The 103,064-nt window shown below is 43.3% G+C and overlaps 8 protein-coding genes and 1 long non-coding RNA gene across 21 annotated transcripts; 5 read left to right on the top strand and 4 right to left on the bottom strand.

The window, feature by feature from the left end:
• The first annotated feature begins 10,307 nt into the window (after positions 1 to 10,307).
• LOC116416806 lies at positions 10,308 to 10,905 on the top strand. The gene is made up of 3 exons (XM_031926598.2): positions 10,308 to 10,448; positions 10,525 to 10,651; positions 10,740 to 10,905. The coding sequence occupies exons 1-3, from the start codon at positions 10,326 to 10,328 to the stop codon at positions 10,805 to 10,807; spliced, it is 318 nt and encodes a 105-aa protein (XP_031782458.1). The 5' UTR covers positions 10,308 to 10,325; the 3' UTR covers positions 10,808 to 10,905.
• Positions 10,906 to 11,145: 240 nt separating this feature from the next.
• LOC116416803 (testicular acid phosphatase homolog) lies at positions 11,146 to 14,544 on the top strand. The gene is made up of 6 exons (XM_031926595.2): positions 11,146 to 11,315; positions 11,399 to 11,500; positions 13,211 to 13,458; positions 13,526 to 13,691; positions 13,833 to 14,165; positions 14,249 to 14,544. Exons 1-6 carry the CDS (start codon positions 11,211 to 11,213, stop codon positions 14,414 to 14,416), a joined length of 1,122 nt encoding a protein of 373 aa, XP_031782455.1. The 5' UTR covers positions 11,146 to 11,210; the 3' UTR covers positions 14,417 to 14,544.
• Positions 14,545 to 20,663: 6,119 nt separating this feature from the next.
• On the bottom strand, positions 20,664 to 21,664 carry LOC116738536 (extracellular ribonuclease LE-like). Its single transcript, XM_032598047.1, has 3 exons — positions 21,594 to 21,664; positions 20,942 to 21,458; positions 20,664 to 20,861 (listed from the first exon to the last, which is right to left on the bottom strand). The coding sequence occupies exons 1-3, from the start codon at positions 21,662 to 21,664 to the stop codon at positions 20,715 to 20,717; spliced, it is 735 nt and encodes a 244-aa protein (XP_032453938.1). The 3' UTR covers positions 20,664 to 20,714.
• A 1,532-nt stretch (positions 21,665 to 23,196) lies between these two features.
• On the bottom strand, positions 23,197 to 27,200 carry LOC107980900 (ribonuclease Oy). 2 transcript variants are annotated; one of them, XM_016984014.3, is made up of 5 exons: positions 26,935 to 27,200; positions 26,173 to 26,704; positions 25,400 to 26,098; positions 23,464 to 23,977; positions 23,197 to 23,389 (listed from the first exon to the last, which is right to left on the bottom strand). In XM_016984014.3, exons 1-3 carry the CDS (start codon positions 26,994 to 26,996, stop codon positions 25,958 to 25,960), a joined length of 735 nt encoding a protein of 244 aa, XP_016839503.2. In that variant the 5' UTR covers positions 26,997 to 27,200; the 3' UTR covers positions 23,197 to 23,389; positions 23,464 to 23,977; positions 25,400 to 25,957. The 2 variants fall into 2 exon arrangements, with proteins under 2 accessions (XP_016839503.2, XP_016839502.1); XM_016984013.3 differs by lacking the exons at positions 23,197 to 23,389; positions 23,464 to 23,977; positions 26,173 to 26,704; positions 26,935 to 27,200 and adding exons at positions 24,121 to 24,530; positions 24,607 to 25,150 and having other exon boundaries at positions 25,400 to 25,677.
• A 155-nt stretch (positions 27,201 to 27,355) lies between these two features.
• On the bottom strand, positions 27,356 to 28,431 carry LOC107980902 (ribonuclease Phyb). The gene is made up of 3 exons (XM_016984016.3): positions 28,253 to 28,431; positions 27,667 to 28,177; positions 27,356 to 27,601 (listed from the first exon to the last, which is right to left on the bottom strand). Exons 1-3 carry the CDS (start codon positions 28,309 to 28,311, stop codon positions 27,455 to 27,457), a joined length of 717 nt encoding a protein of 238 aa, XP_016839505.1. The 5' UTR covers positions 28,312 to 28,431; the 3' UTR covers positions 27,356 to 27,454.
• Positions 28,432 to 47,309: 18,878 nt separating this feature from the next.
• LOC100114497 (ecotropic viral integration site 5 ortholog) lies at positions 47,310 to 98,316 on the bottom strand. 11 transcript variants are annotated; one of them, XM_032598673.1, is made up of 8 exons: positions 98,102 to 98,316; positions 96,875 to 96,914; positions 50,753 to 50,965; positions 49,880 to 50,677; positions 49,641 to 49,811; positions 49,372 to 49,548; positions 49,023 to 49,283; positions 47,310 to 48,944 (listed from the first exon to the last, which is right to left on the bottom strand). In XM_032598673.1, the coding sequence occupies exons 3-8, from the start codon at positions 50,900 to 50,902 to the stop codon at positions 48,369 to 48,371; spliced, it is 2,133 nt and encodes a 710-aa protein (XP_032454564.1). In that variant the 5' UTR covers positions 50,903 to 50,965; positions 96,875 to 96,914; positions 98,102 to 98,316; the 3' UTR covers positions 47,310 to 48,368. The 11 variants fall into 11 exon arrangements, 10 of the variants coding, with proteins under 10 accessions (XP_032454564.1, XP_001599493.1, XP_008214241.1 ...); XR_004344798.1 differs by lacking the exons at positions 47,310 to 48,944; positions 49,023 to 49,283; positions 49,372 to 49,548; ... (1 more) ...; positions 96,875 to 96,914; positions 98,102 to 98,316 and adding exons at positions 51,945 to 52,496; positions 52,578 to 52,688; positions 52,771 to 53,343; ... (1 more) ...; positions 53,755 to 53,994; positions 59,379 to 59,622 and having other exon boundaries at positions 49,990 to 50,677; XM_032598674.1 differs by lacking the exons at positions 47,310 to 48,944; positions 49,023 to 49,283; positions 49,372 to 49,548; ... (1 more) ...; positions 49,880 to 50,677; positions 50,753 to 50,965 and adding exons at positions 51,486 to 51,834; positions 51,945 to 52,496; positions 52,578 to 52,688; ... (1 more) ...; positions 53,425 to 53,673; positions 53,755 to 53,994 and having other exon boundaries at positions 98,102 to 98,313.
• On the top strand, positions 72,386 to 95,224 carry LOC100114387 (prickle planar cell polarity protein 3). The gene is made up of 9 exons (XM_031926583.2): positions 72,386 to 75,618; positions 80,586 to 81,295; positions 87,941 to 88,304; positions 89,405 to 89,620; positions 90,439 to 90,759; positions 91,757 to 92,073; positions 92,323 to 92,673; positions 92,767 to 93,257; positions 93,344 to 95,224. Exons 2-9 carry the CDS (start codon positions 80,703 to 80,705, stop codon positions 93,580 to 93,582), a joined length of 2,892 nt encoding a protein of 963 aa, XP_031782443.1. The 5' UTR covers positions 72,386 to 75,618; positions 80,586 to 80,702; the 3' UTR covers positions 93,583 to 95,224.
• Positions 98,317 to 99,827: 1,511 nt separating the features above from the next.
• LOC100678433 lies at positions 99,828 to 101,290 on the top strand. The gene is made up of 3 exons (XR_134060.5): positions 99,828 to 100,245; positions 100,459 to 100,578; positions 100,818 to 101,290. It is a non-coding gene; the product is annotated as an uncharacterized LOC100678433 (long non-coding RNA).
• A 528-nt stretch (positions 101,291 to 101,818) lies between these two features.
• Positions 101,819 to 102,827, top strand: LOC116416778. Of its 2 annotated transcripts, none has more exons than XM_031926378.2 (2): positions 101,819 to 102,301; positions 102,470 to 102,827. In XM_031926378.2, exons 1-2 carry the CDS (start codon positions 102,101 to 102,103, stop codon positions 102,620 to 102,622), a joined length of 354 nt encoding a protein of 117 aa, XP_031782238.1. In that variant the 5' UTR covers positions 101,819 to 102,100; the 3' UTR covers positions 102,623 to 102,827. The 2 variants fall into 2 exon arrangements, with proteins under 2 accessions (XP_031782238.1, XP_031782237.1); XM_031926377.2 differs by having other exon boundaries at positions 101,878 to 102,313.
• The last annotated feature ends 237 nt before the right edge of the window (positions 102,828 to 103,064 follow it).

The following is a 103,064-nucleotide window of genomic DNA, read 5'->3' as shown; positions in this document are numbered from 1 at the left end:
GCTGATGCGTGCGCTAGCGGTAAAGCAGCTTCTTTGCGTTTTTATCTCACGTCTCTCTGGCTTTGTAACGAATTCGAGCCGATATCCTCTATTTCCACGAGATCGAAGGTCAAAGATTTCACTCGGCCGTGTACCTTATATGAACCAGTGTTTTCCGAAGCGAATAAATAATCGCGGCGAGCTCGCGCCGTCGACACCTTATTTTTATCGCTCGCGATAAATCCAGCGGCCGCGCACGAAACGCAACTGCCGCGTATCGTTCAATCACCCCCTCGCGCACATCAAGACATCAACGTAACTGCCGGAATAAACGAAAAAGACGACGACGGGCTGATTCCGCGCCTTACGCGTATTTTCAAGCCTCTCCCCCTTTCGTGTGTCAATAAAAGTCTCTCGCGATCGAATTCCGGCTTCTCTCCCCTCTCTTCCCGCGCGCACGCATACGTCGTCGATAAGACAGATCACGGATAGCAGTACGTGCGCACGGCAGCGACACGGAACCCGCGTGCGCCCATCCAGGATTACGTCTAGCCCGTATATAGCGTATATAGCAGCGAGCGCAGGTCGAGCGCACGGTATGGGCTCATCAAGCGCGCACAGAGCGGAGGGTGAGAGGCTTTCGTCGCTGAATACCAATGCGCCGAGGGTTAACCCTCCCGTCGTATTATATATATGTGCGCTTGCGTCCTCCTCCTCACTGGCTCAGTCTGTCTGACGGCTGCGCGTGTGCCTCCGCATGCGAGGCTTAATTTTGCAAGGGCCGCGCCGCGAGATTCGACGTCTCGCGATTATCATACACGACGCCGACGTGCGCTCGCCGGAGGAGCTTCTGCTGATGCGTCACGGGATCTGATTCTTGTCTGAGGTGAGGATTAGCAGGTGCTGACGATCGTCTCCTTATACTTCGCAGTGAGATTTTTTTTTTTTAAGGCGAGTTACCTCGAATTTTCCTCTCGCACGTCACGCAGCCCGCGAGATTTTCGCTTCGAATACACTTTCCAATACATCACCGCTAACGCAAGCTCCGGCAGAGTCAATTTTCAAAAAGCTCAAATTTCAGCCTCGATTGCTCGCCTACCCCTAAAAAAACGCGAAATACGCGATGAATTCCGCGGAAGCGCGTTTAATTAACTTTCGGCGTCGGGATTCCGCGCAAGCTCCGAGTGAGAGAGCTTTATCCACGTGCTCGCCGCCCGAGCCGCGCCGAGAGCGGCCGAGTCGGGCCGAGACGGGCTTCAAGCTACCCCGATGTGCCGGAATGCTTTCAGTCGGGTGGTGCGCGTGCCACCGCCACCATATACTCGCTGCTGCTGCTGCTGCTGCTGCGCTGACTCGACGCTGCGGCTTACGCGTAGACAGAGAGAAACTTGACGCGCGGTGCTGTCTCTGGCGCGCGATTTTTTTATATGTATGTGCGGTGGAATTCTTTCTGTGCGGTTTTTCAATGGTTCGGTGGTGAAGTGATTGTTGGCTGAGGGATACGCTGTTGCGAAGAAGGTATTGCTTACTTTTTTTTCACGTTTAATTAGCTGATTGTTGGATAGCGAAACGTAGTTTCTCTCTGTTTTTTTTTTAATTAAAGCTCGCTTTTATCTAGAGTAGATTGAATGTCATTGTTGAAAATATTCTTTACGATTGGATTCGGCCTTTAACTAGAGTAAATTGAAAAATGCTTCTTTTTAAAAAGTTGACGCGTGGATCTCCTAATTCTATATAACGGAACGGAATGATGAACGAAATTCCTCTGGACTTTCGGATGTACATTCGAACGTTTTTCATTAAATTCTCTGGCTTCAATGCGGATTCGCGCAAACATAGATGGTTTGATACGTGCGAGCGCGCGTCGGGCTGTTAAAACAAAGTTTGCTCGCGCACCGCGTTTGTGCATAAATTTCATTCATGTATGCATATGTTTCCGGGAGCTGCGCGAGAACATGAAAGCCTGTATTTCTTTCATCTTTCGTTTCTCTCTCTCTCTCTCTTATTCCGCGAAGCCCAAATTACGGAAAACGTTATTTCGAAAGCTCCGTCAAACGTAGGAAAACAATTAAAATGTCGAAGATATCTTCGCTGCAGTCTACTTCATATCGTCCAGTATGGTGGAGATAATTAAAAGGATTTAATCCGCGTCAAGCACGTCATCCCCCTTATACACGAGAGTCTTCATTTGATGAAAAATAGTTAATGAGCCTCCGAAGCAGGGCCCGCAGGATTATTATATCAAACTTAGTTTTAATAAAGCTCTCGAAAGCTCGCTCCGGCAAAGTTATAAAAAAAAGAAAGAGAGGAATCTCGCCGGAGAAAAAAACGAGATTCGAATTTATTATTGCGGATCAAACGACTCCCAGCGGTCCCTCAAAGCGATAACCCACAATACGCTCTCGGTCGTATCAAAAGCATCGCAGCCGATACAAACTCGGCTATAAAATTATGCGCGACGACGACTGACGTTTGAAACGCGTAAAGCCGCCATAAATAAGCCCGACACAAGAGATAAGGTCGCGCGCCTCCGCAATTACAATAATTGCCCCCTGTATAATCCCTCTAGGGCGGTGTGTAAGTATGTAAAAAAAAAATCTCCGAAATAAAAAGTAACCGAAATTACGAGGCCTGTATGCAGCTCTCTCTCTCTTTCTCGTGTCGGGCGCACATAAAGACAGATAGGGATTCTCTCGTGACGGCCGGCAGTATAGGCGCAGCTTACAAGCTCGTTTCCGGCGGCCGCGATATTCCGGAAAAAAAGACGGCCCGGCGTCGCATGCAAGCGCGCCGTTCGTTAATGACAGCGCCTGACAGTTTTCGGCGACTGTCTCTTTTGTTATCGTACAATATTCGCGGATCACCTCATTATGCGCGTCGCGTCCGATTTCTGCCGGCGTTTTTGCAGCCAACTTTTAGTAACACTATATTATACAGTCTATACGCGTGTATGCCCAACACTCGTTATAACAGTCCCGTAAGCTCTTTCAGCGCCGCGATGAATATGCGCATTTATCATACGCGCGAGATACAGAAAAAATAAAAGAAAGGAGAAAAAGAGCCCACCGCGCGTCTCTGCAGGAAGGAGTCGTCGAGAGAAGGGACGCGATTCAAGAATACGCATGAAAAGAAGCAAAGGAGTATGACGGACGTCGCACTCGTTTAGCTTCTTCTGCGAGTGCTGCAGCAGCGCGACAGTAGAGAGAGAGAGAGAGAGAGAGAGAGAGAGAGAGAGAGAGAGAGAGAGAGAGAGAGAGAGAGAGAAGGAAGGAAGGGGGCCGATGAGATGCTCTCGGCTGCGATCAAAAGGGAACCACTAGCGCTGCACGCGCATATAGGTGGAAGACACTCGAGAGCAGTCGGGCTGTACTCTCGAGGAAGAGATAAAGGGTTATAAAGGCTAAATAAAGCTCGAAACGCTGCCGCGCACGCTTGCAGGAAGTAAGGATCTTTTGCCGATTCGCTGATGCATCAGTAATGCATCGGGGTATACATGTAGGCTACGTAAGGCTCTCGCTGTAATATTTTGTTCAACATCCGAATGATAAAGGACGAATTAAATCCGGTCTCGCTGCGCGGAGCCAAATGAACATCCTCGCGAGAGTAGACGCGTTGGGAAGTTCAAAAGTAGTCGCGTAAAAAAGTAGCGCACATACTAGAGTCGGGCGAAAGTCGTGTAAACAGTCGGCTGCAGCTACGCTATATACGAGAGAGACTCGTCTCTCTCTCTCTCTCTCTCTCTCTCTCTCTCTCTCTCTTCGAGACATAAACCAGATTTCCCGAAGGTACACACATTTTTTATACAGCCCCGCAGCAGCTTCTCGGCAAACATCCGACTGTCGGCATAATTTCGTCATTCGCGCAGCTGCGCGCGTACTATTTTTGAACTTGTTTATTTTAATTAAGCTCGTCCACAAAACGACTATGCGCCTGCGCTGCATAAGCACGAATGTAAAAGTTCATTAACGCGAGAAGAATGAAGCTCTTAATTACGTGGTACCTAGTGCGTACAAAATTATTTCCCGTAAATTAAAAACTGCTAGATAGTAATAATTATAATTACACGAGGGCGACGTATCGATCATCCAACAGAAGAGCAAACGGCTAATTGATGGCTCTATATAGGTATATACGGCTCTCTGCATTAGCCGGGATTACTCCCCGGCTGAAAAATCATCGTTCACGCAACGATAAATATCCGGCTGGCTGCTTTTCTCGCTGGCAAAAATCTTCCCCATCGGTTTACTAATTAGCCCGACTCGCGAGACTCGTCTTTTCGCTCGTGAAAAGAGAGTGACTTTCTGCGTGCAATGTCACCCTTTAGGCGCGAATCAAACGACGACTGGCTTTTAATTAGCTTGACGTGACGACGCCGAGTGAATTCCGCGCTACGTCAAAGACACAGCGGCTTTGTGGATCAATCTTTATCACGTTGAGCTTCTAGCGTTTTATGGTGCGCCGTAAACCGATTCGCGCATCGAGTTTCTTGGCGCAAAGTGCACTTAGGGGATGTATTACGTTCACTCGCGGCGTTTACAATAAAACGCGCTAGAGATTCGCGGAAAAGAGGTTGTTCGCGTCGGATGCCCCGCGCGCTAATCCATCGCGACTTTGATATAATCCGATTAGACGAGTCGCGCGACGAATCTGCGGATCCCCCGTGTTAGGGATTACTCTGGATTTCTTTTTCGCTTTTCTGGTCTACGTCTCTTTTCCATCATACGCTGTTATCGGTCGCTGAAATCGTTTAAAATTCAATAAACTCACCGTTATACAACTCGGCGAGGAACAACATTCCCGCACACCGCGTCTAGCAGATTCGTCTACTCGTGTTCATAATATCGATCCGCAGATGCCTTAGAAGCTCCCAACTCAAGGGAGAGAGAGAGAGAGAACCGGATGACTTGGAATTTTCGTTTTACCCGGGGAAACTCTACTCCGTGTATATAGTAGGCGGAGTAGTCCCTCTCCTTCGTCGTCGTCGCGATGTTTGTTTACGCTTGATGCAACGCTCGAATTTGTTTTTCCAACGCGTTGTAGAGTTCTCGCGGCCTGTCTATACATATGCCGCTCCGGATTCCATTACCGGCTTGATTTACATTCCGAGTGCGCAGCCTCGCGAGTTAACCGCTATTCGCTACGACGAAATGGACAAAGTTTTATATATTACTGGATTTTTTTTACACAAATCAACTCAGTCGCGGCCGAGAGTTTGCGGGGAATTTTTTTCATTCCCAGACTGAAAATTGCGAAACTTTTCATACGCGTATGTATCTTCGCACAGTTATACCCGCGTATATTTTTCGTTCTTCTTGCTGGCGCAGCGGACACGAAATGGGCCGTACCCTTGCAGCTCCCGTATAATAATTACAGAAAATTTCCATATCGAGTTATTTCTCCCGCGCTAAAGTATATATCGAGAGCTTCTCGCGGAGGGATAGATAAACTCGAGCGTAAAGTCCAAGGATTTACCGCCCGGGGCGTATACAGTCGTCGCGAACAAGCTCCGATAAGGAGAAACGTAATCGTCGGATCAAAGCCGTCCCGTCTCCACACACACACACACGCGCGCGCGCGTACACCTACGCCGCACTCGATATCTAAATCGGTATCGTAACTCGTCGCGGTAAGGAAACAAGAAAATACAAGCGAGCATCGCACACGCGGTATACACAGAGTGAGCGGGAAAAGAAGATCGCCGAGCTTAATCCCGGGGCCAGCGAAGGGTTCTTCGACTCCTTATCTCGATACTTGTTTTTCTCGCGAGACACGTGTGGAATATTGGGGAAAGGAACCCACCGCCGCCGGGGATTATTTTCCCATTAGGAGCGGCTCTCTGTTTATCGGGATCCGAAGCACAGTATAGAGCAATCCGTTCCGACGACAAATAATCGCGAGAGCCGCCGGTATACAGAGCCGTAAATTAGGCTCGGGCTTTCTTGCTTCGCGGGCCCCAATTGCGAGCTGCGCGACGAGAGGCGCAAAAATTCGCCAGCTCTTGTCCCCGTTTTCTTTCTCTCACTGTGTGTATATATATATACACACACACACACACACACACGTCTCGCGCTATACTCGTTCTCCTTTCTGATGCCGCGCGGAGCTTTTGTGCCGACCCTCGTGCTTCCGCCTCGAGTGCGTAATAATGATAATAAGAGCACGCGCTCTTTGAGATTTTTTTGCTGCCCTACTCGCTGAGAGAGACAGTGGAGAGAAAAAGAGCCGGGGCGAGCTTTGTTTTGCGGCGCAGAGGGAGTACAAGGTACGGTTATGTACAGACGCTCGTTTGAATGCCGCGCGTCTTGTTTGCTCTGGTTTCGGTGGGGGAGAGGCTATTCGGCCGCTGTGCTAAACGTTCGCGATGGAAAATAGTCCGAGACTCGAGTGAAATTGCGTTAAGGCCGGGAGAAAGGCTATTACGGCGGAAAAAGGAGAGAGAAAAATCTTACGAGCTTAGAGGGCGCTATTTCCAAAGTGGACGTTAATTATTGCCGACTTTTCGGGAACTTTGCCGATAGTGGGTTTAGAAAAGTGTCGAATGTCGTTCTGTATCCGAAAGCATAAATCAAAGCAGTATAGCTCTATACAGCTCTGCTACGCAGTATGCGCAGTCATTAATCAAATCTCTCGAAATATAAACGCGATCGGCTCGTCCGAAATTCCTACACACTATATGTACGTGTATCGAAGCTTCGCGCTAACTCGATTCGCGCGCGGCTAAAAGCCCTCGAGCACAATAAACCCAGCAGGCGGCTATTTATCTATTCATCTACTCCACTCCCGCGGACGAGCGGCTAACCCGATTAGGGGACTTTCTGCTCCCAGACGAGCTTTATTGTATGAAATATATACATATATATATAGCTATATATACACGCGGACGCCGGAAGTTAACGCGATTCTCGTCAACGCCGCCGCGTCTTGCCTGTGAGTCGGCGCTTTTTTGATTGATTCGCCCCGATCGCGATAAATAATTCATCCGATCGGTGCGCTCGCTTTAACTTTGTTTGTTTTTTTTTTCTAGTCGCCTCGCCACGATGCTAAATTGATTATAGCGCCGGCGGCAGCAGCAGCGAGTCGCGCGCGAAAAAAGTGGAAACGCTGCACTCGACGTCATTGCGTTAATTATTCGCCGCACTCAAATTAATTTCGCGCCTTTCTTCTCTCGCTTCTACACTTCTCTTTATTTCGAGCTGGCACACTTCCGAAAGCTCGTTTGCTCTCCCGCCGGCTATACACTATATACTTCTTTGTTTCACCCCCAATTTCGTTCCTCATTATTTTCGCTCGTCCGCCTGTACGACGCTATATAGGTATACTATACACGCACCAGCCGTGTGCGTCTCTGTCTCTCTAATGCAGCATCGTTGCGCGCTTAAAATTCATAACTGGCTCTCGATGAAATTCCTGCAAAGCTCAAAGAACGCTAGCTCTACTGCGCTGCCTCCGGGAAACTTGGCGTATTATAATTATCCCGAGATGTGTAAGGGAGAGTATGTTTTTGTCGGCGGCGGTTGAAATTAAAATTTTTCCAATAAAATATCAATGCGGCGACGTCGAGCTCGGATATTTTATAATTAAATTCGCGCGCTGCGACTAATCTCGCGACAGCGAAACAACGGCAACTACACCCGCATAGGTATACATTTAGCTATATACTGCAGCAGCTTTATTAGACACGTCCATCTCGAAATTCCCGCTCCCGGCAAACTTTGCACTTAATACGCGACCGCGCGGGTGTCCCTCATTAATATTTATAAGACCCGCGTGTACTGCAGCTCAGCTACACGCGCGTGTGTCGCGTCTGACGCATCTCCCCAATCAAAGAAGCCGATGCTCTAATCGAAATTAAAAGCTCGAGCGACTATAATTCGTCAGAATTAGCCTAATAGCGGTAGCGACGCTTAGCTCCTGTTTGTTTTGCTAAACCGCGTCGGAATTCTCCCTTTCGTAAACGGCTTTATGAATGGCAACTACGAAAATAGTTTCTTCCATTACCCCGCGGTATAAAATTAAACTCGATCTCGCAGCGATCGGCTTCAATTAATTCCGCCATTGAAAGCTCTCTCCGAGTGTATATTCCAGCGGAATTATATACGGCAACGATAATTATGAAAATTTAATATTTCAAAAGCGGCTCGAGTATTAGCGAAGTTCGTTAAAAAGCCCCGCGGGATAATCCTCCGCGGAGAGAAAAAAGAACGTAATAACGTATGCGCGCAATTTGCATCTCGAATCCGGTGGAATTAGCAAGTGCAGAAAATCCCCGCGCTCAGTTTTAGAAAAAAATAGCCATAGCCGCGGCCGGCATATTCTCATTTGGGTTCATTAGGCGCACGCGATGTTGATTCAGCGAATGGAGAGAGCGAGTCGCGCGCGGCATAAGGGACTTGATTATATTCTTAAACGGTCTGTGGGCGCGTCGTATTTTTGGCAGAGGAAGTATGTAGGGGAGACGAGTGTGTGTATACGTCTGCGCTACGCCAGGTTTGGCAGACCGTGCCCGCTGCGTTTCCTCGAATTAGCCCCTCGACGGTGTCCTTTAACCGCCAGCGGTTCTCTTATTTTTTCGAGTTTCGCGTCGCGCGCGTCGAATAAAGTGGACGGGTATTTCGCTCGCATATGGAACACACACGTGCTGCTCCGAACCAATCTAACTCTCCCTCCCGCGCGCGGGGCGAGAGCAAACTCGAGGAATTTTTAAAGTAAACTCCGAAACGAGGTAAAAAGTAAATTTCCTTGTTTCCGTGTCGTCGGCGCGTGAAAAGCAATTCCGGGCCGAGAGGGATGACTCGCTCTCTCGAACAAACTTGCCTGCGTCAGCCCTTTGTCACACATCACCCTTCGCTCCTCGACGACGACTTCTTGACTCGACGCCTCTTCGACGCTCGGGGTAAATATTTGATGCAATTTTTCGACTCGAGACTTATCAAGTGATCGAAAGTCAAGCCAGACACCTGTGCCCTCCGTGCTCTATTCATTGGCAATGTAATTTTGCCCGCGCGCGCGAGAGAGGAGAGAAGGATGAACTGTTAGGAGAGAGAGAGAGAGAGAGAGAGAGAGAGAGAGAGAGAGAGAGAGAGAAAGAGAGACGAGTATATCGCATAAGTGTAGAGCGTCTGCCTCGAGCCTTATTTGGCAAGAGCGAGTCGATGCCGGTCTACTCGGGCCCTCTCGATATACTCTTCGCGCTTCGAGCGCGTGATTTATGAGGCTTTTATTATACGGCCGCCGCGAGGCTTCGCGCACTTTTTCCGCGGCCATTCTCAATGATCTTTGAATTCCTCCGGATAATTAAATGTATCTCGATCTCCGCGAGCCTTCGTGCTCCATATATTTATAAATCGAACGCACTCGACGAGGCTTACACACACACACACACACACACACTCCCCGCGCACAAAGTGTACATCCGGTCCTTTAATCTGCGCGCGGGCGCTTTATACGAGCGGCGGCGCAGTCGCACTTGTAATATTCCTCGAAACGACGAGGCATAAGTTCGGCGCGCGGTTAAAGTATGAAAGCAAGGCTGAAATAGCACGAGATAATAAAACTCGTTGTGCCACAAGAGCGGGAGAGGGAGAGAGAGAATCGCGGGGAAAATTTGATATAAACCGGATGCGTAATCTGCTCTCTCGTCGCGGGCGAGTTTATATGCTGAGCGCGTCAAAACTCACGCGCTGCGCGCGGTACGCAGGATTACGCGCGCCCTGCGCGGGGGTTAAGGTTACAAATTCGGTAAAGTGGATCCGGGGGACAAAAGGAGAAGACGCGCGCGGCGCTGCGATAATGTGCTTTGCATTTTTTTAAGATTCTTTCCGAGAGCGCCGCAGGATCGGATCTGTATGTGTATACGGGGGATGAACATTTTTTGGCTTTATTTTTGTAAGCTACTCACACACCCTCTCTTATGGGCTCGAGGATATATTGCGGATACCTTATGCCCGTAATCTCATTATGGCGAGGAGCTTATACGCTTCTGGGTTAACCGGCAGCGTATTTTTTTCCGAAGCTTGAAAAAAAAGTAAATTTTGTTTTTGATTATACAGTTCTGAAAGTTAACGCTTCTTGTTGTTCGATTATTTATGTTACAATTATTACGTGACCGCGGAGGGCGAAAAAGAAGAAAATGTGAGAATCAAGCGATTACGAGAACAGTATACTATCAAGATCTCGCACCTCGAATTCGCAACGGTTGAACAATGGACAATTGGACATCCTAGATGATTTATTACACGCGTTATACCTCTCAAATACACCATTTGTCATACGTTTCGGCGGAAATCAATTATGCGAATTCGCAGGACAATTATTCGAGGTAGTAATTGCGGGGAGAATTCAAGTTCATGTTTCGGTATAAAAGGATGCGCGAGAAGCCGAGGATTCATCAGTTCATACGTGACATCAACATGAAGTTTGCACTATTCCTTGCTATCTCTGCTGTGCTGCTCGTCGCCTCTGCTTTGGCGGTAAGTTATATAAGCTTTGTGAATATTTTGAATCCGATGGCAAAAGGGTCGAATGATTGGATTGAACTCTTATTAGAAGCATCATGGACCACCGGGACCGCCATCGGGTCCTCATGGCCCACCGACCCTGTCTACTGGAAGTAGCGACAGTGAAAGTGGCAGCAGTAAACAATCGAGCAATTCTAGTTCTGTTGGCCGAAATGGTAATTCTTCGATATTATAGTTAGCTTTTATTCAGAAAATTCGAGTTTTTCTAAACTTTTATGCTTTGTGGGATTTGTTCGGGAGTAGCGAGAAGTGTTTTTCAACCTTTGGATCACCTTCGGCCACCACAGTCTACACCATCTACCTCTGAGTGATCGAAGCTTTTAGTTGAACGTAGCTTTTTTGAACATGTAAGAACAGGCCATCTTTCACCGAATATAGCGCTTCAATAAATTTTTACATTATGCAAATAGTTTTCAGTGTTTTTCCTATTCTTATATCTTGCCCATACGTGACATTAGTACGAATAAAAATCGTAATGATTGCAAAACAGTGCATTTTCGATTTAAATTTTTATTTATGCAACCAATTTCATTTTCCTGTTATCTTATCTGGTACTAAATTTGAACGCTAGAATATTTATCTTGTTTTGATTATTTTTATGTCCGATTAATGCTTCGTCATATTATGTGACCTGTATTGAGCGTGATAAGCTATCGCAATTTATGAGTAAACCGTCAGTCTTCCGTTTATTTAACATAGCAAAGTCATACTGGAATGAAACAGATAACATTGTTTAAGTCTTTCATTTTGTGCAGTCTTTTAAGTTGTCAACTTTGTAATGCAACAATGAGTGCTTTAAAACTGGAACTCGTTCAGGTTGTAAGTATACGAAAACAGATCAAGCATAAAACAAATATTTATTCTAATGGTCAATTAGAATTTGGTTAAGTTATTCCACTCAGGTTTTTAGACACGGTGCACGCACACCAGGTCGTATAGAAGCTGAGCACATCAATGCCACAGATCCAGAGTTGTATCCCGAAGGTTACCAGGAATTAACAAATGTAAGCAAGATTATTATTCCACGATAATACTATCTATGCAATTCAAAAGAACTAAAGAATTGTCAATCACTGGCCTCTTCGCGTATCATTTCATCATCGAAAATCACGCATGAATGGGGAGTGATATAGAGAGTGTGTATATGTGTATGTGCGCGCATGTGTATGAGAGAGGAAGTAGTCTAGGAGCCAGGGGGGTTTTCGTGGCCGATGGAGGTCCAGTCAGACACCAAAGTTTTCTAAGTTTATTTTGGCCCGCTGATCACGAATTTCGAGGGTGTTTTGCATGAACGTGTAAATTAAAAAAGTTATTAACAATTTAATTGTTTAAAACGCTGTAACAAGCAGACATAATACAAAAATTATATTCTAACGTTGAAAATACCTTTCATTTTCACGTAGAAATAGTCTCAAATTTGCAGAAATCAAAAAAATTAATTACAAGTCGAGTTATTGCAAAATTAGTGAATATTACTTGCATAATTCACCTTTTCCATCACTATTTACCGCATAACTTCGGTTCTATTCCAAATTTTTCAACTCAACACCTCTCATTATGAGCATAAAACATTTCTTTATCGATATCTTAACAAATATTTATGATAAACATTACGGGAAAAAAATTATAACGCAAAATATTTAAAAAAAAAAATAGTAAAATCGTATTTTTTTTGTTTATGACCGATTTTGACCATCTTTTTTTTATCAATGAATAATAAAAATAGTACAGAAGTATTCCTTGTTTAAAGACGAATAATTTCATGTACCGTAAAGTTTAATTATCAACATTTATCCGCCTGAAAAATGTCCGCCAAGAGGCGTTGATGCGGCGGCGCAAGAAACAGCACGAAGAGATACGAAGCTTACAACGGGAAGTCCCTTGACATCATAATCTGTGGATTCGCATTGTGACTCTTCTTTAGGTAACACATTTAATTTATTTACAAAGTTTTGTCAATAAATTAATTTCATACATGTCAAGCGACTTACCGTTGTGAGCTTTGTATCTCTTCGTGCTGTTTCTTGCGCCGCCGCAAGGTATTTTCAAGTTAGAATATAATTTTTGTATTATGTCTGCTTGTTACAGCGTTTTAAACAATTAAATTGTTAATAACTTTTCAAATTTACACGTTCATGCAAAACACCCTCGAAATTCGTGATCAGCGGGCCAAAATAAACTTAGAAAACTTTGGTGTCTGACTGGACCTCCGTCGGCCACGAAAACCCCCCTGGCTCCTAGACTAAAGGATGCGAGGGACGGAACGTGAGGTTTAAGAGGAAGACCGGGTTATGTCATAAACCGAAGAAAGCTCGAGGAAAGATTTTATGAGTGAATCGAGCGAGAAGGGTTTTATGAGTTTATGATAGGAGGGACGGCGGAAAAAGCGGAGGGCTCAGCGCAAGCGCTGCACGTGGGGAACAGGCCAGGGCCAGCCGTTGGGCCCGAGAGCGACCGACGCATGAGTGGGTGATGACGCACGAGTAAGGATGAGTGAGGGTGAGTGGAGGGGGCAGGTACGGCCAGGGTGCCGACCGGCAGCCCCTAGGAGGGTTAGTTCTAATCCTGCCAGCGCAGAGCGCAGACGATGTAGCCAATACTTCAAATATACTGTTTTTACTAAGAGTCTAAGTCTTTCTTTCACACTTCACCTCCGTACATCCCACATGCATTTTGCAATTAAGTCTTTTATCACGACGTATTCATTAATTTAGGAAGGAAAACAGCAAGCTTACAAATTGGGCACTCTGTTACGAAAAAAATATGACGAGTTCCTGGGCACTCACAATCCTGAAGAATATTTTGCCACGACTACTGATTTTAATCGAACAAGAATGTCTTTGCAGCTAGCTCTCACTGGCCTTTTTCCCACTGTGCCAGGAGATACGTGGAATGACGAGATTTACCAAAACTCACGTGATCCGAATATCGTTTACGTTTTGATACCGTTTGATACTCCAAAGTATGTGTGTATTGACAATTGAATTCGTTATCATCGATGAATATTTTATTTTCTGTGCATATTCAAGGTATAAAGATTTGTATCCCAGAATACTGACTAATTCGAGTGAATTTCGACAAAATATCTCAAAATACACGGAGTTCCTCGAGATGATGGAGAACAATACTGGTATTCCCTTTAAGCAAAATGTCATCTATCATGCAGGATGGACTTGTCAAGCGATACAGTATCACGCAAGTATAATTAAATATTTTAGTTCGGACACAATGAATATGCGATTTTCCGGAGATTAAATAAATGAGAGAAACTCATCCATCGTAATCGAAATCGTAAATATAGTATGATTACGATTAAAAGCATCGGGACACTTGCAGAAAGCTGCGCATCTACCACTTCCAAGCTGGTACACGGATGAATCAATCGACAGGAATCTTACTGAACTGTACAAGCTAGGTCTCGACAGCATGTCTCTGACGACGCAGTTAAGGAGGTTAAACGGTGGCACACTGGTCAGAAAGTTTATCGAAAATATCAAGAACAATCGCAAAGTCGCACTACCGAAAAAAATGTACTTGTACTGCGCTCATGACTTGACTCTGAATGCATTTTCCAAAGCTCAAGATGTCGAAGCTTTTTATCTTCCACCGCATGGCAGTGCTTTGATCATGGAAAAGTACACGGATTCTAAGAAATCCGAATACGTAAGGGTGAGTCGAAGGTTCACAAGTGCACGATTAAGGTTGACGGTGCTCTAGATTCGTATAGAATGACGATTTTGTGTCGATTGCAGATGCTTGCTTGGGATGGAGTTAGTGAAAACTTTACATTGGTGAGAATAGGTAGCTGCGAGGAGTTTTGTTCATTTGAAGATTACTTGAATATTGTCAAGAATAACGTTTCAACGGATGAAGATATAGCTTATCTCAAAGGCGTTGCGGATGAAGGAACTTCTTCATGAAACGTCGAGTGTAATGTTTTCAATAAAATCAAGGAACAAGGATTTAGATTAATTTTGTAGCTGAAAGGCATGCATGCACTTTTTTGAAGACAAAACCTTGCGGTTAAGTAAACTGTTGTATCCAAAAATTGCTTTGATTCAGTATTTTTTAGAAACTCCTCCACTCCAGGTTTTGTTTCCCATAGAGGTAATTCGACGAGTTAAAGAAAGCAAGCTTCAAAACTTTAAAAGCTCCCGCGACAAGAGGTAAAAAGTTAATCCGCGCTTATGCTCACTGAATATGCATGCCATGCTATCGAAAGTTTTGTATAACGTAAAAACGTGAGCGCATCTTCCTCATACCCTCTGTTGCGGATACCTTACACCCCTAATCCCATTACGTCGAGAACCTTACACCTTCCATAGGATTATCATTTTTATTTTCAAACTTTAGAAAAACCATCACGACAACGAATTTAGTTTCAACGTAAAGACTCCTAACTCACTATGTGCGCGTACCATAAACACGAGTATACGCGCATCTCAAGGGCCAAGTACATGCGGAGGCACGCGCGCCTGCACGGCCAATTAAACGCGGTCGATTAGAGGGCTCTGCAACTATATACCCCACACACACATACACGCGATAGGCACTTATAATACCGAAAACGCGTGCGCGCGTCACGTATCCGGCTTAATTTACGCGGCCGATAATGTTACCCGGCTGTAGATCTCTCTCGCGCGCACGCTGCAGCACAAAAGCTCGAGCGCACTCGCACGCGCTCTCTTGGCTCCGCGCATACAACGCGTTACCTGCGCGTCGAGGGCGCCTGAGAGAGAGAGAGAGAGAGAGAGAGAGAGAGAGAGAGAGAGAGAGAGAGAGAGACAAAGGAGAACCGAGATTTTCTGCGGGACCAGCGCTTTTTCCGCCCTCGCGCGCCGTCGAGAGTATTTTCGAGGGAAACGCGATGGGGGTTGACGTTGAATTTGACGCTTTTCCCCTTTTTATATTTTGCTCATGCTTTTTTTCATTGAATTTTGTGCGATGTATCAGAACTGGACTAAAATATGGCTTATCGAAATTCTTTCAGAACTCCTCGACGAACTCTACTGATCCTTTTCTAAGGGACATGGACCCGCTCGTATAAAACGTGCGTCTATCGCTCTTTCCGATGGGGTATGCTATTGTTCACCAGATAATTATATGCCTGCATGCGTGCTTGAAGTATTGAGATTTATTTTCATCGTTGTAACGTTTGTGCTTCTACTCGCATCCTCTAAAAAGAACAGACAAAATTCCCATCAGGTCCAAGCAAACAGAGAAAAAGGTAAGCGCGAAAAAGAGCGTCGTACGTATCTCCCAGAGGTAAACAGCGCCAGGATGTGGATAAACACGCGGCGAAGGTAACGACGTTACCGACCCAAAAGCGCAACCCGAGCGGGGCGCGCGGTCCCCTTCAAAGAAGCCGCACACTGCTGCTGCTGTGGCGGGGGTAGCTGCTCTCGTTCTTAGTCATCTCTACCCCCTCGACACTCTCTCTCGCTCTCGCCCCCCCCCCCACCCTCCTATACACGCACGTATACACACAGGCGCACGTGGGCCATCACCCTCTCACTTTTCCTTTCGCTCGAGCGTGGCTGAGCCGTTCAGCGAACGTTGTAGGGGGGAGTGCGCCTACCTTGTGTATTACAGGGGGGAGCGAGAGAGCCAGGCGCTTTTTAGAGGGGCAACACCCTAGTGCTCCGACCGATGGCTGCCCAGTCCGGATGTTCTCTACTCGTGTCGCGCCGACTCTTCGATATTCCTTCTCGCTAGTTTCTTAAATTTTCGAGCCTCGGCGCATGGCTAGAATTTCGTGAAAAACTTGCCGGAATCCGCGGGGGTGGCGCGTCGGAAACTCGCGATCCTTTGTCGTTCACGCAGCCGGCGCGAGTTTGCGCGTCGCGGATATTACATCCTAGTGCGGCTCTCGCGCAGGCGCGCGCCCGCTTTGTTAGCCTCTCTGTCTGGCCAACGTGGCGGCCAGGACGACGACATGTGCGTGGCTTAGACTTTTATCGCGGAGTGTGTTTGTGTGTTTATACCCCTGTGGCGAGGATTGTTTATATTCGAGAGTTCGCGGCCGTTTATATGTAATTGTGACATTGTGATAAGGGATGATGATGGCTGCCGACGCTGCTGGGGGTTTGTTGCTTCGCCGCGGGGGTGGGAGTCCATGCTTCGCCGGTGCTACTACCACTGCTGATTATGGCTGGTCGATTGATTTTGCCAGTCGATTATATTGATTCTCGGCTGATTTTAGCCAGTCAGGTGACTCGCCGCTGCTGAGACGTAGTTGCGCTCTGCTGAACGTGACCTGTAATTTTTCCGGATTTTGTTCAATGACTTGTTTATCGTTTTAGTTTTATTTGAAAATTGACGTGTTCCGGGAAGTGTGCGTTGTTGCTTTTGAAATTTTACGGTGCATCTGTGAGCAATGGCTTTGGCGAATAGGCTTGCGGTTTATGCCAGTGAAACCGGCGTTATTGCATCGCATCGAGTGAGTCATATCATCGTGTCTATGTGTGCCCGGTACACACTATTACGGAGCGCATGATTTTCCAAATATCGGGTGTACTGAGCAAATACATAAATTCAAATCGTGGTTTGTGAGAGAGAGAGAGTGAGTATTCGTCCGCTGTATAACGTACGCTGCGCTGGATATTGATGCAGCCGAGCAAACATAACACGAAGGGTGGCTGCTCTAATCTGTTTTATCGACGCGTACAATGTTTTCGGTTGGCTCTCTATAAACACTCTCACGCGAGAATTTGTTTTCGATGTCTCGTGGCTTTACGAGTGCACTTTAAATTTAAAAGCAAGAACCGCTGTTTTCGAAAAATTTGTTTATTATTAATTTTTGCCGAATTCGTCGACAGAGTAGATTTTTGTATGGCGTTGTAAGAGTCCCTTAACTGGCACATCCATACAAAAAATACTCTCGACGCTTTAACATCATTCCATTGTTTACGTACACCGCAAACAAACTCAAACGCATTATTCTACAGTCCAAACGTGACTGCTCACAATTAAGCGCCTAACAATATAACGAACGGCGGGTATTATCGCAATGGATGGAAATGTCATTTGCGTCTAAAAAACCAGCAACACAAAGGTTAGGCGCCATCCGGCACTCGAAGGGGGAAATCCTAAAGAAGTCGAGCAGATGTTCGAAACAACAGCCGCAGCAGCAGCAGCGTGGGCTCCGTCAGTAGTAGTATCGATCGCCGCGGCTGATCGCTGCAGCCGTGAACCTCCGAAGTTCACGGGCAAGAGACGAATAAGAACATGGAATGTGACGTAGACGATGCGTTAGAACGAAGTCATTTTCGTACGATTTATTGGGATCGCTTTGGTTTATAAATTTGTGAAAAAAGAAAAAGAAAGCAAGAAAAATGTACGGAAACACGCCGATCTTTTTTGCCGAGACGCTGAAATGGCAAATGGTCAATGTGTACCAGCACCCCATCAGATTCGCCGCCATAAGGTATATTTCTATTTTTTGATTTTTTTATTTTTTTATTTTTTAGTCAAAAGTTAGTGTGCTATAGAAATTTGGAAAATTTGATCGCCCATTCCGATGCGCAAATCGAGACGAATGCGCTATCTCTTTTCCCGACTAACGTACCCTCCATACGTTACCCGGTTGGGGGCACGTACGTGGTAGGAATATATCTTTGCACTCGGTCAACCGTATCTTCTTGTAAAAAGCTGTATTGAAAGATTTACGTATCAGTATTTTTAACACGCGTGCATTTGGCAGTAACCACCTTTTGTTGCTACATTAATGACCAACGAATCCCACGAAATTACATTTTTTTTTTTCATATCTCCTTTATACATGCAGTCCGTGTTTTCTTCCCCCGCTTAGTATTCGGCGACCATCGCATCGGCCGAAATTTAGCTATTCACCGCCGGCGTATCTTTTCATCCTGATAATGTCGCGCTTTATTCGATCCTCCTAAGCGCCAAGTCTCGTAATAAGCCACGGCGATGAGCTTTTCTCAAAGGTACATAACCCAAAAAGGGAGCGAAATGAGGAATGGACGCGACGAGCACTGGAATCCCAAATCGTTCTTTGCGTATAATCGCCAAGTCCGAGCATCTTCTGCCCCTGAACGACGGCAACGCTCCGCGCAGTCGGGCTGCTCGGTTGCACTGCTTCAGCGGCACGCGTATACGCGCTGTTCCGTACTTTATCGAATCCACTATTAAAAACTACTCGGCTTTGATATCCGATATAAAATATAATACGCAGTTTCAAAATGTGCTTTAAAAATTACGACATGTAGTCCTGAAAGCCTCGTAAAACTCCGGCTCAATCTCGAGCTCTGAAAAAAAAAACTGATATCCCTTATATACCCGAGAGCACTTAGGTATCGATGCACTCGTGCCTCGAATCGCCGGCCCAGTGTATAGCGAGAATGTCACCGCGGCGTAACGTAACGCGAAATATCCAGAGAACCCCGCAGGCGATTCCTTCCATAAATACCGGGCCTGTTATATAGGGAAACTATTTCCCGGCACAGGCAATAATAACGCGGCTACGCGCGTCTGGCCTTAAAATATATGGTCATCGTCCTGTTTTAGCGTCGCGTCCTCGAGGAATCCAAGCCATACACGCGCGTCGTCATACATAAAGGAAAACTATTCCAGCACCGTGTCCAGCGTCTAGAAGACCAGTTATATAGGTGCACAAGCTGCGGGAGGAGGAGGCCGGAACGTATATAAATGCCCGAGGGTTGTTTCGTCGTATACAGCGCGTATACGCGTATAGATTCAATCACGACCCTCCTGCGCGCGGAAACTCGTGTTGGGAATCGTAAGCAGTCGACGCCGGCAATTTTACCAAAAACTCTTTTCCGTCCCGCCACCATTGAATTCGCTTTGCAGCTATTTTTTTTTTGTCCAAGCGAGCGAATTTTCCGTTTGGTCATGGGTAGATCGTATTGTTTCAGAACTGCGGTTCGGCTATCGCGAAGGAAAAGCACGTCTACAATGAAACTATTAGTCACGATAACATTTACTAAAGCGGCGTTGGCAGCATAAACAATGGAACATTCTTTTATATTCCAACCACGCAGCAGCTGGCGCGCTCGCGAAACGTCCGCATTTCTATATTAAACAAGACGCAAGATAAATGGTCAGCGAAACTGTTTACCCTTACGCGCGGACGTTCCTCGTCCTTATTCGTGAGGCGAATGCCACTGGGAGAAGTCGGCTATCAAGTTCGACCTCCCGTGCGTTTCTCCGGCCGTAATTACTGCGTACGAATCGTGCTGCTTTTTCATCAGCTCCTCGTTGCCTCCTCTCTCTCTCTCTCTCTCTCTCTCTCTCTCTCTCTCTCTCTCTCTCTCTCTCTCTCAGGGGTCCGTCTTCACGGTGAAACTCGGCGGTCCACCCATTTTAGGGTATTTTATTGCTCATCTTCGTGGTAGATATGGATTCGGCAAAGTTGTTGCTAATCGTTTTTTGTATATGAAACGTTTCTTAAAAACAAAACGCCATTCGAGCGAGAAAAAACCAACCGAACAAAGAGAGATGCGGGAGAGCGAGGAAATGGAATTCCCATCCATCGAATTCCTTCGCATCGGCCTGCGGCTCCTCTCCTCTCTCTCTCTCTCTCTCTCTCTCTCTCTCTCTCTCTCTCTCTCTCTCCGCAACTCATCAGCATACGCGCGAAAAAAGTCGAGAATTCTTCGCCGAGACTCTTATATTCTATATACAACGCACGAGTGCACTTCCCACCACTGTTTCGTATAATAGACGCATGCATCGCTAGCTACGGCTACCGCGTATAGATATATAACTGGGTCACTCGATTTGCGATTCATAGCCGATAAAAATCATAATTCCATCGGCTCCGGAAGAAATTGAATATCTCCCTCTCTTCGAGCCTTCGAGCAATCTCTTATCCGGCTACGGGGCTTCTACCCGATGAAATACACTTCCAGTCGGACGCGCTCGCTCGCACTCTTCGTTTCATTCCCTCAACCCCCCTGCGGCTCTGCAGACGTTGCGCAATGTGATGCGCGATAATGCAACAAGCGAACGACGCAGATCGGTTAAAGGATTCTCTATTAAATCTAAATTCACGAGGGGACGTCCCTCGGCTTGCTACACAGTGCGTGGATACTTGTTGTGCGCGTATGCGTGTCAGTGCTCCGAGATCGAAGACGCGTGTGGATTTTGCGTGGGCGGATTTACTGATAGGCGAATGAATTTCTTTTATCAAAAGATCGTTGATTTATTCCGTAAGTTGGATAGTTTAACAATACATCAGTGACAAGATTTCAGAGTTTTGGGATACACCACCTTTTTGTTGTGTTTGCAGCCTGGAAAACCTGCGTAAGACACACAATTGATTGGCCTGAAAGACTTGTCTAAGCATATGTAAGCCTCGAAGAGGTATTGCTCGCCGTTTTTCTGAAAAAAAGTATAACGTGCGTCAAGTAAAGTAAACGAGGAAACTTTTTTCAATAGAAAAGTAACTGGTATAGACTTACCGGATTTTTGACGCATCCTAATCGACCTTCTACTCCTAAAACATTGCGAATAGCGTTGAACACTGCATTGTATTCGTAACTGCCACCTGGCTGAATATTTGCTTTTTGTAGCAACGTTTTCATGTTATACGTGTCCAACAAGTTTAGCGCTTTGGAAACGTATTTCTTGATCGAATTGGTCTCGGGAACTCCAGCTGCACAGGTGCCGTGTTTTTTCCATTCATAGCTCCAAAAACGTTGATTGGTGAAGCCTGACTTATAAGTGCGCCATTTAAGACTCATCTCGTGCTTCAAAGCTTCGTTCACCGAATTTGGTCTAAATCGCGTTTCGTCGTCACAATTGGATGGGTGATTTCCATTGTATCTGTTAGGCCACAATCCATGTAGGCTCCAACTGTCTGACAGCTTATTGCACGAGGTACAGCTAGAGCCTGAGTTTTGCCAATTTTCGGTTAGATCCCAGCAAGAGGTCTGAGGACACGACTGTGCTAGTAAAAAGTAGTCAAATTTTTCCCCACTGGAAGCAGTTTTGCCATATTTAATTATTAACGAATTCAAGTAATAGTAGGCACAATAAGGAATTTAATCAAAGATGAAAATTTCAAACTCGGTAGAAAGTCATAAAAATGAAAATAATAAGGGCCTTGTTTACCTTAGATTTAGATGAGCAGCTTCGGATAGTGTTAGCAATGCTAAAGCAATGAAGAGGGCGTGTTGTAACATTGTCACAAGTATGCGTCTACTCGAAAAACTAATACACTAGTTCGAAATGATATTTTATTTTGATACCATTTATGTGAAGTATATTTCTTATTTTACAAAACTAACGATTTGTCCAAATCGTGAGGTGTAGTTTTCAGTCATCATTCGTTTCATGAAATGTCAATATTTGATTCTGCATAAATTACTAAAACATATATACAATAGATAAGAACCTCGAAGAGATTATCTTAATATTGTAAAGAGATGTACTCTATCAAGTCAGGCATGGTATTGAAAATTTGCATACAGCTGTTACGAATATAATAGAAAGATGTTGTTGCTTGTACTACAATAATACTTATTGTAATAAATTCACAATTTATTTTATAAAACCTTAATTAATAATTAATAATAATTACAGTAATCAAAATTATTTTTAAATATGTGTATAAAAAATGTTAATGTATTGTTATGCATAGTTTTTATCGTATTTATTTGTTATGGACAATGATATTTAAAAAATATTTTCTTATAACTACACACAAGGTTTCAAAGCTTTTTATTACTTATAGCATTTAATATCATACTGTTCTCGTATTGGCCACCTTGTTGAACGTTTGCTTTTCTGAGTATTTTTCCCATATTGTACTTATCTAACAAGTCTAAAGAATTAGAAAAATATTTCTCTAAAGTGTTAGTTTCGTTAATTTCAGTAGCACAGTTTCCGCGCTTCTGCCATTCGTAGTTCCAGAAAAACTGGCTTGAATACTCAACTTTTAAGTGGGCCATTTACTATTCAATTGATCTATTAAAGCTTGATTCAATCAACTTGGCTCTAATTGCATTTCATTTTCGCAATCAAGCGGATACGTCCCATTGTAATTATCTGGCCATAAACTATGCAATGTCCAAATGTTCGACCGCTGCTGCACAAACTACATTTGCAATTTTGCGAATTATTATTTAAACTCGAACAAACAGTTTGCGGACAAGATTGTACTAGTAAAAAGTATTGAAATTTCTGGTCGTAACTATTAGTAAAAAAAATTGTTTATTTTTCGTATTATTAAGCTTAACGAACTTATTTATAAAATTTAAATAAATAAAATACTGAAAAACTTGGTTTTAATTTTACCTTTGATTTACACGAGTAGATTCAGCTAAACTATTAGCAATACTGGTTTAAACACTAAGATTATTTTTAACATCTTCGTGGATATTATTTTTATGCAAAAAAAAATGAACTCTACTTCACGGTGTACTCGTATCTCAAATAATTTAAAAATCTCTAAGAATACTTGAAATTGGATACACTATCTCTAAGATATCACTTATTACAATATTGACTTTAGTTTTATATGAGGATAATTAATAAACAAAATTTCCAGAATTATTCATTGTATCTACAATTGAGCTAATATTGCTAAAAGTACTGATTTATGTGAATTTACATCTTTCTTCACGATTGCTAAAGAAACCATCCCCATTACTGGGCGAATATAAAGGATTTTTGATACAGCTAATGAATTATGAAATAGTATTTAATGCTGATCTATGGTTGCAAATAATTATGTATCTTTATTTGATATAAGTAATATCAATTAAGCATTACTGACAAGATTTTAAAGATTTAGGATATATTATTTTTCCTTTTCGTTTGCAGGATTGTAGATTGTGACAATCGACCAATTTGAAAGATTTGTCGAAACATATGTAGGCCTCATAGAGATATTGGTCGGTCGTACCCTAAAAATAGAATTAAGTTAAACGAGTTAATATAAAATTAAAGCAGAAGAATTTTGTTAAAATCTCGTACTAACCGGATTTTTACGACATCCTATTTGGGCCTTAACGCCCAAACCATCACTAATAGCATCAACCAAAGTGTAGTAGTCGTATTGGTTACCTGGCTGAATATTTACTTTCTCAAGTAACGTTGTCATATTGATTTCATCCAACAAATTTAAAGCTTTAGAAAAATATTTTTCCGGAGTGTTTGTTGCTTTAAGCTTACTCGCACAGGTTCCGTGCTTTAGCCATTCGTAGTTCCAAAATTTTTTATTCGAGAAATTTAGTTTATAAGTGGGCCATTGATCGTTAAGCTGATTTTTTAAATCTTGACTTAATAAGTTTGGATTGAACTCCTCTTGAAAATCACAATTAAACGGATGTTTTCCATTGTAATTATTTGGCCATAGTCCGTGTAATGTCCAACTGTCCGACAATCGCTTGCACGGATTACATGTAGTATTTTGCCAATTTTTATTGACAGCCCAACAAGTAGTTTGAGGCCACGATAGCGTCAATAGAAAATAATCAAACTTCTCGCCGTAGCTATTATTAATAAAAAAAGTATACGAAATATTATAATTCATTTTGGTGTAATGATTTATGATTTATACAATGTATTATCACACATAAAATATAACTGTTGTGAAATTTTAGGATCGTTATGTTTAATTCATTCAAGTCGGTAGTTATCTTTTTGCTTTCTACAAGAAGAATCTTAAGCATGTCAATTTTATTTAAGAAAGTATTGATGTACAGGAAATAATAGCATATCAGTAAATGTTACTCTTTTTTCTGACTACATAAGTTATTATAAATATATAAAATGTATATAAATTCGACTTAATACATACAAATTAATATTTTTTATAATATTACGACTAAACCTATATTTCTAAACAAATATTGTTCAAAACGTTGACTTTTTCGTAAAGATCTGTCAAAAAGATTAGCAAGATGCAATGTTTTTAGCGTAAGTTATCTTCTGCTTTTTATTGCAGCTACTCAGAAAACCACCTTTATTATTACAATCCGTTAATTGAAATGATGTATCAAAACAAATATAAATTTCTAGTAAATACTGCCGATCACTGGAACCCTGAAAATGACATGTTTATTAGAAATCGGTCATCATTTTTTTTTTCTGCAAATGGGCATGAAATTTAACTACTGACCGAGGGTTTACCACAACCGAAAAATCCGTTAACTCCTAAAGCATTGCTTAATGCCTGAACAATTCTACTGTATTCGTAATCGTGACCTGGATGGATGTTTGCTTCTTCAAAGATCCTTCCCATATTGTACTCATCTAATAACTTAAAGGCTGTGTTAAAATATTTTTTTAAAGAATTAGTGCTAGCATGCCCTGACGCACACGTCCCGTGCTTTTTCCATTCGTAGTTCCAAAAAGAGTCGTCACTCATTGACAGTTTATGACTGGGCCATTTTCTTTGTAATTCCGATCTTAAATTTATATCCATTTGAGCCGATGCATAGTTTTTTCTATCTGCACAGTGAGCTGGATGTCTTCCGTGTAAATTAGAAGGCCATAATCCATGCAAAGTCCAATTTTTCGATGCGGTTCTTCTGCATGGACTACACGGGGAATTTACATGGCTCCATTTCGAGTTTAAATCCCAACATGCAGCTATAGGCCATGACTGGGCTAATGTAAATACATCGAACGATTTGTGTTGTAGATCGCTTGGGTTATTTAGTCTATAAAAACGATTGCGATTTTTGGTTAAGGTGCGGGTGCTAATCAATAGTTAATTTATGTGAATGATAAACGGATCGTAATTTGAAAGCGGTTCAAGATGATGTTTCATCCTAACAATACCCGGCTTTTAAAATTTGAAAGCTCTTTACTTCAAAGTCAACGATTTATTGCATAACAACGCAATATTTATCTTGCTATTATTTTACCGCACGTAATTTCTGTATTTACGTTTACTTATAACACTTTACCTTGGATTGTAGTTATCAGCAAAGGAAAGTGATGCACATGCAATTACGCAAAAAAGTACGTATTTAAACATGTTATTGATGATCGATATCGGAATACTGACTATTACTGTTGCACAAAAAAACTAAGACTAAAAATTACAATCAATCTTATATAGGTTTTTTCGGAAGTTAAACTTGCACGTTTATTTAGATATTTTGCCTCGTGTCTCGTGAAAAATTTCATTGCACATTGTAAAGTCATATAAAATTGAACATTTAAAAGCATTTGATTTGAGTCTAAAATAGATTTTTAAAAGTGTAAAAAGTATGTTAATAATATTTAATTCTAATGAATCTACTACTATTAATTTAATCGAGTTATATTGATTCAATAATCATTAGAATGTTTAGGAGAATTATTTTTTAGATTGATTTTGTATAAAATAACTCAATGTATATAATATGTACAAATGTTTTAAGCACAGAGTAATACAATGTACTCGCTATAAAGATGCTCTATTACAGATAAACTGTGCTCCGATAAGATACACATTTAGATTAAACTTCAATTGCGAGATCTCAACACGAGTTCAAGTTCGCTGGGTACTCGACATCTTTGCTCTTGCAGTTGGTTGTGCTGTCGCCGATGTTACAGTTAGTCAATTTGAATGATTTATCGAAACACATGCTAATTTCGTTTAGATACTGTTCCTTCGATACCTAAAATCAACAATATACATTATCTATAAACTGTGTCACATCATAAAGAAAATAGATTATGTTTTAATACCAACCGAATTCACAGCGCACTTGACGTACACGTTAACTTTCAACGTGTTTTCAAGCACGCTAATAACATCCTTGTACTGGTACTTTTTACCAGGAACGATTCCGGAACTGGCCAGGATCTTTCCTACGTTGTAGCTGTCTAATAATTGCACACTTTTGTTGAAGTATTTGGGTATGGTGCTGGTGCTGAGAACATCCAGAGCGCAAGTTCCGTGTTTCTTCCATTCGTAGCCCCAGAAAGCTTCGTAGGTCATCTTCAAGTTGTAACTTGGCCATTTTTGTTCTAATTCCGCGCGCAACTCATCGTTGAAAAGCTTGGCGTTGAATTTCGGCTTGGTACTGCAGAATGCCGGATGTTTTCCTTGGAGCTTAGAAGGCCACAGTCCGTGTATCGTCCAACTTTGCTTGTCTTTGGGCATTTGACAAGAACTGCACTTTGTCGTTGCGGCTTCCGTCCATAGTTCATTCAAGTCCCAGCAACTGGTCTGCGGCCAGCTCTGGGACAGAGTCAATACGTCAAAGTCGGTCGCATCGGATCTGAAAAATTGAAAATTTTGCAAATGAGTCTCGATTAAATCGTCAACTGCGTCGCGCCAGTACAATAAATTTGTATCGCTTACCGAGAAGTACGCGTTTGTAATACCTTAGGACTTTATCATTTCCCGTGTGCAGGTAAGATTATATTCAACCTCATTTTCAAGTTGGTAAAAATCCCAGCGGTCACTCTAATAAATTAGCAATAAATTATAATTTTAAACATCACCTACCTCACTGCACTGCAGGCGAGTAACACTACTGTTACGATGAAGCCGATCTTTAGGTCGAACATCTTCTAGCCTCTTCTTAACGATCTCAATTGTAACGGCTAACTTGGTGGACTGAGATTTTAGTGCCAACTAAGTCTAATAAGACATTGCTCTTTTATAATATTGCAGAGATAGTGATCACACGCTCAACGATATACGTTGATAAATTCCTTGCGTACGAGCCTCCTCCATGAGACGCGAGATCTAATCGCGGTCGGTCTTTATCCATCGTACCACGACTTGACTCACGTTTACTTTGTTGCCGTTCTTACTATAAGAATAACATTATTTTTCCTCAACAAATACATAAAATAAACTTATTATTATAAACGCTTTCCTAAAATGTGGAAGCTGTCAGATAATACTACAAAATAAGCATGTATAAAAATTTAATAGATATACTAATTTGTATAATAACATGGATATTACAAATTATTGCTATAAGTATTGCACATGCATTATTTTATTACATGTCATACATTTACTGAGGACACGTTTTCAAGTTCGCTGGATACTGTAGAGTAGGGTTCTTACAGTTGGTTGTACTGCCACTGTTTTTACAGTTCGTTAATTGGAATGATTTATCGTAGCATATATTGACTTCGTTGATATACTCCTCTTGTGTTGCCTGAAATTCACGATAATTATCAATTAATTGCGTCACATTGTAAAGTAAATTTATTGAATACCAACCGAATTCGTGGCGCACTTGATTCGCACATTAACTTTTAATCTGTCTTCAAGTGCTTTCACAACTTGACTGTACGGGTACTTATTACCGGAAACAATTCCGGCACTGGCGAGCACCTGCCCTGCATTGTTTTTGTCCAACAATTCCACACTTTTGCCAAAGTACTCGGGTACACTGAATGGAGAGCAAGTCCCATGTTTCATCCATTCATAGCCCCAAAAGTTAACGTTGGACTTCTTCATGTTGAAGCTTGGCCATTTTTGATTCAATACTGCTTTCTGGCTGTTCAATGACTGAGCGTTTAATTGCTCTGTACCGCAATTTTCCGGGCTCCTTTTATTCTTATTAGAAGGCCATAGTCCATGTATTGTGAAACTTTGTTTATCTTTGGGCATTTGGCATTTACTGCACTCTGCCGTCGCGGCTTCCGCCCATAGGTTATTCAAGTCCCAACAGCTAGTCTGTGGCCAACTTTGAGCCAGATTGTATATTTGAAATTCGACTGCATCGGATCTGCACAATGGAATAGGACGGTTATGTATATAGCTTTAAAAAAATTAGCAATTCGTTATTTGCAACGTTGCTTACATTAGTACGCTGCAGGCTAGTACTACTGACACGATAAATCCTGACTTCAAGTCGAACATACTGTGTTCTACTCTATGTTTGAAGATCTAAAGTGTAACGACTGTCTGGATAAACTGGCTGGATCAACAGTAGTGTCAACTTAGTCTATTAGCGTAAAAACTAACAATAACAACGCAAAAGTTAATCGCGGTTCGTCTATTTATCCATCGCTACACGAGTTCACTTACGCACGCCTTATTATTACCGTCATTATTATAATAGAAGGATAAAAATATTTTTCCCTACAAAGTACACAAATTGAACTAATTATTATAAACACTTTCCTGAATCGTGTATAAAAAGCTACACAATCACATTTCTATATCAATTGAAAGAAAATAAAACCCAATTATGTATGTTAACAGTTGAAAAAATATATTAATATTATTCGTAAGAATGTCGAGACATATAGAGTTAGATTGTCCGATATAGATTCATTCAGATCATATCTCATTATCAGCCACATTGTCGTAATCGATTGTTTTCTAATCGACAATTACATTATCGCCACGTTTCATTCAATGAAATTCAATTAATTACGTCAGCCGTTAAAAAGTTGTATTAATAAAAAAAAGCACACCATCGCAAGTAACAAAAATATCTATTCCCGTTATCGCGTACGAAAGCAGCGAACACAGGCGCAAATGTAATTTCCCAAGCTCAATTGCGAGATAACTTCATCGCGTCTGTAAAGGAATTTCCACATCCGTTGCCTTATACCTATACATCACACAGAGGCGGGTATTGATTCACGAAAGCCACATCAGGCGTACGACACCGGCTGGGCTCATAGGTGCGTAACGAATGAATTCGGATAGGATGAGCCAGGCCGAAATAAGCGAAAGTGGACATATCAGATTCCATTTTCCAATCAGAGAGAAACAGGGATGCGTTAATTACGTTCCGCCGCACGATTGGTCCAAGCCTATAATGGAAACCTGAAAAGACCAGACGCTAGCTCTCGTCTCGTTTTAGCGGAGAATTCGCGCTCGAAAAAAAAGAAACAATATTTGCTCGGCCAATGTATATGGCCGCGTTTTCGCTTTAATCTCGTATTGAATTTTCGCTGCGCAGCCGGCGGTTATATTCAATCGGAAAATGAAAGAGCATATTTCCATACGCGCTATACGTTTTTCGAGGGAAAATTCACGCGCGACCAAGCTCCGTTACACGTGCGCGGAAATAGTACCGCGGGCTGTTTCGCAATTTTAAATTCAAAATAATTCCGAAGAACAAAAAAAAAACGCGATATTTTTCCCGTAAACACGATTGCCATTTTTTCTTCTCTCTCACCCTTGTGTGTGTGTGTGTGTGTGTGTGTGTGTGTGCCGAATCCGTAAAAGCACAGACAGAGGATGAAAACAATGGTAAGTGCTTTTCGCCGCTAAAGAGATTTCTCCCATTGTGCAGTTTACGCGTACTTTCGTAATTTCTTAAGGGATTTTCGCGCGCGCAGACACACCCCCGCGCATTACGCGCGCTCGCGATTTCTCGCCCCCGTAAATCCGCGCGTATATACGCTTTTACTTTTATTCCGCGCGCGCAATCCGAATAATTTCTCTCTCGCAGCTCCTCTGTTGGGAAGTCGCGCGGCAGTCGGTTTTATGCTCACGCACTAAACAATCGCGCCGCACGCACCTCTCTATATATCCGCTCATTTACAACTCCTGCTTTTTGCGGCCGTTCTTTCTCGATCCGGCCGTTTTTCCGCCTCTTTACTGCCGCGCCGAGCGTACAGCCGCATTGTTCGGCTCTCTTTATGACGCGCTTCGCGCCTTTTTTTCGAGCAGACGTGTTTTATCGTTCTGATATTATACCCCTATTCAATAAAATACTCGGAAGCATCTCGTTATCTAATCGTATCGCGATATTTTTATTCGGAGCATTGGTGATTCCCCGATGCGTGTGAGGCACCTGTTCGACGATCAGCAATCCATTCTCATTTCAGAAATCGCTCGGCAAACAACAACTCCATCGACACAGTTATTTCATCGAGTCGTTGGCGTGAAAGCCCTCTTTTGAAATCCTCGCGCTTCACGCGCGCCGAAGCTTTCCGGAATTGCCCAAGCCACGACAGTGTGTACCATAGACTCCTCAATCGCTCACCATTTCGAAAGCACGTGTAAAAGCATGCATGTGTCACGGTGGCACGTGCGCGACTCTATACACGCTTATCGGCGTAAAGCTTCGTGTGATTGCACTACGACGACGGCGATAAAGAAAATACTTATTTCGACGTGCGCGCGCTCTTTCGTTTTATCTCGACGTTTCTCGCTCAATTGTTCGCGGCCGGACTCGTAAAAGCCCGATCGTATTTCACCGATTCGGAGATTCGGCCAGCAGAGACAAAACAAACCGTGTGGGAGGGAGAGGCTGCATTTAAGGTTATCTGCGAAGCTCTCTCGGGCTTTTTACGATTTTACCCCGTATTTTTACGCCTTTTTATTCATTACTCTTTGTGTTAGGGAGAAAGCGAGCAGGCGGAAGGCTTTACGGGATGCCTTGGGATTACGTTGGCTCGGATTTTACACGCGTGTTTAAAATTTGCAGCCGCCGTTGTTTTTGAAATTCTTTTTTTTAGTTCGGCGATCGAAAGTATAACTTATACCAGAAAGCTCGTAAAAATCATACGTCCAAGCGATAGCGTTCGCGGCTTCTGTTTTTTTTTTATGCACATCGTAAAACATATTCTTCCACCTCCAAAGCATCTACGACGATCTATCTCGTTATAAAATCCCGATACAATAATTTATAATTTTTCTTCTCCTTCCACACATTGTTGCGCAAATAATACAACCCCCGCCAGGAACAGCGCTTCTATTCAGCTTTTCAATTGGTCGGTATACGCGTCTCCTGAGGGCCGGAGATAAGATGCGGCAATTTCATTTACGATGCAATCGAGCTTGTTGGCAAAAGAAACCGTGGGGGAAAAGAGGAAGAGAGCGAAGCCAATTAATTTGGGGATACTTAGCGGCCGATCGTAAACTGCCCCTGCTGCCCCTTCCTCCACCCAATTTCTTCTTCTTTGGCATTCGCTCTCTCTCTCTCTCTCTCTCTCTCTCTCTCTCTCTCTCTCTCTCTCTCTCTCTCTAGCTCTTTGGACGACATGTCAAGACGCTCAAGATAATTGCCTACGCGCTCCTTCGATTCACCGCGTGGTATATCAACTCGAATAACAGCGAAATATGGCTCAATTCTCACTGCGGGTCATCTCCTTCGAATTTGGCAAGTGAACGCAATATCGCAATGCGATTCGTCTCGTACGCTCTCGGCTCGAAAAAGGCTCGGCTATCGATCGACCTCCTTCGCGCAACTTGAATTAACGCCAAATGCTCCATGCAAAGCGCTCGTAAATCACGCGCAGATGCTCGTCGTCTCGAAAAAGTTGCTTTTTAGAATTGAAAAAACTATCCTACTCGCGTATTCCGTCAGCGAGTTGACCAGGTCGGTTAGTATTGGATTAGGGGTTTCCCCATATGTCGTCCCTCGATCTGCACTTTATTCGCTGCGGCACGCGCTGCGTATAGGAATCGTAGTGCTTGTCTTTCCCCTCGTTCACGAGGGTTCCGGCGATCTGTTTTGATGACTTATGCGTCGGTCATAGAAGTTTTGCCCTCGGAGGTGTGGGAAAACAATTGATTTCCTTCGGCGATAACGCCCTTCCGATTTCCTCCTTAAATATTTCCAACTTCAGCTGAAACTATAATAACGATATTCTTTGTTTTTCTGTTCCAGGTAAGTGTCTCTCGTAGCAGCAGCCCAAACGAGCCCTGTACACTAGTCGTAAGTCAGTTTTCATTACGAGTATCAATCAACTAACCAGACATCTCCGAGTTCCATCTCTGGGGGAAATTTACAAGCCCGCGAGCCACCACTACTCAAAGAATATACGCGTACACACGCACTCGACGGAGCATGAAGCATTTAAAATCCACGGCAATTCCCCAATCCACTGCTCGGGGCGGTGCAATAAGCCTCGCCCGACTCTTACCTGTACAAGCAGCTTGCGCGCAGGAATAATATCGCGCGAGCGCTCATAACGTCGCGCCGAGGCATTTAGCTTATCGCTCCGGCATACGCCTCCGGGGGTCCAGAGGGCTTTCCTCTATATATACGTGTATATATATATATATATATATATATATATAGTCGGCTCGCTCAGGCGAACGGGACGCCCTAAATCAGAGGGTGCCGCTGCCGGCGGCCGACTCGAATTTAAAGCCGCAGAGGCATTATCGGCCTGTATAGCCGATAAGGCTGTGTGCGGCGCGCGGCAGAGTTGGCTCGTTAACGCTGCTCATTTGCTTTATGTCCTCTCGCGAGCTTTTGACGCGGTCTCTCTGTGTGTGACGCGAAGCGCGAGCTTTGGGAATCACATGCTGTATTGCCACTATAGCTGCTTCGACGAAAATAGTCGCGGAACGAGTGCGTATACGCGCGACGATGAGGAGGGGAGGAAAAGTGCGATTGCCAGAGGATTTATGCACGCCGAGCGAGTTTCGCTTCAATTTCCGGTAAGTATAGCCGGCTCCCTAAATTTTCCGATAGGATCAAGCGCTCGGCGCGCAGCTTGTCCCCCAACGCACTCGCTCGAGGTATAAACGCCCGCGATCGTTTCGACTCGCACATTTTATTCATACGCTCGGCTCCGCCTCTATCTGTATGCGCGATCCGGATAATAGACGAATAAATAAATCGAGTTATTCTTCGTCGATTACAGGAGTATACGATTAACACGCATCGATTGTTCAGCCGAGCAGCTAATGAGCCCCAATTACGGCGTTCATAAACACAGAGCTGCAGCCGCGCTTCTTTCACTCAGCGAATCGATAAAGCCCATTGTCCTTACTCTCGAGGAGAAAAAGAGTAGCGAAGTCGGTATACGCGTTTCGCGGAACCGGCAGTTTTCTCCCTCGAGATACCGCCTATAATATACCTACTCGACACACACATGCTCTCGACTCTCCGAAACGGACTTGAGCTTACAGCGCGCGCGAGTCTAGCATTAGCATAGGGCGTATACGCGAGTGTGGGCTGACCCTTCGCAGAGTTTACGACTTTCCTTCTCCTCCGCGGCTTTTCCGACTATACGTATATAGGTATACGTGTACGCGCGGGGGGTAGTTTACGGCGCTGTCAGATTTCATTTTAGTTAAGCGTCGACAGGCTTCATCAGCTACAGCACTGCTATCCCCCGGCTTTTTATGCGCTTTGCGCGCTCTACTCGCGATTTTATCCGGAAATGAGAGAGGGGCCAGGGCTACAGCTAGCGGATGGATTATTCCCTTTTTCGTCCAGCCGAATTAGCGGGAATTCGCTCTCTGTGAATCAGAGCGAGAGTATCGATTTTTAATTATCACTCGGGGGAGAGTGAAAGAGAGAGGAAGAGGAGTCATGAATAAAATGCGGATTTGGAATATTTATTAAGTCGAATAAGCTTCGGCGTCGGCGGCGTCGTTTTATCGCGGTTGTGCGGAGAAACGGCGTACATGTGCGCCTGCGCGATCTGCAACCCGCTCGACAGCGGAACTGCCGCGGTTGCCTGTACAACAGGTGCCGCGCTCCAGCACACTCGCGAGTTGTTTTATGTAAATTACTTCGGCTTGCTGTGCAAAATAAATATTACAATTTCTTTTATTCTACCTCTGTATAGAAGTATATAATCATGCTGGTGAGAACTTGTTGAAATATTTCATTGAACGCGACAGCTGTCGCCGAGAAATTCATTCATCTAACGTTGAGCGAAAAAACGCACGCAGCACATAAATAAAAAGAGCCAGTATGGCACTTTCCTGAAAGCCAAGCTTCGTTTATCAGTCATTTTTCTGGGCCGCACACTTGCCCGCGCGCAAGAAACGCCTCTGCAGAGACTTCTTTTCCTCCTCCTGAGAGAGAGAGAGAGAGAGAGAACCGGTACGGACGTCCGCTTGAAAAATGGTTCCTAAAATCTGACGTCTCCCCGGGGAGTAAAAAGCGAGCGAGCGCCCTCGCGCAGGACAGCCCAAGTTTACGCAACTTTTTATGCATTCATAACGTTATATCGCTCTCGGCTCTAAAGACTCGCTTACACTTTAAAGCGACGACGAGAGCGCCTAGGTATATATACGCTCCTAAGCGCTTATACGAGGCGCGAGGCTCGCCCCCTCGGGATCTTCTTCTCCTTCTTCTTATTCCACCTCGAGAGAGAAAAGCGTCTGCTCGACTCTCGAGATTTTTTCCATAACTTTCGAACGCTGCGTACGCGAGGGGTTGCACGAATATTAAGTTTAAGGAGGATTTAACGCCGGGCCCTAGCGCGGGGAATTAAGCGGATTCCGCTTTGTTAAGACAGGAGCGTCGCGTGATTATTGCGATGATTGAAAGAAAACAGCTCCGCGAATTATCTTGTGTAATGAAATATTCGCTGTGCGTCGGAAAAGGCGTTGAAATTTTCCGCGAGCGAAGAAGAATACTCTGATACTTTACGGCGCGCCGTTATATAGCAGGGAATATATTATATTTGTCTAAGCGGAGGGAAAGATGGATCGAATAATTTTACGAGACGGAAATGACGGAGCGCTGTACGCGGGGAATTTTTATTAAAGCGTTAAACCACCGCTGAAATAAAAGAAAATTTATATTTTATAAACACACACGCACAGGCGAGAGAGAAAGGCGCGCTTTTTACGAGCCTGCAGCGCCGCTGCATAAAAGCCCCCATTGTTGTCCGACGCAATTAAACCGCGACAAAAAACACACGACAGTTATACCGCGTATCCCTCGGACACTGTTAATCAAACGCGGTTAATTCTCGCGCCGCGCTGCAAAAACAGCCGCCCACTGGATTAGTAAAAATAAAGCCAATCGAACGCGCGCACCCTATCGAAAAAAAGAACAATCGCACGCGTGAGTCGATCCTCTCGAATCAAAATTTATTTCCGGAAATTTCAGCGCGGTGAGAGAGTCGTCCCCAGACGGTCGTTCTTTAGAGGCGCGAATTTTCGGTCGGGGTAAAATTGAACTCGCCGCGCTCGCGCCGGATTAACGCGCCGAGAGATATTAATTACCAAGGCGGAGTCAATTTAGAAACGAGCCTCTCGTTTGCATAAAGGAACGCGCGCGAAGCGCCAGAGGCTTGTTCAGGGGGGGATTCGCTTGTTAAGGAGAGACTGCACCTGCGCGTATACGTATGTGTGCGTCTCTGATGCGCAGCCCTGAGAGAGTGAGAGAATTATATTCCTCGGGTGTATTTATAAAATCACGAGGCTTTTTGTTGCTTACACGCGCGGTGTGTACCATTTAAGTGCTGTGTGCCGAGTTTTGTTTGTTTTGCGGCGGCGAGGGGATTTATCGGGGAAACCTGATGAGTTTTCTTGCGGCTTCTCTCTGCCGCAGGCATATGGATATATTTTTTTTTCATTGCGTCTATATTTCGTATAGCTTCGTGGAAATGCAATGCATTCGTTTGGTTTTAGCGATAGCGTATTTCTGCTCGTATACGCGCAGTTATATAGAACAAACGAATTTGGTCGGGTTTGAATTCCGCGAATTCCGCTGCGTTTCGACGATTTGATAATCTATATGCACGAAAATTCGCACACACCGTTATGAAGCTATAGCGAGTACATATAGGCCACGAAATAACCGGCGCGAGAGTGAAAATTACGTTAGCTCTCGCGTGTGCGAGTGGGCGTTTTGAATAAATTAGCAGAAAATCTCCAAAAAGCTTTTGTGAATTGTATAATTAATCTCGAAATTCCCCTTTCAATCCCAAAGCGAAATTATTAATTATTGATATACTCCTCGCTGTACATACCGGCAAAATATACACTCGATGTAAAATTTCAAATTGACAGACAGCTTGCTTGTATTCAATTTGTGTATTTTTCAATTACGCCGAGTACTCGAATTTCGAGCGAAGCAATATACTTTATTGAGTTTCCACGGCGCGCGCAAACTCGTTCCCGCAATTTGCGCCACAAGTATTATATATCCTCGTCGTATATGGTACATACCGTTGAGTTGTTTCGCTCTCACTCTGTCATCTTATCTAATTCATGAAATGTGGTCTCGTCGTCAGATTATTGTCGTTGAATTTATAAAAGGGAAGCGACGAAACGTGATTTCGATGCTGAATTTATCGATGTGATATACGACGCATATCGCGACGTGATAAATCTTAATTTGCGCATATCGGAAAAATAATCAAGCCCTTCATTACTCACAGCCGCAGTTTATACGGCTATGCATCATAGCGGCGCAGATTGAGAAAAATTAATCAAACTGCGCTACGAAAAAAGATGCCTGCATTATTCTCTCCTAACGATCCGCGCGGAAAAAATAGAGTCATGAAAATTGAGAATCGTCAGTTGAGTACGCAGACGGCGCACACAACTGGCTTACAAACGGCCGGCATTACAATCTCGATATCGCTTCCTCGTCGCCTATAAGAAGAAGAAGAAGAACAAGAACGAAACTCTCTCGTACGAGGAGGTAGAAGCATCGCGCGAAAAGATAAGGGCCGCCGATAGAGCCATTGCGCAAACTTGCGCGTAAAACTTAATAACCGGTAATCCCGAGGGGGTAGTCGCCGCTGTACAGGAACTACAACGCACGCAGAGGCGGGAGATTCAAATTGCTCGAACCAGCTCTCTCTCTCTCTCTCTCTAGCGATGCTAAATTTCATTTATGGCCTCTAAGAGCCACGAGAGAGAGGTATAACACATATGAATGCAGCGCGCGCCAGCGGAAAATCATCGGATGGCGCGTTCTTCTTGCCCCCGAGAATCGCTCTGTAACTGCAGTACTGAGCTTTTTACGTGGGAGTCGTTGTCCACCAGATGATGCAGCGCACTTTCAATTACACCGGTTTTTTCCTTGCTCGACACGAGCTTCCTTGATGGCCTGCGAACACGGAGATGCACGCGATTCTACCTACTACTCGCTCGCGAATATGTTTGAATAAAGTAACTCGCTCGGATTAAGCGCGATGAGCCGGCACTTCAGAGACGAGGGCAAAAAAAAGAAAGGGTCGGAGTGGATTTTAAATCGGCTGGAAATTAAACATGAAAACGAGCTTACGGCCGCTGACGAAGAAAAGGGGTTGTATATAACTGCGACGAGGGTCGTCGTTTCATCAGCGTTCAGAAATTCCATTACACAGGTGCGGAGATAGGGTCAGTTAAAACGGGTAGTTTATTAACAGCGTTATACGCCGCGACGAGTTGGCGCTCTTTTTTATCGCGCGGAAATTAACGAGAGCTTGTATATTTCGCGCAAGCAAAAAAAAAAGCACACGCACTCTCTCGATTTTGTTCTCTGACGAATGAAGCGCGCGGGCAACGGCTCAATCGAAGAGGAAATATATCTCTCGCGCTATGTAGTTCCGACGGCCTGGTGCACACGGCTGTGCTGTAAACTATCTTCATTTTTCACATTGATCGACGACTACCGCTAGCGAGCTAAGATTTTTTTCCCCCTCGTCTGTATATACCTATAGAAGGCGCGCGGACACAAAGTTAAAATCCGGAAAAAACCATTAAGCAAGTTTCCCGGCTCGCCGCGGAAAAATCTTTCATCTAAAGTTCCGGCTCGCCGTCGCGGCAAAGAAAACTCGAGCGACGAGAGCTGAGCGCCGATAATTTTCCAGAGACAAAGTGCAAAGCTCATAATGCCCGATCGTAAATCAGCTGCTTCCGCGGCTAAACGATTTCGGAATATCGGCTCTAAAAACACATACACGTAAGAGAGAGAGAGAGAGAGAGAGAGAGAGAGAGAGAGAGAGAGAGAGAGAGAGAGAGAGAGAGAGAGAGAGAGAGGAAGGAAGGAAGTGTAAGGGCGTTAAATCAAAGCAGCCCGCCTTTGCAGCAGTAGCAGCAGACGCGATTTACTACTTCTGACAGGATTAATAATTTGCGAGAGAGGGCGGCAGCAGATGTCGCGACATTTTCGCGCCCTTGTGTGTGTATATAGTGTAGTACCGGAGGAGAGTGATGATGCCGCGCGGCTGGAGCGTCTTACCGAACGTCGGCTTTTTCTACTTCGGTTTTACGGCCGAGGACGTATAGCTCTCACTGTCTCTGACGATTGCTTTGTTTGCTGTGTACAATTTTTCTCCCCAAATCGAAGAAAAATACATTTTTCACCAAAAAGCTAGCGTTGAATAGATTTTCCCTTCAATTTACACAAGAACAGAGAGAGAGAGAGAGAGAGTCGCGCGCATACACACGACGGCTCTTTCAATCAGCCGGTGTATACGCATTCTTTTTTTTCACTTTCTTTCTGCACTCTTTTCCGCGCCGAGCCCTGCCAAATATCCTTTATTTTTCCTTTCTCCTCGATTGGGACTCGGACTATAGACAAATTGAAACGTCGCTTTTGAAAGCTCGGCAGTACGTTATTTTTCTACTGCCTCCTCTCTATTTCTCTCTCTGTATGCCCCGCAACAATGCCGCGTATTTTTCTCTCCCGTTGCCGCTTGTAACCTGCTGTACACATGTAGATACAAAGGCTACAGAGACACAGAGCGAGTTCTTCTTCCGGTCGGATCAGCCGGCCGTTACAATCGAAGAATTAGCGCTGCTAAGTTCGTCCGCCATGAAAACGGATATAAAGGTTGCAGGGTGGAGGTATAACGAGCGCCTTAACGGCTTCTCGCGGAGCGAGCTTAATCGAGCTTGCGGAAGCTTGAAAATTCGAAGCCGTACGAGTCTCCCCCTCGTGGGCTCGGTGTGCTTGTACGCACCGGATGGTGTAGCCGACCGCAAGGTATATGCTAATATTTTTCAACGCGAATGAAAACGGCGTTTTGAAAACGGTTGAAAGCCCAATGCTCACGAAATAAACACCCATCTATATGCATTTAATTGTTTCCGCGACGAAATGCTCCGCAGCTGGCGTTCATTATTTCCGCGGCGCGCAGCCCCCTCTCGCATGTAATAGAGCCGTCGTCGTCTTGTATAATGCACTATCCATCCTCCCTCCCGGCCCCCGATCATTCCATCCGTACACGCACTCGTCTTTGCATAGAAAAGCCGGCTTTTGTCTTTCCGCATTCTTCGTCGCTTCTTTTCTCTCTCCCTCTCGGCGCCGCGACGACACGCTCATTCGGAGCTTCCAATCGATACACGTTCCCGTTCTGAAGACGACGACGACGAGAGTATAGTAATGAACCCGAATGATTATAGACGCGCTGCGGAACTTTATTTGCATTTTTAATTGCGCTCGCTCGAAGAGACAGTAAGAGAAAGAGAGAGAGAGAGAGAGAGAGGCTCGTCATTATAATCAGCGAGTGAGTTAGTGGAGGAGATAAAAATTTAACGGATAACCCTTTAAATCGCCGCTTTTTTTGCCCCGAGAGTAGAGTCTCGAGATTTACGCCGGTGGATCCGGCGACATATGGCGAGGTGCTCTAAGTCGCGTAAATCTGCCCGGACGATGATAAACTCCGAGCGACCTCGTCGATTGTAATAGGCGGCAAGATTTTCGAAACATTTCATTAGTACACGGTTATCATCGTTTTTATGACATTATAGGTATGCACAGGCGAGATCGTGGGATTTTACGCAGCTGCGACTTTACGTTCGTTTTCGCGTTTACTACCTAGAATTTTATGCCGAATGATACGAGAATATTTCTCTTAATTAGTTAATTAACGACTTCGTATACAACGGATCGAGTGTATGTTTCAGTTGGACGCTTATGCAGTAAAGTCGCGCGATCGCCGATAAAAATAATCACGACGCAATTACAGTGTATACGTGATCCCCGCTCTTAAAACTGCATTTATTGTATCAGCAAAATAACCGGTACAACAATCCAACTCGATACCCTTAATTAATAGTAATGCGTCTGGGCTTCGATACTCTCTCTCTCTCTCTCTCTCTCTCTCTCTCTCTCTCTCTCTCTCTCTCTCTCTCTCTCTCTCTCGAACAAGTGTCGCAGCGCGACGAACAACAACGCACCTAATTACAAAAGCTCCGGAGAGAGAACAGTCGTAAAACCTCGTCGTGCAAAAAGCACCCCCTTCGCGTATTTTTTCTCCCAAAAGCATAACTGAGAGAGAGAGACTGAAAAAGCCCTGCTGCACGTACAGCCCCATTCGCTCGTTATTTCCAGGATATCGAGGCCTGCTCTCCGTAGCAGAGCACACACACATAGCAAAGGCGCCATAATTCACGCGCTCCCCTGCAACTATATATATATATATATATAGTATATACGCGATTTCTCTATGTCTTTCTCTCTCTCTCTCCATCCCTCTTTCCGATACATGCTACGTTCGCCGCGGCTTTGTGCATATAACGCGCAGCAACCCTCGAGCGCGCGCGGAGATATCGCGCAGGGTGCGCGCGCTATGTATGAATGCCCGGGGAGTGTTCCTGACATTGACACAGCGCGTCGTGTGAGAAAATGCGCGCTGGAGAGAGGCGAGCTCTCGCTAAACCCTGATTAATGCCGGCCGAGCGGGATTTATACTTGTATTTTCGGTGCTCCATGTGTACTCGCCTGGCTTCAAATTGTGAGTTATCGATTGGCTGCGTTACACACTTGCTTATACCTGAGCTTTCGTCGAACGACTCGGAGGTAAATTATTTCGTCTGGACTATTTTTACGAATATAGCGTTATTATTGCGTATACAATATACGATGCAACAACGAGGATCGTATATACTTACGTTCGTGTCGAAGCGGCTCGGTAGCGCGCATTCGAGATCCGCGAGCGATAGCGGCTAGGCGCGCGGTGTATATAGACACTGGCATAAAACTTCGAGCCGTCGAAAGCTCGTAAAGAATTTTTGCCCAACGCAAGAGGAGCAAACAGGATGTATCGATAGCCTCGCAGGCACTGAGAGAGAGAGAGAGGGAACGGCTAAGGGCAAGGCTGCGGGCTCTTTGAAGTCCGCCTTGACCAAGAAGGCATAGTTCTCTCTCTCTCTCTCTCTCTCTCTCTCGCTCGCAGCTCGCGCCTGTGGCGAAGGTCGCCGCAGCATCGTCCCGGGTCAAGGCTGCGCTCGAAGCGTTGAACTAGCTGTATGCAGGTACACGTATACGCGTATAGGGTCGACCGCCTCTGGCTCCTATCAGACCGATGCTTCTGTTTTTGTATAGGCAATTTTTCCCCGCCGTAGTTTTGCAAAATTACTGCAGATTGAGAGGGAGCTTTTTAATACACCCTGGGGCGCATTAGCGGAGGACTATAATGCGTATGGTTACCGCGTCACTTAGCTTGATTGCGCGAGGACTGTTTCTTCTTGCGGGCTTATATGCAGTGGTAATCGAGAAAATTGCAATCGCAGGCAGAGAATTTTTCGATTTCAGTATTGTTGGCTAGAGTAGAAGGAAGATCAAATCTGCAGCTGCTTATGCGCACATACCTATATGGTATAGTGTATATGGAAGGCAGAGAAGAGGCGAATCGAAATGAGTGGGGAGACTTTGCAGCCGGGCGTGTTTTTTTCCCGAAAATTACAGTGGCAGGCCGTTCGTTTCGCGAACTGCCTAATGGCCGGTCGGAGCCGCTTCTTCAAAACTTTTCGAGCAACGGCTACAATAATGTAATTGACGCGAGTCGACATGGGTTTGATTTGCTTTAACTAAGATGATATTTGCCTTGAGTAACAAAGTTCGTTACGTTCGTTTTCTCGGAAGACGCACACTCGTGTTTTCCATGCTAATAAACTGACGCTATTTATGCTACTTCATAAAAGCGAACGGAAATAATTTGAATTGAGAAAAACCGTTAGGCGCGCGCACAACGGTTGTAGTCGCTCTTGCGCTCGTGTTACTCGAAAATGTGTACCATTTGAAATCAGGATTTATATTGCAAATTCTGCGAAGAATACGCGTGTGTAGATCTATTGTTATTCTAGTCTGTGCTCCATTGTTTGCTTGAAATTAACATTCGACGTTCTTCTTTTTTGTTTCAGGTGAGTTTCGAGCTTTCGAACGTACAGTCGAGCCACGACGCTCTCGTGAGTCAGAGTAATGTAATGAGACAGCAATTAAACTCGTTAACTATATGCTAATTTGTGCATCCTAACATGTCTCAAAAATACCCCCCCCCCCATAAACACTTTCTTTTCGCCACAAGTGTATGCAAACAATAAATTACTTAGACCAACGACGTCCACTCGAGTCAACTAGGCCACACGTCCCATAAAAACGAGGCGAATATCGCGTGCGCGCAGTTTTTCCTTCCGCGCGAGCACACAACGCAATCAACCGATTCCCTCCCGAAAAAGAGAGGAGCGAGCAAACGCATACAGCCTCGACACTTAAGTCATCAGAGGCGCAATGACTTTACGATCCCAGGCGCGCCTTCCTTCGATTTTCATCGTGGATTTCCGCCAGCGGCAACACACTCGCGCGGCCAATTTGCCGTCGTAAAAGGAACTGTCCGCGACGAAAATGAGCAGCAGCAGCAGCAGCAGCAGAGCAGCGTATGGCTCTCGGTGCCTCTTCCTTGCGGGGCCCGACATTAGAGTTATTACGGATAAATCTTCGCGCGTTGTTGTTTCTCGCGCGCGAGCGCAAGAGAGAGCGACGATTATAACAAATAGCGAGGGGTATTACGAGAGCTTTTTCATTTCTGCCTTTACGGCGAGGATTTTTATTTTCGGAATTTATACGTTTTGCTCATAATACCGTTGTGTTTTGTACGATTGTTATACGGCGGGAATTTTGATTCGAAATTACAATTCAAACCGGACACGAGTAAATCTTGCGCGTGTGTACGGTATGGATGATGCACGAAACCCGCGAGAGCGGATGAAATACGCCAGGAAAAGGTAAAAAATTAATTCCGAAATAATTGCCCGAGGCCGTATTTCAAGACCGCCGGACAGTCAAATAATAATTAACGGCGACCGCCGCGTGCTCCCCTTATCGGCATCTATAAAGAACTCGGGGCAGTTCATAATCGGTCCGCGGAAAAAAAGCCGGACGCGCTAATTAAAGGGAGGCTACGCGCCGCGCCGAAGATTGCGCAGAAAAGATCGGAACATTTTTCGGGAGATCTAAGCTTGATTGACTTCTTCATGTGACGTGCCGCCAAGTCCTTTCTTCCTGCGCACTGCTTGTGGCAAAAATTTCGATCTGGAGGAACCGAATAGTCTTCGCTTGAAATTAGAAAATTCTATTCACGCAAATGCAAGGGAGAGGTCCAGAGCGGGTTCGCGGTGACAACACGAAATTGAAGGAACTGATTCCTCCTTTCTTTCGTCGGACAGCGGTTAAACGAAAATCAAAACCGGCGGCTTATTAGACAGCTTTTTTTTCAACGGCACCTACCGTAAAATACGCGCGAAGTAAAAATCCGAGACACGCGCGCCGTCTCGTGAAAACCTGGAGGAATCCGTCGAGCACGTGGGTAAGTATATTCCTCTCCTCGGACACACAACACGCGCGTACACCTATGCGAGCGACTGATTTACGAGGTGTCCCGTAAATCGTGACGGCGTGGCTGGCTCTTCTATCGCTTCTTGCTTCTGCTGAATAGGCGAGATTGCAGGACACTGTCCAGAGAGGAAATTGGGGAAAATCGGGCAGAGGAAATGAGAAAGGTAGTCTTCTATGATGCACGATCATTTGGAAGAGCTATTTTTTGACTGCGCTCCTGCAAGTGTGAAGAGTTTTCGAAGATTTTAGAGCGTGGCATGACTTTCTTGGTACGCTATGTCCATAATTAATTAAGAAAGTATTTAGTGTTGTCTTGAGAATAAAAAATTTGAAATCTTACTGATTTTAACAGCAGTAAGATTTGAATCGATTTTTTATTGTTTTGTAAAAGAATCAGTTATACATTATTTGCTCTGCAATGTGTTAAATGTCATCAATAATCTTAGATATGCATTCCACCCAATCCATTTATTATTTTTTAGATAAATAGTATCTAAAAAATAATAAATGACCAATAAGAAGGATAATGCCAGGGATTTTAGACGCTTTCTACGTAAATCTTCTTCAAAATCAATTTGAAGCTCTTTCTGTATTTTTAGATCTGCGCATTCGTCTATTTCCCTCAACTTTTTATTGTAAGTATCTTCTTTAACTGTAAAATTTTCTTCAAATTCAGTTCGGCAACGATTTAAAAAAAAACCTACGCAAATTTGTTGAACTACAATTGTTAATAGCACTTGCAACTTCTGTATTAGATAGTTCTTTACTGCAAAATATACAAATACAATATTCAATAATTGATGTACAAGAAAGGATACGTAGATTCGATATTCCAAATGTAAACCTTTTCAAACACCAAATCAATGACACCCTGGAGTCTTTACAGTGAATCAATTTCCAATTCGTGTAATTGATTAATAAAAGTATCAATCCCTTGAGCTGGAAATTTATTTAAAAAATCGTGAATCTTCTTATACAGAGCTTCAGTTTTAGCTCCTTCTTGTGAGAAGGCTCCTTGTACAAGTTTTTTTGGTTTCTGTACATCTGGATCGCTAGCTGTTTTTTTATTGCAACGTATCTGTAATCATAAAAAATAACGGTAAGCTCAAGCTTAGATGTTCAAGGATTCGGTTTTGTTATATCTATTTATAATTAGAGAGTGGGTACAAAATCATAGTTTACGCTTGTAGTTGCAAGTATTTCTAAGCTGAGGAAGTAAATATCTTAATTTTCTTTTATCTTATTACAACCCATAGTCGAGGAAATGAAGCAATGGACTGTCGATTTTTTGAGCAGTAAAACGGCATGTATCCGCTTTGAATTAATATGGGAACATCCTTACTACCTTTGCGTGGGGATTCTTTGACTCCCGCATTCGACTGAAGTCTCGTCCTGCGACGTGAGAAAAACTTGCTAGTTACGAAAACTCACGTCAAGAGCCAGCTGATAAAGAAGTCATACGCAAAAAGTATTTTTGATTTCCAAGAGACTATCCTTCTATATGCGCAATCATTAAAAATACAAAATTACCCGGACAGATTGATGCAACCGCCTAACACTGCTTTACTTTTCGCCCCCTCGCATATCCGCGGCCCCTTCTAATGACGCTAGCAAATACAACTAATTATCAAACGTATATTAAATCAAATATATCCTTTAACTTACAGCATTTTGTAATTCGGTAATCTGTTTGCGAAGCTCCGTAATAGATCTTTGCGAATCTATAAGCTTTGTGTTACAATCTTTGAGATCCATTTTTAACGTATCGCATTTACTTCTTAGCAAAATATTCTCTTCGGCCACAGCTTCACCCTGTTCTTTGTGCAATTTTCTTTCATCGTCAAGTAATTTTTTTAATTAATTGAGCATTTCTCCCTCTTGAGCCGAGTTTCTTTTTTCCACATGCGAAGCGTCGCTCTCAATTGGTACGGCCTAAACACGGTAAATAGTATAATATTATGATTATGCTTGGTTTACCCACCTAAATAAATATGATTCAACAAACTCATGCTTGAAAAGTTATTCTCTCTCAACGTTTTGTGTGTGATCCTAACATACCAACATATCGTCTTTATGATGCTCAGTTACTTCTTTAGACTCTTCCTGAAGCTTTCTCATATTTTCTAAAAACTTCATCAGTCTCTTATTCGTGCCAGCAGGCTTCGCGCTCTGACTCACATTCAAACTTGAATGAATCATCGTCGATCCTATCTCTGTTTCGGCATTAATGCTCTGCGTTTCTACAACTGGTGTTTGAGTCGTCTTGGTACTCTTCTGTACGAGCGGTTGTTTGTTAGCAGTAGATGCGCTCAAGGCTGTTGATGCTGTCAGAGACTGCAGTTTACCGCAATTCTGCAATTGATTTTATAATAAGTTAGGACTTCAAAATTTTATGAAACACATTGTCGTTATGTTTTTTTATCCATCAACGAAAACCATATTGATACTTACGCGTAAATAATCGTTCTCCACTCTTATCCGATCTACCAATTTTTTCATCTGCAGGAACTTTTGGTTGTGATCCTGACAGACCGACATAATTTCCTTTTGCCATGCTTCTACTTCTTCAAACTGCTGTTTCTTCGCGGCATCGCTCTCTTTGAGCATTTTCTTGAGCTTCGCGTTCTCTTCTTCCATCTGGAGTAACCGGCTTTCTATTCTCCTGATATGACTTACTCTCAAAGAAACTGTTTGTTTCTGCACATTTAAAATTACAAAGGCGTCTATTATATCACATTAAGTATATTTTGAATTCGATGTTTTATAAAACAATGTTAATTTGTTTACGCACGTTCAAATCGCATTGTGCTACATTTCGCTCGTTCGGAGCCAGATTTTGCTTTACGCTAGACAAAATCGAATGTTGATCCGGCTTACAAAAAAAAAACGCGTTTAAGTTGCATGAAATTCATTTTTACTACGTTTCAAAAATAAATTTTAACCTGTTCACTTACGTCCAAACTCAATTGCAACACTTGCTCATTGTTGGGCGTTGGATTTTGCAAAGATCCCCTGCTGATGTCTTTGGCCAAAACCACAAAAGATATATCGCTGTCATCTAAATGAACCAAGCTGTCGTTCTTTTTATCGGCATTTAGGACAACTTCGCCGATTTTGAAGTTCGGTAATTTATCGTCCATTTTGGTTGAGTCCTTTGACCTTTTTTACACGCCAACCTGTGTCGAAAAAAATAACATTTTAATACTTTGTACTTCGTTTTCATCGTGTAGTATATATGTATAACTCATCTGGCAGCTAATAGGCCAAACGCGAGAACAAATCGTTCTTGAGACGAACTACCTTAGCCAACTTGAATAGAAAAGGACCCAATGTCCCACAAATAACAATATGATTGTACATTGATCTTACTATAAACTAGACAATCAATTCATCAAATATTCATCAATTTTTGCATTATATTTATATAAGATTTCGATATCTATACTCGGATTTGTACAATTAATCAAGAAATATTAAAGATCGGTAATCTATTACTAATAAATTATAAAGTATTTTATACAAATTACAAAATTTCATTTTCACTTTCATTCTCATCGACTATTTTTTAGATCTGTTCTCGTAGATGATTTTACGAGCTCTATGAAGGTTAGGATGTGCGTTATTATGTATAAGAAAACTATTATTTTTTTCATCATGTCGATTTATTAAACTTATAGTTTCGTACAAGTAGAGAGCTAAGTAACAACGTAGTCAAATAGTAATGAAACATGAAAAATACAAGTATTCGTTGATATGATCAATATCTGGAATATTAACACAAATGAAATATAATACATTGCGAATGTAAAATATCGTAGTCAAAGATCAATAAAAATATCTTGAGACAGTCAACAGAAAATGAACAATAGATTACAAATCTATCAAATCAGACTTCTTTTTTTAAACGTTCGAAAACATTCTCCTTATTGCCTGATTTTCATTGAAAATTATATCATTGAATATTGAACAGAAAATGAACAATAGATTACAAATCTATCAAATCAGACTTGTTTTTTTAAACGTTCGAAAACATTCTCCTTATTGCCTGATTTTCATTGAAAAATCCCTATATTTTCTGTGCATCGTTTTAGGCTTTATGAGCATCATCTGTACTAGGCTGTCAAAATTTTAAATCGATAATTATCAAAAATATAAAAAAAAATTGTGTTTTATTAAATAATAGATGTATTCAATTTTTATTTATAGAACAGTGTGGTTAAAATCCGCTATTAAGTCACGCCTATCTGTGACTAAAGCAGTCCTTTTTTGCACCGTGTTTATCACACTCGCTACGCTCGTGCGCTAACTTCACGGTGCAAATAAGGACTACTTTAGTCACGAATAGGCGAGACTTGCGGATTTTAGCAGTCTGTGCTATAAAATTTTATACGATACTCTTGACTTAAATGGTTCAGTTTTACACGGCGCTTAGCGCCCTCGCTGCACTTGGGTGCTAACTGCGCCGTGTAAAACAGAACCATTTAAGTCACACGTATCGTAATGTACTATTTTAAAAGTAATTGTGACGTGTGCGAAAATTATTGAATAATTCTGAAAAACTTATTCTAGCGATTAAAACGTTTGGTTGACATCCATATACCAGCTAGCTTGGATTTGCCTTTTCTACTTTAACTAATTTTTACTTAACATTTTGTTTTCGTTTGTTTGTGAAGATTCTTCTTTTTTTGAGTTTCATCCATTATTTTTGAATTGGTATCCATTTATTCATCTTTAGATCAACTACGTCTTGAAGCATAAATCGAATTCTTGAACTTATTTTGTCTTTATCATTTGCGATTTGTTGCATTTGTATAAAATAATTAGATAGATCGACTTCTTTAGCTTCTAAGACTTTGCCAATACTAAATAATAATCGACACAAACATTCAAGATTCATATCGTCTACTTCAGTTAATAAATGACGAATGTATTGGTGCATAGTTTCGCAAGTAAGCATATCATGCTTAAACACTTCGCCAATAAAAATAATATTGCAAATAGATCTTAGACGCAGTCTGCACTCTTCTAGCTCAAAATTAATTCGAAGCTCTATCTTTTTTTCGAGATCTGTGCATTCGTCTATTTCTCTCAGCTTTATATTATAAATATCTTTATCAACTGTCCATTTTTTTTCAAATTCAGCCTGGCAACGATTCAAAAAAAGCTTATGAAAATTTGTTGGACTAGAATCATCAGCAGCACTCATAACTTCCGTATTAGATAGTTCTTTACACGTTAAAGCACATGCAATAGCGTAATAAGGTCCATCGACAACCTGCAAAATATATAAATACATAATTAAATAATTAATGCATAATGAAGATTAAGTAAATTTATCGTTTCAAATGTAAACCTTTTTAAACACTAAATCAATGACACCCTGGAGTCTTTCCAATGTATCAATTTCCAATTCTCGTACTTGATTAATAAAAGCATCAGTCTCTTGTGGAGTAAATTCGTTTAAAACATTGTGGATCTTCTCATACAGAGTTTCAGTTTTGACTTTACATGCATTTTCAGTTTCATTTAACTTTGTGTTCTTGGGAAGAGAAAATGACACGTTTCGTTTACCAACCTTCGATGCTCTTGATTGACTTTTTTCATGGGCAGGTAACTGTAATTATCGATAAAAAATTTAGTAAGTTCTGAAATAAATTAATAAATCAAACTAAAGGATTAACTCGATTTTTTAAACTGCTAACCGTTTTAAGAAGAATTCCAGCTTTGCCCTGTTCTTCTGAAATTGTCCTTTGGACTATTTCCGTCGATTCACATGCATTTTCAGTCTCGCGTAACTTTACATCCTCTTGAAGAGATGGTGACACATTTGGCTTAGCAGCCTTCGACTTTGTTGAGCGACTTTTTTTAATGGAAGGTCGCTGTAATCATCATTAAAAAAATTAGATTAATTTAAGGCGAAACTATAGCATTAATTTAATGTAAATTTTAACTTATATATAACACTGCGTACCTTTTCGTAATAAGCTTTGGTTTTTCCTTCTTCTGAAAAGGACACTTCTCTTAGTTTCGCTGGTTTTCTTGTATCTTTAGTCTCATTTAATTTTTCATCCTTACGAAGAGAAGGTGAAACATTTAGTTTTTCAGCTCTTGACTTTGCTAGTTGAGCTTTTTTATTAAAAGACTGCAATAATCAATGAAAAATTAAGTTTTGAAACATTACAAACTAATTTAATTAATATTTCAACTTACAACATCTTCTGATTCGGGCATCTGTTTGCGAAGCTTTGACATTCTTTTGTACGAGATAATAAGCTTCGTCTTACAATCTTTGAGATCCATTTCTAACTTATCACATTTACTTTTTAAGAAAGTATTCTCTCTTACCAACGTTTCAAGCTGTTTTTCGTGTGATTTCTTTTCATCGTCAAGCAAACTTTCTATTTTTTCGATTCTCGTTAAGTAATCATTTTTGTCTGTGCGTAACTTGTTAATGTTGGCTTTCATGTCTTCAAATTTTCTCGTTGATCGCTTCCACCTTTCCGGAATCTCTGTTTCTAGTACCCAGTTTATTGCATTGCAAGCTTCTTCTTGACATTCTTTGTCTTCACTTTCAACTTTTTCTTTATCCTGATCCAATGCACGAATCTCAATCATTATTTTTGCGATTTCATCAATGAGCAGAGCTTTTTTATCAATAAGGTACTTGATTGAATGTTTTTCCGTTTCGGTGCTTGCGCATTGGACTTCTGTGGCAGGCGTTTGAGTATCAACGCATGCGGCTATTGTCGCACTTTCCATATTGGCGCACTGCATCTCGGCCATCGGTGTTTGGATTATCTTCGTACTTTTTAAAGAAAGTATCGCCGCGTTGTCCAATGCATTTGCTGATAAATAGTTTTGTGCAAGGGATCGTTCTTTATTCGTAGATTCATTGGAGACTGCTGATGTATCAATGGTGTCCGATGCGCTTTCAAAGTCTTTACACTTTGAAACAGATGGAGACTGCAACTCATCAACGCAGTTTCGCGTTTGATTTTGTTCCATGGTCTAAAAATTAATTAAAATATATTTCAAACTTGATGTTTTATAAATCAATGTATAAAAATTGTATTGTATACTCACTTCAGAATCGTCATGCAATTCTTCCTTCTCGTGGGGTCTTGAATTTTCCAAAGATTCCGTGATTTCTCTGGCCAAAACCATAGAAGATGACTCGTTTTCGTCAAGAATGTCGGCTTCACCAACATTGAAATTCGGCAACACAGCATCCATTTTGACCTATTATTTTGATTCTTCTTAAAAAATGAAATCGGCCCCTTTCTCGTACATCACTTTCTGTCGATTAAACAAAATTTAATTAGGTACCTCGTGTTTCATTTGTAACATACTGAAATTTTATAAAATTCTATGTGGCTGAAATTCGTTCGCAAACCATAACTCTGCTTAAATAATAACAAAATAATACTTTGCCATATTCATGAAAAATTTTAAGGATAAGATTAAGAATTAAAAATCTTATATTCATAGGTGAATTTAGTATACGTATATCGGCAAGCGAGACTGAAGAAACGATTTAGAAACAACAAAGTTACTAATTAAAAATATATAGTGCTGATTTATGAAGTATGTTAAAAGTTATTATTACATTATAAAAGAAATAATTGCATATGTCTTATGATTGTCACGCAGTTGCTGAATAAATCGGCACTATTACTTTAAGCAACTAGTTTTTAACTCTGCAGTTGCAAACAGATATTGGTAAATTTTAAAGCTTGATGGAACTTTGATTTACATGAATTTTCGTAGTCCGTAAAAGATTGGGGTATGCATTACTATGAAAATAAGAACAAATTAATTTTATTTCTACATATCTCTATTTATTGAAATAAAACTTGTGATCTTTTAAAACTGTGAAATTCTTCAAACAAAAAATTACAAAATATAATTAATCATGATTGATCTTTAAGTTAACATTATAAAATATGACACAATACGTAAAGATTAAATTAATGTTTTGATTAGTCATTAATTATTTATAAACTTTTTACGAATCAGTTCTTAAACAAGTTTTATTTTTGAAGTTTTTCAATTTCATTTGACAAGCGCTCTATTTCTTTTAAGTAATTTGGTTCAGCTTCTAACATCTGTAATATATCTTTCGCTTGTGCATTATTTTTAAATTTGTAAACATCAACTGTACCCGCCTGTTAAAACATACAATTTACTATTTAAGCAAGTGTCAAGATATTAGTTTAACAAATTTTTGTTTTTAGATTAGCGTGAAAAAGATAATTTAATATAAATTCGAACTTACAGTTTTCTGTAATTCGGTAATCTCTTTACGAAGGTTTGTAATCATTTTATGGGACTTTGTCAGTTCCGTATAAAAATTTTTTACATCAACTTCTAACGCATCACATTTACTTTTCAGCAAAGCATTTTCTTTTGTCAAAGCTTCACGCTCTTCTTCATGAGACTTTATTTCATCGTCAAGTAGTTTTCTTGATTCTTCGAGGCTCTTTCGCTTTCGTGACAAATCTTCCTTTGATGTGTAAAAAGTGTTGCTTTCATCGAGATTTTTCGTTAGTTTAGTGTATTGTTCTTGGAGCACTAAAACTTCCTCCACAAGCGTCGATAGTTCGACTGGGGTATTCGATTCACTTATATTCTGCAAACGTTTGTCCTGATTTATTTTAATTCTCTGCAATTGATTCTGAACTGCTGTTTCTTTCTTATGTATTATGCCAATTTTTTGTTCAGCAGTTGTACTTTTGATTGTTTTTTTAATTTCTGCTTCAAATAACTTTTCCCTCTTTTTTTCTAATACCACAGTGTCACTGGTTTTTATTTTTTCCTTTTCCGTGCCCTAAAAATTGTAAGAGGTACAATTTGTTTTATATTTGTATACCTATCCGAGGAAATAATAAACTTGATTTGATATACATACTTGTAAAAAAACATGATTTGCTGATGGTATTTTCAATTTTGGCCAACTTTCTCGCTCTTGAGTCAAGTTCCTTTTTTCTGTATGAGAAGCGTTGTTCTCGGATGCTATATCCTAAACATGGTAAAAAGTATAATATTGTTGATATGATCAGTTTATCTCTATAAAAATAAACAGCTTGATTAAATCAACTTACATTTGAAAAATCGTTTGCTATTAACTGATCCATTCGTTTTTCTCCTTGCATGACTTTTTTACTTTGATCATTACTTGGCGATATAACGTCCTTTTGACAGACCATTAATTTCTCAGATTGTTCCATGAGTACCTTGTTTTGTTCTATCATTTTTTGCAGCTCAATGTTTACATCAGCAAGACTAAGGATCTTATTCTGAGTTAAATTCGGATGGATAACCATTGATGGGGTTTCTGTCGCGGTAGTTACACACTGTGTCTCCGTGGCAGGTATTTGAGTATCGACGAGCACATTTACCAATCCACTTTCCATACTACTGGATTGCATCTCTACATTCGGTAGGTGGGTCGTCTCATCAGTCTTCAGAGAGACGACCATCATATTGTTATCCAATGAGGAGTCTCGCATTCTACTCGGGAATATTTCGATTGTCTTGGTCAATGAATTGTTTTGTGCGAGAGAAGGTTCCTTTTCGATGGATGCACTCAAATATGTCGATGTATTGAGACTGCTTGATTTCGCGACAACTTCGGGCACTGAAACTGATGTTGTCGGTTGATTACGTACTAGATCCTAAAAATTTGATGAGTAGAATATTACATCGTTCTGTTTGTTTACCCATATTTGAAATACATCACGCTTGATGATACTCACGCGTAAAAGTGCGTTCTCCGCTTTCATCTGATCAATGAATTGTTTTGACTGCATGTACTTATGATTGTGATCCTGACAGAGGGTCATAAAATCCTTTTGCAATGCTTTCATTCTGTCCAAATTCTGCTGCATGACAGTTTCGCTTTTATCAAGAATTTTCTTTAACTTATTGTTTTCTTCTAGTACCTGGTGCAATTTTTGTTCTACCCCAATTAAGTTACTTAGATCAGACGAAATCGAAGGTTGATCCTGCTCACACAGAAAATGCACTTGTTATATGAAGTATATCGTAACTACGTTTTCAAAATTAATTTTAATTTGTTTACTTACATCCGAATTACATCGTTGCACTTTCTCGTCGTTGGACGTCAAATCTTGGAAGGATCCTATAACGTTTCTAGCCAAAACCACAATAGATGAATCGCTGTCATCAAGAATCACGACGTCTTTCTTTTGAAAGATGTTCGACACAGCCTCGCCGACTTTGAAATTCGGTAACGTGTTGTCCATCTTAACAGAGTTCTTTAATTCTCAAAGAATAAAACAGACCACTTTGACACACCTCTCACTCTGTCGAAAAAACAAAACTTTATTACTTTTAATTTCGTTTTTATCGTACTAAAATATTCAAAACATTGCGTCTGGCTGGACACATCACGGTCACCAACTGCATCACTACAGTTGCAAAATTACTGCCCAAATGGTTACACAATTCGAATAGGAGAGAAGGTATCCAGTACACGTAATGTTAAAATATCGACATTCGTGGTTTATATTATGGTCATCAACAAAAACTATTTAAATAATGAACAGTCTAATTTTAACATGAAACAATGAATGCGTCAAAATTTCAAAGACTACTTTAATTGTATAAACTTTGGGAAAATTAAGTCCGTGTACATTGTCTTGCTCTGATACGCTCTGGCTTAGCTGCTATATTCTGCCTATGGTTCTCCCCAAAATAAGGCCATAGATGCACTAGTGTCAACTAAGTAAATTTTATATGTCATGGTTTTGAAATAGCGTTTGTAATATTATTGTCGAATTAAACAAGCAACAATATAGCGATATATACAAGTTGTTTGTAAACTAGAATACATGCGCTTCGAGTGCTTCGCTGCGTATATCATTTATTCTGAGAATGATATTCAGGAATTTGTTTTTAGATATGGTTGGAGTTTATTTAAACAATTGAGAAGTTGTGAGGAAAGAAAATTGCAGCGGAAATGAGGAGAGATTAAACGCAATTGTTTGCAATCTTATAATACAAATCACAGGACAGAGACTTTATAGTGTTACTAAAATAAAACTTAGATTATTTTCTTATAACTTTTTGCATTTGCACATACTCTACAAAATATAGCATTATATTGTTAAATTCAGAGTCGGAATAATATACAAATTCTCAATGAAAAATTACTAAGAATCATGCGGCAATGTTACGTCTAAAATTTACAGTGCTAGTAAAGTAGCTGATATGAACAATTATAAATGAAGTTTAAACAATCTTATGTTCAACGGCCGACTTGAAGCATTGCTCAATTCGAGAAATTACAGATCAAAAGTCTAGTACCAATTATAAAATATTTCAATAATTTTCATGTCTATATATGAAAAATACTGCAAAAAAATTGCAAATGAAAATTTGCAATTTTTTGACATTCTGATGATTAAAACCTCTCGTGTATCTATAAATATCTATATCTTTACGCATTAAAGATTTCCCTCAACTTAATTATTTTCATTTTGATTCCTTTCAGCTAGTTGCCGATTCTCTTCTCGTAGTTGATAAATTTCGGTCGATAGATTTTCAATCTGCTGGAGGTAGTTTCGTTCTGCTTCACGCATTACTAAAAATTCCGCTTCTTGCATTTCAGCTTGTAATTTGTAAGCTGTTACTTCACTCTCCTAAATAATGTGATTTATGATTGGATCAGTTTAATTTAAAGTCCATGCTTTTTGTATTGTTTGAATAAATAATAAAATAAACTCACCTGGTTGTTCAATTTTGAAAGTTCTTCTTGCAGTTCTGCAATAGTTTCATGCGTATTTTGCAACTCTACTTTTACGCCTTCCAGTTCATCTGTCGTTTGACGCAGTTTTTCTTCTAAGGCAACATCCCTTGTTTGCTTGGCATTTTTGTTATTAAATGCCGCTGTTTTTTGTTCTAATAGAGAATATTCATGCTTTAGTCGTCTACTTTCCTCTATAAGTTCATCTTTCTCTACTAATAATACTGTTCGTTCAACTGATAACAACTCCCACTCTTCTCGTATAGACTGCTTTTCCTGTTCAATACTTAATCTTTTTTCTGACATTTTTTTTATCTCCGCATCAAAAATCTTCTTCTCCTCAAATAAGCATTTTTCGATCACTGCAAAATTTTGAGCACTAGAATCAGTCTCATTCAGTTCACTTAATCTTGAATTCTCATATTTTAACATTTCTAATTGTGTGACAACTTTGTTGTAGTCAGCTAGTACTTTTAAAAATTGTCGTTGAACCATTAATGTTATCCTTTCATCTTTAATACGCTGCAGTTGTTCTTCAATTAAAATATTACGATAATCACAAATTGCGTCGTTCTTTTTATTTGTAACATTTTCGATAAAAATATCGTCACAAGAAAGCTGCAGGTTTTTAAAAGTTTGCACAACTCTTTTACAATCTGTTTCAAATTGTTTCAAGTCTGTATTCTGTACGCATTGCTTAATAAAACATTCAATGAATTCACGACATTTTTCATCTTGAGAATCAGATTCAGGCACGTTTCTTTCAATCTGCGTGCCGCACTGAAAATTGATTTAATCTTGTGAAAATGAATTTAATGAGAATCAACAATTACTTACATTTATTTGAGAGATTTGCAGTTTTTGTTCAAGCAATTTGATTATTTCAATGAGGTATTTTCTTTCCAACTTCTTTTTATAATCTTCATTAATTAGTTTCAGCAGCTTAGACTTTTCTGGAAGTACAAGTTGATGTTTAAGTAGCTCTAACTCATTTTGTCTATTTTCAAGCTGCTTATTAAATTGATCTAAATCAGCTTTCCTTTGTTTTTCAACTTCATTCAACTTTGACTGAAGCTGTGCACGACTAGTAGCCATTTTTTTTATTTTCTGCATTAAATCTTCAGTTGAATCCGCCTTGCAACCTACTAATTCATCATTAGTTGTTACTTCAGATCGAATTATTAATCCATTTCTAAGTGTTACATTGCATCCTTCATCGCTCGAATCACAGTTTATTGAAGAATTTTGTACGTCACTTGATGATATCATGGCCTACAAATATATGTTAAGTTCAACTTGTGCTACAATAATAATTTTTCTTATTGAAAAATGTAATACTTACATAAAGGTTTTTATTATCTTGCTTCGATTGAGCTACCAAATTTTTAATCTCCACAAATTTTATTTTATAATTTTCACAGATTTGCATTATTTCTCTCTCTAAAATCACTATAGTATTGAATTGCTTTCTTATAGCATCATCTTTTTGTTTTAAAATGTTCTTCAGCTTTACATTTTCTATCAGAACATCTGATAATTTATCTTCAATATCTTTTATTGCCAAAGTTAGAGAATATTGAGATTGATCCTATTGTATGCAAACAATAATTTAAGAAAAATAATAACTTTCACCAAAGTACTAGTATTAATAAATATGAAATCAAGCATACATTCTCTTCCTTTGCATCCGAGAAAGTTGAAATACTTTCGGTTTCACTTTTGGAAGAATCTTCTTCTATTGTACAATACTCATCACTCGAACAATTGGTTGACGATAGTGCTTCCTGGTCTGACATTTTTACCTGCTAAAAATGATCTATGAGTTATGTATTTGTTTTGATTATTTACTATAAAAATTTAATGATTTCATTCCAATGACCATATAAAAATGTAGAGCAAATTAATTTGGCACATAGGAGTGAAACATGTTAATATTCATAAATTAATAATTACCTACTGCAAATATTCTTAACATTTTCTAATGAAACTAAATCACAATTTTTTCATTTTAGAATCTATATGAAAAGACAATGTCGACAATCTATATGAAAAAACAATGTCAATTTTTTTAACACTCGACATTTTTATATTCTTTGTTTCCACACTCAACAATAAAAAGTCAAAGTTATAAAACCTTAACAATTCGTAGGTTTGTTCACTTATTCACTGAAAAGAAATGACAGAGTTTTTGCAGCCTGAAGCACTGTTAAGACTGGCGTGTTATCAATGGATAATACAGATAAGACTATATAAAATAGTTCGGACTGTATACTTTAAAATATTTATTCATCAATTATAAAATATAACAAAAAATAATTCTCAATACTATTTTTTTTACAACTTATCCACCAATATATCGCGAAATCGATCGATAAGATTACCAATTTCACGTTCTTTCTGTCAATAATTTTTCGAAAAACTGATTATTTGGAATTTCGCTTTATCTATAAAGATATGATAAAGATTTACTTCGTGCTAAGAATATATGTGCCGGGTGAGCGCATCACTTGCTCGCATTAGAAATAAATGAAAATACAAGAACAAAGGAAGCTTGCTAAACCGCCAAATTTAAATGGAATGAGCCTACAAAGACCGAATAAAAAAAGCGAGTTAGTTAGGGCCCTTTGACTTTGAAGGAGAGCCCGTAGTGTGTTCTTGGGGCCTCAGGGTCCGGCTTACGCGCGAAAGCTGCTCCCGATGTTTATTGGACGAGATATATAGGTAAACCGGATCGAGAAGAGTGCGTGCGAAGCAAGCGGTGCGGTGTGCGAGGGGGGGGGGTCGAGAATATAAGAAGAGCATCGTGAGCTGCGCGCGCTGAAGAATGAAAATAAAGGAAGGAAAAATGCGGCGCAGACTCGATTCGCTCCCTACATACGCCGTATCCATATCCTGGGCGAACGAGATTTTTGCATTTCTGCGTATTTTCAGCTTTGGTCGGCTTAATATGGCTACACACAGAAGCCATGTGTGCAGGTAGATTTCAGCAGTCGATAAAGGGGGCTCGTCCAGTTATTTTTATGAGGATTTAAACGCTGCGAGATAAGGCTTACACGCTTTGCTAACAGGTGATTCTTTTCTTCTTTTTAATCCGGCGATGTGCAGAGAAAAATAAACCTGTGAGGCTCTGACTTCATGGTGCGGCATGTGCCCTGCACATGTTCCGGGTACCGTAAAGACAGATGCTGATGCAAGCGGTTACGTGAAAGTTTGCATCGCCGCGCGCGGCGCGATTTCGACGACAATGAGAGCATACGTGTATCGCAGTTTTCCGAAATCACTGAATCTTGATTCGCCATTTATATCTATAGCAACGTCTATAGGTGGGTTTTTTTTGTGGGTAATACTTACACACCTAGTAAACAGGATAAAGCCCGCTGCCGTAATTCTCCTATAATATGCGCAGGTAAAATGCAGTCGTCGATTGTTTCTTGTTATAACATCGCGAGGTCGGATTAGGACTTTACACTACGGGGCATCGCGCCGTTTTGCATAAAATACGTGTATAGAGAGAGAAGAGAAAATCATCTGCCGTTCGTCGTCGAGAAAATAAAAATGGACGATAACGACTACATTTATCTGATATATATGCGAACGTCAACAATGCATAACCTTCGATGCCGCTACTCAGAACAAAGGTTATATCTAGACTTCTACTTAGCGCCATTAATATACGTATTGATATTGCAAGCCGTTGTCCGTTGACGCATTCACGCGAGAATTACTTTGTTCGCGCTTTCAGAAAACGCGTCAGAAGCGACCTACTCGATAGACTTATAAAAAAATGCTTCCACGCGCTACACCGACGAGCAAAACCATCACCCCCCGGAGAAAAAAAACCGTTGACAGGACACTCGAAACTCTCTCTCTCTCTCTCTCTCTCTCTCTCACACACACACACACACACACACGTAAGCGAAAAGTATCGGGTTATTTACTCACACAAAAGAAGATGCAGCCTCCGGTTCTCGTCGGACGTGACCGTCTAAGGCTCGAATCTCGCAGTCCTTGGAGATCCTGATGTCCAGTGTCCAGTAGGTACAGAGTATCGGCCTTATCTCGTTCTTGCCCGATGCGAAATGCGAATGAGAGCGAACAGTCGCGAAACAAAACGCGCACTGAACGCCGGGCGATGACAAATTGACAACACTGCGCGGCGACCGGCGACCGGCGGCTTTGCGCTGTTGCGCCTATATATAAGTATAAACAATGGAGGGCGCGAGCGGGATGTGTGCGGCGTCTTATCTCGGGACGCGTGATTGGTCGAGATTATTCGAGGCGCGAAAATTGAGAATGTCGCGTTTTACAGAGTTCAAGTTTTGACGTGTTGAGTGCGTACTATTTGCAGTGCTGTTATCATTGAAGGTTATTGGCGATTGTTCAGTTAGTCTTTACGTCTTAAATGAGAAAGCATTAATTGTAATAGTTTCTATATAATACATTTTTATGTGGAGCTTGCAGTTTTTATTTATAATTTTTTGATTTTTTGTTTATTTAAAGCAATATTAATCAAAGAAAACGTATATAAAATTCTATTGCTTGGTTAGCATTTTTCCAAAGCCAAATTAAAAAACCGCGTTCTCTCTCCACCGCGATAACAACAACCACCTGTTTCAATCTCTCGAAAATAAAACTCGATTATCGTCCGACCGCAACCTGTACAAGCCCTGCGGAAATCGGTCTCACTCCGCGTAGGAATCCCCGCATTTTCCGAAACTCGAGCCAAGCAAAATCTCTCAACAATCTCCGCCGCAGCAGCAATAAAGAATCTCGAGAGTTAATAGCGGCGGAGGTACGGCAAGTCGGAAAAAGTACCAGTCGTCGATAATAACGACGCGGAAAGCGATGAACTGGCCGAGATAAGAAGCCGCACTGAACCGATAGATTGATTAGATAGATCCCGAGGTATGATACATGGTCTCGCGAGTAGATGAAGATCGATACCGAAACAAACGGCCGCGCGCGCGAAACTATTACACCGCAGCAGCGCCCTCTGCGCTACAAATTGCGAATGAGTCAGAGCGAGGTACCTATATATATATATATATATAGACGTAGACACCGCGCGAGATCCTTTTACGAGTATTGACTTTAAATTGCGCTAGCTGGAGTAAGGGACGAGTTTGCCCACATTCCGCACGTGCAGCGGCAGCAGCGCAGCGTTATTAAAAACCTACCACCGGAGGCATGCATAGTAATATTTCGCGTGCGGGGACTCGCCCACTCGCTGTTCTGCGCAGATAACAGCCACGCGCGCGCGTGTGTCTATGTACTTTCGCGCTTGTTCAATACTTTTCATTTTAGCGTGCGCACGTATGGACGCATTTGTCACGGAGCGATTATTGCTTCTGTCAGGTTAATTACATCGAGTTATTCTTTGGAGGGTTGTCGTGTTTTTTTTTTAATATATCGGATTATATTTGTCCGTCGTATCGCGAAATAATTAAGAGCATGGTATGTACATACATACACTCTTACTTTACCATTGGTAGTGCCATTGCAGTTTTTCAAACCACTCGTTGAATACTGCGCGAAATGCACTCTAACTTTCAGGATGATCTAATTACATGATAATGAAGAGTGGGTGACTAAAATTTCGAGCGAAATCAAAAATTTATTTATTTCTCTTTGTTGATGATCGGCCGTAAGTACAAGTGAGAGAAGTGTAGCCGCGCATGCGCAGAAACGTTTCTCGCGCGCTACCAAACAGTAATACAAAATTGTTCAATTTCGTTCAAAACGTCAGTCATCCACTGTTTATTATCGTGTAATTAGATTATCCTGAAAGTTTGAGTGCATTCCGTGCAGTATTCAACGAGTGATTTGGAAAACTGCAATGCTACCAATGCACTACCAATGGTAAAGTAGAAATGTACCATACCTTTAAGGGGGTATCGGAGCCAACGTGACCAATTGTGACCTCGACCTCGAGTGGTGGTTTACATTATTTGCTTTCAATATTCTTCGGACCATCGGAAATCAAATTGATTGTTATTATGTAGGTTATCGAGGAACACAAAGTTTTTGTTGATTGAATTAGTACAAAATTTTATTTTATTCAATAATGTATCTGAATGTGACGGCCATCTTACTGATATTGCCGCCTTCACTTCACATCGTAGTTTTCGTTAATTGCAAAAATTGTGCATAATTACAGAAAAATAAGACTTAGCTAATATATTATTATTATAGCGACCGCGAAACACTGCAATTTGAAGCTATTAGCAAGTAGAATGATTTATTATTTATGATCTAAACCATTTTTGAGGTTACAAAACACTTGGACCTATTATCATGACTCCGACTCCCCCTTATATTAACACCGCTAGATGGCAGCATGTATGACACTTTTGACTTTATGTTCGAAGCAATATCGCGAAACAGCTGATATCAGAATACCGCTAGATGCCAGCTTGTAAGGCTCTATATGCACTGAAGAAAACAATTTGCAGGCGTATTATTGCGCTTCAATTGAAAATTAGAAACCAATCAATTTGGCGTATTGCCGGCGTATCAGAATTGTTGAAAGAAAAATCGAATACGGAGCTTTGCTGAATACAGCTTTGGGGAATGGAGGCTTACTGAGGGGTTGTAAAATATATAAGTACAAGGTTTTGCATCTCTGCTAAACGTGTCGCCATAAGACCTCCTGCACCAGGGCCCATTCGAACCGGAAGGCCAAATCCGTATGGTCGTAAAAGTTCCTTGAAACCATCCCGGTCCGAGGCTGTTATTTATGATCGGTTATTGTACAGACTGCAAGAGTATACCTGGGCCAAAAGTAATCCAGCGTTGATTGCTTCTGTCTTTCTATTGTACACTCTTTAGCAAACTAAAGCCTCAAGACGGATTTGGGTTTTTACTGTGCGTGTCTAGTGTCGGACAGCTGCACGAGAATATATAGTTCTTGCTTGCAAAGAAAAAGTCTCTGTGCAAATATATAGACAAATTAATCAATAACGGCTGCATGTATCATCGATCGAAATAAGAGATCGAAAGTATACGTACGATAATCCCGCGAGTGTCTTATTTTAATTCATCGAACGATGATCAGACACTATACTATTGCTCAGCTGTTTATAATTAGCCTCTCGCGCAGTAGTGTCTGGTAATAACAAATATTATGTAATTTCTCAAGGGAGCATCGATTCATCAATCGGAAATTGAAAAGGCGGGGCTGATCTCCCTGATATAGTTGTAACCGCGTGCAAAATCGAAGATAGCAATGCGAGAGATAAATACGCATTATAATGTATACCGCAGCGGCGCAGGGAACTGTCTCGTTCCACCGCGCGCGAGAAATATTCGACGCGTCGCTACATCCGCAATTTTCTCGCATCGGCGCATGAAAGAGCATCGGATCGGCATATAAGAAAGTCTCGGAAAAGCATCATTTTCAAAAGCACACACGCGCCGTGTAATATAAAGGCGCCTTATTTCCCCCTCATCAGATCTCAGTGTACAATCAATTTTCCCCTATCATCTACTGCATCTCGCGCGAGTATCTATATAAGCATAATGGATCCTTCGGCGCACGAGCGCACAATCGATCGCGCCGAAACAAATATCGATCTCTCTTCGCATATACATACATACGTATATATACGTATAGCACAGCTTATAATCGTGTACACGTATATATGGGGAATTCTACGGGAAAAATGCCATTTTCTGGTTGGAGAAACCGAAAAAACAAATGTTGGGGCACACTCCCGCAACTTTTTTTTTTCTTATTGTACATGTTTAGAACCATGCAAAACCACTTTCCAACATCGAAAAAGTGCCTTATGACACTGTTTTCTAGGCCCTTCAAATTCGTCGAAAAATAGCCATTGTTCAAAAGCATGCACCTAATGCATAAAGACACATACAGAAAATGTATTACGGTAGAATGAAAGAACGAGAAAAGAGCTTGAATTTTAAAAAAATGCGTTAAAAATGCTTGATTTGGTCAAAAGTTACGCACAATTAAAAATGCGGAAAAATCATGAAAATTGCACGATTTTTAAATTCAAGAAATTTTGTATCTTTTTTTCATGATTTTTCCGCATTTTCGTGCGTAACTTTTGACTAATAGTACATTGTACAACAAGGGGCGAAAATGGGCTTTTTCAAGCGAGGATGATGCTTGAGCATGAGTGGTAGTCGAGGGCGCCGTAGGCGCCCGAGACGGACACGAGTGCTCAGACATCATCAGAGTCTGGAAAGCACATTCGCCCCTCGTTGTTCACCGTGCTTTTTATAACAAGTGAATAAGGAAGACCATTATTGTCGCCTATGAGATAGATTTTGGAAAATTTTGGCAATTGTTTTTAACTATTTAAAGCTTTAGTAAGGAGATGGAAAAAAAATAGATCGAGACTTTTTCGCTCCTCTCGATTTCCGATTCTCAAATTATTTTAGGCTCGTTCTACCTTATAGGGAGCGAAAATGGATTAGTTTATACATGTATTATGACCAGGGACTCTTGCTCTACATTTTGTCTGACGCTCGGAAAACCCTATTTTCGGTCCACTTTATAGGCGCCGAAAATGGTCTTTTTTATGCACGTGTTATAAAAATCAAGCATTTCCAACGCATTTTTTTTTAAATCCAAGCTCTTTTCCCGTATTCTCTTCCTACCGTAATACATTTATCGCCCGTGCCTTTATGCATTAGGTGCATGCCCTTGAACAATGGCTATTTTTCGACGAATTTGAAGGGCCTAGAAATCAGTGTCACAAGGCACTTTTTCGATGTTGGTACGTGGTTTTGCATGGTTCTAAACATGTACAATAAGAAAAAAAAGTTGCGGGAGCGTGCCCCAACATTTGTTTTTTTTTTCGGTTTCTCCAACCAGAAAATGGCATTTTTCCCGTAGAATTCCCCATATGCGTGTATAATGCGATGCCGCACGTACCGCCGCCATCAGAGGCCCATCAGTGCGAGCCAGCGCGCTGCAGTCGAGCCTGTAATCTGCATAATTCCCTCGAGGGCCTCTGTGTATACCTTTTCAGTCGTCCGTCTATAATACCTGGAGGGAGAGCGAGAGGGATGCAAGCTATTATGCCTGGGCCCAAAAACTTGTGTCCTGCTCCGGGCAATTCTCTCTGTTTCGCGTGTACAAAAACTGCGCAGAAGACCGCGTTCCTACTATTATCGGCTTCGGCCTTCGGTACAGATTGCAGCTGCTCCTAGGCATTGGATGCGCGCGCAGGGCAAATGCGCAGCTAGCGCTTACCCAAAATATGTAATAAAAATGTACAAAATAAATGAATGTATTGTTACCTAGACGGAGATTGTCTTTTATATGAGGCTTGCTCCACCACCGTTGAAATTTCTTTTTCTTTTCTGTTATTATTCGTTTTAACGCTCTGCGCTGTCCGCGCATTTCCGCTACTTAAGAATAGTTAAGAAAATTTTTGTTGTTGAGAGGGCCTTATAAAACTCGGAGAATTTGCGTGTCCCTCGAATTTGCGAAATTTCATAGCCGAGGAGCAATGAATAGAAAGCCGATTTTCCGGGGATCGGCCGTGTGCCGCCGTCCGCGACCGTTATTATACATGCAGCCCTGAGTAGAGAGAGTATATGACGGAAGGCGAGCAGCAGCAGCAGCTTTCTCTACTGAGTAATGCAGACATTGTCGAGTAAACAGGGCTGGAGCAGACAGAGGGATAGCACACCGCTGGCGGCTTCGCGTGTTGGGAGAGAGAGAGAGAGAGGAGACAAGCGGCTTCCACAAATCGCTGGCAAATATTGACTGCAGCAGAGTTTTCAGACGAGTCTGCTTACTCGGCAGCGTCTCCATGGCTTCTCTCCTCTCTCGATTCTTTTTTATTTTTCTTTCGACTCGCGCGCGCTAATTCCCGGGGCTGTGGCATTGATATTCGAGTTGCTCGCTCCGTTCGTGAGCGCTTTGCTAAGGACAAGAAAGAGAGTACGTGACTTTTCGGCTGAGATTTCCCTCCTGCGAGCATAATACATCGATGCGCAGGATCGTATCGCTTCTGCGAACAATGAAGAATGTACAATAAAGCGATTAATGCAGGGAACGAGGACAATCGTGCGCTGACACGGTTTACACTGATCGGGATGAGATCGTAGCCTTATTTTTCCATGGGCGCGTCTTCGCCCCGTTTCCCCCGAAGTGATTATAATCCGGCATCGCGTGCACGCAGGCACTTTTAATTTTCTAGCCGAGAGAGATCGATGTATGCAGCGCATCAGCCCTGTTGTTTACAAGTATACAAACATATATGCACAGCACGAGATATGTATAGGTGAAAAATTCTGGGAAGTAGCTGTTCGGCAACGCGCGCCACCCAGAGATCGATTAATTAATCGAGATCGACGACGGCTCCCGCGGCCAATTAAAATTTATATATATATATATTAACAAGCGGCGGCGATCGATGAGCGCTAGACACCGGGGCCACTCCTATGTACCAGCTGTGCACTTATACACATCTCGTTACGCCTTGATTTGTCTTCACGTGTCCAGTCCGCGCGCGCACGCGACCGTCGAGTTCGTAATATAGTTACCTTATATCCCCGCTGCAGCTCGCGATTATATAGGTAGTCCGTCGACATATGAAAAACAAACGCAGTACTCGTACAAGCGATTCGCCATAAAAGTCAATCCACGCGTTACACGCGCATACTTAATCATGATTCCCTTTAAAATCATCAGCTAAGAGAGAAACATCTCTCCCCGCGCGTCGCTTTAAGAAAATCATTTTTCGCGTAAACTGCTTAAAGCAGCGCGTGCATTCCGGCCCTCTTCTTTCTCGCTCGCCGCTCTACGTACGCCCAGGAAGTCGTAATAACCCGTCGTGGGAAGCTCGCGCGAGACAAAGAGGATAGCTGCTGCTGCGACCGCATTGCGGAAAAAGCCCCGACGCTCTCGCTGGCTGCAGTTATACGTATACACGTATGTGTAAAGGGGGATACATCGAGCGTACACGGTGGTCGTGCTGCGCTAGTGAGAGGCGCGATGTTTATGCACCTGCATATATCCCAGGCGCGAGCTGCGGATTTTTCGGCTGCTGTGCTGTACGCGCAGGACGATTTACAGTTTGGATTTATCCGGGAAATGCCGTATAATCGAATCGATATAATGTACTCGCGAATTTAGGGGGGTTCTTGAGTTGCGAAATGAGGGCAGTTTTATCGCTTACTGTTTTTGTTTTTTGATTTACGGAAGCGGAGCTTCGATAAACTGCGGTGAATATAGAAGTTGCTTGTTTCGATTACACGAATAAAAAGTTATTTTTAGGCTGAAATATGTAACATTTTGTTTACTCTCTCCTTCTCATAAGCTGTTCGTTGAAAATGCAACTTTACAAATATCATAAGCAGCTGCGCGTTGAAATTCGCATAGATACGCACGGACACAGCTACAATTGAGAGGCCTAAGTCAAAAGGGTCTCCTATACCTGAGGTTTATTGTACCCCCGCCGCCTACAGTTGTTGACGCAGGGTCGCGTCCGTCCTTGGAGAAGAATCACATCGTCGTTAAATTTATTGCCAACCTCTCTTCAACACGCATATATTCCACCCATTTCCAACACAACGTGTTTCCAATGCGCGAATAATTACGTCGAAAATCTGATTTTGCAGAAAAGTCTGCGTTTCAATAAGCAAGATGCAACAACAATCAAAGCTCTCTCAATTCGCCGCAACTAAACCGCTGTCCAGCGCACATCTGCTCGAGAATCCGAAGAGAGAAAATTACCGCCGCATTTTTTGCGGAAATTTCGAGAGAGGAAGAGAGAGAGAGCCGTGACAATGCGCGGCTCGTTACACGGGCAATTTATCTCGAGAGGAGCGTGGAAAATTCAACGTCCAACACACAGCCGCGCCAGCGCACACACCCGCGAAAGCAGGCCGCGCGCGCGCGCGAGTTTTTGATATACACGTACGAGCAGCGCGGCGTTTCTCTTTGTTCGTTTTCCTGGAAAAAAATGCGATTTTCGCCGGGAAATTATAGACGACGCGAGCTGCATTATCTACGCTATCCAGGTCTCGTTACATTATACGCACAAGCGTGTGACTGATATCTGCGCTTAAAAATTATTCGCGGTAGCGACACACGCTGTCGTTATAACACAGGATTCTGCGCAGGTCTCCCTTTCTCCCTAAATTTCTCGGAAGCCTATACAGAGAAAAGTCAGCGGCTAGCACGCGAGGAATCTGTCATTTTACTTTAATTGTGCGACTGCTTTTTCCACGCGCTGGATTTCTCCGGACGCGCGCCGCGTTTTCGAAAATGTTATGTTCAGGAGAGTAGAATGGGTCAAGAGGACCGTAATACAAAGGGGTATGTACGGAGGCTAAGAGCTGTGTCGTGTCTTGGCTGATGGATTACCGATGCCTCTCTTTCACTTCGCGGCCCACGACTGTACGTATAAGCGATCAGGTAGCCATTAGGATCTCGCGTCGGGTAAAAAGCGCTGATTCCGCGAAAGTCGAGATTCCTCCACTATACTGTCTCTAACCTTTGGCTCCGATCGATTCTGCGCAGATAAATGAAAATGCCTTTCGCTCGATACAAAATACTTATAATTTTTCTCTCTCTCTCTCTGTTTCAGGTAAGTCCGAGCGCACGAAATGCCGTGTTATGGCAGACGATTCACTGCGTTATTAGTAAGTTTATGCGTCATATTAAACGACGATTTTTACCGCTCCCCATATACACACGAACAAGACACGCGATTCGATAATAAATCGATCGCAAAAGCCACGATAAATCAAAGTTACATGCAAGCGCAGCTGCCGTAGGCTCGCTCGTCCCGTTGCGATCTATCAGGCAACTTTGTTATCCTCTTCTAGTTACAGGCGCACTTAATGGCTATTCCCAACCGTTGTCTTTTACAACAGAGTCATAAACATATTGCGGTTAAGAAAAAAACTACCGTTTTATAAGCCTCGCACGAGTCATAGAAACTAATACGCGCGAATCCCATAAATCACAGCGCTAAAATAACGAACGTCCGCAGCCAGTCGATAAAGCCCGACAAAAAGGACTTCTGACACCTCAATCGAACCGCGCTGCACATATAGAGCCGTGAAAAGCAGTTCGGATCAATCATCCCTTTTTCCCTCACGCGCAGAGACGCGACGCGATCAATCGCCTTCGTCTCAAAAGAAAGTATCAATCCCCTTCAATTACAAGATTATCAAGCCCGCTGCGCACATATGTGTGCGCGCGAATATTTGTCACTGACGTTCCTTTTTCCCAACAGCTAGCTACGATTCCGCAAAGGCTCTCGTCGAGCGCGCACAAAGCCTCTCGCTGCTTCGTTAGCGCTTCAACAATTTGATCCTGGCTCGAGTTAAGGGCCCAAAGGATAAACGCCGTCGGCGGCCGCATACCACCTGTTCGGCCGACTGCGGCGGCAGCGGCTTTTGTGTCGTCGTCGTCGTGCGCGAGAGGCGATACTCGAGTTACCCAACGAGACCCCGCATTGGTTCCGTCTTTCAACTCTCCGTTCAACTCTCTCGCTGCGTTTTCTTTGGTTTTTCGTAAATTACAGTTGCGCGCGAGTCGGAGTGAAAATTTTCTTCCCTAAAGAGAGCAATATAAATATATATGCGTTTAAAAGCACTTATGCCTCGATTATCGAGCAAGATTAAAGAGCTGCCAAGCAGGCGAGGAGAGTCTTTTTGGTCAAAGTGTTATACTGCACATCCCGATGTTCAAAGCAGACCCGGCATTATCTCGCTCTCTCGCTCTCAGTCGCGCATAATGAGGATCGAAGCGGCGATTCGAGACGTGCGAAATGAGAATACCGGGTGGTACCATGTGCTTATGGGAACCGCTGCACTTAAACGCCGTGGAGTAGCTCGTGATCATGACATGCGTATTATGCATCGGCGGAGGAATATATAACCGCTTGACAATTAGCGCGCGAGGAACCAGTATAGTAGCGGCCCGCGGCCGGAAATTGAATTCCGGAAAGAGGCGCCTCGCGCGGCTTAGGATTCTCAAAGTGATTCGTAATTATACCAGCTCTTGATGCTATGCGTACACGCGTGTAGCGGATACGAGCGAAAAGGAAGATACTCCGCTACAGCGTGCACTGCTACTGTCTATAATGTGTCGGAGATTAAAAGGACGGGGAAGAAGTTCGACGCGATCGATCATTACTGGGAGGCAACAAAATGTATCGGTGCGCGCACAGATAGCGATAGGCGGCCGTTGCACGGCTGGTATATAAAAAGCCAACAACAAGATTCACGAGGCAGATTAGTCGCCCGGGAGCAGATCTTAAGTCACTTTGGATCCATCTCAACAAGTGTCGAGCCGTTTTGTGCTGCATCGAGCGACTCGCCGTTCGAGATGAAAAAAAGTCCATTGTTCGACGGGGAGGAATTTACGCGCGATATTCGACGAGATTAATTCAGCGTAAAATAGCAAATCAAGCAGGTATACGAGTTACGCAACGAGAACAGATGTAAAAACTCGAAACACGTCCCTCGCGTCGAGCGGAAAGTGCACCAGTGCGTAGAACAAGCTTCTCCACTCTTACACGGCGCATTAGTCAACCGCAAAACATTTTCAAAAGCCTCATCGAAATTCATAACTCTCAGCGGCCGCAGAACCAGACGATACAACGCACCGGGTATAGTAGCTCTATAGTAGCTCTGTACGTACGCAGCAAAACATTCAATTAAACCGCTGCGGACAAGCCTTTCCTCTAATCAAGAGAAAGGTATGGTGTATCGCCACGACGAGTACATTACACTAGTTACGCAAAAGTCCGGACGTGAGTGTTATACCGGGTGCGCACGTGGGTGCGAGGGACACTCCTCAAAAACAATCAGCCGTATACGCGGCGCACGTGAGGGTTATCGCATCGATCGGACGCTCGCGCAGTCTACAAATTGTCAAGGAGCTTAACGACGAGAGAGAGAGAGAAGGTCTTTTTTGCCCTGTGTGCAGGATACGCGGTCCCTCGGGTGCATGTAGACGTTCGTCGAACACCAGAGCGCAATGAAATTCTCGACGAAGGCGCAGGCTATACGTGTCGTTAATGTACTTCCTACTTGTCCGATTGATCATTGACTTTCATGAGACTGGCGGCTGGTGTGTCGCGCAAGTGCTCTTATGTTTTCTCTTGTTTATTGTTATATTTCTAGCTATGTATAATGGTATGCGTATCGATTTCTCCCTAGCTCATTCGCGCGCGGGAATTATCGAATTTCTCGAAGCTATTATCAAACTTGGCCCCATAACTCAGTTAGCCGTGCAGAATTCCGCGAGTTGTTCAAACACACACACACACACACACACACACACATAGCCAGAGAGACAAAGATCAAGCCGTTGAGAGAACTCGGAAAGCAGAAAATACAGAGAGCAAACTCCCGCTATAGACGTACCTATATACTCGCGGGTGAAGTCGCTCCGCCTCGGGGGAGCCTTCGGCTATTAGAAGCCGCACACATACATATATCTGCGAGGTGTATTCATGAGAGCTTCGCAGCCCCGAGAACGATTTAATATTAATAGTACCGATGAGAGAGAGAGAGAGAGAGAGACAGAGAGAGAGCACGGCGTCGTCTCTCGCCTTGGGCTATCGCACCTCCGGATGCCGAAGCTGCTGCTGTAGAAGAAGCTGCTTCTATGCCTATTCGGAAAAGCGACTGTACAGTACAGCGAGACGATAAATTCAGCCCGGATTTCGGTTTTAGCATTAATCTGCATAGAGCTGCGCGCGCGCAAAACAAGACGTATACTACTGACCGCCGTTAGCTCGAGTTTTTTCGCGCGTCGTTCGCGCGATAAGTATATTTCTCTATTTCTACGGGAAGTCCCGAGAAAGCAGCGGCATAAAGTTAATGAAGCGTGCTCGCGCCTATATTAAGCAGTAAAAGTCAGTCTACTTTGTGGACGAAAGAGAAAAATTCATCGCGATCGCAGCGATTCACAAAGAGGAGGGCAAGACAAAGCGTGTAGGTACGAATCGATCTTATCGGGCTATTAGAGAATGGGCAATAAAATATTTGAATATTATCAGGACGTACGCGTGTGTGCATTATACGGCAGCACTAAGCATCACTTAATTCAATTGCTCCCTCCCTCTCTCTCTCGCTCTCTCTCTCTCTCTCTCTCTCTCTCTCTCTCTTGCTCTGTGTGTGTGTGTGTCTAATTAAGGCTATGGGAAGGGAAGAAAATCGGTATAATGAAAGAACGAGAGAATGAGCTTGGGAAAGAGAAAGAGAGAGAGAGAGAGGGGGATATTACGCTGATGCTCCTGCAGTATATAAGGGGGCGAAAAATAAGCGTACGCGAATGAGACGGCAGCAGCAGGATCGAGCCTTAAGGTCCAGTTTGCTTCTCCTCCTTACATACGTGCTCGCATATCTCTCTCTCCCTCCGCTGCGGCTAGTTCCATTAGAAATGCATATGGAGATGTGTGCGGCGGCTCACGAGAAGCGCTAGAGAGTAATATTCCGGCGTTTTTTCCTCGCCCGGCACTTCCGATTGCCTTAAAACTTCCACGTAACTAGACAGTCTAATTGCGGATCGTCAAGTTTTTCGTCCCTCGAAGTTCTCTCTCTCTCTCTCTCTCTCTCTCTCTCTCTCTCTCTCTCTCTCTCTCTCTCTCTCTCTCTCTCTCTCTCTCTCTCTCTATAGCGCTGCTTAAGTAGGAAGTAGCTCGCGCACGCGCGCAGGTCTAACAGGCTGTATTTTATTGTCCAGCTTAGAGCTCGTATAATAAAATAGATAAACAGGCTGCAGCCGTATCCTATAGTATGCTAATTCGAATATGAATTACGAGTACACGGCTGTCTTTCTCATAGCTAGTATTCCGCGCGCAGCTTATATTTTCCATTTTCGATATCGCGTGCTATGCGCATTCCGCGCTGGAAGAGGAATCGACAAATATGCAAAAAATTGATTTCCTTTTAATTGTAGCGAGTCTCCGAAGAAGCAGCGAAGATAGAGGGAGAAAGAGAGAAAGAGAAAAGGGTGGAATATACACGAAGCGGAAAAAGGGCCGGTCGCTCGGACCCCGCGAGTGATTGCGCGCCTCGCGCTGCTGCTGGGGCGAAATTGCACTTTAATGTGTGTTATTGAAATACTGCGTGGCAAGCCAAAACGAGGAGTCGAGAAGATGCGCGAGCTTCTCTCTCTTTCGCAAAATGTTTGACTTTACGGAGAGATTGCATTGGCGAGGAGACGTGGAATTAGCCGGGGGTATGTGTGCTGGAAGAAAAATCCAGCGTCAGATTGAATATTTTATATGGAATATTCGCTGCGCGTGTGCAGTGTATGAAAAGAGAGCGAAAGCGGACAAATAACGATTCGGATATGAGCGAGTGATTGATCATGCTCGAGTGGCATAATCCATTCATCTTATCGAGCCCTCGCGCATCCGAAGACAATCTTTTTAACGGATCATCGCTGATGCGCACTTAATTCCTCTTTTTTTTCGCCCGCAGTAGTGCTCGAAATTGTTTTAATGGCTCGGTCTTAGTCATTCCTTATAATAATACGACGACGATGCTTATTTCGTCTTCATTAACGTCACTTCCAAGCTGAAAGCTGGACAATAAAAGTGTTATAAAATAAATATCGCGGATTCCGATGCGATCTGCAGAGGGTTTCTCATGCCGCCGCGTCGAGATCAAGCAGCCGCTGACTTAATCCAGCCGTCAACGCGCGGTTCCCGCTCGTAAAAATCGGCCTGCATTCGTAAAAATAATAAATAACCTCGTTAAATCCTTATTAAATATCCATCAGGGCTTAAATTCGACAAGGCCGAAAAAATATCGACCATCAGAAGCTACTGCTGCTGCTGCGGGATAAATAAGAAAAAAAGGAAGAAGACCGACTCGTGACGTGTACACAATATCCCGAGAGAGAGAGAGAGAGAGAGAGAGAGAGAGAGAGAGAGAGAGAGAGAGCGAACTCGCCGGGTATATAAGACACTTAAAGTAACATTTAGCGCTCGCGGCAGCGCGCGCGAGAGAGAGAGAGACTCGCGCTCGTTGGTCGACGCTGGGCCCGTGGGCCCCTCGTCACCCCCCACCCGCGGGCTGGCCTCCCTCTCCACCCATTCGCGCTTTCTGTCTCGTTTCTTCGACGCCGACTCGCGGTGTGTGTAGCTCCCGCCTTCAGTACCGACTTTGGTTAGCCTCCGATCAGAGCCTCACGATTTGTCGCGGCTGAAGGGATCGCGCATTTTTTCCTCTCCTCGCGTGTGTTATTACAGTGCAGTGCTTTTGTTCCCTTCCGGTGTTTCTTTTTTGTTCTGTGATGGTGAGTGCCAGCCGCCGCTGCTGACGATGCTCGAGGCTTCCTTTGATTATCGCTCAGAGTGCCGAATACGATGACGCGGACGTTGTTATACGAAAAAGAATTAATCTCGTCTTTCTAATTATACCTGTGCGGTGTGTTTGCACGGGACGCTTTGATGTCTCCATGTGTGTATAGCGGACACACTCAGCGCGCGTCGATCTCAACGAGCGTGTGAAACGAAAATTTAATATGTTAACGGCGATAAATTGCGAGGAGCCGCACGTGCATTCGACGAAAGGCCGGTTGAAATCGTTTAAATGAATTCGCGATGTGTATATACGTATGGGTGTTCAGCCGACTGCGCATTTGAATCGCAAATCGCGATATGGTGCGCAAGAATATACGAGCGGAATAATTTCGCTAATTCGAGCGGGAAAAATCGACGAAATAATCTCTCGTCCGACTATTCCGCGCGCGGCAAAGAGCTTTCGTTTACTTTCGATGCACACGAGTTATCGTCAACGGGTATTAAAGCTTCTATTGCGCACCGTATTATATACTCTCTTTTTACTCCGAAAGCAATAATATACCGTGTATTTGTCAAACACAATATCGGCCCCTTTGAATTCCCGCGAATAACCCGCGGTATTGAGAGGATCAAAGCAGTTATCAGTTTCCAGCTATCGGCTCTGTGCTGCTGCTGCGAAGAAAATCCGAAAAATCGTCGCGCCGTGAAAACGAAAAACTGGAGGCTTATCCGAAAATCGCGTTGACGACTACATATAATACGACTGCAGCGAGTATTATAATATAGACAGTGCAGAGCGAGCGAGTCGACTCGCGTCGTCGGGCGAGTTTTTCGCGCCATATCGCGTCCCACGTACGCGCATACCTATGTCTGGTCGACCTACACACTATACGTTATATTGGCTGCCGCAGTGCCATAGGATCTAATGAATCACTGCAGGGCGTACTGGTTCGCTCTCTCTCTCTCTCTCTCTCTCTCTCTCTCTCTCTCTCTCTCTCTCTCTCTCTCTCTCTCTCTCTCGTTCTCTGTTCGGCGAGAAAAATACAAACGAGTCGCGGGCGATAGTGGGTCCGTTTACACGCGGACGACACGCTCGATATGATCGCCGCGGCAGTCGAACGAATCAATCGATCGGCTGATTTATCGCGGCCCATTACGCCCGAGCTTAATGGAATTACCTGCAGCTCGACGCTAGGCTAGACTAGTCGTTCGCGTGGTTTTTTTCTGAATTTTTCGCAGCCGATCTGGAAACTGTTCCACTTTACGGCAGCGAAATAAATAGCATATGGCTCTCTTTCTCTCTATAAAGGAGACCTGGATTTAACGGAGTGGTCGCGCGCGTATACACTCGTAGCGGTGCTTATCTATCGCAGATTTGCGTTATATGGAGGAAACGCAGACTTCCATCCATTCGACGTAATAGTAACGCGCGCTCGCGGCTCATGAGGAAGCTTATTCTCGGTCGGCGGTGGCGGCGGCAAATTTAAAATTCTCATATTCCTACCTGCAGTGCGCGTAGAGAGCCCTTCGAAAACGGCGCAGGAAAGTGCAGCGCTTCACGGACGGACGAGCGGCGTGTGAAGTCTAGTGCCTGCCTACCTTATACCACAAGAAGAAGAAGAAGAAGAAGAAGAAGAAGAAGAAGAAGAAGAGGCAGTTGTGAAGAGGAGAGAGAGTTCGCGAGAAGTGCGAGAACGGAAATATATCGCGTGTGTGCGTAAACGTGCGTCTTACATACTTTGTGAGATTCCCCCGGCTGCTTCCTCTTTTTCGTGTACATATATACATAGAGATATACACGCATCGCAAGCGGTCGCTCGCGAGGGAAAAAGCACGTCGCCGTTTACGCAACGCGCGGATCCGCAGGAGGAGGAAAGTGGTGTGTGTACAGTCGCACAGCGCATCAGCAACGCGGGATGTATATGGTTCGTTTCCGAGGATCGCACTCGTTCTCATCTCACACCACACGTGCATTACAGTAGTAGTGTGCACGTGTGCGCTCATCGTGGTGTCGATTTTTCGCGAGCGAGCTAAGCTTCTTCTTTCTTCTTCTTCCTCGCTTCTTCTTGCGCTAATTAATCGCACGCGCGAGCGAGCTTAATTGTTGTGGGTTTTGAGAGCGAGTTCGTTATCTCGTACACACTTTCGATCTTTCTTGCCTTCTTCTTTTTTATTGTTTATATAAAGCGACGAGTGTGCAGCTTGTAATTACAGTATGAATATTCACGTCGCCGAAAAAGGAGAGATTTTCTAGTAACGAATGCGCGCTATACACGCAACGAAAAAAAAATAATCCCAAGAGAGCCGCAGAGAATCCGTGTCGTCGAGTGTCTCTCGAACATCTCTTTCTCCCTCGTCGTTTGTTTATTTTAAGATCCTCGAGAGTCTCGGAAAAATACACATCGGAGCGAGCCGTAAAGCCTCTCGTAAGAAAAATGTCAACGCAAGGACGCGCAAGTGTGTGCTTTGCGGAATCCTGACTTTCATATCATCGTAAGATGATAAAAAAAAAAAAAAACATTAATTAGCGTGCGGACGTTAAAACCGTTTTATCGCCGAAAGATTTTTCATACGCAAAGAGGCCTTCATCTTTTCGCGCTTCGTCTAAATATCCCCTCGCGATCTCGTATCTAAGAGCGAGATGCGCGATAAACAGCTCGCAGCGATCTATTAATTCTTCGGCTTTACGTATATGGTGTATAGGAGAGAGAGAGAGAGAGAGAGAGAGAGAGAGAGAGAGAGAGAGAGAGAGAGAGAGAGAGAGAGAAAGAGGAAATTAATCGCACAGAAGTGCGAAGATCCTATCGAAAGAGAGAGATCCTATCGGGGAAATGTAACGAGAGGAAGGCAGAGAGTCTGCTCTCTTGCGATAGGGAAATGGGAGATATGGAAGCGTATGTGTAATGCGCGCGGACGATACGCATAAAGCATTCGCAAATTGAATGATGAAAAGGACGAGCTCCGGGCTGAGAGAGATAAGGGATGCGTAATCCGGTGTCTCCTTCTCACCCGAGTGACTTGTAAACAAGAACGCGAGGCATTTCACCTTTTTTGTCGGTCTATTAGTTATCTCGAACTCGCGCGTCTACTTGTTCTTGTTTTGCTGTGGAAATAGCGTGGGCGAGATGCTTTTCAATTAAATACAATTAAGCGATCTAATATAACAATAAAAACACAAGTATTCGCGCGTTATGTTATCGGAGAGGCAGCGCGTGATTCGATTCCGAGATATTTCAGAAATATATTATACTCGAGCGCGAGAAATATATGTTCCACCGGAGTAAATTACGCGGCGGGCAGACAGGACTATTGCTACTAGAAGATAAACACGTCGTGAGCGAGGAGGAATGTAACGGCTTCTCGGAAACCGAAAATCCATATGGATGCGGCTTTCACATAAAAACATCATGCATCGCCACACGGAGTATTTCAAAGACAAGCTATACACAACGGCGCATCGCTGCAGGTGATACAGCCGGCGCATTCCACTGCAGCCGCTCATTTCGGCTGTATCTCCATTCCTCAATGCCGATGACGATGTATCTCGTGTATTAGATCCGAGCCGATCGCGATGAATCTTATCTACACATACGACTCAATCGGGGAAATTTTCTAGAAACCCGCTTCGAAAAATTCAAACGAGCATACAATCACGCAGTCGTCGAAAAAAAAGGGTTATTACAAAGGAGCGATGAAGCAGCTAATGAGCTATAAAGCCAACAAATCAGCCTCGAGAATCGTCGCGTCTCTCGCGCACAATAAACAAAAGCAATTACGGCCCTTGCGCGCGCATCGGCGAAAAGAACAAAGTAGGCTTCCACGCACGACTGATGCGGCCCATACGCAGCGTATATAGCAAGCGGGCAGAGAGAGAGAGAGAGAGAGAGAGAGAGAGAGAGAGAGAGAGAGAGAGAGAGAGAGAGAGAGAGAGAGAAAGAGGGAAAAGATGAAGATAATCGGTGGGCATCGTCGGCGGGTCCGCAACAAGAATGCTGCGCGCCGCGAGAACCGCAGGCGAGCTTAATTAACCGGCAGCAGCAGAAGCGGCAGCTATACACGTGGTAGCGACGCGAGCGGATAAAGGAAATCTGTTGAATACTTCGCCGCCGCGAGGGTTTTTGGTATAATGGAAAATGAGGAAAATTATCGCAACACCTATAGCTCTCGAATAATCCAACGCTGCGACCTCCACAATATAGGGCCTATCCGAAAACCAATAAACCAACTCAGCTCTCGGAGGCTCTAATGCGTTTCCACGTATTCCGGGCCATCGCGTTTCATCTGGGGCCGGCGCGTTTCGCGATAAAAAGAAATTGCAGCTCCGAGCAGCCGGAAGATAATCGGCCGGTAATGATAGAGTCCGGCCCAAGGGATCCAAGGTCGAGGCTGTGTGTTCGCGCGACGATGGAACAATGGCGTTCCGCAGAAAATAAGAGCCGGTCCTTTTCTGCCACTGCTCTCGCGCGCCGAAGCATCACGAAAGATACCAGCTGCCCCGGGGCAGGAAGGAATTTTTCGATGATTGCACCGCTGGCAAAAAAGTATATTTTTGACGATTGTGTGCGGCGAGTAGCCGTACACGTGCGAAGCACACAGGAGAAAGTTTGGAAAGTTCAGTGCACCTTTAAACGACGCTGCGATCCATCCGATCTTCTTGTTCGGCTCGATAGAGTCCTTTGATTTTCCCATACGCTCTGCTCTCTCTCTCTCTCCTTAATAAATGGCATTATCTCTCTTTTCCTCTACACACACAGATCGAGCAGAGTCTCTCGGCGCACGTCCGGCGTGTCGATCTCCCGAGGTTCGCGGAACGCTGACGCGGAATAAAAGATCAGGCTTAATAACACTGCGCAGGAGACGTTATCTATCCCCGCGGCCATCTTCTATATACGCGCGCGCGGCCGTATTAAAACGTTAATCTCCGGGCTCTACTACCGGTTATACATACGAAGCGACTCCTCCCTGGACGGCCTCTTTCTCCTCGTCCGTGTGCGCGCGTCGGTTTTATAGTAGCCGATCGCGTGCCTGCCGATCGACAGCCGATCCCTTCGATATTTTCATGACGGGCATTCCGTGAAAAGGGGCTTTTCTGGCGTGCGCGGAGAGGTTTTACGATCTGTTGCGCGTTTCTGCTTATACTCGTACCGATCGCCGTGTTTTTCTGCCTGCCGATCTTTCTCTCTTCCCGAACGCTGCTATGTACAGGGTGTTTCGAACGAAATGTACACAGCTTGCTGGAGTTTTTGTAGAAATCGGCGTTACGCAACGCTAACCGTAATTGTTTTCCCCTTATATCTACGGGGAGTTTAATGAAGAGTCACAGCTGCCAGTCACTGTACAAATGAGATTTTAATAGATAATACCGGGCAAGAAACTCACACATATATATATATGTCTATAGACGCTGAGCCAATACTGCGTGTACCGCAAGCCTCTCACTCGCTCTCGATCTCGAAAAATCGGATCGACCCATTAAAATTCCCGCGCGCTCTCGAAAACGATGATTAATTCAACCCCGCGGAGTTATACGTATACGTATCATACGCGCGCTACGACCGGAGGCGACCGCTGCGCCTCCGCGAGTATATTCCGTTTAGGCGCCTAATTGCTCTGCCCGTGAGAAACGAGCTCCTAAGTAACTCCCTTTTTTTTTAAACGCTGCCTTGCTTTCTCAAGAATGCTCGTTTCCCGTCTGCCCGCCCGTGTGTGTGTGTTCGCGCGCGTTTGTCGTTTTACGAGGATGTGTGCAGTTTACGGAGGATTTTTAACTGCAGACGAGTTTGTTTTGCGTTTTTACGCTTGGTCGTATTCCCCTTGATTTATTTCTCGAGAGATAGCGGTAGACGGATCGATCTACGGGGGATTAATTCGAATAATCTAAAGAGATTGTTGAAGTTGGGCGTTCGCATCGCTGTGCGCAACGCCGAATCAATTTGAAAAGCCTCCACGCGCGCGCGCAGATAAAATCGGCACTTTGATTTCTCTCTGAGCTCTGTGTGTGTTGTGAAATATATCATACACCGAATGCGTCGAAATCTCGAAAGCCAATAGATAGAGCCAAACTGATAAATCGCGGTGGAATTCGAAATTGCCCTTTCGTCGATTGTAAATCCGGCTTTAATAGAGCCGCTATTTATATATACGCCGGATCGGGAAAACGCGCGATCGGGTGTATATAATAATAATAACGGAAATTTATCAGCGATATAGCCATCGGGCAATCAACAAGACGTAGCTTTCATCATCGTTGCAGCTCGCCTCGCGTCTCATCCTGCGAAAATGAGCCGTAAAACGAAGAATCCGGACGGATCCTCACGTGTATAAGGGGGAACGATATATACTATATAAAAGCAAAGCCGACGAAATTAAGAGTCTCGAAAAAAGAAAGCTCGCGAATCGAAAACTCCCGTTGAGGCAGCTAGCTGACGGCATCGTCTCGGAATGCCGGAAGTTCTCTGTGTGCATAGTGTTCGTGTGTGTGTGTGTGTGTGTGTGTGTGTAGTCGTAGAAAACACGGGCGAGTTAAGGATCTTTCCGTATATTACACAGTGTGTGTGCGAAAGAAATTAGCGCTGCACTGCAGTGGGCCGCGATTGCGATCTCGGCGATTACGTTAAAAAAGCGGGTGATAGCGCAGAGCGCGTATATGATTCGATGAAGAAAACGTTGCGGCGATTCGAGATTGTCATTGCGCGCGAGGATGAAACTAAGTGTCGGTTTTAGAGACCATTGTTCTCCTGCGTGCGTGCGTGCGTATGCGCGATAACTCGTTTAGCCGTCGGGAGTTAGGATTACTTGCGGAAAAAGAAAATCTCTCCTTTCATCGCGGCGCTGAATATTCCCTCGGAAACCTCAGCGTTCTCTAAGTGGCTTTTAATTTTCATCCACACAGAGTGAGCCGAATGAAAAAGTTCTTACGAAACACCGCTCGGTGCAGGAACCATGTGAAACAGTGACAGTGTAAAAAGTGAACGAAATCGAACAAAAAAAAAAAAAAAAACGAGGGACAATGACGGTCGAGGGTCTCAACGCAGCCGTTCCCGGTAAGCAGGACGAGCACCATCAGAACTCGAAGAAGAGCAACACCAAAGCCATGGACACCATCATGTCCAGTCTGGCCCTGAAGCGCCGCACCTCCGGCGTCTTCGGCTCGAAGCGCTGGTGGACCCCCAGTTGCTGGGCCTCCCGCAGCCACCAGGAGGCCTACCTGCGCAAGCTCTACTCGAAGAAGTACAGCAACGGCATCGTCAACCCCGCGGGCGTCTCCATCGCCGACGAACAACCCGCCAGTAGCGCCTCGGACAACAGTCCTTGGAAACCGGCCGTCTACGAACTGCCCACGAGCGACGAGCACTACCTCGACGCTTTCCTGAGGACTAGGACCGAGAGCGAGTGTCCGGCTCTCTCGACCCCCAGGGCAAGTCCCACCGAGAAGTGCGTCGAGTTCCTCACGAGAAACGAGGCTCGCTCTCGGGAGTGTATCGTTGATATCCATCGGGACGAGCAGCCGCCGCAGCACGTCCCGGAAAAGGGCACGCTCAGGGTGACCGAGCGGAATTTCGACGAGATCCTCAGGAATGCGTCTGGCAATCCTGCCGCCGAGTAAGTCTCACTGTTATTATTTGGATAATTGTTATTCTTAGCGAGCGAGAGTTCCGCGTGTGTGTGTACTCTTGACCGCGCTGCATTGTTCGAGAGCTTTCAAATTGCGCACGAGCGACGGGAAGAACGTTGACCATTTGTGTGCTCTCGCGCACACATTCTTTTGTCTCTACTACTTCCTTCTTTGCTTTACGAGCCGGCTCTAATTCGTCCCGATGATCGGGAGGCCTTCGAGTGCGCCATTAATTTATAATTGGATGTAAGAGTATAGACAGTTCTTGGCAAGGAAGGGAATAACAAATTTTGAAGGCACACCTATATAGCTTTGTAAGAAAATGACGTACACTGTGTATGAGCTACATACCCGCGGAGCGCGATATCCTATATATGTCATCCCCCGCCCGTAGAGCTAACAACTTCAAGATAAACTGTTGGCTATTCTGGAACGCGCGGCGCATATAATAATAATTCATGTACACCAGTATAGTGCAATAATATCTTGCGTATATGAATATCGACGCACTGGATACATTCCCTACGGGCGACAAAAAAGAAAGCACTACGCCTGTGCTGCGGGAAATTAGCTCGAATAAATCATTGCGCGCCGAGCAGTGACACGAGCTTTTTCCGGCATCTCGCGCACACACACGCGCGATTAATGAAGCGTAAGCTGTAGCTCTCTCGCTCTGGCTCAATCGAAGAGCGAGGGTAAGCGATACACCAGCGCCGATCGGATGCAACATTTAAATTTATGCGCGGGACGAAAAATCGAAGGCAATAAATATTGCGTTATACATAGTATATGCAGTCGAGCACACGCCTTAGGGACGACTATATGTACGAGGGCAGCTGGTTATTTACTCGTATTTATTCCTGATTATTTTAATGAGCCGCATCAGTCTTTGGAGATATTCTAGGGGGCTTTCAATTAATCAGGGCTTTTGTGTTGAGCTGAGCGCGCGGCTGCGGGATAATACAAGCAGAAGCCGCGAACCGGTTATCGTTTGCTGAAAATCATTTGTCGGTGTCCAGAGAAAGAAACGACCCGGCGTTGTTTTCTTCTTCGCGCACAGAAGTCGATTGCTCGCTCGCTCGCGGAGGGAAAAATTCACGACAATGTATTACGTATCCGCATTTGTTTCCAGACGGACAACTCGCTCCATTTCAGCTGTAATAAGTACAGCGTCCATAGCCTGCGGAGAATCGCCGATAAATACCCCAATAACGAGCGATCGATAAACGCGTCCGTCGCAATATAATAAACCGCGAGCGCGACAATAATAATCCCTCTTTGGGCGGGAAATACAAAATCGCGCACGAATTTCAATTCAATAGACCGTTCCTTTTATCGCCGCACGAACGGCGCAATAACAGCTCTAACGATCGAAGACGCGCGCGCGAGTCGAATCGGACAGCTTTTTACGGTGGAAGCCGAGCAGCTCTCAAGTTAAATAAAATTGACACACACGCACGGGGTGTGTGCGCGAAAATTATTCGGGCCGTTATGCAGTTATCGGATTTCGATATTTTCAATGCCTCGCTCTCGGCGGCTACCGATCTCTTCATATACATACAACCGCGAAGAGGCCCTTAGCCGCATTGAGGCTCGGTTTCTTGTCCCGATCCGTTCCCCATTGTGCATAGCTATGTGTGTGTAGGAGCGACTCGATCTGATTCGCCACTGAAAGAGCTGTGGGGTATAGGGGAGGAAGGTATGGTTTCTTTGTCGCGGATTCAAAATCAAATTTTAATGACTTTATGTGCGCGTCGAGCGAGCCCGATAATTAACCCAGTTTTAAGCTGTCTATACAGGACATTACGCATTCACGAGCACAGCTTTTTTTACACAAAACAACGGGTCGTATCTCCTGGATTAAACGACAATAATAAACAATTTTCTCGCGTCGGAACGACCGCGAGCGGTCTCTTTCCGTAATATACGACTCCTATATACTGCCTCATACCTCTCAAGCATAAACCTCCGTGCTGCGATGCATAACTCCGGGAATAATATAAAATCTCGCTGAGCTATACTCTCTCGCGCTCCACCGATTTATCGGTATTACAAACCGCTGGAGTGTATACACACATGCGCGAATATTGAGTTTCATCCACGAAGGTCTCCCCCGTTATGCACCTGCGGATTCCTCTTGCTTTTTGCCCTCTCCATCGGCAATTTGGAGCACAGCGACTCTAAAAGTTCCGCCGAGGGATATAATTCATCGCGCGGCGCTTGCGGCGGGAAAAAATCGGCCCCGAAAACCGATCTGACCGGTCGTCGTCGTCGCGCGTTATAACGAGCGTTGAGCAAGGCGACTCGAGGTCGTCTCTTCTCTCGCTTGACGAATAAAATTTCATTGAGCTCACGATATTAAAAGCGACGAGGATGCGGCTAGTGATTTATGCACACCGCGCGCGCGGGGCATTGTTCGATAAAATATCGATTTTTCGGATCGATGCGCGCCGGCCGTGGCTTTCCATATTTCACCGATAAATTCCTCGGCTCTCGACGTGATTCATGCCCGGGAAAGTTTTACGCTGCGGGATTAATCAGCGTGAGATCGTAATTAAAAGGCCGTCGTCGCGGCGAGCAAGTAGACCAAAAACTTTCCTCGTCAAATCGCGAGGCGAATGCAATTATTGATATAAAAGTCCCTCCTTGGCCCCGACGTCGGCGGTGTATCCTCGTAATAAAATGACTCGATCGTCGCGGGCTTTCACCGCGCGAGCAATTAGCACGCAATTGCGCGGTTGAATTAAATCGGGAATATTACAACGGGCAGCTCCTTCGTCGTCGTTACGAGGTTTAATGCGCCGGTTCCTTCCACGCGCGGCTCTCGAAATTATGCCGCGACGAGAAAAAGGAACGAGGGAAGAGCTCGCCGGCGTCGGGGCTGTAAAAGAGCTTTTACGGCGCTAGAGCGCACGACTCGACGATTTCGTCGGATTAACAAGAATGTTTTCAGTTTCGTTATGGAAATATTCGTGGACAGGTTATTGTACACAATGCGCGCGAAATTTCCATTATATCAGCGCGCGTAATCTCTCGCGAATTAATATAATCCGGGCGCGCAAATAAAACTGCGCAAATCATAAGTGTTATAATGTACTTTCTAAACCGATCGCATACCTTCGATAATCATCAATCCGTATCTCTCTTATTCGCGAGAGAGTTTATAGGAGGGACCTAATACACGCTCGCCGGAGAAACTCGTCCCGATTATTGTACGCCGATATAACGTATACGGGACACGAGCGCGCGCGCACCGGAAATTATCGAAATTGGATTATTTATCTCCACTTAACAGTAAACTCTCCGATCCTGCTATCCTACTTACACAGAGAGAGAGAGAGAGAGAGAGAGAGAGAGAGAGAGAGAGAGAGAGAGAGAGAGAGAGAGAGAAAGAGAGAGAGAGAGAACGAGAAAGAGAGGGGGGGAGAGCCCGCGCAGTGAAAAGCCACATAACGACGAGACGAGAGAGAGAGAGAGAGAGAGAGAGAGAAGCTAACCCAGAAGCATTATCATCATCGTCGCTGCTGCTGCTGCTGCACAGGCTTAATTATCCCGAGACTCGCCTCGAAACACCATTAAGCCGCATTAAAGCAAAAGCGCGATGAATTTCATAAAGCTCTTCTCCTGAAAAAACCGCGCCACTGCTCTCGCATAAATATGCGTGCCGCGTGTCCTTTTTCCTTCCGCGCAATTTTCCCCGCAATTACGACGCGCGAGTAAGGAGATATACTGCGCGACACGTCGATCGTCGCGAATTTCGAGGCTGGCGTTAATCAGGCCTGAAAAAAGCGGCGCCTCGCGATTTAAAATCTGCGCTGGAAATACCGCGATAAATATCCGCGCTGCAGGGACATCGATATTCCGTTAAGTCTGCCCGACTCGGGCGATTCGAAAAATCCCCGGCACGCGATTGCAGCGCCTACGTGTGTGTATATATAGCGCGTTATTAATTACGCGTTTTACGGGTGGCTTCTAGGCATCTACTGCCTTGCACGCTTTAATGAGCCGTATACATATTCGTCGTGCTGCTTTTGTTTTTTGGCGGTTCTACTTTTGGATTCGCTTTCGTTGCGCCGATGATATCGAGTATCTCCAATGCTGTCACAATAATAACGGAGTATAACGCTATTTTTTAAAAGGAGCCTATTATCGCTGAGAAATGATTTCTACTCGAAATAATTAACACGATAGTGTGTACTATATTCTATGCATTGCACGATACGCAGAACTGGTATGTGTATGTATCGTTAGCGATAATGCTAATTTATCTCTATGATTAAATTTATCCAGCGATTGTTAATTTATTACGTTATATTATGCGCGTTTATATATATCTCGTGCCGAAGCAACCCCCGCGCTTGTAGTGTATACACAGTATACATACACCTCGCAGATATAGCATTAGAACTTATAAATAATTGAAATAATATCCGGCTATCTGGCGCTACAGCCAAAGTCCATTAACTAATTCCAAAAATCATTTCGTGCTCCTTATCGCGCGGCCTTTCGTATCTTTAACCAGTTTCCAGCAGTGTGTGTATACATATATATAGGCAAAAATAATAATTCGCGCTAACCGCGCATATATACTTTTTCGAGCTTTTTGCGCTCGGAAAACGCCATAATATCTTCCTTCATAAATATGTACACCTACTACTATACTGCCCTTGCCCATTAAGATAAAAACTCGGGCCGAGAGAGAGAGAGAGAGAGGGGGGGGGGGAAAGTGCATTACGCGGTGGCGGCGGCTCTTTTCGCGCGCTAATTTCAAAAATAGAAGAACGTCCGCGTATGAAATTATCTCGCGCGGAATCCTCTCGGCGACCCCGTACGGAGATAAGATATATTTGAGGCAGAGTTCCAGCGATTTATTCGAACGCGAGAGTAGCTGCAGACGATTTTTTTGTTTTTTGCGTATCTGAGCCACAGAAAGAGGTATATAGCACGCGATATCAACTTTCTGGAGTGGCATTCCGCAGTTGCGGTTTTGTATAGATAGCGTTTGTTTTTCGCGATTACTGCAGCGCTCTAATTGAAATAAGGAGGATAATATTTTTGGATAGCTGCGTTGTATACTCAAAATCGATGTCGTGGGAAACACCTGCGTGTCTAATGCCACATAATGTACCTCTATTCCCTATTCGAACTTTCCTTATATATGGTCGTAAATTAATCGAAACGGTTGCCGATAAAAATGTCCCGTGAGGGAGCGGCGACGTTGAATAAGAGACAAAAAAAAACACGTCAAATCTCTCTTTCGTATGGGCTCGATGTTACCACAATTGTAATAAGTAATAATTCCACGATGACGTGCATCAATTTACGAGCTGTATTGGATGAAAACTAATCCGGAAACCTGTTCGTCCTCGCTATACGCATAGAGTATCCTCTTTACGGTACACGTAGTAATAAATTCGGCTGTCCCCGCAGACGCGATTAACATTTCGTTTTCATCCGAGATAACGCGTGTTTTTTTACAGTTACGACTATCACCTCGCCTATAATGTATTCAGCCTCTAATAAAGACATTTTTTCCACAGCTATGAAAAAAAAGAAGCACAGCAGCAGCAGCGATTAATAACGAAATCCTAAACTAACACCAGGTTATACCGGGAACGTTTTACTACGCTCGCAACCGCACAATCATCCCTCGTAAAGACAGATCCTCAGATTTCCAGCGATAACGTCCGGAGAAACGACTGCAGCAGCAGAGGCGGCGGCAGCTCGGAAAAACGCGGTCATAAAGCTCGAGACATGCGCACGCGAAGTCAAGGCTCGAATTCGATCTCTCCGCTACTTCTCGCTCGCTCTTCGTGTCGTATAGGTATATAAAAAGCCCGTGCGCTCTCGCGCGCGATGTGTCCTTTGATTTACGAGCGGTTTCTGCTCCTAATTAGAATTCAAAAGGGGCAGCTCCCCGCAACCAGGTGGCGATGACGCCCGCGGCGAATCTCCGACTGCGAATATCTCCCCGATATGCTCGGCTTTATCTCTTTGTTACATCTGATGCGGCGCGCTGCGTTTTATGTACGACTTTGAGTGTCTTAATTTTCTTTTAATTATTCCCCCCCATCGATGATTAACGGCGGGAAACTCGCAACGATCATCCTTTTGGCAAAAACCAGTCGATTAATGCACGACGTAAATTATTACGTACGGGAGGGAATATTGCAGCGATGCGAATTTCGACTTTTGTTGTTTCTTCGTTTACGTGGAGACACGACGCATCGAGAATTCCGATGGCTCTATGCGTACTCCGTACGACACTATTTTTTAAGTCTCCCCTGGATCCTTTTGTACATGCGGGAGACGCGCCTGTACGACGTCTCTGGCAGCTCGCCATCTTTCTTTTTACTGATCAACTCGCGCACGCGCGCTCACGCGCATATATACGGCCCATAAAGAGAGGACTTTACGATTATTGGTACCATCACGTTCTCCGCGCGGCCGTCGCTATTCTGCGGGCCATATGCGAATATTCGGTTGATTAATCGCGACTTTATACATTCCACGGATTTATCACCGCGTTTATGCGGCTCCGTTCCAGCGTATTAAGGAACATCGTCGCTCATAATTAAATTTTCCCAGCTGGCATCAAACCGAAATAACCGGAAAATCGTTTCTGTCCACAGGAAGGTGTGCAAGAGCTGCAGGTGCCCGCGGGAGGAGCACCAGCGGAGCCCCTCGGAGCCGGGAGTCGTGGGCAGTCCCGCGGCGCTGGTCCCGGGCACGCGGATGCCCATGGCCATGGGTTTCCCGAGCAGTCCTTCGGGCGGCTCGCCGGCGGGTCATCAACCTCAGCCGCCGCCGGCGTTGAGGGCCGACAGCTTCGAGAGCCCGGTACACCCGATGCCCGGAGGCGGCGGCATACCGCCGGTGGTTCAAGACGCCCTCGTGCAGCAGCATCACCATCAGAGACACTCGCAGAGCGACGACGACAGCGGATGCGCCCTCGAGGAGTACACTTGGGTGCCGCCCGGACTCAGGCCTGATCAGGTGAGCTTGCTTGAACTGCGTGGCGTGGAATTCCAACGAGGATCGGATTATATCGTATAATGCCATAAGCGCGCGCTGATTAAAATTGCTTCGGAAAAGCTCAACTCCACCGCGAGATCGGCTCTCTGTTATTACACATTTAGATTTTTGCGAGAAACGCCGTAATAGCAGTGCTCGCGAGCAAATATTATCGCGGGCTGACACCGGCCGAGAGAGAGAGAGAGAGTTGGTAGCAGCAGGAAAAACACGAGTGTACGAGCGAAGAAACACCTGTCAAGCCTGCTGCCGCTGCGCTGCCCACACGAGCCTCTCTCTCTCTCTCTCTCTCTCGCGGCGATGTCTCGACATTTGAGAGGCCGCGAGTGGCAGGCGTCGAATTTACATGAAAGGGAAGTGCCTCCGTTCGTTGCTTATGTGTACGCGTGTACTTCAGCGGGAGAGAAGGTCGTCGCTGAGGCGAGAAAAAAATAACGCGATTTTTGCTACCGCGGATTCTGAAGATTTAAGTAACGAGAGGTTTGTTTTCTCACGGCCCACTTTCGCGAATCGCAATACTCACGCGCCATATGGACGTCCTCTTCCATCAGCGATCGAGAAACGGCGGTTTTCGCATAATACGAGCGCGCACAGACACACAGACACGGAACTGCAGGCGAACCCTCTCTCAGCCCTTTTCTTCCTGGCACCTGCGCGGCGCAGTTCTCCAATAAGCTACTCTCCACAGACTCGTGCACCGGAAGACTCGAGGCTTCCTTCGCCATAAGTTATCGTGTCCCTTCGCGCGATATGTGTACGCGCAGAGTATATAGCTTATTAGACAACGTTATGCGATTTCTTTGTGCTTCCGCTCGGTTGTACCGCGCTCCGATGAATAATCCGCGTTATATCAATTAGCTAAACGGCGGCTGAATTATTTTGGTACCATTGATTACCTACGGCATAGAACGTTTAATTTGATTCTGTTTGGGTTTACTTTCGAAAAATAATAAATGTCGCAATTTACCAACGCACATACGTCCCGACCGGTCGATCCAGTCACTATTCCATCGGACCCACATACACGAACGCCGTTCGAATCATAAACGCTCGATTTCTTGCAGGTCCACCTGTACTTTAGCGGCCTGCCAGAGGACAAGATCCCGTACGTGGGCAGCGCGGGCGAGCGCGAGCGTGTTCGCCAGCTGCTCCAGCAACTACCGCCCCACGACAACGAGGCTCGCTACTGCAGCGGCCTGAGCGAGGAGGAGAAGCGCGAGCTTCGCGTCTTCGCCGGACAGCGGAAGCGAGAGGCTCTGGGCCGGGGTCAGGCCAGTCAGGTACGGTGTATTCTTCCTCTTCTGCTGCACAGGCTCATTGTACTTACGGGCTCGGTTAAGCATTTTTTTCGCCCGCGAGTCTCTCTCTCTATCGTTACGCTCCGACGAGCCGCCGATCGGGACTGATAGACCGCACGAAGCGCTCCATTTTCCTCGTCGGGGATATTAGTCGGACTTTGTATACACACTCGCTGATTTTTATCCTGATTTTTCGGGCGCTATTTAATTTGTGATTGCATGGGATGATTCCGCGGCGCGCATTAGCAATTCAAATCGTAAAACTCGCGTGGCCCGGCGGCTACCGTACGGAATTTTAAATGTACGCCTTCGCGAGTCCGATTCAATTTGTGTACGCCGAACTTTCAACTATCCAGACCTTCTTTGAAGATACGTAGAGTTGCGATATAAGCTTTGATGCGCGCGCGAGCGGAAAGATGAGAGGCCTGCGCGTATTACAACGGAGACGGATTCCTCTGCCGAGTATCCGCGAGCCTATACACGTATACAAAAACCTCAAAACCGCGAAGGCGCGCTTTTAAAACGGGAATAAATTTCCCAGACTGCGGTTTGTACCGCGTATAAACGCACCGCAAGCCGTCTAAAAAGTACCTACTCCCTTCGAGAGAAAGAGAGAGAGAGAGAGAGAGAGAGAGAGAGAGAGAGAGAGAGAGAGAGAGAGAAGCGATCGATCGATCCATCGGCGATTGAGCCACTCGACAACTTCTTTTCGTATGCATAATGAGAAAAATCCGCTTTTGGCGCGTTCACGGCTCTATCAAGAAGATCAAGCTAAAATCCTTCTCTTCAACGCAACACAGGTGGAGCGAGCTCACGGCAGCGGTTGCCGGGAGTGCGGCCGAACGATCGGCCAGGGTGAAATCGCAGTGGGCGCGAGTCGAGCGGGTCCAGCGGCCCTCTGGCATCCGGCCTGTTTCGTCTGCTGCATCTGCCACCAGCTGCTGGTCGACCTCATCTACTTCTGGAGGGACGGCCGGCTCTACTGCGGCAGACACCACGCCGAGACTCTGAAGCCGAGATGCTGCGCCTGCGACGAGATCATACTCGCCGACGAGTGCACCGAGGCCGAGGGCAGGGCCTGGCACATGAGGCATTTCGCCTGCCTCGAGTGCGACAGACAGGTATAGTAGATTCCGCGCAGCTTCGCCAAACTCATGCCTGGAGAACTTTTTCTACGGCTGTATTCCTCGAACGCTTAACGTCTAAATAAAGACGCGCGCCGGCGGGGAATTCGAGATTCGCGCAGGAGTTGTCAAGAGATGTTATTTTTTGCCCGGCGAGGCGTCGTCCATCTCGATTAGCTCGTCCGCGGGGCCTTTTTTCCTCCGCGCGCTTGACGTTTCGATTGATTCTTATCACCGTCTTTGGAGATTACGCAAGCGACGAGGGGGTCGATTGTCGGAGCGGGGCAAAGAAATCCGCGATGCGCTATGGGAATTTATTGGGATTACGCGCTCGGAATCTCAGTCCAGCGCTTTGGCGTCGCGAAGAGAGTCTCGATCAGTCGTCCCGCGCATTATCACACCTAACTGTAAATCCGTATCCCACACGCGCGCGGATTTATCTCATTCGAGAAAAAAGTAGCATCTATTCGCGGAGAGGGAAAAAAAGATTCCGGTCCATTAACCCGGCTAAAAAATTTAATTGCTCCTTATCGACGATCCGCTCGGCATCTCTCGCTCACGGATCTATCTCATCGGATTCCCGTTTTCCGCGACCGAATGCATCTCCCGATCCCACGTACGTGTGTGTGTGTGTGTGTGCCTACGTGTATATAATACGGATCGAGAGAGTAGAGAGAGAGAGATAGAGAGAGAGAGAGAGAGAGAGAGAGAGATCGCCGCCGCGCCTTTACAGTTCGCCGCTCGGCGATCTTTATCTGCTCGGCCGACGATTTACGATTCTTTTGACTCCTTTTTCCCCGACGTCAGTCGACTCGCGCTGCACGACTGTCCCCGACACTTTTGCACGACTCTCCTGCGCAGCGATGATGGATCGCCGATTTCGAGCTTAAAGACTCAATTATTGAATCCGCTCCGAATCGAGCGCTCGCTTTTTTCTCTTCTCCATATGGTATCCTTGAAAATGATGAAAATAAATAAACGAACGAAATCGCAGCTGGGCGGCCAGAGGTACGTGATGCGGGACGGCCGTCCCTACTGCCTGCACTGCTTCGACGCGTCGTTCGCCGAGTACTGCGACAGCTGCAGCGAGCCCATCGGCGTGGACCAGGGCCAGATGTCGCACGAGGGCCAGCACTGGCACGCGAACGAGTGCTGTTTCTGCTGCGCTACCTGCAGGACCTCCCTGCTGGGTCGTCCCTTTCTTCCCAGGAGAGGAGCCATCTACTGCAGCATCGCCTGCAGCAAGGGGGAGCCGCCGACGACTCCCAGCGACTCATCTGCCGGAGCTGCTCCCGCGCCGCCGTCCTTCAGGTGAGGATCTATTTACATGCGTATGAAAGGATCGAGTTGATTGCAGAGCGCGCGCGAGAGAGAGAGAGAGAGAGAGAGAGCGCTTTTGAATTAATGATTTTTCCCGCCTACCGGCAAAACTGTCCTTGATGCATGTGATCGGCGCGCATCCGCCGATCGATTACGATCTCGCGACGCCGGCATTCCACCTCGCGCCCGAATGAAAAAAGAAGCGCAGAGTGAGAAAATAACCCTATGTATCCGATGCAGGATGTCGAAGAGGCACGGGACGTCGCGGACGGCGAGCGACGGCTCGGGTTCGCCTCGGCACGGACTCGGCTCGCCCAGGAACTCGCCGAGGATGTCCAGGAAGCAACAGCAGCACTCGCCCTACAGACAGCAGCAGCAGCAGAACCACTTGCAGCAACAGCAGACGTCGGTCTCGTTGACGGGGACACCGACTCACGTGCCCTCGCCTCCGGCCTCGACGACCGGAGATCCCGCAGGGGAGAACGGCTCGAGGTCCGGCGGGCTGGACCGCGTGCTGCTCGAGAGGAATCTCGAGAGGCTGCTGCAGGAGAGAGGAGGCCAGTCCGAGGAGTCCGCCTCGGAGCTCGGAAGGTTCGTTGCATTCTTAGCGGCATTATCCACGTGCACTTAATTTCCTTTTGTTGAATGGTCGATTATATAAGAATCACGGCTTTATTTTCGCAGGCTAATGCAAGCGAGGGACAGGGAACCCTTGCGCTGCATCCCGGGCTCGGCGAGTCCCTCCCACGCCTCGAGCATGCCGGAGCTTCCGAACATTCTTCCGGGACCACTGCCCTGCGGCAGCATCGTCACGACGGCCGCGACCTCGCCGTCGACCTGCGTTCCCGAGTCGCCCATTACGGAGGACGGCGGAGCCACGGCCTTGCCCGCGACCTCGTCGAGCTCGGTCTCGCCGTCGACGCCTCCCGAGGAGAAGCCGTCTCCACCGCCCCCGGCGCCCGGACCCTCGCATCACGAACCCGTCACACCCAGCTCCAGACGAGTGCGCTTCCAGGGCGACGACCTGGTCGACGAACCCTCCACGTCGGCCGGGCACTCGAGGATGAGGGGCAGGAGGTCCCCGCCGTCGCCGTGTAACTCCGGCAGGAGGCACCACAACGTGCCCAGGTCCAGGAGCTTGCAGTCCGACGACATGCCCGGCTGCTCTTCTTGGGGTACGCTTGCGATCACGTTATATATTTATACAGCACAAGCACATTTTCAAACGCATTTTAACTCTGAACATTTCTCTGCACCACAGGCACGATGGGTCCGAGGTCTCGAGCCGACGACGAGGAGAGCTGCTGCTCGACCTGCAGCTCCTCGAGCAGTTCCGACGACGCCGAGGCTTACGCGCTTCCACCGAGACGCGCCTACGGCGGCGTGAGGGCGGCTTACGTGCCGAACGACGCGGTGGCGTGCGCGCGACGACGGACCTCCGGAGGTGGACCTGGATCGCCGTCGGCGGGAGCAAAGGACGACAAGTGCGTCGTGTCCTGATCGCAAGCCACCTCGCGGCCGGTCATCATTCGCTGTCTTCCGTCCCGGGCGATGGGATCGTTCTGAGCTGTCGATGCTGCTTCTATATATTGCTTTGTAACGGCTTTCAGTGCGCGTTTAGTGTGTACGTAAAATTGATATAGTTTTAAATTTCGACAAACGAAAACTGTCGGCGTGAGGGGCGTGTTTTAATACTGGTAAAGCGTACCGTGTCTACCTCTCTCTCCCTCTCTCTCTCCCTCTCTCTCTCTCTCTCTCTCTCTCTCTCTCTCTCTCTTATCTAGACGGTCTTATACGCATATAGCGGCAACGTTTAATTTTATATACAGTTTACGAGTGCTGAGACACACTTTCACTGTACCTCTGCGACAGCATAAGCTTTACACATTGAGTATATTATGCAATGTAACATATCGAGCCATAACCTTTGCGTTTGTATAAGAAACGATCGATCCAGAAACATGCATTCAAAGCATGAAATTTCATTTTTTTTTTTTTTTTTTTTTTTTTGACACTGTCGTCGATCGTATTTTTACGTGGAGAAACAGCGGTAGGATAAAGTCAATACGTTTGGAGTAAGCATCATTCACTCTCTGTTGGTGGCATGTAATTTCGAGCTGCTTCGACAGAGACATCAAAAGTAGACATATCAAATATTCAAACACATTTTTCCGCTTGAACCTAGCTTGAAAACTCGTTGGACGATTAAATATTGTTAAATGACGTTACTGCTATACTTCGAAAAATGGAAATACAACGAACGATCCTGTTGCTGAGCGAGGTTTTTAATGAATGAATTAATGAATGATGGTAACACATAGCCCGGTGAGATTTTGTTCGTAGTGCATTGACTACTACTTGATAATTTTAGTGGTAATTCAGCTGAAGCGAAGATGTTATTTAACAGTGAAGACATTCGTGAGTGATCGCAATTCACTAGAGCCATACAATTGCATAGTTGAATGAATCTTGTATCTCAATAAACTCAACGTCTTGTACTATTAAGTGTAAGATAGATGTATAATTTATATAGAAGAAATTACGGACAGTTAACTGAACACAAGCATGCCACATGAAACTGTCGATATCAAAGTTATTTATTATTTTATTTATGCCTGGTTAATTTCGATGTTTAATTTATTTCTTGTTACGATCGGATAATTTCTACTTCAAAAATGAATCTTTACTTGTAGTTCTAAACTTTGCGTAAAGGTATGCGTGAGCGAATAAATTTTTCCGAAAATAAAGTTATACTCGAGGAGAAAAAAGTATTATTAAATAACTTTTAGTATAATATAAAACGAGTAACGTAATAAGATTGGCTTGAATTATTTAATGGCATGTATTTAAGAAAACGATATATTGAAATCTTTATTCAATTTATTGTATAGGATCAAGACTGTCGTACATGTAATTTGTTATACTCCAATGTACAAACTCTTACCGAATAGGAAGTCACCGAGCATCAAAATCGAAATCGGTGACATTTTTTATCTACAAATTAAAATAATTGTACATACTTTTAATACTTTGCGTAATAATTAATATAACACAAAATTTATATGTACATATCAGAATTGAAATGGAGAATTTGTAAGAGACTAAATGACTCATTAATAATTAAAGTATAATATTTTAAAAATATGCATTGATGCATTGTTTATTTCCAAATCCTTAATGCCCTCAAGTACCTAAAGACATCAATTGAATACGGCAAAAATCGCGGAGATAAGTCGAGAGTCACCGTCTCTATTATACAAATTTTAAAATAAAAAAAAAATGGCACATAAGAACGTTAGCTAAAAAGTTATAAAGAATATGAATGTAATTGTTTCTTTTTCTAAACATCCGATGCATTGTTTAACTATGAATGGCATACCTATCGACGTCTACGCAAAGATGCTTCTGAGAATCACGAAAAAATTGTGTGCTAAGCTAAAAAATCGGTATAGCTTATATCAATTGCTTTAGAAGTGCTTAACAGTAGGATTTGTTAATGGAAGAAATTCTTACGCTAAAAAATGCGTGCTGCGAAATTCTGCTGAAATCTGATGATTCAATCTATAAGAAATTCTGCAAAACCTCCCTAAAAATTGCCGACTTATCATATTTTAAGCTATAAATTTGGCGGGCTCTTTCGATAAAGTAAACTGTATTTGAATCTTTGTAACCACCATTACTTACGCAATCTGCCAATACGAATATTTTTGCAAATAATGTACCATTTTTGTTTTTCAAGAATGTGCCAGTAGTTCAATTTACCATTCAGCTATAATCGACGAGACAAAATATTTATGATACAATATGCATCTCAGTTATTGTAGAAGAAATACGGCTTTTCAACTCAAGCGCACTTGATCGTAAGAAATAACTGCACAGCCAAACCAAGTAGGCGCTACTCTTGCAATCGGAGTAACAGCTACTCCGATCAGCGCAGCCCGTGCGCCGAGTCGGCATTCCAGCAGCGCCACCCCGTCGGTATAACAGCTGTCTGTAGAATCGGAACGACCGTTACTCTCTACTCCGCGCCAATTTGCCTGACGCCGCTGGCTTTCCGAGCACGTTTACAATTGGATTTCATACTGTGTTTTTTATTGTTGTTGCGCTGTTTAATGCATATTACTGCATAGAAAAATGGAGGACTTTTTCGGAAAAGCTGGAGAACTTCATAGCGACTAACGCGATAGCCACTACTCCGATCCGTCGGACTAGTAGTCCAGTAAAATTAGCTGTGAAATCGCCCTGCGGTAGAAATGGCTGCATTTTGGATATTTGGTAAATCGGGGTCGGAAAAGCCGATTCTGAAATTTGCAGCTTCCTAGAACGAGGGGTTCTATGCGAAAACAGCGTGCGAAAGTTATTTTTGCTTATATCTCGAGATCGACTTGACCTATGAAAAAATGGCTGGCATCAATGGAAAGAGCGTTAAATTTTGCATTGGAAACGATTTTTTACTCGATTCCGATGAGCGCAAAGTTTCGAGATAATTAATGCAAAAGAAATTTGTTTGGTGTAGAGGCCGTGGAGGGAAGCGCGCAGACGACGTGGCCGCCACCGCTCTCTCCGCGCGCAGCGGCGGGACGGCGGGAACCGAGCCGCGCTTGAATGCGTCCTGCGAAAATATCATTTTTTATTTCGCGGCGACATCCGGAAAACTTATTGTATGAACTTTTTATTAATATTATCGAAATTAGCTATATAATTATTAAGTATGTATAGTTAATTATGAATTAAATAAGTAATAAATGTTCTCAACAATATAGCTATCCAATGAGCGGAAAAATGGCATTACCTTGCATCCCAAATTTGGTTTAACCGGTGCACCAATGACGCTGAAAAAATGAAATAGTCATATTTCATATACTTTTGTATGCGCGGAAGCGATTTCTTTAGTTTCAGTGACCCATAGTACATTACGATACAAGTGTCGTATGAGGCACATTCTGGCACGGCGAGGTTAAGCGCCCGAGCGTAGCGAGTCTCTTTGTGTTCAATGTAAAAACGTACGTGTAAAAAGAATTCATATAAAAATTCGTGTTAAATTCTTGTGTATAAAACGAACCCTACCAACGAATGTTAAGAGTATGCAATGTGAAACTCTGAAGATATATGCGTCTAGTGTATACAAAATTCTCGTTTTTCCCAATATTGGTTACCGAACATATTTCCGTAATTTTCGATTTCAAAGTTTGCAGGTTAATATGAAGCGAGGTCAAAAATAGTCGATGAACATGTAAGACTGCCATGTTTTTAAAGTTTAGAGAATAAAATAAAAACTACAATATACTCGTTATAATATTAAGAAGACCTACGCAAAATTTCAGCTTTCACGTAAAAATTTCTAAGAAAACAAGCGTAATATAAATATAATCCAAATCGCGTAGGCTGCTATAAATAAAAGTATTACAAATCAAAATAAAAAGAATCAAGTACTTGTACGTGGTGCAATTGAACTCGCTAACCATGCATTAATATAAAGTATAAAATGTACTACATTTTGCCGCGGGAGTGCGAAATGTATGTACACTTGACAGGTAAAATATCTGATTCGAGCTATTTAAATTTAACATCGTGTAATATGGACATTTTTAAAAATGAGCTTGATTTTACCTCTTATCATTTACACTCAATCTCGACTTTGATTTCGGCAAAGCCCATATTACACGATGCAAAATTCAAATAGTTCGAATCAGATATCTTGCGCAAAAGAGCGTAATAATGTACTAGTTTTCGTTGCGAAAATGCAAATAATATTTTCATATCTAACGCATACACTAACTTAACACTTTTACTTGTACTATTTAAAATGAAAAAGTATTTGACATAAATCTACTGCAGTGCATTATTTGAATAATGTCATTATGTAGTGCGGACACTATTTTATTGCATTACAAACCTAGCATCTTTTTTCAATAAATATTTATTTTCTTTGCTATAAAGTTTTTAAATGTCAATCGTATTAAAATATTTAATCTAAATTTCTAGCATTTATATGAATAAATAAAATATGTGTACATACCGTAATTCTGAATAAATTCTTCGAAAATAATAAAATATTCTTCTAGGATTCAGAAACCAATCAATAAGCTGATATCACAATTTAAAAAACTGCCAAGGCACACACTCAAAAAACAATAATTTTGTGATTTCTAATAGATTTTTAGTTAAAAATGACTCTGGAATACACTCTTTAGAGCACGATGTTACTTCGATGAGATACCAGAGTGTTCTGACGTATGATTAGCCAGCTCGAGTAATGAATTGAGAATGTGGCGTTGACTTTCATAATTTATAAACATTTAGTATGTGGTGACAGGATGTTGGGATGAGTTCGGTTATATGATACGTCGCGAATGATTTTTTCTAGAGTGCATTTGAGACACTGATATTTATATCGCACTAAATAATCTGAATTAAAAAATTTTTCTCGAAATTCTATTTCGAGATTACCAAAAATTTAGTAGTAATTGCGTTTCATATTTTTCATACTTTCGTAAAATAAAGAACATCAAATAGTATAGTATAGCTATGATTTTGAAAATACTAATACCTTTTATTATATAGAAAAATCAAGAACCATAAAAGGAGTTATAAAAATAATTATATTTCAAAACGGAATTGTTAATAAACACAGAGAAAATAATTAAATAAGTTGCGATAGTCAGGGTCATTTATAACATTGTATAAAAAGGTCAACTTTAAATTAACATTTTTATCTTTCTATTATTTACCCGTTGTGTTGTGTAATAGCCACATTTAAAAATGATATCCCAATATTTTCATAAATTATTCACAAGATTAATTTTAATAAGAAGAATTGTATGTACATACTCCTTGTGATTACCTTTACTTCCTTAAAAAATAGGTCTAACAAAAACATTTTATTCAAGTAATTTACAAAGTTTTCCGGGTGTCGCCGCGAAGTCAAAAATGATATTTTCGCAGGACGCATTCAAGCGCGGCTCGGTTCCCGCCGTCCCGCCGCTGCGCGCGGAGAGAGCGGTGGCGGCCATGTCGTCTGCGCGCTCCCCTCCCCTGCCTCTACACCAAGCAAATTTCTTTTTCATTAATTATCTCGAAACTTTGCGCTCATCGGAATCGAGTAAAAAATCGTTTCCAATTCAAAATTTAACGCTCTTTCCATTGATGCCAGCCATTTTTTCATAGGTCAAGCCGATCTCGAGATATAAGCAAAAATAACTTTCGCACGCTGTTTTCGCATAGAACCCCTCGTTCTAGGAAGCTGCAAATTTCAGAATCGGCTTTTCCGACCCCGATTTACCAAATATCCAAAATGCAGCCATTTCTACCGCAGGGCGATTTCACAGCTAATTTTACTGGACATATAGACCCAATAAACACTGGCGGACTTTTAGACATCTGAATACTTATCTTTCTCGAGAGCTCTTTAAGAATTTCTAAAAGACATCAAAAAGATGCCTTTTAGACAACTTACTGAAATTTGAAATTGCTTATTACCTATCTTTCGGAAGACGTCTTTAAGATTTTCTAAAAGCTATCAAATTGATAGCTTTTAGGCCATAGAAAAGGGTCACCAAACACTTTTTAGATATCTTATGAATTACTTTTTTAAGAATTCTTTTAGGATTTCTTAAAGTTGTCGACTTGACGACTTTTTCAGAGATAAGTATTGACAAATTAAAATAGTGTTCATTAAAGATCACTTTCAGACATCTTTTTGACATTTCCTTTAAGACTTATTTTTTAGAAAAAAGTTTCAGAAATATCCTATATGAGAGCGCTTAAAGATTGCTTTAAACTAATCATATTAGATATCTTCTAGATAAAGTTGTGTATGACAATTTGAAACGCATGCATAGTTTTCTAAAAGTTGTCCAAACTGATATGAAAAAAGATGACTTTCGGAGTTTCGGAGCGCGCTCCAGGCGCGCTCTCTCAGCGGTCGCCCTGTCTGCTACTCTTTTGAGGTTATTTTTCCGCGAGTTTTCTTTTTGGCAACTTTTGGAATATCGCTACACCTCCAACGACTTTTTCCAAGAAATCTTAAAATGCGGACTGTAAGAGTTCTTAATGTGTATACTTCGAAATTCCATCGGCTTGTGAGGAGTGCGTTAGTGCATTGTGAAATAACACGGCGTTTTGCATGGCGGAATAAACAGTTTTTACAATTATTATACGTATGTAAGTATCAAAATATTATCAATATGCTTTTATTAGTATATAGTTGCGTATATAATGTCAGTGCTTATCCTAAAACTTGTAAAAGATTTGTTCTAACCTCTAAACCTCAGTGGTACTGGGGATTGATTTATTTCAATTTCATTTTGTGTTTATGTAATGATTATTATGTCTACAAAAGTGTAAAAACTAAGTGTTATCAATTATGTGTTACAGATATCGTTGAATGCTAACAGCTGCATTTCTATTGATCAGTGCATTTTGTGGAGTCCAGTACGCGGCTCAAGGCTTGGCTGAAGGTGTTTCGAACTCTACATTTTTCAACAATTTACAAAGGTGAATTCAACATTTTTTATTAATGATTTAGACCAGGAAACTGTTTGAGAATGTCAAGTAGAAAACCTTTTGACGAACTGTCTGCTAGACAGCAGAAGCGACGTCTTTCTAAATCTTTTCAAAATAGTTTACAACATTTGATTAATATTGATAAGACTACTTTAACTTTTACTTATTCGCTTTAAATTTTGAATATTAAAATAAGTTTATGTATAATGTTGCACTTTTTCTTTTTATAGGAGTAATTAAGGATAAGCTCAACGCTCCTGAAGACCAGATAATAAAACGCATGCAAAAATGGTTGCAAAAGACTGGAGACCGCAAAAGATACAAAGAACAACAAGCCAGGAGACAAGCTCAGTTAGAAAATAATAACGAGAGAAATTTATTTAATCGTGTCTTATGACTCCATTGTCATAACTATTAAAATATTGTTTATTTATTTAATGATATTTGCCTGATGCAGTATTTATAGATTACCAAATATTATAATGTATCTGCTTTAAATGTAGATGCATGCTACTTCTTTTGTAAAACTTATTTTAATAAGTTAGTACTATTATTTTCGATTACTTTCGTATAAATTTAATTTTTGTAACTTGATGTGATAACATTATGGCTGTCTGTGACAGTGATCAATGATCTACGTACAAATGTGCCTTACCAATGAAACTAAAAAATAAATATTCATGTTTAATTTTTTTAATTAAAATAGTTTTCTATATGTAGATATATTGATATATATTTGTAAAAAGTTTCATGAAACTGGTAAACCGATGATAGAATTAATGTTATCAATTAATGTGATAACATTAATTCTATTTTTGGTTCCAGTTTTATGAAACTTTTTACAAATATATCAAATTGAAATCCTAGTCCCAAGAAGCCAGCTTAACGATATCTTTAAGGATATCTAAAAGTTGACTTTAAGCTCTCTTTCGAAAAGAACATCGTAGAATATATTTCTTTTACAGTAGTCTTTATGACGACTTAAAGTTTACTTTTATAGAGAAATAAGCTAAAATATCAATATCTTAAAAATATCTTTGGGTTTGCATAAAGATGACTTTCGGCTGGACACTCCGCAACCTATAAGCCATCTTAAATGATTCCTATTAGAATTTCTTAAAGATGTCTGTTTACCCAGAGAAAGTCATCTTTAAGTGCGCTTTTAGAGAACTTATTGTTTATTGGGGAGAGAGCGCGTGCAATATGAGTAGGATTAGTTCATTTTCGGGACACGGGCTACGCCAAACGTACGGCGCTTTCGTCGCCGCTGTTACGGCAAATCAACTGCGCCGAAAGTCTCCAGTCATTCGGTCCAGTCTCGTGCTTCAACTCGGAGTGTCGTGTTCTGTTGAGTCAAGTACGATTTTTCAAACGTGATCGGTTATATTTCTAGAACGCAAACGGAAATCGTCTTATTCAAAATATAAAAATATAAAGCGTCGCGTCGCTACACAGGAAAATAGTGGTTAATTTTGTTCTTGCGGAAGTAAATATTATAACAAAGCTAAACATAATGGCTGAAGCGTTAAATATCGACGATTTTGTGCTCTTAGAGCACGACGAATGTGTTTACGATAAGAGTCTGAATGACTTAGAAAAGGTGTCATCCGAGTCATCAGGAGAGAAAGAAAAGCTCGAGGAACCGCTAGAGAACACCACGGAAGAAGATTTGGACAATCCGGAGGCGATTCAGAACGAAGTTGTGTTCGACACGGTAAATTATCCGGTAAATTATTCATTTCAATTTTTCCGAGGTAAATGCGCGTTTAAAAAAATAATTTAAAATCACAAAAAACTTGGATTAATTCCTCTTGACTTATTTCGTGGCTATATGGCTTAATTTGTAATCTCATTTTAATTGGACATTCATTTGTGTTTTTAGAGTAGACAGGAAAATGCAGAGGGGCCCTTAGTTAACGACTGTGTTGTAAGCAACAAGAGCGAGCTGCAAGACGAGAATGAGCAAGGGGAACACGAAAACTGGCAACGACTGGTGCGAGATATTAAACACGGGGGGCCTCACTCCTTAAATTAAGAAAACAAATGCAACTGCAGCTAACTGTGAAGGACAAAAAATCACATCACGCACCATGTGCCAAGGACCACGACTGCGCGCTAGGAGATGAGAACAAACGGTTAAAAATAGAAAACGCCGATTTACAGCAACGCTTGTTGAATATCGAGATTGAAAAGACTGCACTTACAAGGAAAGGTACCCAACCCGAACTCACCGATTTTGATGATTTTCATATATGTTGTAGAACATAAAAAAATAAGAGACACGTATTTTTTTTATCGGCTAATTTTCACTTTTAAGGGGTAAAAACCTCCCCTAAAGTTAACCCCCAAAAAGCGTTTTTTTTAAATATCTCGACTTAAAATTAATATTTTTCAATGAAACAAATTGAAGGTTATTTCTTACAAAAAGAGCAAGTATTTCATGGTGATTTGAAGAGTAAGGGTAGCATCCCCTATTT

This window comes from Nasonia vitripennis, chromosome 3 (assembly GCF_009193385.2).
Source record: "Nasonia vitripennis strain AsymCx chromosome 3, Nvit_psr_1.1, whole genome shotgun sequence".
Classification (NCBI taxonomy): Eukaryota; Metazoa; Arthropoda; class Insecta; order Hymenoptera; family Pteromalidae; genus Nasonia; species Nasonia vitripennis.
Note: the sequence above shows the minus strand (reverse complement) of the source record. Positions and strands in the feature narration are given on the sequence as shown.

What these genes read in the sequence shown, in the direction of transcription:
- LOC116416806 (XM_031926598.2), top strand. Translation starts at nt 10,326, where the DNA reads ATGTTTCGGTATAAAAGGATGCGCGAGAAGCCGAGGATTCATCAGTTC. An exon ending in TCGTCGCCTCTGCTTTGGCG is followed by an intron (nt 10,449 to 10,524) that starts GTAAGTTATATA and finishes AACTCTTATTAG; the next exon opens with AAGCATCATGGACCACCGGG. An exon ending in TAGTTCTGTTGGCCGAAATG is followed by an intron (nt 10,652 to 10,739) that starts GTAATTCTTCGA and finishes GTTCGGGAGTAG; the next exon opens with CGAGAAGTGTTTTTCAACCT.
- LOC116416803 (XM_031926595.2), top strand. Translation starts at nt 11,211, where the DNA reads ATGAAACAGATAACATTGTTTAAGTCTTTCATTTTGTGCAGTCTTTTA. An exon ending in ATACCGTTTGATACTCCAAA is followed by an intron (nt 13,459 to 13,525) that starts GTATGTGTGTAT and finishes TGCATATTCAAG; the next exon opens with GTATAAAGATTTGTATCCCA. An exon ending in AGAAATCCGAATACGTAAGG is followed by an intron (nt 14,166 to 14,248) that starts GTGAGTCGAAGG and finishes TGTCGATTGCAG; the next exon opens with ATGCTTGCTTGGGATGGAGT.
- LOC116738536 (XM_032598047.1), bottom strand. Translation starts at nt 21,664, where the DNA reads ATGTTACAACACGCCCTCTTCATTGCTTTAGCATTGCTAACACTATCC. An exon ending in GCTGCTCATCTAAATCTAAG is followed by an intron (nt 21,459 to 21,593) that starts GTAAACAAGGCC and finishes AACTGCTTCCAG; the next exon opens with TGGGGAAAAATTTGACTACT. An exon ending in TAGGATGCGTCAAAAATCCG is followed by an intron (nt 20,862 to 20,941) that starts GTAAGTCTATAC and finishes ACTTTTTTTCAG; the next exon opens with AAAAACGGCGAGCAATACCT.
- LOC107980900 (XM_016984013.3), bottom strand. Translation starts at nt 25,470, where the DNA reads ATGTTTAAATACGTACTTTTTTGCGTAATTGCATGTGCATCACTTTCC. An exon ending in GCTGATAACTACAATCCAAG is followed by an intron (nt 25,151 to 25,399) that starts GTAAAGTGTTAT and finishes TCGTTTTTATAG; the next exon opens with ACTAAATAACCCAAGCGATC. An exon ending in TCGGTTGTGGTAAACCCTCG is followed by an intron (nt 24,531 to 24,606) that starts GTCAGTAGTTAA and finishes TGTCATTTTCAG; the next exon opens with GGTTCCAGTGATCGGCAGTA.
- LOC107980902 (XM_016984016.3), bottom strand. Translation starts at nt 28,311, where the DNA reads ATGTTCGACTTGAAGTCAGGATTTATCGTGTCAGTAGTACTAGCCTGC. An exon ending in CTAGCCTGCAGCGTACTAAT is followed by an intron (nt 28,178 to 28,252) that starts GTAAGCAACGTT and finishes TCCATTGTGCAG; the next exon opens with ATCCGATGCAGTCGAATTTC. An exon ending in TCAAGTGCGCCACGAATTCG is followed by an intron (nt 27,602 to 27,666) that starts GTTGGTATTCAA and finishes CGTGAATTTCAG; the next exon opens with GCAACACAAGAGGAGTATAT.
- LOC100114497 (XM_032598673.1), bottom strand. Translation starts at nt 50,902, where the DNA reads ATGGATGCTGTGTTGCCGAATTTCAATGTTGGTGAAGCCGACATTCTT. An exon ending in AATTGCATGACGATTCTGAA is followed by an intron (nt 50,678 to 50,752) that starts GTGAGTATACAA and finishes ATTAATTTTTAG; the next exon opens with ACCATGGAACAAAATCAAAC. An exon ending in CCAAAGCTTATTACGAAAAG is followed by an intron (nt 49,549 to 49,640) that starts GTACGCAGTGTT and finishes TGATGATTACAG; the next exon opens with CGACCTTCCATTAAAAAAAG.
- LOC100114387 (XM_031926583.2), top strand. Translation starts at nt 80,703, where the DNA reads ATGACGGTCGAGGGTCTCAACGCAGCCGTTCCCGGTAAGCAGGACGAG. An exon ending in TCTGGCAATCCTGCCGCCGA is followed by an intron (nt 81,296 to 87,940) that starts GTAAGTCTCACT and finishes TTCTGTCCACAG; the next exon opens with GAAGGTGTGCAAGAGCTGCA. An exon ending in GCCGGGGTCAGGCCAGTCAG is followed by an intron (nt 89,621 to 90,438) that starts GTACGGTGTATT and finishes AACGCAACACAG; the next exon opens with GTGGAGCGAGCTCACGGCAG.
- LOC116416778 (XM_031926377.2), top strand. Translation starts at nt 102,101, where the DNA reads ATGGCTGAAGCGTTAAATATCGACGATTTTGTGCTCTTAGAGCACGAC. An exon ending in TCGACACGGTAAATTATCCG is followed by an intron (nt 102,314 to 102,469) that starts GTAAATTATTCA and finishes TTGTGTTTTTAG; the next exon opens with AGTAGACAGGAAAATGCAGA.